Genomic DNA, 144,179 nt, shown 5'->3' with positions numbered 1-144,179 from the left:
AACTTTGGACTTAATTTCTTCTTCCTTGCATACTGCAGTCCAATCTCTTCGAGTTTTGAAATGTTTTCTGCTAATAACAATGAACAGATCATTTTCCTTTTCATATCTGTAGTATTTATAACTGAATGTTTTTATCTCTGAGTCTTAGTCTGCCTGTCATGCTTATTCTAAAGCAGAACTGATAATTTGCCAGATAATCCACACTGCTATTGCGTGATTCTGCAGAGAAAGTTTGCTGAAATTGCTTAAATCATTAACTTTATCTAATTTAGGAATGACTTTTCAAATGTTGCTACTTACTCACTTTTGGAAAGTAAAAATTTTCTCTCTCTCTCTCGCTTTTTTTTTTTTTAATATTTGGTTTAATCATAGACAATAATTTAAATTTGAATTGAAAATAATATTTCAACAGTATATATACATTATCAATAATATTCATAAAAACATGTCTTTACCCCCAATATTTGGAATGGAAATCTGTTTTGTTTTAGTCAAATTTTTTAGGGTGGCTGTATAAATATTCCTTTATGCCAATTATCTGTTATTGATCATCACTACATGTTTCTCTTGCAACTTCTCTTTAAATGATCAAAGATATGGATCTCAGTGAAAATGCTATATTACAGGCATATGCATTATAAAGCTTCATGGGTACTTATAGTATAATGCAAATGAAGGAGTTGAATGTTGTGCAGGTATAGTCCTTAGAAAGGGACAAAGTCTAACTGTGGAGTGTTTAGTGTAAGAGCAAAGCCTAAGAGTTTATGAGGTTTTTTCTCTTCTAGACAACTTGGTTTTAGTTTTATTTCAGAAAAATTTGGGTCGAATGCATGTAATGTTTGGCTCAAATAGCCAAATCTTCTCGTTGAGAGAAATGTGAAAAGTGGAAATGCTTTTCCCACTGTGACTGTGAGACAAAATGTGATTTTCCCAGATGTTGCTATTAGAGTTGCATTTTGTTTGCACATCCTGTCTCTGTTGGTGGCCAGAAGCACAAAAGGAAGAGTGAAAAGTGATAGACAGACTGTTGGACCGACCTTACAGTACCTAATTATAAGACTTTCAGTCAGACTCTGTGGTCTTGAATGCTCATTTTCATCTCAATTATTGTTGAAATTAAATGCTATTCACATATTGAAGTTGGCTGAGGGCTCTTACTGTTAAGTAGATCTGGAAAAATGCTGAAAAACAAAACAAAACAAAACAAAAAAAAACAGATTTGTTAGGTAATTTATTCAGAAAGTACTACAAGAGTTTGTCAAAAAATATTGAGTGAAAAATATTTGAGTAGTTTGCCTATTAACCATATCTCGTTTTTAATGCTGTTAGGTGTAAGAAAAGCATCATAATTGTGACCTGCATTTACATAAAATATGTTGCAAGATGATTCTTTTGTTTCTTATTGTAATACTGTTAGACAAGAAATAGTCTATTTTCCCCAGTCCCCTTCTGCATTAATATTAATCTGGAATGTTTTAGGGTGACTTCAATGGTAGTTGAATTTATATATATGTTTATATATGAAATCTTTCTTTCTTTTTTGTTTTCTTCTCCTCCTGAATACAAATAAATATTAGTAATATGTCCACAGGTAAAGAACTAATTTTATTGAATTCTAAAGTGGAAGGAGTTGCTCAAATCCATTTGGGAAATTTGTAATCAAAACTACTTTGTTTGTTACCACTACTATTGTAATCCTTCCATGGAATTAGTCATTAGAATTTTGCATAAAGAGAAGTAGATCTGAATATTTTTCTTGCCAACTTGCCTACTCACTTTTCTGATGAGAATAAAAGCTAGACAGTTTTGAAGCTTATGTGAAATTACTTGTGTGCCAGTTTCAAATGATTGCAAAAACCAGTAACTGTGTCTGGAGCAAGACATTTTATCTTTGTTAGCAATAAATCAACAAATCTAATTAAGAAAGTGTGGCAGAACACAAACTTGACAAGAAAATATAATCAACTTTTAGTTTTATAGACTCAGCATCTTTAAACAGGTAAATAAAGCAAGTAAAGTAAATTATTCCATAAATAGTCTGTAAAATTCCATTGCAATCAGTGGAAAAGATTTGTCTGAGGAGAGGAATTGTTATTCAAACTGTGCAACTTTTATCAAAAACACAGTCCTAGGCACCTGAACTCCATTGTAAGATAAATAATAGCTTTTCTGGGTTTGGTAGTTTTTCTGGATTTTTCTTTTTAATTATTATTTTATTTTTTAATGATGAATAACTATTTACCTGATGTTTACCTGATATTCTAGAGATGCAAGAATTTTATGAATAGTATTTCTCAAAACTGTGGTCCTTACGTCAGAAGAAACACTGAATATTTCTTGTCTTAGGCTTAAGAACACGAGACCATACACAATGTATGATATAGTTTTCAGAATTGTAGTAGTAGGACTATGAATGTCTTGAGATACATGCAGAGCAGTTTGCACTGGTCAGCTACAGCTTATTATTATTTTTTAATCACGTCAAAAGGCTCTGGAGGTAGTAGAGCTAGCTATCTTTCTTAATAAATTACATTTGAAAATATGAATAAAAGCCATGAAAGTGCATGCTATAATATGCAAAGATTTTTTTATTTTTATTTTTATTTTTGCTTTTCTACCACTGACTACTAAATTTAGAAAATATAATTATTATCCTTTTAAATATTTCAGAGTGCTGTAGCTTACTTGCTTATAACAGGAGATAAGGAGATATATATTTAAAAATAATCTGGTTTCTCTCCTACAGATTTACAATTTCATAATAAATGTATGCACTCATAAATATCAAAAGGGAGGCTTGGAGGGACAGTAGGATATAATTATAAGCTTGCCATTCCAGAGGAAAAATACAAATGTTTATGCTCTTTTTGAATTAAACTTATCCATTGTACCTTGGAGATTTTGAAAAAGTTTGGATTTCCTAAATAAGGTTCACTATTGAAAAAGCATTTAAAGAATTGTGTATTGTCTAAAACTGACAAATAATATATATAATTGTAATGTTTTTGCATTGACTGCTTAAATCCATGGGAAAACAGAAAAAGCAAATAATTTTTGGCTGTCAGATTGAACAAAAGCCCTCAGTATTCTTTTTGTTATAAACTAATCACACATTTAAGCAGAGATAAGGTTAAAAGTATATTTAAGAATTGTTTATTGAGGCTAATATTTTAAAGTGACATTTTTCTCAGTTTCTTTATTAAAATACTATCTAGACAAATAACACAAATAATCATATGTTATTAGGAAATTTGTTTATATTTTAGTTTAATTGATCATATAAAAATAGTAATTTGAAGCTCAGAATATTGATTTTGCAATTAATCTAATCAGGTGGCAAATGAATACACTAAACCCATATATTTCCTGGAGAGGTCCTGGAGAGGTGGTTATTCTTGCAGCAGACTGAATTACTTATGGGAAATGGAGTATCTGATGAATATATATATATACATATTTTCTTTTTTCTTTGCAAACTGATAGCAAGTGCTACAGCTATGTTTCTTTTTTCATGTATTCATTGAACAGATTAAGGCACCAGTTAAATATACCTCTATTTACCCTACTTTATGTTCTTAAATAATCCAAGGGAGTACCTGTTTTATTACCTGCTGAGTGTGGATTTTGCTCATTGAAAAAGAAATCACCGATTTTTTTAATCATGTTTAATTACTTGGCCAAACGGAAGTATTGAACGCAGATAAAGGCATTCACACTGCACCATGAAATACTGCATGGAGCACAGAAGTGAACTAGAGATTCACAATGTACAGCAACTGTGATGCTCCCCATTTCCTTATGCAGAGTCACTGCTCAGCTCTGATCCCTTTCCTAGGTATTGCACCAGGCTTGGAAGTAACAAAAACACTTTTCTGTTCTCCTGTTGTAACTGTTTTGTTGCCTGTTTCAATAGTCTCCTCACTTTGAGCAGAAAGATGTTGTCTAGTGACATACAGAATGTTCAGCAAAAGGCTTTCGAGGACAGATGCAGTTATTTTTGACCAAAAATCGTGTATGTGAATAAACTGATCTCCACCTTAATATCCTCTCAGGCCTCTTTTAGAATGATTTTTTTCTCCATTACTCTGATAGGATGTATGTCTTTTTTTCACCTCTCCATTCTTCTTATTATCTACTTGCTGTACTAGTAGATTTTTTATTTTATTTATTTTTTTTATTTTTCTAACTAGGACATAACTTGAGATATTTTACATATTTTTTTTTGTTTGCATACTGATTTTATTCACCATGCAAGAGAATGCAAACCATTATGTATTCATCTGCATCATTACCTGAATTTTAGCTGTTCTTCTGGAATAAACAGATGTATTAACTCTGAGAAGTTGGGATACACAAAGGACTGGCATTCACTAGTGGCACCAATAAGAAAGCAGAGGGGTCTGAGATGTACATTTCTTCATGGGACAAAAGAAGATTAAACAATTAAAATTTATGCGGACAGCTGTGTGAGTTTTTGCCATTTTCAAACCAAAGTACCCCCAGATTCTATGTCAATATGTTCCTCAGAAAACCTAGAGCAAATTACTAAAAATTACTAAAAAGGAGCCATTTTTATTTTATATTGCTCTTCAATCTACTCTCCCAGATATCCACCCAGTGCCACTCTCTGGCGGGGCCTTTTGGAGCTGTCTGATCTTATGTGGGTCAGCTGCTGGGCTGTGCTCACAAAGGCCACCCCTGCAGCCCCCCACTACCAAAACCAAAACCTTGCCACATAAACCCAGTGCTGAAAGTACATCTTCAGCAGAACTGAACTCTCTGTAAAGTTAGTGAGGGAAACACAGCCTGTGCTATTATGTTTCTTTAACAAGATATATATTGTTTAAAAATCACCTTATTTTTATACTTCCACAAAGCAGAAAGAAATAAGGTGTTTAATTATTGAACTTAACAAATCATTAATGTTACTTTAATAGCTTTCAAAAGCGTATTTTGAGAAACTTTCATAAATCTTGATGCTAAGTACTTCATCTACCTTTAAATGCAGATGGAATAACCAAAATTTTTCTAAGTACAGCTGAATTCTTTGTCCTTAAGGAGACCACAAAAAAAAAAAGAAGCAGTGAGTGTGAGTCAGTCTTCTTACAGTGAAGAAAGAAATGATGATAGCAGAACAGCCAAATCATCTTTGTGAAGAATTCTTGCCCTTAGACTTGAACTTTTATGAAATTTCATTGCTAAATTTATCTTTCTGAACTACTGAAAATGATTTACTGAATTTCATTTAAACCTGGTCTCTGACTAATATTATTCTCTGTTTTTATTAACGTCAGACACAAAGGTACTATTTTGATGCTGCTGCTAATGTAACTAGTATATATCTTCTATATGACGGTTATTGTAACACAGGAATAGAATCTTAAAACGTAAGGCTTTAAGTGCTTTTGAATTTATTTAAATACAATTTATTTTGTCTCATGGTCATTACCTGTGGATAAAGCAAATGTTAACATTTCTGTGCAGCTAGCTCTAACTTATTACTAACTTTCAGTGCTTCATTCTTGATAAGGAAATTTAAATCAACCAGGTTGGTTAGTGATTTTTATAGTTTAGGAAGTGGTGTTGGAACACCTTATTATCCTTTTTATAGATAGTAAATGCTATAGATAGTAAATGCTCTTAGGACACTGATTATGATGCTATTACAGAAGATGGAGGTTTTTTTGGAGCCTGAACTCAGAAATTTAGGACTAGAAGAAAACTTCTCTTTGCTTCTTATTGTCACATAAATTCTTTCATAATCTTAATATTGAAGACATACTCTTCTAGATGTATGTGTATTTGAGAGTTGTCATCTTGTCAACTCTTCCCCCCCCACACACTTTTTTTTTACTTCAAATGCAGATTTTCTTCCTGTACCAGGTAGCCAGTATATATATTTCCTATATAGCCTAGTAACAATATTATATTGTCTTTTATTACAGTCTATCCATCTACATATTCACAATGTTTTGTTTGCCTTTTTTACTGCTATTATGTTCCGTATTGCTGGTTAAAATGATTTTCCATAATAACCTTCATATTGTTTTCCTGATCAGTGTGCTAATTATTGGACCATTTGCCACATATTGTATAGCTTGTTTTCTTGCTCCAAGCCTAATTATTTTGCATCTTTCTGCACAACAAAACACCTTTACCATCTGCTCTGCTGTTCATGTAAACCATCAAAACCTGAGTTAGTTTGTATTGTTCAACCTTATTTGTTCTATCTTCTAATCCTTGTATCATCTGCCCACTTGAACATAATGACTTTATTTCCATGTATCTGTTTAACAGAATGAGGCACCAGCCTCAGAAGCAACAGAATACTAAAACCAGGCTGCTACTTTCATGCTTAATTTTTCACAATTGGGAAAGATATATCAATGTTGATTGATTTTTATAATTATAATAATTATTATTAATTATTTTTTCTTCTTTTCACTTTAGAACTAGGCTACCAACCACTACCGTGATGTGCTTTCTCTATAAATCTTAATCTGAGCTATTACTCTCTGGGTTTTAATACTAGGTAATACACTATGTACAATGTATATATGATGAACATATGCTGAGTACCATTTGTCATGATATAATATCATGTCATATATATCAAAGATCAATGTAAGACAGTTGTGAATTGTTCTGCTTACTTCTGGCATCTCTTTTTCTATCCAATATTTTCTATTGAGACAATAAGGATTGAAACAGTTTACCTCTCATTTGCATATTTGCCCATGTGTGTCTTATGCATAACTGTAATAGTATACTAATGACTGTTTAATACACCTTGACATTGTGAGTCCAAGTACACTTGCTCAGTGGGGTGTATTTTAAATACTGTGTATGGTGATGTCATTTATTCTACATTATGTTTACATTGCAGAAATAAGGATTATTTTAAAATATTTATTCTCGAAACCACCTAAGCTGTAAATATATACTAGACTTTTTAGTACTGTGAAATTTCCAGGTGCGATTTCAGATATTAGAGTAAGTAATTTGGTATAGTACTGAGTAGACTATGGCATTTTCTACATTACATTAGAAAAAAACAAGAACAAAACCAAACCAAACCAAAACAAACAAAAAACAAAAACAAAAACAAAACACTTTTACTTTCTCCTATAAATGCATTGAAGTAAAAAGATGCTATAATGTCATCCTGTGGTGTTTATAGGTGAAGTGGAAATCAAGCCACCAATGCATTTAATCTGTCACTAAATTACATTTCATTATACCCTCTATACTGTTCCAGTAAAGCAGGAATAATCTGTGCTTTTTCATTGTTAAAGGTTATATGTTTATAATTCAATTTGCTTAAGTAAGGAAAGCAACGGGGGCTTCGTAATAGAAATTTCATGTTAGGCAGGTAGCCCTAGTGTTAATCTTTTTCTGTAGGTCTCCTTGTTCTATAACCAGAACAATAATTTCCTATTCCATATTTGAAATGGCTTAAGATAGGAGAATTTGTTACATTTTGGTGAAATTATACATGCAGTTGTTATTTGGGGATTTAGAAATGTTTACTGTTTATCAGAAAATGATTTTATCTTTGCTTCTATCTCTACAAAAAATAGGTAATTGTATGCTGTTTATCAACATACATAATGCATTGTCATTGACATAATTAGTTTCCCCTCTTGTTCACTTCTCCCTGCTTTTCTTGGAATTATATGTTGTCTTTATTTGATGAGTAATGTAGTTTAGGTATTTTGCATTCAAAGTTAAAGAAATGAAAAAACAATTGTACTTAAGTTTGTGACTCCATACACTGCTAATGCTGTTGAGTTAAGAAAGAAGACAAGTGGTTAGGATGTCAAAATTAATTAATCTAATACAAAAAATAAATTGTTGTCTACTTGAGAAGTGCTACTGGAAAAAAAAACAAAGTACTCTTAGCCAATATAATGAAGAACTTGGTGTGCTCAGAGATAAGAGACAAAATTTAACAAATAAGAGGAATTATGCTTTGTTGGAGGATAAACCATCTACTTAAAGTGATAGATGTGTGGTGGAACGGAGAATGAGGTGTGCCTACAATACAAGAGAATGTGCTGATTACAAGGGAAGACAGATTCAATCTGGATACCAGTCCCACAATCGTCTGTCACCAGTAAATAACAAAGGAATATTAGTCCATTTTCACTTCATTCAAGGCATATGGAGAAAGAATGACTTAAGCCATTAATCATGGCCTTAAAATATGAGCTGCTGAGTACTCCAGCAAATTAACTAAGCACGTCCGTATTTTAAGCATTGAAATAATCTAGATAGTCTTTATTATGCCTAATAATAATACACCTGCAAACTTTGCAGGTTTGTTTTGCAGGTTTGTGAACTTTGCAGCATCTTGCTGGGAAAAAGCCCAAGTATTTAAAAGATGAATGACATTTTATTTTATTTATTTTATTTTATTTTATTATTTTATTTATTTTATTTTTTGTTTTTGCTCTTTTAAATATAAACTTCTTTTCTTTGTGAAGAAGAGAACAATTTTTCACACATTACCTTTGGTTCTGCAGATCACAGGATTTTTTTTGGATCTGTGTGCTTTTTTATATTCATTGATCCCTAACACAGTCCTGTTCTTAGCTGTTTCCACTAATCCCTAACACAATACAACACTGCTTATGGCTGATGTCACGGTGATAATTATAGAGATAAACACTGTAAGAATAAACACTAATTCTTTTCAGTTTTAACAAAATGCTATATGCTCATTGGCAGTGGTCAAATTACTAGTTTACTCTCATGGTAATATTGCTAATGTAATTGAAAAGGTAATTTGTTGATAGACATTTAAATCACATTTATTATCGGTTGTTTAGTAACAGTGAAGTTTTCTACTTTTCTACTGAAAAGATGTAGCTTTACTCACATTTGCTCATGGTGTCAAAATATACATACATGCATATAAGATATAGTTGGAATTTCATCAAGCTGCTTCTTAGATGTCTTGGGAAAAGAGCAGCTCCCTGGGACTACAGAAAAAACCAAAATCAACAATCCTCCAAGAGCCTCTACACTTCTCAAAAAAATCCTTCAAATTCCTTCTTCATCCCCTCAGCCTTCAATAACTCTACAGGGGCAGCATTAAAAGGTTTAACAGCAATTAGGTATTTAATGCAAAGTGACTGCATCATGCACTTTGAACATTGAGCTTTCACATAGGGTGTTCCTGTACGTGGTCTCCACCCCTCATTGCCTTTCTGTCCCTTCACTTCACATACATTTTGGAGTTCATTACTGAAAACATTTATTAAAATTGTTTCAAATGTTCTCCAGGCTATGTTAGACATCAATGCCACTTGAAATTTAATGTGGTGAGACTAAGATTTTTTCTAGATTGTACACCAACTTTTTGAAGTAATGTTGTACTTTTGGAAAGTACTATTGATTCAAGCTAGTGAAGAAATACATGTGGTAACAAATAGCTGCAATGAATGAGCCTGTGTTATCACTGAAAAGGACTAATTTTATGGTTTCAAATTTAAGAATGAACAGCAAACATAAGTTTAAGTTGAAGGTCTCATTATGGAGCTTCAATGTGTTAGTGTGATTCACCAAAGACTGTACTGGAGTTGCATTGCAGTTTTCATATAGGTGTATTCAAGTCAATCTTATTAAAAACAAAAAAAAAATAAACCAAATCAAAACAAAAAAAAACAAACAAGAAAGTAAAAGATGGTCCTTCAAAAATTGGAAGTATCTACAATGTAAAGAAATGTAGTTAAATACTAACAGGTCTTATAATTTTTACAGAGTAAACACCAAAGTTGTCAAAGACAGGTATGGTAAGCATACGATAAGGGAATTGGTACATACACAAGACAAAATGCCAAGAAACATATAGCAGCGTTCAACAAATCAGGTCACAGCATAGTAAGAAAACAGAAAACTAAAGTCATGCACAGAGGTATTTCAGGAAAAGAAAGTCATAGAATCATAGAATCATAGAATCATAGAATATCCTGAGTTGGAAGGGACCCTTAAGGATCATCAAGTCCAACTCTTGACACCGCACAGGTCTACCCAAGTTCAGACCATGTGACTAAGTGCACAGTCCAATCTCTTCTTAAATTCAGTCAGGCTCGGTGCAGTGACCACTTCCCTGGGGAGCCTGTTCCAGTGTGCAACCACTCTCTCTGTGAAGAACCCCTTCCTGATGTCCAGCCTAAACTTCCCCTGCCTCAGCTTAACTCCGTTCCCGCGGGTCCTGTCGCTGGTGTTAATGGAGAAAAGGTCTCCTGCCTCTCGACACCCCCTTACGAGGAAGTTGTAGACTGCGATGAGGTCTCCCCTCAGCCTCCTCTTCTCCAGGCTGAACAGGCCCAGTGCCCTCAGCCGTTCCTCGTACGTCTTCCCCTCCAGGCCTTTCACCATCTTCGTAGCCCTCCTCTGGACACTCTCCAACAGTTTCATGTCCTTTTTATACTGTGGTGCCCAGAACTGCACACAGTACTCGAGGTGAGGCCGCACCAGCGCAGAGTAGAGCGGGACAATCACCTCCCTCGATCTGCTAGCGATGCCGTGCTTGATGCACCCCAGGACACGGTTGGCCCTCCTGGCTGCCAGGGCACACTGCTGGCTCATATTCAACTTGCTGTCTACCACGACCCCCAGATCCCTCTCTTCTAGGCTGCTCTCCAGCGTCTCATCGCCCAGTCTGTATGTGCAGCCAGGGTTTCCCCGTCCCAGGTGCAGGACCCGGCACTTGCTCTTATTGAACTTCATGCGGTTGGCGATCGCCCAGCTCTCCAACCTATCCAGATCCCTCTGCAAGGCCTTTCCACCCTCATTCGAGTCCACAACTCCTCCAAGTTTGGTGTCATCAGCAAACTTGCTCAAAATGCCTTCTATTCCTACATCCAGATCGTTTATAAAAATATTGAAAAGTACCGGCCCTAAAATGGAGCCTTGAGGGACCCCACTGGTGACCGCCCGCCAGCCTGACGCAGCGCCATTCACCATAACCCTTTGGGCCCTGCCCGTTAGCCAATTGCTCACCCATCGTATGATGTTTTTATTTAGCTGTATGGTGGACATTTTGTCCAGTAGGATCCTATGGGAAACCGTGTCAAAAGCCTTGCTGAAGTCCAAAAAAATCACATCAGCTGGTTTCCCTTGGTCCACCATACGGGTGATCTTATCATAAAAGGAAATCAGGTTAGTTAGGCAGGACCTGCCCTTCACAAACCCATGCTGGCTGGGACCAATGACTGCATTGTCCCCCAGGTGCGCCTCAATAAGTTTGAGAACCATCTTCTCCATGATTTTACCAGGCACTGATGTGAGACTGACAGGCCTGTAATTGCTAGGGTCTTCTTTCTGACCCTTCTTGAAAATCGGCACAACATTTGCCAGCTTCCAGTCTACCGGGACCTCTCCAGACTCAAGGACAAAAAAAATAATAAAAAAAAGCTTCATAATAATCAAGGCATATCTCACAACTTTGAAGCAGGAAAAGCAAAGGTCAATTTACAAAAATTGTTAGGTATCCTGTGTAATAACATATTTAGGTCAAGGTCACTTCTGATTTTCTGGAAGTGAATAATGAGCCTTCTGCAGACTTTTTGAGAAGCTCCTAAGGTATTAATATGATGGAATAGCAATGCGTGTCTGTTGGTCCAAAAGAGTCATTTTAACAAATCAGAGTGTGCAAGTGATATATTCTGGAATTGCATTTTGATACTACCGGATCATCAAGATAAAATAAGACACTGGAGATGAGACAGAGTGTAAGTGCCACCTACCTGAAGCAGAAAACATCCTACATTTTTTTGAATATATGTTCCAGGTTCCAGTGCAACTTTAGTCTTTAGGTTTAGCTTGATAAAATTACTTGAGGAACTATGAAATATTTTGTCATGTCTCTTTTGTCATTGTGTTTGAGTAGGTTAATTCCAGTCTTCTTAGATGTTCTTTGTTTCTTTCGTTCCTCTGGTTACAGTTGCTCCTAAAGGAAAATCTGTCACCAAATGTGCCTGGGATTCTCTAATTTTTAGGTCAGTTTGTCTCTTTATTCCACAATGCTTATCTGTTCCCTGTACAAAACAATAGTCTGCTGGTACTGTAACACAGATTTCTTTGTAACTACTTCATCTGTCTTACTTCTCCTTTGAAAACTGATGAGCAGTATCAGTTTCTGAGACCTTTTTTTGGAACTCATTTGGTTCTAAACTTACATATACAAGCAGTGATTTCATTTCATCAGTTCACCTTCCAGATTCATGGGAGAGGTCACTAGTTCTGCCCAGGGCCCTATTCTTACCAAAGTGCTTACAATCATTTGAGATGGTGCAGCCTGAAAAAGTGAGAAAAACAGAAAGTAATGAAACAAATTGGCCAACATGTTCCAGAACAGGGAGTCAGATGTTAGGGACTTTCATGTATCAGGATCATGACTGTGTCATTATCCTGAGAACAACCCCAGGTGCTGTATCTTAATAATCAATCCTCTTTCTTCTTTTTAACTTGCAGTTTGATTGAATATATATTTTTTTATTTGGTAAGAGTTTTCTCTTTATTAAGAAAGATTACTCGATAGAATTTCACTTTCCTAAATGTATGTGTTCATATTTTAAAGAATTATGAAGGCTTACATACGAGGTAAAAATGACCAAATACCCTTCACAATCTTAGAAATCTCTCTTTTAATCTGCCTTAGATTCCACTGATCGTTCTTCACACATGGCTCAAAAATACCAAACAAACTCTCTTTAATTCAGAAATGCCCTGCTGCCTCCTACCAAAAAAGAAAATTCTCTACAGCAGTTGTTTTAAAGCAGTGTCTTCTATAAATTATATGGCATTATAAGGAAGGAAATGTAATTGGAGGCACAAATACATATATGGTGCTTTCACAAGTAAGGAGGAGAGTGAGAAATAAGATATCTCTGTAGAAATATTTTAAGAACATTTATAGTTACATTGACTTTTTAGAGAAAGAAAATTATATTCATGGTGATTTCTGGCAAACTTCATTGATTTAGTTTTCACTTTAGTTACATTTTGCATTATTAAGTGGTTTTATTTATTTTTTTTTATTTCTTCAGTATAGGAAAGAAAATATTCTGCTTTGAAATTTATAGAAAAGGCAAATTTAATAGACATCTGAGTAGACTTTCGATTGGGATATGTGCTATTCTGCTAATGGATATTTCCTGGCAGCAATCTAGTACTTCAGGAACTTTTGTCCTCTGAGACAAGAAACAATATAAGATGATGATTTTGTTCCTGAAGGTAAAAATTGAATTATGTCACAAATATGTAATAATTAATGTATTTTGTACACTAGCTATTTAGAATCAAATGCTATAAAGCTCCAAATGTGACTTTTGTTAACAATTGAATGAGTCAGCAATATGTACCTTGTCGGTAATATGCAGAACTTACTGATATTTAGAATTGGTTTTTGCTCAGTCATATTTTATGTTTACATAGCCTCAGTGGTAAAATAAACATGAAAAAACATCTGTGCAAATAGATTCAGTATCATTAAATGACTTACTCTCAAATGACACCAGAGAGAAGACTCATGGGAAAATGTTAACAAACAGTAATGTCACATCACAGCTTTTATAACTTTGTCTCAGCATGGCATGCCACAGAACAAGCTGTCTGCTTGTTTCATTAAATTATTTGTAAATTGCTTTGTGTTATGCGCTAGGGTATATTTTCAGAAAATATTATGTTGTTGTTAAAGTTGAAAACTATTTTTATTGATTCAATCACTCTACAACATGTTACTTCTAGGGAATGGTGAGCTGTGAAAAACACTGGAGTTTGTGTATCTTCCTAACTTTAATCCGTCAATGTTTCCACACAAATGATCAGCAACTGAACCAGTTGTCACAATAAAAAATTTCTTTGGAATAAGAACTGCAGAGAAGAAAGGAATGCTATATTTTATTTTATTTTTTTTTGGGGGGGTGAAGAAAAAAAAGAGCAGCACACTGCTCATTATATCAATGTTAACTCTAAAACTATCCTTCCATTATTATTTAAATCTTTGTATTCCCCCAAGACCTTTCATATCTAATGCTCTTAATATCTTTGAGTAATTCATGCTTTTACGTAATCTATCACCTGTTATTTTCAATGTGAGCAATTGCAGATCTCTGATATTTTCTAACGCCTACTGAATACAATGAAGTTTGTAATTCATTTTGATGGACTTTTTATCCTGTGTGATGTTACTTAGATGGCTCAGTCTTTCTGAGTCTGTTATCAAACCCGTTTCACTACTGAGCTATCCAGAAACTCTGAAACCTCTATGACCATGAAAGTGGCAAGGACATGGCTTTTGTTAGAACAACCACTAAAAACATTTTCACATCAATATGATGTAGCAAACAAACAAATCACATAGAGAATTGATATGCTAGATCATACGTTATAATTTTCTGTAATCAGATTTCCACAGAACCAATTTTTAACTAAAATTTATGCCAAGAAATTATTGCCTGCAACTTCAGTTCCTGTTCTGTCCCTTCTGATAAAAAGCATGTTGCCTTTAATATATACGTTTGCAAACTCTTTTTGATGAACATTTTGAAAATCCTTTTTAGAAGCTTAGAGATCTTCAAGACTACCGACAGTCATAATACATTGTGCTATACCGACAGTGTGGAACTATTAAATTGACATCACCTACATTAGGCAAATCACATATGCCAGTGCAAGCATCTTCTCAGATGCTTTACTCTAAAAAAGGTGTGTGCTATCTAAGATATATTACCATAATGTCTTCAGGAGCACTGCAATCAGATGTTTAAAGTCTGCTGTGTGATGGCAAAGACCAGTGTTTCTAGAACTATCAGTTATGCTGGGTAACTTTGGACTAGTGTTAAAATTATGTGTTGAGGAATTTGACTACTAGATTTTTGATATCCATAAAAACAGCAAGATGATTTATCTTCTACATAAAATCAAATGTGTTGAAAGCACAAGCAGTATGTGCTCTTAGTGAATTACATAAGCAGTTGCTTTGTAGAAGTGGAAGCAATATTGGATTTGTTCTAGGAAGCAGTTGGAAGTTTGCCAGAGTGTGTGAGACAGGTCTTCCTTTATTTGTTTGAATACTCAGTGATACAGAAGCAATTTTGCAAACTCTAGTGTTGAGTGAGAAAAATCATGTAGTGTTATTAACTTTTCTATTGTAGTTGTACAATCAGTGGAATTAGAATGCTATGGATGCATTACCAGAGGGCTGGGTAGACTCATGATTGTTATTAATGCTTACAGTAATGTATGATGGAAAAGGTAAACAAAACTTATATTTCAGATCACTAAATGATTGTTTCAATGCACGAGGTATTTTCTTGCCTCTTCACTTGAAATCATTCACTAGAGCTTAAAATAACATGATAATTGGAAAAACAATTTGTTTGGGTGTTTTAGCATGAGTTCTACTACTCACTGTGTAGTGAGCTGTGCAAGAAAGACAAGAGTATGTTTAAGACACAGACACTTGTTCTCCTGCACATATGAGCCAAAGAAATAACAATTCCAATCCTGATCTTGGATAGAAACAAAACCCTCACTGAAATCATTGTGCAAGTGTTTATGAACTTCCCAAATTCTTTCTCACCATCTCCTGAAGTCTGGGAGAGATTGTACAGCAATTCTGACTTCCTTTGTGTCTTGGAACTGTTTTGTCACTTATTCAGAAGTTGGTCTATTTTAAAATGCATTATATCTTTTTCAACCTCCAGCGTCTTGAATCTTCATTTTTGACAACCTTTCTAATTCTGTTTTTTTTGACTTGCCTTGCTTCAAGCGCTTTGATTAGATTAATTGAATGAGCCTTATGATAAAGCATTACATGTTCAGCTATAAATATGATGTAACAAATAAACATACAAAAATCTAGGTACGTGTAATTTCCTTTCCTCTGTTCATAAAAGGTAATGATGTGTTTGGATTTTTGTAGCAGACATGTAGTCATGTCTTTATCACTTTCAGCTGTGATAGCTATTAAGACCACACATTTGCCCTACATTATTTTGCGCTGATGTACTTCTTAGGACCTCTTGTTATGACAAACAGTTTCTTGACAGTGACAAAACACTTTGCTGAAGTCTAACAGGTTGCTCTACACGCACAGACAAGACGATTTTCCACATATGTTGTGTATTGACTTGTTTTCATGTAAGAACAAATAAATGAAGTTTGACAAAGAATGTCAAAAAATATACTTTGGAAGAGTGAAAGAAATCAAGGTAGCATCGTGTCACCATAAATCACAGACTGCTCATATTTGAATTCAATCACTTGCCCCAGTAAAGCTATTTAAAAATGTACTATTCATAGCCTCTTATGTCTTTTAAAATGAGATGGTTATTTTTATACACATTCTCTTTACCACAGTACTGAGGATGTTAAATGATAAATGTTATTTTGTATTTTATACATTCTCTGAAATACATTCTCTAGTAATCACAACTACTTTTATTAAAACAACTCTTATTTTGAAGTATTTTTTCCTCTAAGAAACATTTGTGTTTTTTCTTATGTTGCCTCGATAAAAGGAGAACAAAGAGTTTTTTCATAGAGAAAAAACTTTCTTCTTTGCCATGTGCCAGTTTATTATCTTTTCCTTTCATAACATAAATGATCAACAAAAACTGCACATGGATGGTTGTTCCACCTTATTCTACAAATAGTAGAGAAAAAGCAGCACCAATATAATCTATTATAAGGAACGTTGATCAGATCATTTCTGTTTATTTGAAAATTTGTGTTACCTGTCATTTATGATGGAAAAGAAAGATATATTAAATGAGGAAAAAGGAAGAAAAGAAAAAAATAGAATAGTCCAGGATCTGTAGAAAATTTTGATTGACAAATAAAGAAGGGAGATTGTGAGTATTTGACATAGTAAAGACTAACTGAAGAAATACAATAAATTTATATATTTACTTTCCACTTTATTGTTTCTTTATTGCTGAAAGGTATTCTTTGCAATAATGCAATAATGCCTCTTTTACCAATTGTTTTTTGTAAACCTTTCAGTGATATATAAAAGACATTTTATAATGCATTCAAATATGTTATTTGGCATTAGAAGCAGTATAGACCTTTTAAATGTAAGAATAATATTCTTATTACAGAACCTCATTCCTAAGTAGGCCACATAAGACTGCTGCTTTGTATCTGTAACATAGTAATAATAAAGCAGTTTTAATTAGGTATTATGCAGAAGAAGGTTAGGTCACACATTTTAATATTAAGTTGGAAGAAGCCCATTTAAAGCTAGAGGTCATTTTCATATGTTAATAAAATTCTTTTTTTCATGGTAGATGTCAAGCTTTTGGCAGAATATTATTATTTTTAGTCATTACTGGAGAGTTTCATGAATATTTATTTTTCACTGCTTATATTAATATTGTGAAAATTTATGTACTCACTCATAATGTGAAATGAAATAAGAACTGTGGATGCTAGAGGATATGAAACCAGATTTATGGTTTTAAATAGATGTCTAGAATAGCATATGTAGGCAAAATTTATTGCATAAAACTTCTCATTTTAATGAGACGTTATTTCAGTAAAAGTTTACAAATGTGACTGACTACAGGATACCTGATTTGTACATAAACTAGGACATTTAAATGTCTGAGAACAGCCCCTTTGCAAATTGAAAAGCAGTAGAATACAAAATCTTATAAAATATACAGTAACAACATACACAGTGATCTGTGGGAGTAAATAGTTGTCATAAAATCTGGGTTTGCAATGATCAAAATGTCTGAAGGACCATTAAGTTGTTTTCTTTTTTAACATTTAGAAAAACGTAGCTATTAACAGCCCTCACAGAATGTTTGTTTGCAGAAGGAAGGGGACACAAGATCCATTAACTAGCATTGCTTCCTTCACAGCCATCTTCATTGCCAAGGAAATACCACTAGGTTCTGCCAGCCAGGCAGATCTCATTTCCATGTATTTGGATTGATTTTCTGTGGAAATAGTAACACAGTGAAAGACAGAAAACTTTTTTTTTTTTTCTTTTTCACTGGCCTGCTCCCCCCCCCTTTTGTTTTTCTTGGCCCTAAATGCTAGGTGTAGATATCTGTAAATTCACCAGTAGGAATTATTTTCCTCCTAATGTCATTCATTGTAAAAGGAAATATGTGGATTTTTATCTTAAAATTGTTATCTGACAGAGATTTTATTTATTTATGTATTTATTTAGATATGAGAAACAAATCTATAAATTAGGGTGAGTTTACGATACTTTTCATGTATAGTAAGCACTCCAAAAGTTATTGATTGACTAAATGAAAGAAAGATTAGCAATATTGTTCTAACCGTTCAATGTATTTTCTCTGCTAAGTTACTGATCTCTAAGTATTAGGGATATGAATCATCCACCAAACCTTTGTATTCTTAAGGTCACTGAGATAGTTGACTATCTTTCTGTCTTGTTATGAAAAATGAAATACTTTCAGCACTGATATAAAATGATGGCTGTGGAGTATGAAAGCTGTTAGGTACAGGGCAAGGGTAAAGGAAATGAAAATGGAAATGTAAGCTTTGTTCAGCATGAGCCAAAGGATTTTAGACCTGATATGAAGGATACATTGACATCTCAGGGGATCAAGTCTGATGATACAGTCTTTAGGTCCTTTCAATGTGTAGTCATTATATGGGGTTTTACTTTTGTATTTCCAGTAAAATAGTACAAGATAAATCTTAATGTAATTGTGTTTTATGATTGGATTTATCAGCTTGTCAACTTTTATCTTTTCTTTGGAGAAAATTATTTACCTTTGGTAGTATTTTTTTCTCTCTAATAGTTGATTTTAGTCTTTAATTAAAGCACTTTTTTTTCTTTCTTTCTTTTATCAACTAATAAAACCCTCAGATTCTCTTGTCAGTGCCATTTCTTATTTATCTACTGTTCTTGAATCATGATTTTGCATTTTAATTAAGGAGGAGGAAGAAAAAAAATATTTAATGTATTAAATGTTTTACATTTAATTTTATATTACTTAGATGTTTCATTTCTTATACATAAGATGTAAGGCCAAAAGGAAGCAGTTTCATTTAGATTGTCATCTATATTTTTCAAGATTATTTCATGCAATGTTTCTATAATTTCTAATTTAAGCTGTTCTCTGATGTGTGTAGTGAAAGTGCCACAATCCCTCTTTGCATTGTAGACTACACCATCATTCAGTTGCTTACACTGTTAATAACTTTTTCCTGATATCAGTCTAAACTTTTCTTAGCCTCAAGACATTGTTCTTTGCCTGTCATTTCTTGAGACTGTGAATGAGTCCCTTTTATCATGTAAACCGTCACTTTGAGGACATTCATAGACTGTTGAAAACTGATAATATCCCCTTAGCATGCACTGTTTTAAACTATACAAATTCAGCTCCCTCAGTCTCTCATCACAAGATTTATCCTCTGGTCTACATGTCCGTTTTGTTTACTTTGTAGTTTCTGCATTTTTTTTTTTAGCTTTTTTTTTTTATTTTTCCTATTATTTTTGGGGATCAGCATAACAATGTAAAAACAAATAGATCAGTAACCTATCACCTGGGCCAACAGAAGAAAGCTTAAACTAAATGAAGGCAGTAAATAAATGCTCATGTATTCAAAAGGGCACTTTATTTCCTATCAGTCTAAAAATGTCCAATTCAGTTATTTATGCATATTTCTATCTTTTGGTGAAATTTTGCCTTGAGGTCTTGTTTTAGCTTTATGAACACTATACAGAAGTTTGAAACTACATTAATCTGATGATGATAAAGTAGTTCTTTATCACCAAAAATAACTCTTCAGCAACAGTAACAACTGATGTCCCTTTCAGATTAGTCTACTGCTGCAAAGTTGAATTGAGCTAATTTCTGGTACTTAATGCTGCATCTTTCATTTTTCATTATTATTTTTTAAAAACTGTTGCCTTGGAATAGCTTGCAAGTTTCTGCATTTTATATAGAAAATAAAAAATATGACAAAATGTTTAGATTTTAGGTAGTTCAGCTTTAAACAAAATGTAGTTATATATTTTTTAGGTTTGGCAAGTTTTATAACAGTTTTATTCTCCTTGTCCAAATAAGACAGAAGTTATCGGATTTTGACTTCCTTTTTCAGTTTCTGCTCTTAACCAGGCTTTACCTCTATTTGCTTTAGTCTTATGCACCATCTATTCAAAAGATCCACCATGCAACAATTATTGGTCTGACACATAGAGACATAAAAACACAGAGATAAACAAAATGAAGAATGGAAAGAAAACAAAGTAGTATCTATTACAGAAACACATTTATTTCCTCTAGTGGTAGACAGGTATTTATTTCACAAAGTCACCATAGTAGTTTTTGATTACTCATTAAATATATTCATGTAGTGTATGTCACATAAATGCTATTCTTGTGGCTACTACAGGATATTCTTCAATGCCATGTTAAATGCAAGTTTCTTGAGAAAGAAATACACAATAAACCCAGCATTTATGGGCAAGATCTTATCTCAGAGTTTAGAACTACTTCAGAATCAATTTTGAGTTATCAAGGCAACCACAGGGTTATATACACAAGCAGAACTACAGGTCAGTTGGGATCCCGTTTGTGGGAGAAAGGACATAGAAGCTCATGGAATAGCCTCTGGCTGCCAAGGTTAATAGATGCTGAGAATGAAAGTATTATTGAGATTAAATAATCTGACCTATATAATGCAGGATCTTCTGCTTTTCTGATTTTAATTCTTCCTTTGGATCCAACAGGGCTGAAACAAAATGATCTTGAAAACAAACATGGTACTGCCACTCCAATAGAAATATTCTTGCATAAACATTATTTTGCCCTGGCTCTTTTCTGAACATCTTTTCTGCTCACAAGTGAATGACAAGGGCCCCAGGTTTTCAGAGGGCACCAGGAGAGTTCCACAAAGCCACACAAGTGGCATTTTGCAAGTCCATTCATACAGTGAGTGGATAGATTGGTAGTTTAGGAAATATGGTTATTACAAAATAAAATTATATTCCTAACTCTTTAGGTTCTTGGTAATAGTTATGTTGTAGACACATTATTGTTGTGTATATACTCTTCTCCAGTTTGTTAGGAGTTAGGAGAAAATCTTTCTTCTGATTTTTTTTTCCCTCATTTTAATATCATATCATTATGTTAGCATCTGAGTGCATAAAATATTTTTTGACGGGTACTTGACAATTCCTCTGGGCTTTCATAGAGGCACCACATTCTCTTCTGTTCTGATCACAGAGAACTGAATTAGTTCTTAGTTTGTGCTGCCAGAACAGCTGTCCTTTTTTAAAGCTACTGTATAGGCTCATGAATTTTAGTTTTTTCATAGCTGCAGAATAGAATTTATGCATGAGAGAAGCTAATAAAATACTGTAAATGATAAACTATTTCAATTACTTCCCATTAAAATTCAGGAGCCAATTTAATGAATTTTCTGAGTAAGACCTTACACCTACTGACATTAGGCTAGATTTGGATTTGTATGAAGTTGCTCTGACCAAGCTAAAGGTGATGATTGCTCAGTCTGCCAGGATCTTTAGCTTTGTACAGAAATGAGATGCTCATGACATTTCCTCCTATATTATTTCACTATACTTAGGAACACATAACTGTTTCTACCCTAACCTGTTTTCAGCTATAGATATGATCCTACTAAATGTACAATAAAATAACTGAAAAAATAGTTGAAGTATGTCAAAGACTAAAAGTAAGGTTTGATCTTTGAAATAAAATAAATTCAAAGATTGTTTAAAGTAAAATTAAAGATGTTTCACAGACTTCCAACAATTCAGCTATTTTTATGGAATAGGCTTACAAACAAATGCTTTTAAATATATTTTGAGAAACTCAGAACCAGTTCCTTTTAAAATATGTATATATGATAACTAGTTATTGCATAATATGGGCAAAGGATCTTGAAAATTACATCTTCTTTGAGTGTTGCCTGAGCAACTCAGCAATTGCAGTAAGGTTTTGAATAAATAAACAGTTCATCTTGGCTTTGATATTTATGTATGTTGATGCTGATGTTCTGGCCATTTTCGGGACAAAATTAACCTGAAAAAAATAATATAGGAACAGGAGATTCAGAGAAGATGTGTCCTTGTATACATCAATTTGCCTGTTATGAATTTAATACCACAATATGAGCAATAAATTATTTTATTGATTAGTTAACTATACTGGACGGGATAGTTAGAGTAGTTAACAATAAAATGCTTCCTACGCTTGTTAAAAACCTGTTCTAAATTCATCATATCCTTATTAAGAATGTACTCTAAATCTATTTTTTCTTTTGAAACTATCAGAGAGAGAAATAACAACAAATTGAGATACTGAGATAATTGAGATATTGTTTAAAATGTTGTATAGTCTGTCCCTGAAATATGTAAATCATTGGTCATTAAAAAAAAAATCAAAACAAACAAACTGAAGGACAAAGAGAACTCTTATTAATGGCCCTACCTGTAAAAATGAGGTGAATAGCATATCTACGAAGACCAAGCAGAAAATTATGGACATCTCAAACTTTGAGGACTATTTGAAAACACATCTGTTTAGAGAAATGCTCTATTTTTTGTCCTACCTGCTGATCAAAGCATTGACATCAAACACAGCCCTTGGGCATAGTTCTCATTTATCAGTACCTGAATGATCGTTAAGCAATCAGTGCAACACTTGTGAATGTAATGGATAAAGATCAACATCTGTCATTCACAGTACTTTTTAACGTCTGCTGTCAACACTTGAATATATTCAAAGACACACTCAAATTAATTGAAGGGTCAAAACATGACCTTCCAGTATCTCTTTCAGTCATTTGAGTCTGAGACAGTTTCAGACCATATAATGACATAGAAATTATATACTATTATTGGATTTACTGCTTTCCACAATCAGAATGACAGGCTGGAAAATACATTAACTTTGCTGTTGAAGGTGATCCTTTCTGGTGCCCAGCTGTAAACGAAAGTTAACATGGAAGTCTTATTATTTTAACTTCAGAAAAAGACATAAAGTAGTGAGCAAAAATTGTGTGTAGAACATGTGCTACAATCAGAAATAGGAAGTTTCTTTATTCCCTAAATCAAGGGGAAAATCATCAATATTGTTTGTTTGATGAAGAAAAAAATATCACTAACTTGTCAATTTATGCAACGTTGTTGTAACTTACTGAAATGTAAGTTCTGTCAATGTCTGAAAATGTCATAACTTGGACACTTATCAGTCTAATATATGCAAAAATTTACATCTAGTTTCTACAGTTCTGCTTTAAGACAAACCTGAAAACAATGAACCTAAATCATCCAGTAGTCTTTGCCCAAAGTAAAGCCATGTTTACCTCACACAAATAGGATGTAGACGTTAAAATGTCAGGTTATGATTTAAGTCTGTTCTAATATTTTCTTTTATCACCAGTTACTTACAAAGCCTGGAACAATTGGTAAGATTTACTGTTTAAAAGTGAGAAGAAACCAGAAAAAGGGCTGATGAATTTAGCAAAATTATATGAGTTATCCATTTTTATATTTATAAAACATGACTTACACACAGCCTGTGGAATTACTGTTATACCAGTGTGAATGAAATCAGAAACACACTTGCTCTTCAGTGGTCACTAAATTGTACTTAAAATCTCAAGGGAAGGTACATTCATTAGTTCTCTAAATCTGGATGATTTTGCAATACCAAATGGTTCTTTAAACCTTTTACAGTACCCACACTATCTTGAGGAATATTTTCATTTTCTGCTTTCACTTTGAGAACCAACTGCCACAGGATATATTGTCTAATATTAGGCTGTTGCCACGTTAGTGCTTACTTATGTAGGCTGTGCAAAAGAATCAAACTTCACCAAAATAAAGTCCTGTAGCCTTCATTGTTAAGACACTTGATGTACATGAATAAATACGATTTTGACTTGATTTTTCCTTATTTAAAATCATACCTATCTACCACAAAATACCTGTTTGAAAGAGAAGGACATCAAGAAAAGATTATTATTATTATTATTATATATATTATTATTATTATTATTAATTATAAAAAAGAGACATCTCACAACTTCCATGAGCAAAACCCACACAGCTAATACAATCCACTCACTTGAGGTTTAACAGCACTGTTGTATCTTAATTAATTTTAAATTGTTTACTGGTATTACAGGTATAGCTGTACCTACATTATCATTTTGATAGTTGAGTCTGGCAAGAGGTGCTATATAACTGATGTTATCTCAGAAAATAGATTATTTTCTGTTATCTTTTTTTTTACCTTAATTTTAAACTTTTCCCCAGGGAAAAGGTAATCCAAGTCAGAGGTTGACTTAGTTTAGCCTCTGGCTTTGAAAAGGTACTGTTATGGAGATCTGTTATGGCAACTGCTACAGGTAAAAAGCTGTTGTCAGGATGCAGTAGGATTTTCTGCTGAGGTTATGGGAGGGAGGAAATGAGGGAGTGCTTGGGAAATATCAGATCTCCAGGAAGAATCATAAGTCTCAAGCTTGAACTGGTGAGGAGAGAAAAAGAAAGGAATGGAAATTGGTTATAACAATAAATGTAAAATAAACCAGTTTGGGAGTGGCAATTTTTCTTCAGTGAAAAATGAAACATCAATTTTGACTATATTTTTACTGAAAAGTAAAGTATATTTTTTGACCAAATTTTTATTTTCTGTTTGACTTTGCAATGGAACAAATTTGTGTTCTCACATGTAATATCTCTTCACAAAGCTACTGCAATGTCTTTGGTAATATGACAGCTGACTCTCAGTGGGCAGAATGGTATTTTTACACAATTTTAGGTCAAACTGTCATTGAGACACCGATTTTCCTTCATGTGCACTTGCATATGTAGAGATATAGACCACATAAATGACCAAGCAGTGTGAAAATAAATATTTTATTTTACATCTTTATGTCTACATTTCATTATTATAATAATTTATTATTATTATTTTGCTAGGATGTATAGCAAACATTTAAAGGGACACCTTGTAAAGAATTTCTCAAAAATGTGATTCTTTCAGTCATCTCTAATTTCTACTTTCTAGCTTAACTTCACTTTCTTTTTCTAAATTGCTATCATTTCATATGTTTTACACTGGATTTGGGGAGGGTATGGATATCCGAGCATCTTCAGTCAGACTCTGATGTTTCTGACTTCTAGACAAGATTCAGAAAGAAGTCACTGCTGTCTCTGTGACTGAGCAGACTATACACTGTGCATAACAAGACCTCTCTTTCAATGCAAGACTTAATATGAAACATGACTGGAGGGCAGGAACATACAGTAGCTCCATAAAGTATTTTATTGGAGGCATTTCTTTTTCCTTGCACATCTGTGGCACTATCAAACAAGATGGTCTTGTTTAATTTACTCAGCCAGGAAAATTCATATAATAATATGAATGGGATCATATAATATTATTCCAAGCAAATCTTCCTTGTAACCAGAAGATACTTCTGGTTATGTACCTCTGATACTCTGGATGACATGAACAATAATAGCAGGGTTTTTTTGTTTTGTTTGTTTGTTTGTTTGTTTGTTTCAAATCACATGATGGTGATGGAGGAACTGTCTATTTGTCTATTAAGAAGAGCAATTTTAGTTAACAAAATTGCATACCTAAGGGAATCTTTATCAACAGGAATTTTTGTTGGGAAGTGGACCCAAGTAAGCAGACCATTTTCTTTAATTATTGATGCCTTTGATGAGATAATTCCTCATTGCTTTATAATTGCTTTAAATTTAGGTGCCATTTTACAGTTGCAGCAGATTTCCTGCCTTTTTTTAAGTGGGTTTGATCAGTGAAACAAGACCTATATTCTTTACAAATTCTTTTGTAAAAGAATTCTCCCTTCTATTCTTTTCCTTTGGTTCCAATGAAGGCACTCAAACTTTCTCTGAACATATGAAACATCTTATCCCACCAGAAACTTGAAGACCAGTGGACTCATCAAAACAAGCAAACAAACAAAACCAACCAACCAATAAACAAACAAACAACACCATACAGCAAAGAACCCTAAGACTAAAATCTATTTATGGTAAGCATTGATTGTATGATCATCTGAGAGCTGTGTGACAGTATAAACTCTTCTAGAGAAGGTTTATCAGAAACTGAATTAATGTTAAATATCATGCCCTAGATGCTAGGTGTCCAAAACAATACTTTCTCACAGAGAAAGAAAAAAAAACAAATGTTCAAACCTTTCCAAAGGAAAGTGTTTCTTCTTAATCCTTTTGCTTTCCTCTAAATTTTAAATGAAAACTTATTTTTAAAATTATTCTAATCATTTCTGGTGCTTATATGCAGGCATAAACTTCCCTGCTCATAACTCATCAGCAAAGATTTCTCATAGACACTGTTTGTGTTTTCATTAAATATCAACTTGTGACTGTTAAAACGGTTAACTGTGTTCTCTGCTGTGGTAAAAGTTTAAATCCTAGCTATCTAGCTAATCTGCCATGTTCTTGTGATTTTAACTATCTTTAGTTTGCATGATTTAAATGTTATCATGCTATTTTCTTGTCTGTATTTCTTCCGGGACTCTGATATGAAGCAAAAAATGTGACATCCTCAGTGTGCTCTGCATCATGAGAAAATTCTGACAGTTATTAGAACTGAGTCCCCCTTCATGGAAATAGGAACTTCCAGCTATAAGGTTTTCTTTAAACAAGAAAAGAAGTTAGGGTAGAATCTATCTATCTATCATCTATCTAACCTATCTGTCTGCCTATCTATCTATCTGCTCTTTTCTAGATATTTACTGTGATGTAAACCAAATGGCCTGGGAATACAGAATACTTTTCCTATGTATCTAATAAGTACATTTCTAAACAGACTTTGGTGGCTTATAGCTATAAATCACTGGGTTATAGGACTAAACATGCTCACAGTCCCTTTCTGTCATTTGGGAAATTAAGACCATTTTTACAGGGATGAAACATATCCGTGTCATAACCACAATAGGAAATTTACAGCTGGATCTTCTGGGCCAGCATTTGGACTGAATTCTTTAAAGCAACATATATAGGGAATGAATTTTGCTCCACTATAGTGTGACAGTTACCATGCAAATGCAGGATTTTTATAAGTATTTGTTTTATTTTATTATTTAACTCCCTCAGGAATGTTGAAGGTTATTTGCATAATGCAAAAAAAAAATACTGCTAGTATTTGAAATAGTTTTTTGTTGTTGTTTTTCTTGTGATTTGAAAAGCCTTCAGAGCAATAACAAAGGAGAATTCTGTGCTTAGTGTGGTAAAGAGTATCATTATTTCCATAATCAAAACAAAAAATGGTGTGTTGTGCAAAAATAATAAGAATATAGTTAGGAATTTGCAGTAGTATCATCAAGTGGGCAAAATATTAGATTTGGCACCATAAAGGAAAAAATGTGCTTTAACCTTGCGAGGAGTTTATTTTTAAGTTTACAAAAGTAAATTGGAATCTGGCAAGACCATATCATATATAATATTATTCATCTTAGAGTGCTCTCAGATCCATTTATTTATATTTGCATGTGAAGGAAATTTTCAAGCATGAAAGATATGGCCTAGAGATGTATATTTTCCTTCTGTGGTTTTAAGTTTCCTTTTCTCCAGATGAGCAGTGTTTTTAGTAAATTTGTTTGCTTTAAATCACCACTGGTATGATTTCTGTAAATCAGCTCTCTGATGTCTTATTTCCTAACAAGAGACAAACTGAAACAATATAAATTCCTGGATTATAAAATAACTCCATCTATCTATAAAGAGCTTTAAGCTTCACCACTTAACTCTGGCTTTGGGCATTTTAATGACTGAAAGCCAGACTCTCAGTGGTGTAAATTAATTCTCCCTTCTAAGTTCAGAGACTTACACAAATTTATGGCATCCAAGTCTATGACCTTATAGTGATAATTTGGCCATAAGAGATAAAGGTGGCTCCCTGAAATTAAACGCATTTAGATTTTCAGTTTTCCTCCTGACATTTTTACTCTTGCATCTCCTTTTTGTCTCCTGATGCCTTTGGGAATGAAGCAAGAGGAATGGCATTTAAGCTTGCTTCAGTGAAACTGGAGACTACAATGGGATATTTATTACATATTCATATACCACAAATCTGTAACTTTGATCTATATATTTTGTTAGCGCTACAGAGCTAAATTTATGCCCACACATCCCTATACTTTTATTTTCAATTTCCATTGCAGTTGCACACTTCTATTTGAAAACAAAATATGATTTTATCATATTTTCCCAGTCTATCTTAATTTTTATATATGCCAGTGATCACAATGCATCTGCAAATGTAGTGGCATTTTCTTCAGTTTAAAATATGGCGTCACTCTGCTGAAGATATGACTTGTTTTTTACATTTTCTCTATCTTTTAAATGGGTTCAGTACTAATTCAAATGCAGAAGTAGGGAAATTATCTTCCATTACATTTTACAAGTTTTACAGATGTCTGTGTAGCAACTTTATACAATAACGAGATGTCACTACATATGACAAGCCAGAGTACATTTCACCATCTGTATTCAAAGGACTTCAGCAAATCAATGCTTGTATCCTTCTCTCTAAGGAACAGTTATTGTCAGTTGAAATAAATGTATTTAATCCAGATACTTTTTCTCACTTTTAGTGAACAGATGCTCTGCCTTTGTTTAGAGTCTGTGTAAGAGCACAGCCTGATGAAAATGTGTGTTTGGGAAGCAGCAGTATTAAGCAAGCTTTTCCAAAGTATATTGTGCTTACTACCTCATATATCTGTTTTCCTCTAAAAGCCGACATCTTCCAAAAGACTGATTTTCTTTCTTGATCATTACTAGACAAATTTCTCTTGGTTATATTTTTATGCAGAACTTGTAATTGAGACATTTTGATAACACTAATTTACAGATCTAATCTATTGAAAAGAGAAGTCTGTTTTCAGTAAAATATGACAAGTATTTCACTTTTATTCAAAGTATGCATTTTTACAATATTTTGGTTACAAAATCAATTTGGTTAAAAATAGAGTCCCTCAATCCATGCATATCTTCTTCTTCCCAGTAAGGACATCTTAGAAATAACTACAGGCTGACATAGCAAGCCATGAAAAAGACCAAAATGTCATTGCATTTCTTTAATGAAAGTAATAAACAGGATGGCAGGTTACAGTTTATGGTCACAGAGTTAAGCAGTCCTCATCCAGACTCTTTGTTGGAACTGATTATGATTCTGCATGGTAATAACTGATTAAATCCACTCATGCTGGGTCCTCTTAAATATTCTTTAGAATTTCTTTTTCCAGCCACAGAAAAACAATATTAACAAAATGTAAGCTGTCAATAGTATTGTAATGAGCAAGTGTTAAGCATAAGGAAGTATTCGTTCAGCCTCTGAGGAGCTCTGTGCTGCTGTGGGTATAAAATACATGTATCTGTACCATAGTTGCTAGGTGATGGTAAAGCTATTGGTTATGGCTGCAGCATGATCTCTTTATCTTAGGGCATGGGTTTACTGGGGGCAAATCCTGGCTGGAAACTCCAAAAGCTAGTAAAAGAATTTCAGCAAAGAACTGGGCCTTGGCTAAATGAGTCTTGAATGGACACTATCAATAAATAAGTTAGCATTGGGAAGCAGAGATTTTAAAGAAAAATTTCCTTCCTCTGCTCTCAAAATTACCTGGCAATCTTAGATTGGTATATTTGATGATATTTTTCAAACACATAACTTTTCAATGTGCAGAGGGATTTTCATTAAACTTTCTAGTTTATATATATATATATGTGTGTGTGTGTGTATGTGTGTGTGTGTTTGGTTTTGTTTTCTCTAGGAAAAATAAATTTCTTGTTAAGATAACAGAATCAAAAGTTCATAGGTTTTAAGGAAAGGATTTTGCTGGAGATCTCATACAATGTTTTACATAGCACAGTTGTATTTCTTCAAATATAAAATATTTGTAACTTCAAATATAAAATATTTGAAGAAATACAAATATCTGAAATATGCCTGTAACTTTTGATATATCTAGAACATAAATGTAAGTTTATTCTATATTCTGCCGTATACCTTCTGCAATTTATTTCACGTCTGTGCTTTGGTTGCCTCATCTGTGTGTAATGGAATGATAATATTTCCCCCTGCAGAGAGGAGACATTTATTCATGGCTGAGAATTGTTTAGATGCCATGGAGATTGAAAGCATAAAAGAAGATAAAAAGTGGGAGATTGCTTATTAAGCAGTAACAGTTATTGCAAGGAAAACAGGAGAATAGAAAAGGAGTTCAAGGCTCTTTCTGGTACTTTGAGGCCACAAGAGATGATACTATTACTCTTTGCTCCTTGAATTTTTCTAGCCTTTTAGGAAATATAATCAGTTGAACACAAATATTTCCTCTAAGCTTGAAAATATAATTTGAAGCTTAGAATATAAACATATTAAAATCTACCTTCACATAGAGTCAGGATGAAGGAGTGCACAAACAGTGATTTACCATTTAATCAAGATGTATGGCTTAGATTTATGACAGCTTGTTCAGAAGCTTGGTTTTTCTGGCTAAAAGCTAGGTGAATGCCTTGTTGAAATTGGACGAATTGTTCCTTTGAAGCAGATAGGAAGTGAAATTAGCTTTTTCAGCAAGCAGCAGACAAAAATGCTTTATGATGTGTTAATACCTTATTTCTATTGCTCAGAAATAACCAGATCATGCCATCATGTCCCACAGAGTACTATTTGAAAACTCAGTTGAATTCAGAAATGCATTAATGTTTACCAAACTCTGCAAGGGTCTGCTCCTATAGAAAGGACTACAGTCCACCTGCTTATACAGTTACAGTTACTGTAGTTTGGGGACCTCTGAAAATCAGGGCTAATCATGATCCCTATCATTTGTAAATCTGAAAATACTTTACAACCTAGGCCAAACATTAATGCCTTTGTTTTACTGTTGGTGTAACCATAAACATAATTTTGGATTATGTCTTCTGATTCCAAGTAGGTCTGTCAATCATTCTATTTTTTTGGTTGGTTGGTTGATTAATTGTTGTTGTTTTTTAAAGTGCAATGACTCTGGATTTACATAAAAGCCTAGTCCAACATAAAATACCTAACTGATCTATAAATCCCATAAAATACCAACAGTGGTGATAATTTTCAAAGATCTTTTGGAAATCAGGAAAAAAAAAAAGAATAAAAGAAGAAAAAAAAACAAACATAAAAAACATGTTCGTCAATTTACATTTGAAAGGAGTTTTGAAATATAACTCTTCCAAATTCCAGATTGCTTTTCTGAAGTACAGTGAAAATAGAAACAACATTAACTTTCTTACTACTCTAAGACAAAATATTCTTTATATTACCGTTACTTTAAAGCAAGGCAACAGAGAAATTACAGTGAGACATTAAAACAATTATTTAATATGCTTCATCATCATTAAGCACTCTATCTACTGTACATAACTATAAGGATCAAGATATGCAATTAGCCACATAATGTAACTGATTGATAAAATTTAAGTGTATTATTATAAGTTTCCTCTCTTAAGTGGACTATGAAGAATAAAATAAAATAAAATAAAATAAAATAAAATAAAATAAAATAAAATAAAATAAAATAATTTGTAGATTTAATCTGTAGTTCACAGAGGTTTTCAAACTTGCACAGAAATAAATAGCACATTTTCGTTTCAGCACTACTTAAATAAGTGAAACTTAATGGTGTGGTTGTCCCACTTCACAGCACATAATAAAATTTTGAGGCGAAGTGACTACTAGTCTTCCCCACATTTAAAAGAGTATATGCTACAGTATCATTGTCAAGTTGAAGGCTTAATTTTGTGACTATTCTGAAGATATTTTTCTGTAGGTAAGAGATTAATTCTTCCAATATTCCATATTTTCCTTAATTAAGAACAGTCAGTTTGTATAGATTTTTTTTTCCCATGCAAAATAGAAAGAAGCTCACACCTTGTGTAGAAACAATTTTTAGCCTTTATATTGTTCTATTGCTAGGATGCATTCTAAAACATTGAATTATACTTGCAAAGTATTAAAATGGTTTATGTTAATAAAATATTAATGGTTATTTACACATGGTCTAAATTATTCTATTTTAGACTCCATTATTCTATGTCTGAAAAGCAATATATCTAGGTAGGATTTTCTCTATTAGAGTAGGAAGGATATAATTAAAATCCACCAAGAGAAATTCAGCTCAGGCTGGCCTAAATTGCCCCAGGGAAGAAGTTACAAAAGAAGACCCATTTGCTGAATTTTACTGTTTTGTTGCAGAAAAATTCCCAAATCAACATCCACCGGAAGGGAAGATTTGTGGTGCAAGCCCATTACTGCTGTATTCTATTTCTCATTTAAAGATCATCTCTGTATTTCCATTTCTCATCTCACCTTTACTGCCAAGTTGGGGTGAGAAAGGAAAAACAGTTTGTATGAACAGGTATTTTAAGTTCCTAGGACTTAATTACAAGCAGGTGTTTCAACACTTATCCTTTCTGAAAATGCATCACATTTGGTAGTGGTGCTTTTCTTTTCAACACTAGAGACAAAAGCCTCCAGGCAAATTCAAGAAAGAAGGATATTAAACGATGTTACACAGCACTTGTTATAATGCAATTAGGGTGGTAGTCATTGTTGACAAGAAATGTATTTTCTTTTTCAAGCATCAGCATTTTTTTATATGTCCTTCATACGCTATAAGGTCCAAGTGCAGGGTCCTGCATGCATGGAGAAATAACCCCAAGCACCAGTACAGGCTGGGAGGGGGTGATCTGGGAGGGACCTGGGAATCCTGGTGACCATGAGTTAGCAATGTGCCCTTGTGGCCAAGAAAGCAATATATCTAGGTAGGTAGGTATCCTGGGGTGCATTCGGAAGAGTGTTGCCAGCAAGGGAGGCAATCCTTCCCCTCTGCTCAGCCCTGTTGAGGCCACATCTGGAGTACTGTGTCCAGTTCTGGGCTCCCCAGTACAAGAGGGACATAGTATTACTGGACAAGATTTTTTCCCTCAGAAGACTGAGGGGAGGGTGTCAAGAAGATGGCACAACCAAAAAGAGATTGGCTCCATCCTCTCGACACCTTCCCCTCAGATATTTATATACATTGATGAGGTCTTCCCTCAGTCTTCTCTTTTCCAGGCTAAACAGGCCTAGTTCTCTCAGCCTGTCCTCGTATGGCAGGTGCTCCAGTCCTCTAATCATCTTCATAGCCATGTGCTTTTAACAAAAGCCCTGGGCTTTTTAGCAATATATATCATAGAATCATAGAATATCCTGAGTTGGAGGAACCCACAAGGATCACGGTCTGCTTTGTCATAGAAATTCATAACTGAGTTCGTTGTCATATTTTTTTTTTCTGCTTTCTACCTCATTTCAATCATCTGACACCTGCAAATCAATTTTGAAGATATATATCATGTCTTATTTTCCTTATTGCCCATCATTACCATTTATAAAACATTCATTCACTTTGTACTATATAAATTCTCCCTTATAGATTATGGACTATTTTAATACAGTAACTGGTAATCAGATGGGGAAGTCTTCCAATTTTTTTGTTTGCCATTTGGGGCTAAACAGCATTTCTTAATGACCATGCAGTAACTCTGTGGTGGAGTTTAAGTTGTGCAGCTGTTTCTGGATCCTTGAGATGGGGTGAAGTGCAGCAGAACTTTGACGGAGAAAACCCAACCCCATGGCTTAAATATTATTGTCATGTGACCACACGAGCATACTTCTGGGTGGATGGTGCTTTTTGGAAATTTCTGAAGCTGTTGGAGCTGCAGTTCAGAATGCAAGATTTATGACTGTTTACTACCGAAATCGAAACTGAGTGTTATCAGTCATGTTTGAAAACTGTTTTACATACGGTATGTAATTTTTCTCTACTAAGATACTGGGAAAGTACCTTGAGAAAGCACCCAGGTCACTTAAACAATAAAGAACAGATGCCAAACACATAAATAAGCATCGGTGAACAAAAGAGTTTTCTGTTGTGCTTTTCTGAAAAGCGTTCTCCATAAAAGTGCTTCCATAGTAAATACAAACCTTCAGGCATTTAATCATTTTATGTGGATGTCTCGTAAATGTCTGTGCCTCACACTGGGAGCCAAGTGATCTTACTGTAAATATCATGGCAATAAGATGATGTATCTTTGTGTCTTGATAAAATGATGACTTAGATTACCTGATTATCACTTAGGAAAGGCGTTGTACAAAAAGCCAAGGTAACAGGAATATTAATGTTGACAAAAAGAAAGAAGGGTAGGTAAAATACATATCAACTTGTCCTCATTTTAAAATAGAAAGACTAAGGAGTGCTTTTGAGATGATTATCTAGGCCTGGGGCAAATCTGAATGTAAATATGTACATCCTAAGAAACATAAGTGCAAAGATAACTATTAATGACCTTTCATCCCTGTGGATTCCTGCATTTCTCTGAAATAGCATCTGAACAAACTGTATGCAGTGAAAAGCAATTACTTAATCAAAAGCAGGTATAGACTACAACAATTTAAGAGGAGAAAAAATTTGTTTTCTTAGGCAGGTTATAATGGCAGGAAACATAGTATCAATAATTTTAAGTGTTTTAATATTTGAATTGCCAACTATTAGCAAACATTTGCATCATTAGAGGTTTGCATTGTTACTATAAGAAAACACTTAGAAAACATCAGAGTCAGATTCACTTTTGAGGGGAAGAAAAATAAACACACACGCACATGCAAACCACAAGATAGCATGCCTGTGGAAAAATGTATTCAAAAGAAGGAAGAAAAAAAACAGATGATGAAAACCTGGCAGTGCTACCAGAAAACAAATGTGATGAGTTTGCATTGTTGAACAGCAGCCAAAAGACCAATATGAACTTAGGCTGTTTACAGAGGATAGGCATCAAACTAGGCAGCAGGGGACCTGATCTGTGTGGTCTGTCTCTGCACAGCTGACCTTGGGCAAGTCGTTTGTCATAAATGTATTTCCTTTCTCTTCTTTAAAACTGAAGCAAAAATGTTCTTGCTCTAAAGATCCTGGGATTAGAGAAAGTTTGTATGTAGCTCCTCAAGTCAACTAACCAGTTACAATGGGCTACTTGGCTGTATTTTTTGTTTTTAAAAAAAGTTAGATAAGGAGAAGGAAAGCTTTGACAGCAAGCCCAAACATGTTTATCACCCACAGTCAGATGGTTATCTAAATCTAGCATCATTTTCAACTCTCTGCTATAATCCCTGCCAAAAGACAATTTCTCCCCATAAATCATGCATTTCTTTGAGTGCAAGCTTATCATTTTCAATTACTGTAACTTCTGGTTGCCTGCTGTTCCTTCTGGGTCAAAAGTAGATCTTTCAGAATGGTAGGGCAGCTCTACCAAAGTTAGTGTTGTTCATCAACCCCTGGGAAGGTAGGATAAAGGACACTTAAAGACTTTTATTTTACATCCCATCAGTGTTCTGTGGCTGACCAAAAGACCTACTCAGCATCAGTAAGAACTCAAGCTTTTCAAGATGTAACATGTCTTGACAGAGACACAAGATCTTAAAAACACTAACTCTTGATTATGAGCCTTGTCATTATGATACTCCTGTAGTAGGACTTTGCAATTGAAATACTTCACAGATCTCACTTCAATGCAATTTATGCAATTTATTGTACAAGCTCTAAAATGAAATACAGGTGCTGTATTTCAAAAAACAAAGGTACTCGCTGATGTGTGCCTATAAGGTCAAAAACTTGTTCTACCATGATTTCAACAATTAAGCCATTCCAGTTAGTGGCAAATTCGTCCAGGAGAGTCACAGTGATGTCAGGAAAACTAGTTTTAATAAAACACCAGACAGAGCTAACTACACATTACCAGGCCAAATATTTCAAAAGGATAACTAGAGCAAAATGATGGGATTACAATGAATCAAATGTTATCATATCCTTGATATTGTCTTTTTGAATGCCTTTTCATAGCTCAGTGTCAGTTATTTGCCTGATTGTGGTGCAGTTGATTATCTGATCAAGAGTAATAGAAGGTTGAGTGTCCTCAGCCACCAAATGCTTGCAACACTTGGAGTAGCATTACCTCACAAAGTTAGCTTGGTCAGATTATTGAAAGCACCTGTTAAAACTGCCAGGGGCTATTTTTATATAATCAGTTACATTTAGCAAGTGGCTGAGAGGTATGCAAATGACAAATTGAAAAGATATTCTCAAGAAAATTGTGCAGCAGCATCTTCTTCATAAGACACAGATCGACTGTTGGTGTCAGCAAATACTCTCTGTGACATCAAAGCTTGTCACCTAGACCGGAACTGTGAACCACACAAGCAGTGTCATAGACAAAGCATCCTGTCTTTCCAAAGGACTGTGATATGCTGTAACATCTGTGAAGACTGGGCTAACTTCTCATTATTACTTACAGTCTGGCTGTAATATTGAAAAACCATAACCATGTATTGAGACTTTTAGAGAAGATATTATATATTTATAAAGAATCATTGTAATGAGTTTACTGCAAGTTAAAAAGTTCTTCATAAATGATGTAATTTACTTGAAAAATCCTTGCAGTGTTTCAATTTACGTAGAACTTTCTCACCCCCCAAATTAAGTTGCTCACTGAGGTAAGTGCTATAATCCCTATCTTACTATTTCAAAAAACTGAGACACAATTAGGATAAAATGTTTTCCACAAGGATGAAATTCATCATGTATAAAGAAACTTCCTGTTCCTTTTGTTTAATAATAATAAATTTCAATGGTTTTTAATATTCTGTAGTTGGGCATAGCTTCCGGTGTCCTTTCCACTTCATTTCTCTTCAGTATATAATTAACAATATTGTTTCTAAATGCAGTGACTGAACTGTAATTGATATGGTTCAATAAATAATTATTAATTATCCTAGTATATATACAACATAATTTGGAACAAAAAAAGTTAAAAGTTGACCAGCTATCTAACTTATTTTTTGAATGATTGTTTAGAATCTAAATCATTCTAGTCTTCACAATATTGCAAAACTCCAAAATAATCAAACCCGTGCAAATGTAATTCTGACAATATTTTATTTTATTGATGTAAGTGTTCACAAACACATTAGACATAATCCCAATTCCTAGATTAGTAAAAAAATTGGTCATCTCTATTTTTTTTTTTTTTTTTCATTTTTTCCCCTCTGTTCTGGGAAGGATTGAGATTGTGTTCTACACAGTAGAGAGATGCAATGAAACTAGGTTTATAGAATAGCAGGATATACTCATGATTATGCTTCCTTGTTAAGTTGGTGCTGTAATATTGATTACATGTGCCAAGAGCTAAACATAGACTCCAAAGTTAAATTCTTTAATCTGAGAAAAGTACCTAGCCAGAGCACAAGGAGAGTGCTTATCAACACCCAGAGAACCTGGAATTCCTGATTTCCCACTAAGTTGCTGCTAAGGTGTATGTCCAGATGATGAAACAAAACTTTGTCATCCATTACCACATATTTGATGTTAGCAGTTACTATCATTAGTTATCATTTAAGCTATGATTTGAATTTATGTATTTGTGTTTCTTGGTACTGTGGAATCCACAGGGTCTGGGAGCCACAGGAAATGAGCAGGATCAAGCCGAATGCCCACTTAAGGGTTTCAGAGATCAAATTTTTGCATTTTTTTAAAAAAAATGTCACATCTCTAAAAGGATACTCTTTAGAATTCATTACTTCAAATGTAATTCCAGTACAATACAGTAAAAAATTCAGAGACTGTAGCTAGAAATTAGCTTTACTCATGAGTACACTTCATTTATTTATAACAATAGGTACAAATCAAAAAAGATTAGTACCATTTTCCTATCACTATGTGAAAAATATAACAAAAAAATCCAAACAATGTATATAGAAAATATTACATAGTACGTAATACCTATGAAAGGCAGATTTTTATTTTTTTTTCCTGTGTTATGAAATGATCAGGAGGACATTTGGTAAATAGTGCAGAGAGAGAATACAGAAGTGAAGGAGAGAGGAGAAACTGGGGAGGTTGTAATGGGTCTGGCTGGGACGGAGTGAACCTTCCCTGCAGCGGCCCATATAGCGCTATGCTCTGCATGGATAGCTAGAACAGCATTTGTATCACACCAGTGTTTTGTCTATTGTTGAGCAGTGTCTATTGCTGAGGAGTATGCATCAAGACACCCTCCAGACACCTCTAGACCAAATAGTCTGAGGGTGGGCAAGAGGTGGGGAGGGAATATCCCCAGGGGCAGCTGACCCAAACCAACCAGAAGGATATTCCATACCACATGGTGTCACACTCAGCAATAAAAGGTGGGAAAGGGGGAGAGGGGGGGTCTCTTTTTATGAAGACGTCTGTTCTCCCAAACAACTGCTATGCATATTGAGGCCCTGCTTCCTGGGACATGACCAACCATGACTCATTGACGGGAAGTAATTTTTATTTATTTATTTTTGTTTTATTTTTCTTACTGTGTGCTTCTGCTTTTTTTTTTTTTTTTTTTTTCCCAGCATACTTTCTTTTTCCTTGGCTACCCACTGAGGTAGCAGTTCTGGTGGAGTTCAGCTGCCCAGCAAGGTAAAACCACCACAGGGAAATAAGCAAAGGAATGAATATGAAGTAGCCGAAGCAAAGGAGCTGAAAAGGTAGGGGGCTTAGTTGAAGTATACAGCCCACCAGTTTTTGGTGAAAAGACAGTCAAAGCTGATGACATTTTCACGTGCTTATCTTTGCAGAAGTCATAAGTATCTAAATTTCTTCTCCCTACAGATATTTTTTCTAGATGTTTTGCTGAGTGAGATAGTGTCCAAAACTTCACGGGGGCATGTTTTCAGTGCTTGCCTGTGCCCACAAACTTTGAAGTGAGGGGTAACCATGACTGGGTGCCATTTTACTAGTTCGCAGCTAATAGTTGTTTCTTATTCTCTGTCTCATCTTACCTTGTTCTGTTTCCTATGCTATGTGGGAGATGGGCTATTTGCAGTGAACAACGTTTGCAAATTTTACCATGTTTCTCTTCATACATTATTCACTAAAAATATTCTGATTGTATAAATATGTTTGTTTTGGAATTTATTTGCTGAAGATTTATAGGCAAACATATCAGCGTATGGGTTATTCATGAACTATTTGTTTTGATTTTTATTTTGAAGTTCTGTGTCTTTGTATCATGATTGCAGTGAATATATTATTATTTCTTCTACTTCTGTTTATAACAGGTTAAATGAGGTTTCCCACTAGCCACATAGAGAACTGTGAACTAGGCACAGACCAATGTCTCTCTTTCTCTCTCTCTCTTTTTTTTTTTTTTCTGACAAAATAAAAAGAAGAATCTATTTAGATATTTTAAAAAATGGAAAAGTTTTGTAACAGTGTCAAAATGGATTCATAGTTTTTATTCAAATGAATGCATATAAGCATATTTTTGCAGTATTTATTCATGTAGCATAGTATTGATAGATATTCTCTAAGGAGAAAATTGTATTATAACTTACCCATGGATATGAATGCCATATCTTGAGTAGAAGTACAGACTGTAGTTTCACTATCCTGAAATCACTGGCTGGCTGTATTTGGAAAACATTGCTATCTGCTCTTCTGTCCCCAAAGGCCGTGCATCCTACAACGGAGCATGGCAGTGGAGCACAGCTTTTTGCAAACTGAGGAAAGGTATTAGCAGCCCAGTGAAGTTTTTCTTTACTAATTATTAAGTTCTGAATTTTTGAGGATTATATCTGAAATTTTGAAATTCTGAGGATTATATCTGCAGCTTGGGCAAACCCTGAGAATTTTGCTGTCTTCCATTAATCTGTATGCAGGCTAGGCTTTCCTTTTGCCAGGGGCAAGTCTTAGATTTATGTTAAAATAGAAGAGGTGTTATTTCTCATAATTTTCTATTGAATTATGGAATGATTTTTGTCTATTTCAAAATGACTTTCCTAGTATGTCTTTCATGGAACAAACTGAACAAAGTTCAAAGTAAACATAACCTAAAGTGATGTAAAGGAAAACAGGAGAACATTTTTTTAAACTGACTACAACCTGCGAAAAAAGTGAAGTGACTTGGAAATTGATCGGCTAAGAGCACACATTTGCTTCTTGAAAATTTCTAGGTTGGTGAAATAACATTAAAAATGGTTCAGCAAAGAAAGACATAAAAAGAATATTGCCTGGATCTTACACTCAATTTAGAAGCAGGCACAAATAACCCGTGGGAAAGGTGATAAAACTTTTTAACTAACTATCAAGAGAAATGATTAATTCTATATCTTTACAAAATCAGAATGGAAAATTACCTTTCAGCTACATCCACATTGTTGGCTTCAATATAGATGGATGTACATCTTTGTCTGCATTGCTAGAAGAGGTCATATTACATGATTTAACAGGACTTCCTGACTTCAAAATCAATTCTGCTGTTGGATAGGTTTTCCAATAGGATGAACAGAGGCAAAAAGGAGTAGCCATGATGTACCTGTGTGCCTATGACAGCTCCAATATCTTTTATTACTTCTTTGGCAGGCAGAAGATTTCTCTGCAACCACTTCTCTCTTGTTTTGGGCAGTCTCTGTTTCCTGAGCCATGGCAGAACTTACCACTTGAGCTGTTTGTGGAAGTAGTGTCAGGCTCATTGTGTCAGCCCTATGAGACTTGTGTAGAGCCACACTGCACGAGTCTGTGGCCAACTTTACTTACAGAAAAGGTAGAGCACAAGCTATACTGGCAAGTCTTTCTTAAGTTAGGCAACCTCTGGAACTCTGAGAATATTTTTATTAATATGCTGCTGCAAGGTGTATCAATTTATTACTCTTAATGCTACCTTTTCACTTATGAAGTAACAACAGGTTCTATATAAATACAATTAGTATATATGGAATAGGTTTGCCATATTTAGAGTGTATGAAAACTACCTAACACATAATTTTATTTAATTTGACTAAACTTATTCATTTTATGCAATTCAGTTCCAATTTGTAGTAAATCTATGAAATAACAGCCAGACTTTTAGAAAGAGGTTAAGAAAACCAATTTTTTCAACAGACAGATGCATGCTAGTAATACGAGAAATTGTAATTTATTTAAGAAACATGAGCCTTCAAAAATTTGATATCTTTGTGACATCTTGCTTCTATTTTGCTGTGCTATGAACATGACAGTAAATATTAGCACAAAATAATATAAAAATAAACCTCACAGAATCAATATATTACAACTGTAAGAGTTGCTAGAGATATGTTAGAAACAAACTGCTGCCGTCAACAGCAACTACATTACTGAAACATGATGTTTCAGTAAAATTGTGCTGATTGGCTTCCAAAAAAGCTGTTGAGGTCACCAGTTGGTGCCGTTAGAGAACTTCACCCAGGTGCTAAGCAACCAGGACTGGTGAACCACAGATCTTTGCACATTCCTTTGCACTCCTTTAAAGAAAGTATGACCAGGATATTAAACAGACACCTTGTGAAAACTGTCTGTTAATGGGTGAATTTCATTTAAAATAATTATAAAATAATATTTTAGTATCACAAGTAAAATATTTTTGTTCTCTTTTTAGTGCATTTTCTGATTCTTTCAAATTTTTGTTCAAGACATTTATGCCAGCTATAAACCTATGTGCTTATGCAGCACACTGCCGTAAAGTTGAATAAATATGTAACTTGGTAATGGACTACATAAATAACTAATTTCAGTAATATAAACCAAACAGTACAGTCTGCATGTTTGCTGAATATTTGTCTCAAAAGAAAAAATTGCAAAGTATTGATCATGCATTTTTTTATTAATCTGCTGCTTCTTTTAATCACAGGTGGTGGTTATGACTGTTAGGGTAGAAACAAAGTGCAAAAATTAGACTAAGATGTAAGAAAGAGGTGAAGGGCTGACAAAATCGAATAACCTGATCAGCTACTTCTAGATATGTTTGAATATCAGATGTGTGTTATTGAAAATCCATTGCAATAATTTTAATTCTAATTAGATTCTAATCCCTAAATAAGTACAGACTGGGAGAACTCAATGAGTGCAGCCCTGAAGAGAAGGACTTGGGGGTTCTGGTGTATGAAAAGCTCAACATGAGCCAGCAGTGCGTGCTTGCAACTCAGAAGGTCAACTGCATCCTGGGCTGCATCGACAGAGGAGTGGCCACCAGGTTGAGGGAGATGACTGTCCACCTTTAGTCTGCTCTTGTGAAGCCCCATCTGGAGCACTGCACCCAGGTCTGGGGCTCCAACACAAGAAGGACAAGGACCTGTTAGAGCAGGTCCAGAGGAAGGCCATGAGGATGATCAGAGAGCTGGAGCACCTTTCCTATAAAACAGGCTGAGAGGACTGGGGATGTTCAGCCTAGAGAAGAGAAGGCTCTGGGGAGACCTCATTGTGGCCTTAAATACTGTGGCCAGTATTTAAGGGGGGCTTACAACATAGATGGAGTGTAACTTCTTACACAGGCTGATAGTAATAGGACAAGGGGGAACAACTTTAAACTAAAAGAGGTGTGATTTAGATTAGGTAAAAAGAAGAAAATCTTTACTAAGAGGGTGATGAGGCCCTGGTACAGGTTGCCCAGAGAAGTTGTGGATGCTCCATCCCTGGAATTGTTTAAGGACAAGTAGGACGGGATCATGGGCAACCTGATCTAGTGGGTGGCATGCCTTCCCATGGCAGGAGGGTTGTAAGTAGATTGTCTTTAGGGTCCCTTCTAAGTCAAACTATTCTGTAATTCTATGAAATGTACATTTACATTTTGCTGGATAGTATTCAAAAACAGTCCTGAGAACAGAGATCAGAATGCAGGAGGCTCCTTTCTAGATTTGATTCCCAAATCACTAAAAGGAAATTTTTGCAGATGAAAAACACTTAGCCTATAGAGACTTTAAGACACCAGTGCTCAAACAGTAAAACTCAAAAGAGCTAAATAAAAAAACTGTGCTGTGACCACCCCAAGTACAGTATGACATGTAATTGATAAGGAATGGTCAAAAAGCAGAAAAAAGCAGAAAAAGCACCTTTGCTTATGACTTCTCTGTTCCTTACCTCTAAACTGCCCTCTCAAAATAAGGAAAAAAGAGAAACCATCAAGATTGATGTTACTTTGTGATATCATACAGTTTTGTAGCAAATCCATACCAACCTGTCTTTAAAATGGCTGGCTTTTTATGAACTGCTTTTGAAGCATAATAGTATGGCATAAATCACTGACTTAACTATTTCTTAAGATGCCTTTTAAAGTCTATTTTATAACAATATAAATCAATATCAGAACATCAACAAGGCAATCAAAGACATGCACTCTGACTGCAGACATGCTTCTGGGCTAGTTGGAGGCACTCTCTCAACATTCACCCAGCATATCCCCGTATTGTATTTTATCGTCACACTTCAGTCTTGAGCTTCAAAAGCTAAAACTACAGTGAAGTAACTTAACCTGCTCTGCAAGGAACTACTCTTAAAAAGGAGTTGGAAAAATGATTTTTGCCAAGGTTTCATTTTACCTTGCAGGCTGTGCGAAGAACATGCAGGACTTGTTTGCCCAGGCAGTATTAAGAAAACTAAAATTAATTGAGGTAGTCAAAAATGCTGTTGATGTTTGGTACCTACATTATTATATTTGAGGAAATGAAGGTTGTTCTTGTAGTAAGAAGAATGATCTCTAATAAGCTGTGTAATGGCCATATACCAAGGCCATCCTCTATTACACAGAGAGACAACAGACTGTGATAGATTATTTCAGTATATGAAGGATACCATGTTTATCTTGGAATATTAAAAATGAAAAGCTTTGACTTATATTAAATGCCTTTATTTACAGATAAAACATTTATTTAAATGTCATAATATCAAGAAACAGAGAAGTTAACTTCTAAAAAGAAACTCTCTCCTTCAAACCCAAGACTTCTTGTTGTTGTTTGGTGGTTTTTATTTTGTTTGTTTGTTTCTATTTTTGAAGGCCTGATTCAGATGAACCTTAGGGTGTTTCTGCTAATTGTCTCATTCTCTTACTACTTAAGCTATTGAATAGGTTTTTGATTTTATTCCACTTTCCTGCTAGTAGCATTTTCCCTGTTTCTTTACATATATCTACAATATGATATTCAGGAATAACAGTAGGAAACTCTCTTCCATGTCTGCCTGCTTTCTATCTACCAAACACATTGTTAGGAGTCAACCTGTCCATATCCTTTAGCATCATTACTGTCTTTTCTGTCCCATGAGATGGAAAACACAGGGAAAATGTTTCTCCTCCAATTAAGATGAGCATACTCTGATCTGTTAGTCCTTGCAGAGCTGTGAATGAGTACCTCTTTCTTTTGTTTATATTCCCAGCAGAAAAGATAGCAGATAGGATTTGACCAAGGGTGTGTGTGTGCAGCTGTTACCTGCTACACTGCTTCAGATGCTTCTGTGATTTAATGTACATTGTCTAAAATAATAACTTTGTGAAGCTAGATATGCTTGGATACCTGGATGATAACTGGTACATCAAATATTTCATTGCATCAAACTTTTAGGCGGTTAGACAATTAATCTTAGAAGCCTTCTAGAGTGTAATCATAACTCTAGAGGGGGAAAACCAATGTCCCACTGTTAAAATTTAACTTTGTAACTAATCATGAAAATGCTTATTCCCTGGAAGTTTGAGTAAGCATGGCATGTAACTCCAGCAGAATGGCCTCCTGAGTTCAGAAAGTCAGTAATGAAGGCATTGCAGTGTGCCTTCAGTAATGAAGGCAGTGCTGATGTGACCAGGAATCTGTTTGATAGCTCATCATCACAAACCCTGATATCATGTTTCATACTGATTTAGTGAATGTTTCAAAGGATTTGGTGATTTTCATGGAGTGTTTGCACTGGTTGGTTCTCCTTGTCTAATTTTCACTGCTCCATGGCAGACTAGAAGGTTCATGAGTCTTGTCATAAAATAGATGGAAGAACTTTGCCATTCAGTTTAGACTCCATATTTCTCCCAACAAAATGACAAACCAATGTACTGAAAATTACAAGGCAAGTTATGTTGTTATTTTTTCACCCAGCAGAAATTATTGAGAATGAAATACCGATAATAGACCATAACAGCATTACTTTGAGCAATATGTTATATACAGACCGATAAAATCTATTACTATTACTGCAGTTTAGAGCTACTGCAAAACTTTTATTCTTCTGCCTAATATATGTTACCTGGACTTGGATTTTTAGTGTTGGGATATATAATTTAGCATACTTTAGGTAGATGTTAAGACTTGGGTCCCAACTAGTTCAGAAATAGAACACTTGATACAGGAATTACTTCATTAAGTAACAGAGCATTTCTTATGCTGCAAGTCAGAACTGATGTCTGCAATGATTCCTCTAGACCTCAAACTCTTTTAATTCAGTTTAAACTAACTAGAGGCACCTATCCAGGTTCATAAGATGCCAGTTTACTACCTCTTTAATGAAGAAATCCTATAGTATTTAATGAGGATGAGTCTGTATAGATTTTTGCATGCTTAATATGATTCTGTACATTTAATAATTACTGTATAAGAACCTAAGAGAATGGAAAATTGTATGACATTTCTTCTAAATTCAATGCTATGCATTGCTGTGCAATTTTCTGCTGTACTGATTATTTTTAAAAGCTATGAAAAAGATGCAACTTTTGATCTTTCATGTTTTCAGTGAAAGAAGTACTTAATTTTTTCTTAAACTTCTACTATGTACAGTATATGGAGATGGAATATTATTATTGTGTGTCTTTTTACAAATCTTAAAGCAGTGATATAAAACTCTGAAGTCGAAAAAGTATCCTTCTTATAATTGCAGAACTGTAGAAATAGTTTGACAGCAAGTCTAGCCACAAGAAGGAAGAACAAATAAATGTGTGTAATCCACAACAGTAATAATGACTATTTACATGAATTAATTTGGAAATGGTTTTATTTATGCATAATATACTGCTTTTTAAATCTATATCCTACAGAACAGCTTTATATTTACGAAACTGATCAAACCATTTTCATCTTAAACAGAACGAAACTTGATTGTGTAATAAAACTAATATGCTAAAAGAAATGGCTGGTTTTACTTTGTGTGTTATCATTCCTAGGAAACTATGTATTCACTTGCTGATAATGATAATTCAAATTAATTATGAACAAGCATTTTAAGCAGATAGGACTTTTTTTTTTTTTTTTTTTTTTTTTTTTTTTTTTTTCCCTCTTCATTATATTTTAATCAGAAGTTTTGGAGAGTTTTCTTTTCATATAGCAGGGATAAATCCTCTGGTTGCCAAAGAATTAGATTTTTATATCCAAAATTATGCAGAACTGATTTAAGATGTGATGAAGCCTCTTCAACTTACAGTTTTCTAGTGTATGCTGTGGTAAATTTTGACCTTGTCAGGTGAAGACAGTTGAATTATGATCCAGCCCCTGTGAGAAATGATATGTCTACCATATTAGATTAATTTCCTGTAAACTTCACAATTTTGCATTACCGAACCTTGTAAATGTCATCTTTATCCATCATCATGCAATATTTTCATGTTGCTTATGGAGCAGTTCTCATTTCATTTTCAGCTTTTCTAAAGAGTTCTATTTCACTGTTAAATTATGCTTTTTATGTTCTGTATTTTTATTAGTTTTTGTCTGCACAGCAGCCCTTAAAAAGTTAATGAATGTGTCTTAGTTTCACTGTAAATTACTTGACAGCACTTCTCTTTGAGAAAGTCTAGATGTACTCTTTTTTTTTTTTTCATATTTTCTGTGAGAAAAAAGGAATGTCTTTATATTATTGTTGTAATTAAAATAAGAAATGAAATATGAAAATTCAAAGATTTAATCTCATATTCTTTCTAACTAGCTCTTTCTGTCCTGAATACATAGAATTACATTCTAATGTGGCGAACTCAGATCTATGAAATAAAAATAAAGTAACTTACAGAAATATGAAAATGCAAAGATCTAAATTAAATAGAAACCTGAGACCATAAAGATAGGCCTTTAAGTCTGTACTCCAGAGCACTTTCTTTTCTTCTGTGAAAATTATGAGTAGATAGTACTGACGAGGAGGGTTTCCTTGCTTGATAAGCTTAGCCAATCAAAACCACAAAACAAATATCCTATTTCTCAGGGCTTATATGAGGTGGAAATTTTGGTCCATCTGCTTAGATCCTTCAGCTATTAACACTCTTATGAGAAATTATGTTCCTAATGAGAAAGCAGTGTTGCAGTTGGAACTAATTTATATTGCTAATTTATCTTCCTTAGCTGAATTTGGGAGATGGATTTTGTCCCCTTTGTTAATGATTTTTATTTATCTATTGTGGGATATCCAGTCAATATCTCCTATTATTTAAGCCATTTAAATGTGCCATTTTAATTCTGTTTACCTCTTCAGCTCCCCACATTTAATGTTAAGAATGTGAAGGTGTTGGCTTCAAATGAAATTGTTCTGAGCCTTACCATGTTGCAGATATCTGTCCTTATATACACTACATAAGAATATTTCATTTTTTACTTGAAAACAGTTTTTAAACAAAAGTGTCTTTTGGACTATATTGATCTAATTGTTTAACCTATAAACTAAATAAACTTTTTCTAAAAGAAACTTTTCTATTTGATTTGAAAAACTAAAAACTCTCCCTTTTACTCCTCATGACACCTTTTTATTTCCACGTGCCATTTTTATTAAAATGTCAAAAATGTGGTATTCAGGAGAAATGTTCCTAATTTTTTGTTTTGTTTTGTTTGTTTCGTTTGTTTGTTTCCAGTTCGCATTTCTAGCCTACTGTTATGGGCTTAACCATTGTTCTACTGTCCATGCCCTATGGCCCTATTGGCCACATTCATCTGCGATGTATTCTGTTATTAACAACCTCTTTACTCATCTGAACTACTTAATGTCAATATTTTATTTCTAAAATCCATTCATAAATTTTATATTGTAACTCCAATCTGTTCTATCCTCTGTTAACAGCTTATTTGATACCTCTATTATCTACTAATAAAGAACAATTAAGAGAAAAAGACTCTGTATTTCTGACAGCAATGTATATGATGTTTTTGTTCACAACATATTTTTTTGTCTGAAATCATACTTTTAATGTAAAACAGTCATGAAAAGTAAATATTTTTGGAAAAATATTGATAAATACGAGTCTTTTATGATAAAGAATACAATATATTATTCTTTTTTTTTTTTTTTTTTCCATTTTCCTCCTATGTGCTTCTTTATTACTATTATTTGGATTAGCTTCAGGTGTAGAGGTAGTTCTTATTTTGTGTGGTTTATCCAGCAGAGGGAGCTATGAGCATATACACTTAAACTGTATACTGCAAAGGCAGAGTAATTAACAATAAATTTAATGTTTACATGTGATTTGTAATGCAGTTCTTCTCCAAGCTAATGGATGTAGGTCATCTGTGACCAACATATTGTAACCTAGCAGGATGCACTGGGAGTGTGTTCAAACAACCTTGTCAGGACACTGTAAACATCTGATGTTCATGGCACAGTCCTAGAAATCACTAGTGCGCTGCAACAGTGCTGAATTTAGTATGTATATGTATCGCTTTTGATACAATTTTTATATCTCAGATGTTGAACTAACTTCAGTATGTATTAACGTGGTCAAGGCAGTGCTTTAAATCACTTTTTTTTTTCCCTTTTTTTTTTTTTTTTTCTTATGAATATGTGTGACGAAGTATTTTTGAAATTAAAATCTTTGTTGGCAGGACAGTCATACTGTAAGAAAGCTAAATGTTATTTACTGTATTTTTATGTCAACAATATGTTCAGGAATATGCTAATTTGTAAACTCTTTATGACATATTTCAATTTTAAATTAACATTTTAATTTCAAAGGGAAGAAGGAGTCATATTCAGTTGGGCTGAGGTCAACTGTATGAAGTTTAACAAGGCCAAGTGCCGGGTCCTGCACCTGGGGCGCAATAACCCCAAGAAGAGCTACAGGCTGGGAGAGGAATGGCTGGAGAGCTGCCAGGCAGAGAAGGACCTGGGAGTGATGGTGGACAGTCGGCTGAATATGAGCCAGCAGTGTGCTCAGGTGGCCAAGAAGGCCAACGGCATCCTGGCTTGTATCAGAAACACTGTGACCAGCAGGGCTAGGGAGGTGATCGTCCCCCTGTACTCGGCTCTGGTGAGGCCGCACCTCGAGTACTGTGTTCAGTTCTGGGCCCCTCGCTACAAGAAGGACATCGAGGTGCTTGAGCGGGTCCAGAGAAGGGCGACGAAGCTGGTGAGGGGCCTGGAGAGCAAGTCCTATGAGGAGCGGCTGAAGGAGCTGGGCTTGTTCAGCCTAGAGAAAAGGAGGCTCAGGGGTGACCTTATCACTCTGTATAAGTATATTAAAGGAGGCTCTAGCGAGATGGGGGTTGGCCTGTTCTCCCATGTGCCTGGTGACAGGACGAGGGGGAATGGGCTAAAGTTGCGCCAGGGGAGTTTTAGGTTAGATGTTAGGAAGAATTTCTTTACTGAAAGGGTTGTTAGACATTGGAACAGGCTGCCCAGGGAGGTGGTTGAGTCACCATCCCTGGAAGTCTTCAAAAGACGTTTAGATGTAGAACTTAGGGATATGGTTTAGTGGGGACTGTTAGTGTTAGGTCAGAGGTTGGACTCGATGATCTTGAGGTCTCTTCCAACCTAGAGATTCTGTGATTCTGTGATATCTGAGGTTCACCATAAAGGCTGAGCACCATGAAGGAACTCCATGTTCAATCTCCCTGAAATGCAGAAAGATGGAGTTCAGTGTTCTTGAAAAGAGTCTTAATTTCTTTGAAGGCTGTAGGGGAGATGATGTCACTATCCATACATTATTCTGGCTTGCTTTCCTCCGTCCACATGAAAGAAATCCAAGAAGCAAGAAATCCAAGATACTCTGAAACCTAGGGATGTTTATAAGGGACTGCCATACTGGGTCTTTGACAGTCCATGATATGTATGAAAATACATCAGAAATCTATGATGTGATTATTTAAGCTCATTTATATATAATTATATGCATTGTGATATAACTCCCCCAACTAATTCCTGCTTAGACCTGTTCATATATACATTCACATCATGACATCAAGAATGACAGTGTTGTTCTGATAGTATTTCAATGTATTAAGACTGATTTAAAATCATTGCTTTGCCTGGTATGTACTAGGTAGCAACAGGTGATGTACCACGAATGTGGATTCCTGGTTTCTTGAAGCATGCCTGACTATAGCTATTACTGGTGTTTGCCAGTTGGGTCAAAAACAATGTAGTGTGATATGTCAAAAGTGTTGGGCAAGGAGAAAGCTGAGAATGAAGTATACAAAGACATTGCACATTGATTACATTACAAAATTTCTTGAATTTCTTTTGGCACCAGACAGAGGTGCTCACCAATGTGAGTAAAAGAAAAGGTGTAGCAGTGCCCCTGCCACCTTTGAGATTTACTCAGCAAGGCTCACTGCTTGTTTACTTTGACATGCACTTCAAGTTCCAATTTGCAGTGATTACCATGATTCCTAACAATGTGATAATGTGTACAAAGTAATTTCCAGTGATCATCTTGATGCCATGTTGGCTGTGGCATCGGATAAAAGCATTACTGAAATTGCAGTACAGAAAAGAAAAAATTAAAAATGTTCATATGTTCTACTATTCTAAGCCTGAAAACTAGCAAAAGCCTACAATGAGCAAATCTGCAAGTAAACAAAAAAATTAAAATATTTTTGGAAATGTGAGGGACAATCTCAGTGTTTCCCTGTTCCTGAATCCATTCCTCAACAAATTCTCAACAACCACATGTTGAAAGTTTTTGTGTTTGTTTGTTTGTTCTTAAGTAAATAAAATTTACTTCTTTAATTATTTATTTTGCCAAGTTTCAGTGTTATGTGTGCTCAGTTGATGTGTCTTGTGAACTACTAACCCCCTGCATCTGAATTGCTGTCACAGGGACTGTGTAGATAGGCAGACAATTATTAGACCAGATTCCCTAGTAAATGGTTTCTATTTAATACGTGGTAAAATGCTCTAAGAAACTGTCTTAATTAGGCAAACCACATTTAAGTGCTTCATTGTCCAAATAAAAAAGTCAAGCATATTCTATGTTCACCTAATTTTCAGATTCTGAATGGCAACCTAACTCACTTGAAATGTTTCTGAAGCAGACTGCTATTAAAGGCCCTATTCTACTCAGTGGCCAGTTTATAACTGAAATCACAGATGATAGCAACAGCACAGAACAAAAGCTCCAAAGACTACTTCTGATTTAGTATTAATTTATACATAGTGTTGAAGTAATTGTTCATTAGTAATTGTATAATATGGAATCTGGTAGCATTCAACATAGGAACAATTTTTAAAGTCATGGAAGGACCTTGCCATCCTATCAAGTGTCTAGATATCATAAGATGACTTCTGAATGGCTAGCCATGTTCTTTACTTAGTGGTAAATGAATAAAAACAAATCTATTATTATGACATATGAAGTAGCAAAGGGGAAATCTATTTCCATCTTCTTCTAGTTATGTTCAATCCTTTAGAAAATCTATATAACAGCCTCTGTCTGAAATGATTAAAAAATCAATAGCATATTTTTATGAGAATTGTGTTTTGAAAACCTTCCTACAAGCACTGGTCTGGACATCCTTCTCCACTTGCCTGGATGCATTATCTGTAATTGTCTTTTAATAGACTGAGACTAAATTATTAGAAAAGAATTGCATCACCAGGGAGTAAGGGTTGTCAGATACCAGTGAGATGTAATACATCAAATGCTGTTGTGTACAACCTTATCTCATAGGCTGTTTGTTTTGGGAAACATATATTAAAAAAAAAAAACAAACAAAACAAAACAAAAAAAGTAATTGCTGACCCTGGCAACATATTTTAGTTCAGACCATGTAAAATAATGAATGCAAAACTGCATGTAACTCCACAGAATTAATGATTCACTGGCAAAAACAAACAAACAAACAAACAAACAAACAAAACATTTCAGATAAAAAGTTCGTGACCTTAAAAGCAGATGCTGCAAAGTTTCTTTTCAGCAGAGAATATTTTTTTTTTGCTCTACAACTACAGGTAGAGTTCAGTAAGGAATATTTAGAGGTAGAGACATTTACTTTGGCACTATAAATTATTTACCATGTTCCTCCAAAGTACTCTTCTACTTCATTGAAAAATTAATTTGAACAACAGATGGATGAGATCTGTTTTCTCTTGAATGAATGCCTGAGTTTTATAGAATGAAACAGAACAAAACAGTTCAGTTTGAAGGGGCCTACACAGTTTGTCTAGTCCTCTTTAGGGTTAACCAAAAGTTAAAATATAATTTAATGAGTGCATTGTCCAAAAGTCTCATGTATGTTGACAGGCATGGGGTATCAACCACCTCTCCAGGAAGTCTGTTCCAGTGTCCATGGTTTTGAAATGTTTCCTAATCTCTAGTGCAAGCCTCCTCTGGTGCAGCTTTGTGCTGTTCCCATATTATCAGCAGGAAGGGGCCAGCACCTCCCTCTACCTTCCCCTTCTCATGAAGTTGCAGAGAACAATGAGGTCACCTCTCAGCCTCCTTTTCTATAGACTGTACTACCCAAGTGTCCTCACAGGACATACCTTCCACCTCTTCTGCCAGGTTTGTTGCCATCCTCTGGATGCTTTCAAGGACCTTGCCATCCTTTTTATTTTGTGGAGTCCAGAACTGCACACAATATTCAAGGTGAGGCTGCACCAGCGCAAAATATAGTGGGAGAATCACCACTTTTGATTGGCTGGCCACGCTATTTTTAATGCACCCCAAAATGCAGTTTGCCCTCTTGTTGATCTTCCTGTTGACCAGCATCCCCACGCTTATTTCTGTCTAAGCAACTTACTCACTTCGTCATTACAGCAAATATTTAATTGTTCTGTGTAGAGTGTCATATCACCTACATAAAACTATTAATAATTAAAAGCTATGTATAGGTTGAAAATATTTAATTACAGAGGACATTTGGATAGTGTTTTGAAAAAAAGTTTCAACAAAAGGTCTGAGAAATGCATGACTTCAGTGAATAGTTTTAATAATTGCTTCAGAAAATTATCAAAACCGAGAGCAGGATGACAATATCAGCCAAAATTCAGCCCAGATTTGCCAGGAAAAGGTATTTGGGCTTTATCATTACTGTATGTTGATGAAAGGAGTGATATCAGAGCAGATCAGGGACGGGTCAGTAGAAAAGAAGAGGACACCACCTCTGTATGCAGGTGGTAATTAAGTCCAGGGTCACATAGTGGCATATATCAGGAAACCAAACACAAGAGAAAAGAAATCCAGTTTTCATATGAAATAGTGTGCTTTACATGTATAGTTAATGGTATAGTTAATGTGCTGAAGAGCCAAGAGTGGTAGTAAGGAGCAGCTGCTCCAATGACCATGTGTCTCCCTTTTCTTTATGATGGTCTCTGAATAAGAAAATATAGGCAATTGAGGAACAGAGGTGCATGAGACCAATGCAGTTTCTTCTTTAGCAAAATAAATAGAAATTATTTGCTCCACAGAATAGGAAATGTGCTGGGAGTAGGACAGTGACGTTTCTTTGGCATTAGCAAGATAGTTTCCTTAGCTCTCCTTAGAAAGCTAAGCATTCCTTCTAGTAGTCTATTTCGTGCTTGTGTGCATCAAGACAGTTAGGAAATTTATCTTGCTGCTACTTTATATAGGTGAAATAGAAGGGAAAATCTCTGAATTTGTTTTAGGCCTACATATATATATGTATTTTCATTGTGGTGCTTACTACCCTGTGCTTTACTGATGATACACTCCATAAACATACTCCCTTAGTACCTAGTCAGGTCTTGACTTTAGGAAAGAATTAACATCAGAAAAGATTTCTTGCATGGGAAACAATGTGGTAATAAATTGATATGTTCAACAGAAAATACAGTAGCTGATTCTCTGGGATTTTATCTGTGAAGAAAGAATCTAAATTTCAGAAGCTGAAGTCTCATGGATTTCAACTATGAGTCTGAATGAGAATATATATATTCTGAGGAAAAACAAAATAAAGCTTAATATATTCACAACTTCTTACCAATAATTATTAAATGAACTTAACACTGTTTAGACTTTTCAGAGGCCAAGCTGTTTGTAACCTCAAATTAATTAGTTGCAGAAGTGGAAAAGGACAGATATATTATTTGATAACTTCTTGAATATTTTCTTTGCTGTTAAAATGAGTTATTTGCATAGTCCTGAATGAAATAAGGGTTTAGGCCTATTGCTACATAAAATATTACCACTTCGCCCCAAAAAGAGGGGGAGTAACGTAGATTCTTCCATTGATCTGAGCTGTTGTGGGACCTGTCTTTTTAAGCCTTTGAAAAATCTGTATTTCTCTGAAGATTTTGGAAAAGCAAAATTAAATATACCTTCTTTATAATATCTTTTTGTCATTTACTTGTCTTAACGCCAAGATTTCATCATTTGTGAAATTCCCTGCATGTTGCTTTTGTTAGTATGTTAGGAAAAATGAAAAATGTGAAAAATTACAATTACATGCTGGGACATTGGGCCTGGTGAAAGCCATTTTGCAAAGCTGACACAAAATATAATTGTTATTGTTGTCCTTGAAATACATTAAAAGATGTGTACAGCATTTATATTTTCTCTGATTTGGTAGTTTTTGACATTGGAAAAACATGCTGCAGACTACATTTCGTGGAAGTCTTAGTTGTTTCAGTAAATTAGAAGGGTCACACAGTAAGGTGGAAAAGGCTATTTTTGTATTAGAATAAAGGAATAGTATATCAGTTATGCACATTATCCACATTGTACGTGTACAACAGAGCTTAATTTAGAAACTTAAAAAACATCTCTGAGCTCACAAACAAGTTTTGAATAACCTTCAGAAACTTATAGTTTGCCTTTTCTCTAGATACTAGAGTCAAAAATAATGATTGATATTTGGTACAATTAAGATTTTGTTTGTTTGTTTATTTGTTTTAACCAATGGAAAGTAGAGACCGAAGCTTCAAACAGAATAAAACTTGCAGAACTAAGTCTGAGGTTAGCCTTGCAGCCAAATAGTCTGGAAACTCTGTATCCTGGATATGAACACCTGATTTTTCTCCTGCAAGAACTATTTATAAAGAAAAACCTATTGGATTCACATAATTAAAATAGCTATGGTCTTAATAGGCATTAAATGTTCCTATATGAAGTCAGAAATAAATAAGAGTCTTTTAATCAAGTTCAGAAAAGTTCTGTGTTTCTTAAACATGGTGAACTGCCTTGAAGTGTATTTGTTTTAATCAGAAGCTAGTTCATTGTGTCCTTGAACTGTAGCTGCTATATGTTGACTGTTATACTTGTTTACATTTTGAGAGGAAATATTCTTTTTTTTTATTATTATTATTTTTTTTTTTAAGTAAAAGACAACTTTAATTTATTAGGCAGTGTAATTCCCTGTCTAACCTACAGTATGTTAACTGTACATTAAAATATTTACTTCTAGAAAAACACCAAAATTGGTCTGAAGATTTCTAGACATGGAGAATGTATGGAAAGTTTTACTTTCCTATATTGGTATTCCATATGCTAATAACTTAAAATGTGTGTGTTATTTCTAATCTGAATATGATTAGCTGTATTTTGTAAACAGCTTTTTATTTTCATAGCACTCAACAAAGCAGGTATTTAGATATGACTCTTTCTTCAAAAGATCAAGAAAAAGAATTAAAATGAGGATTGAGCACATGGAAAGGAACTAAATAAGATTACATAATCGTTGGATTAATTATTGTTTATGTTTCCACAGCTTAAAAAATTGTGCTTATATGTATACATATGCTGTTATAAGATTTTTATAAATCTTTTCAGAAATCCTTTTTTAAAAAAAAAAAATCCTGTAGAAATTAATCGTGGAAAGTGCTTTAAGAAAGTATGAGTGATGGCTTGATAAAAGAGAAAGGTTTTTGGATACTTTGAGATTAATAGAAAGAAAGGTAAGATATGTGAGGAAGAGACAAAAGTAGAAGTGTAGGCAAGTCTTAAAGTGTTTAGGATCTTAAAAATAAGGTAAGAGTCAACTTTATAATGCTGCTACCAGTGGGAGAATTAAAGCTGAGGATGAGTTAAAAGCAAGGAGATTAAAAGCAGATATTACAGTGACCTCAGTGAGAATACCAGAATTTCAGTACCTGCCACTAAAAAGAAATGTTAATATGATGGGGAGCTTTTGTTGAGGATTTGGGCATATACTGCAACATAATCTAGGAGAAAGAGCAATGAAAAGGCAAAAATAAGGTGACTGTCACAGCTTGTTTATTGGAGGAATCTATAACTTGTGGGTTGCAGGCCAGGGTCATCGGATGTGATGACTAGCTAGACCTAGACTGATGAGGGAGTTAAAAACCAGGAAAGTTTTAAATTGTGTCACTGTATTTACAGTACAGAAATTACACCCGCTGTAAAAACTCAGATCTTGTGGAGTTCCACTGTTTCTGTCTCTCTGAGTTTAGGTTTAACGAGGTTGGATATTTGATGAGATTTGGGATATAGTACATAGTGTGTTTTGATCAAGACTTGAGCAAGATACAAAGAGATTACTGCATATTTTATAGCTTTATATTTTTTGCAGGAGTTGCATTTATTTTGGTTATTGTAATTAGTGTAACTCACTATAGAAAACAGGCAACTGGAGATCAGTTTATGTAACCAAATCTGCATGAGTTGTAAGACAGCTAGATACTTTTTTCTAAACAGTAGAGATCTGAAAGAATGTGCTATAATCCTATATGTAAATCTTGTCTCTATGGCTTCTTGCACATACTTGTGAATGAGTAAGGTTTATTATTTCACTTTTGTTATTCAGAGTTTTCATGTCCCAGTTTTATAATCAGAATTTACTGTGATTTTCTTTTCCGTGCAATCTCTTTTTTTTTTTTTGGCAATGTATTCTAACCAGATTCATAAATTCAATGAGAACTTCCCTTGAAATGAAGTCACTGGTAGTGATTACACAATATTACTACTTTCCTATAACTGCGTGGATAACACATCATTACTTTCTGTCTTGCTCCCTCTCTTCATGGTAAAGTTTGTTGTCTTTGTCAAAGAAGAGAAAAGCTGGAGACTGCTGTAGAGTTGAGAATGGCAATGCTGTGAGAGTGAAGGGTGGTATACAGTTAACAGCATAGGCCAATAAAAGCATTTATTCTGAAGCATGCAGTTCACTCAATGTGAGAGCTGGGCTGCTACTATTTCTGTTTCTGGCATATCTTTTCTTTTTGAATGTTTCCTGTATCAGGGCAGGCTGATGCTGCAATGAGAGCAGTAGCAGGATGCTATCACAGCAAGAAATGAACTGCTGGTGGAAAATATTTTCCGTAGATGATTACAAATTTTTTCAGGTGAGATTTCAAAGGTAAGAGAGTCAGGTGTCTAATTTCCTACATTCCTTAAAAAATTCCAACCAGAAAGACAGCTGACATAAGCAGTTGATATTTGTCCCTAAAAGAGAAGGTGAAAGTATATCTGCACATTTTTTTTTTTTTTTTAATGATTTTTTAAGATGATTATCAGGCAATGTTTATACCTGGAGCAATTATATAGTGAAGGCTATAGAGTTAGGACTTGTAATACTGTCTATTATTCATTGAACGCCTACATTGCATTCAGGGAAAGGTACAATCCATGCTCCAAGGAGCTTTGCTGTCATGTTCATGATTAATGATTGTAGCATTCATGTGGACTTGGGCAGCTCTCAGTTTCAGAAAGCTGTATCGGTAAGTTTGATATTTGGGGGGTGGAGGGGGAGGGAGAAGAGAGAGGGAGAAGGGAGAAGGGAGAGGGGGAGGGAGAAGAGAGAATAGTAAAAGTACTGACAATAAGGTTTTGTAGCTTCTGTGGTTTAGCTGAGGTTTGTAAAATGCATGTCATCCAAAATCATTTTTTAACAGGAGTCTTTTGGGACTGGGTGAAGTGCTGCTGAATTCTAGACCAGACATGGATTCTGTTTCATTTTTCAGTCATTATGGTAGACATCTACCAGTTGTGCCTGCTTCCTTGATCACTGGTGTGCCAAGAGACAGGTAGTCCTGGGAATTCCATTTTAGTGATCTTATTTTCACCTGTGTGCAGATTCACATTTCTTTCTCAAGCCCAGATTCAAGCTAAGCCTCCTTCTCCTTCTCTTTGGTTGACTAGCTAATTATGCAGATGGCTGCAATTGCACTGATAGATGAAAATTAAACACTACGTAGTTGTAATTTTTAATAGTTATTTTGCCCAGTTCTTCTTTTCTTGACCCAGCCCAGGCATTTATCAGTGGATACATTTAATACAGTTATAAAAGACGCAGTCAAGCAATGTATAAACTTTACTGTGTTAAAATGACAGAAAGGTTCAGTAGTGACACAAATCTTACATTCCCAGATCACAGAAATGGTGATCTGCTGTACAGTCTCTATCACTTTTATTGAGTCCATTAGATATTTCCAACAACTATTATTATTAGCAACCAGTATTCCTTCATGAATTAAAAATGCAACATTCCTTGTGGGTATATCTTTAGTATTTGGGTATAAATAGCTACCTTTAAAACAATCAATGAATATTAAAGAGAAGAAAAAAAGAATATACAAAAACTTGGATAAAAATGACAGGTCTTGGGGATAAGTGTTTACTCCTATATCCTGCTAATTTGGGAAAACAGGTTTCAACAGGATTCCTGACTATTTTTGACAGGAAAGTTTGGACTTTCAAATAGCTCTCAAGGGGCATTCTCAGTTTCTTCTTCAGGTAAAAGCAGACAGTTACTGTTGTGGTAGTGGAGAATTACTTTTCCTGTTTCTTATTTCAGTTATACTTCACAAAAAAAAATCAAAAACTTAGTGTTATGTCTCAATTGCACCTGCATACATAATGCCAAGTAGAAACAAATCAATGTAATTTAATTCAGAACATCAGCTAAGGAAGTGTCACAGGAATGATATTCAGACTGATCAAAATTTAAATGAAGAAAGATATCAAGGCTCTCCATTCATGAAGCACTGTTCTGAAGGCAACTCAAAGCTTTTGCTGAAAGGCTGGAAAGAGATCTGAATGAATTTAATGAGAGACGGATTCCATTAAAAGAGAATAACCTTTAAAAGTATCAGTCAAGCATGCTTTCCTCTAAAACCATTTGACAGATGTTTATGCAGTTTAGTGAAAAACCTTTAATCATCAAAGAGCAGTGGTTGCCATCATTCTCCCCTTCACGGTCTTGGGTAGATAATTACACGGTACTTGGTGCTGGGCACGGCACAAACTTCCCTTCTCTTGTGGTTTGTTTGGATTGCCCACTGACTAGTCTGAATACAAACTTGGGGTTGTTTGCCTTTGTTGCTTTGGAGAGGAAAGAACAAGGCCAGAGGGTGGAGAGTCTCAAAGCTGGAATATGAGACAAATTAGTTTGGTTACTGGAAGGGGACGATCACTTCCTGAATAGAACTGATGAGCTGCCAAGAATTGTCATCATGAAGCATGCCAGTGCCTCCTGGGGGAGCAGGCTGCAGCCTTTCCTCTCACCATGCTTTCCAAGGCATGTTGAGCAGTCTGATACCGGACAAATTGTTATTGCACTGTTTTTCCCCTTCCATTGTAAATGAGGGAGTTATTTATTATAAATGGCCTAAGACTGTGACAACTTTCTAGTGTAAAACGAAGTATTTTATTTCCCATGAATTGACATTTTACATATGTCTTGAATTGGCAAGGAAGTGTGTGACTGTAGCGTTGTCCCTGACTATCAATTATTCAGACATTAAAAGCAGTTTAAGCAGAAAATGTTGGCTAGGTACCATGACCAGTGGAAATAAGTGTTTATTTATTCATTAATTTATTGCTTAAATAAATGTATTTTCTATTTAGAGACACATCAGGAATTAATTTGCCCCAGAATTTCACATTAGCTGGGCTATTTTTGTTTGCTAGAATCTTTTTTTTTTAAGTTCATCTGTAATTAAAATAATAAATAAATTCAGATCTTTTGTGCTAATGTTGATGAAACCTATCTGTCATATTATTGTAGATATGCTATTGATGCAAAGTGTCATGAATCTTGGAGGTTTTGTCTGATTTTTTTTCGTTCTGTTTTTAAAATTCATGCGTAATCTATCATTTATTCTCTGGTGGCAGTGAACATCTAGACATTTTTCCCTCCCCAGATTTCTTATCATATTATAGAAAATCATTTTCTAATTCAAAGTTTTAATAGTTTACCTAGGCACCATTTTATATTCTGGAAAATAAGTCCATGATGGTTTAGAAAGAGGATAGAAGGTTAATTTGTTTTTAGTGGTATTTAGACTAGTATTTTGGCTGGATAATGGATTTTCATCCCATTATAAGCACAAGAAACAAGTTGTTTTGTATCTTTACCATCAATGAATAAGCTTAGGCCTTTAGATGGGACCTTGATTATATCAGAGAAAAGACTTTTAAGGAAGAGAGATTGGAAAACAAGCTGAATATTCCATATTTATTTATTTTTTTAAATTTTATTTTTATACAAAACATAGCATTTTTCATCACAGAAATAAATATAGGGAATGTAGAGTTTCTGTGCTTACATGTGAAACAGAAAATTGAACATTTGCAATAATATTAATTATATCTAGGAACTGTATCATATTGCATGAGTGTCAGGAGGTAATGCACATACATTACATTCATTGCTATCATCTTTTTGTTTATTTTAAAACGTTCCTTTCTGATACAACCTGTAATTTCCTTTGATATTTGATAAAATGTTGCACACTACTACTGTTTAATAATTCCAGAATGCAAGTGGCTGTTGTCTTTACAAATATGTGAAAACAGGAGAAGACAGGTCTATGGTAGGTTTTGTGGGTTTTCTTGTGTAAGTTCATTTTTTATCTACTGCTTCACGAAATTAGTTAGATCAAGTTGTTCCTAATGTGAATGAGATTTTTGGTTGTATTTTTAACATTAAGTTGTCTCTTATGTTTAATGTTGCTTTGCTTATATACTAAGCATATTAGCTAAACTGGTGTCCCCTCACTCTGTTCATTGCTTTATTTTCATATTAGCTATTTCAAGTAGTATTTACTAGAGTGCCAGAAAATTCTCTTAGGCCATTTTTCCAGGAATGGTTTCCTATAGGAAAACTTCTAATTCCTTGTGAAGTCCCCCCACTTCATCCCAGTTCCCCCCCATGACATCCCAGGAGAGTATCCCCAGGGAAGCCCCTGCAGAGTAGCTCTGTAAAGAGCAGACATGGCCTTTCCCATGTCCTTGTCCTCTCCTGAAACAGTCGTATATATTAGACTGACTAATGCATATTGCTACATCCCTCTCCTGGGAAACTGGGTTTGCTATAGCATATTTCAATTTTATGAAAAGTGTACATTCACCATGTTGGTTGCTTGTATGGACAGACAAGGCCAGCATATAATCAAGCCTACAGCAAAAAACATTTATTAATTAGAAGCATAATACATATGCTTATATGTAAACATTTAGTTTCAGGAATTAACTCTGCATCAGTCTTTCACAGCTAACAGAATTAGTATTTTTTTTAATATCTGCACCAGTTCCATTGACTAATTTATTCTGAGATGATATATCACTCTTGCAGAAATACTGCTCTAATAAATTCAGAAAGCAAGTATCAAATCATTTGAATGCTTTACATTGTCTCCCTAAATATTTCTGACTTCAGGGATGACATAATTATTCTAAATTATTTAAAATTTTCTGTTTCCATGTGAAATTTTTAAGCTAATCAATTCTTGTTCATGTGCCGATTTGTTTAGGCAAGATTTTTTTTTTAATTTAAACTTTTATAATCATGAAATGCTTTTTCATAATCACGTGACTTGCCCTAGTCACCTAAGCCTAAGTCACCTAAGAAGTAGGCTTCTTAGCACTGTTACTGTATCATCCTCCTAAAAATATCAGAGAATCTTTCTTTCAAGTGTATTAGATCTAAAAAGACATAGCTAGGTCTGCTTACATTTGAGAACACTTTCGAGTTAATGAATCTCAGCATGTGATAATTCCTGTTTCTGTGAAGGTGTTAATAAATAGTGCACGGGCTATTGATTCATTTTTTTATGTCTAACCTTACTTATCTAAGGGTAATTTTGTATTTAATCTTTTAAAAAAAGATTTTTAAAAATTTAAATTTTTAAAAATTTAAAAAAAAAAACAACTTTTTTTTTCTTTCTTTTTTTTTTCTTTTTTTTTTTTTTTCTGTCTTTCCTGAGATAAAAAGTGATTCTATAAGTCACCATAGATGATATCAGGAAATATCTCAATATTTGTTATTATTATTATCACTATCATTATCATCATCATTAATTTTTATTTATTTATTTATTTTGGTCATCTTCTAGAAGTTTTCATTTAGTTTCAGAAAAATTCTGCCCATTTATAAGTTTTTTATAACTTTTTTTCTGCCTTCTCTGACATATTTTAATCTGTGGGATGACTTTCAGGCTTTATCCCAGGATGAATGCTGTAACTTCCCATGAGAAACAAAAGTTTATCATTTGCCAGCTGCTATTCCAGAAGGGAATGAATTTCCCATGGATCCTGTACCATATTAAGCTGATGTTTCAGCACGTCTGAATCCAGCTTTTGGACATGGTTTTGTATTATGCTCCAGGAAGCTGAAGTCTGTGATCTCTATGCTGTGAATTTGAGTAATTAAAAGGCTTGCATATCCCCACAGTGATGAGTTCAGTCATTTCCTCTATTTTCTCTCATCTACCAGCATAACCATTAATTTCTACACACTAACTGTGAAGTCATTAGAGTTTCATGTTACAAATTAAAAGTTACAAATTAAAGGGAAACTTTGCTTATGCAAACAAATATCCTTCTTATTTTGTTCCTGTTTTCTACTACAGTACTATGGAATCAGTTTTGTTTTGCCTTAAATGATACCGAATTTTGGTAAAGCCTGCATTTCCCCTATAGCTTATTACCCGCTGCATTGAGAAAAGATGATCATTTGCATCAGTTATTTATGCTTGAAATTTTGAGTAAAAGAAATACTGATGAGTTTCACTTCATTAGTGAAGAATCTATGGCTACTGATCAATTTTTAGTAAGCTATTCTGAATAAGCAATATAGATAAACCTTTAGAGATACTTTCCCCTACCTACACATCATTTAAAATCTTGAGCAACAGAAATACATTTTGTAAATGAATTCTGTGGAACAGAGTTATACAGCCATGTTGGCTTGTGTGACAAAAAACTCACTGCTGCATTTATACTCTGTCAAATAAACATATATATTTTATATCCTGACTTTCATGCTTTTTCCTGAAGAGAAAAAGGCTGAATAAACCCACTTTTCCTTAGAGCACAGAAAATGCAGAGAAATGTTTTTGGTAGAGGCATTCATTTTTCTACACAGAGACTAGACAAAAACATGTTTATATTTAAATAGGAATAACTTTCAGAAACCAAAAAGAAAAAAACAGATGTAAAACCTCATTGCGAGAGAAAAGGAATATAGGCTTACAGGTTGTGATAAGAAAACAGACACAACAGACATGGTAAGTCTTGAGAAAAGAATGTTTCTTAATTTACATTAAAAAACATAACACAAGTTGAAGAAAATTCATTTTTTTTTATTTTTTTTTTCGCCTAAAAGCAACTTGTTTTTCTCTTTCTTCTGATTAATTTCAGTGACAAACACAATTTTTTTTCTTCAAATTTAAGGACTATGTAGGATTTCACATGTCATTTTCATATGGTATCTGCAAGTTAGATGCACTATAGAAAAATTAAGTTAAGAAAATGAAGTTTAAAAAAAGTGAGTTGAATTCTTGGCAGAATGTAAGTTATTTGAACTCTTTGCAGAACAATTCTCTTAAGAGAAGAAATAACTTTTACTGCTGTGGAAAAGCAGAATGAAATAAATATGTTCTCAAAAATATTTGTAGAGAAAGACTACGTGTGAAGGAAATCACCATCTCTTAAATGACTGGGCAGTAATTTGCATCCTAAACTGTGGTAGCCTAAGTTTACCAGAAGAAACTGAATGAAATCAGGAAACACATTTCTTCTTTTTTTATTTTATTTTTCTTTATTTATTTTCTTTATTTACTTTTTCTTTAGGGTAAATGAGACTGAAAGCTATAATATTCCATGCTTTGGGGACCATGCCTAAACTGGTCAAAGTCTAAATATTCTTTCTCTATTTACATGCTTTAGAGAGTTTCCTTATGCACTTGATGATGATCAAAGGATGGATTTTTCATAGTACTTAGGCTCGTGAAGATGCAGATAAACACCAATGAGAATTAGATACTTAGGTAACTTTGAAAATCCCATTTGATGTCTGTTGGAAAGTGCTGTAAGTTCCCTTAAAAATCTAGTCATGTATACTTAATACCTATCTATGTTACTGAAAGGGACTGTGAATCTGGATTAACATGCTGATATTTTTTCAGCTGATTAGTAGGCCTTTGAGGATAGACCAAAATCCACTTTGATTGATTTTCCAAATGGACATTGATTCATTCTTTTATTACCCACTTAGTATCAGCTGAATAGTTGGACACGAGAAGAGTTATCCCATTCTTTTATTATCTTGGACAGAAGTGTGAAAGCAGTAAAGTGCTGAGAGAAATGGCACAGAGAGGGAATGGAAAAATGGCACAGAGAGGGAATAAAATTGTAGTAAAGATGTTTCTAGTCTTGTTACTTATCCTCTATTGAATGCAGACTGCTAAAAACAAACAAGGGAATTATTATACTATGGGAAGTATATTACTCAAACATACTCGGCAACAAAACCGCAGTGTAACCAGAAATCAAAATATTTCTTTTTTTTCTCCCTTTTATTTCTACTTCCCAGCACCCTAAGAGCAGAACAGAAGGCTGAGCTGTGCATCCATCCTCTCCTGTCTATGTAGAAAAACTTTAGGTCTTGTCAGAGCTATGTTTGCATTAACTTTACACTTGAAAAGTTCAGGTCCTGTGGTGAAGGTCTGTGCTAACCATGGTGTCATATACAGCTGTTGTCACTGTGAGAGTTTCCTTGTGCCTTGTCATTGTCTCAGTGTCTTAATGAATGTGTGATGACCAAATAGCAAACTGGCAGCTGGCTGATTGGGTTTTGTTGAGTTTGCTGTGCAATTTTAGGCACATCATAAAAGGATCTTTTTCAGAACAATGTAGTTCTCTGGGAAACATATTCTTCCCCCAAAGCTACATGTTTGGATGCTGTGCCTTTCCTGTCCCCATACAGTGGTCTGTGATATTTCTGAAACAACTTTAATTTTAAAGTACCTTCTAGGCTGTTTAGAATTATGCTTTGGTTCATATTAGCTTCTGTCACAGCAAGCATTAGAAAACTGGAAAATCAGATTAAAGCTAGTCTTCCACTCCCTTTCCTAAATGCAGAAAATTTGTATCTGTAGTTGAGGCTCTAGTCTCTGTGTATTTTTAGATTACATACATTTAAACAGTTTTCATTTTTAGCTTAGTAGCAGCAGTAGAAAATGGAGGCAAAATATCAGAGCTGCAAGTTCAGCCTTGTTAGGTTTTATTTACAGAATCATTCCTGATCTGTTCTAGTGGGAGTGTCTCTTTTCCCTTTCCCTTTCCCTTTCCCTTTCCCTTTCCCTTTCCCTTTCCCTTTCCCTTTCCCTTTCCCTTTCCCTTTCCCTTTCCCTTTCCCTTTCCCTTTCCCTTTCCCTTTCCCTTTCCCTTTCCCTTCCCCTTCCCCTTCCCCTTCCCCTTCCCCTTCCCCTTCCCCTTCCCCTTCCCCTTCCCCTTCCCCTTCCCCTTCTCTTCTTTCCCTTTCCACTTTCCCCTTTCCCCTTTTCCCTTCCCTTCTTCATTATCTTTAACTCTTAAGTGCCTTTTTAGCATTTAAGAGCTTCTAGACTCTGTCTTTTCTACAGAACATTGGAAATATATAATGTAATGAATGTAAAAAGGTTCAACCTCACCTTTTCTAAAAACAAGATTTGTCTTGATCACTCTAACACATACTTCAGGAATATTTTAGTTTCAAGCCAGTCGAGACTTGACCCTGACTTCTTCCCCTCCATATGACACAACTGGTCATGTCTGTGACCACCCTGTCACTCCAATACCACTCGGTATTCCAAACCTATTCAGATGGGTTTTTCTAACTCTTGTTACAGAGCTTGCAGAATGTACGTTAAAAATGTTAATTTTTTATATCCCAAAATACTCAGATTGAACATGGAAAAAAATGATTTTTACTCTAAATCAAACAGTTAGAATTATTAGGTACTTGGAGTAACTGGTACTGGTACTAGGTATTGAACTAGAAGAGCACAGTGTTATTACTGACATCAAAAAATCTTTTAGACTATACATATATTTGTATTGAGTCCTGATGTTAATTTTCAGACCAGAGATAACAGCTGTTTTCTTTTAATTTTAACTACCTGTTTCAATCTTTTGGATTACTGGAAGTCATAAAATTATAAAGACACATGTATCAATAATTTACACAACATAAAAATTGAAAAAAGAAGCAGGAGATGGAAGATGGAAGTAAACAGTCCAAAATACTAAAATAATAAACATTGATTTCCTTTCTGGTTGTCTTTGATCTTTGGCAATCTTTTGTGAATACTAATCATGTGTGTTTGTTTTTTTTTTTTCCTTTTTTTTTTTTTTCCTCTGGGAATGGTGAATACAAAAGCCATTGTATTCAAAAGTCTTCTATTACTTTTTCATTTTAGTGGTGGTGTGGCCTCTGAATTCCTAAAGCTGAAAGTTGATTCCATCTTTGAGCAGTGATGCTTTTAACTTTAAATATATAAGATATCCAAATTTCTACTTCCTATCGCTAAAGGAAAATCACTAATGAGCATGCTTTATATGCTTTACTTCATGCATTCCAGTGTCCCCACCTCAGTGAAAAACAACAAAAATAATATTTTACTCCTAGATTGCCTGCTTTCAGGAAAGTTAAGGAAACTATCATCTATAGTAACTTTTTGCGTGATCTATCTTGCCACTCTCTCAAGATTTTATAGAGAGCACTTGACAATAATTCACTCTGGAATAGCATGAGGATGCAGCATTCTCCCTCACTGTTTTTTTTCCTCACAAAATTATGTGTACTTTTTCTATTATTTTTTCTGAACTATCAGTCAATCTATAATAAAATAATATGTATATAAATATATGTGTATGTTAACAAAAATAATGTTCTTAGAGGAATAACTGGGAAATATTTTCTCAACAAACTGTAAGACATTCAGGTGGAACAACTGGAAAATTAATTTCTGATACAGATTGTGCCTTACTTTTATTGTTTACATTTGGATGCCTAACATTTCTTTTTGGCATTCATGTGCAATATGTATCATTTAATCAGGAATACACTATAGAAAGAATCTTGTTAAAATGAACAACAACAAAACCCCCATGAGAAATCTAGAAGTCTGTTCAGTTGGTAAGCTAAGCTGCCTTTCCTATTTGTTTTTGTTACAGTCCATTGCCTTTTATCTGCTCATACCATTACCTTAACTTTTTAATATAATTTCCTCTCTATTTGTATGACAAAAATTCATTTATCAGGGTTATATTGTATTGCAACCTGTATCAAAGAAACATTGGCTACATTTAATGTAAAAATACTAGATTATTTTAGGATTAATGATTGGTTCAAAGAAAGACTGCTGTGCGGTTCAAAGACATTCACATGCCATTAAACAAAGGATCATTTATTTGTCTATTTCAGTTTTGGAACTGGATTTCCAAATCAGTCTTTTTGGCAAGAGCACAGCCACAGTGGCTAAAATTGTGGGAAAGCCATAACTAAAAAAAAATCAGAGCATGACCAACAAATCTGTGCTGCAGGTAGACAGTGGACCCTGTTCATCCTTGACATAACTTCATATGGTGAATGGGAAAATCGTGGTTTTCTGTATTAGTACGATATTTTGGTATTTTTTGGATTAATGAAAAATTAATCAGATAAATGTATATGATTAGTTTTAATTAATTTATTAATTAATTTATTAATCTGATTAAAGAGAAACTAGTTTGGGATTAAGACAACATTTTCTCTATGAGTTCCAAGAACAATAAGCGGTAGTCACTCTACTCTTCTGACAGACTGGAGCAATATATCTGAAAATATACTTTTAGGAATGATGTGTGAACATTACAAGACATATATGAAGTCAGAAGCTAATAAGATGTTATACTATATATTTACAGTAAAGCACGCGTTGAACTCAAAATATATTCTGTTTGCTTTATTTTTATTTATTTTTTGTTTGTTTTTGCATCTGACAATATTCTTTGGTATAGCAATCATTACCTACTTTTTCAAGAGCTAAAATACAGAAAAAATTTAAAATCTATGTTGCAATCAAAAAATTACATGAAGTGTACCACATACCTGTTTCCATTAACTAAGGTTGCTAACAGGCTATGGTCATGACAAGAGTGACATCTGAAGTAAATTTTTTCATAAAGCGTCGTGGGTTATATTTGTAAAAATGTAATTGCTTGTAACCATGACTGACAATACATTGTAAAATGAACAGAACTTTGTCCATCCATTCTAATTTTTACAGACTAGTTATTCTCTGATGTTGTCTCAACCTGATTTAGTCCCATGCTATAAGAAGAGGCACAATATGTTCCTCATGCCAGATTTGGGGCAGCACTGGTTGTAGTGTAACTGATATCAGAATCTAGTTCTGAGTGCTGTGATTCTCACTTATTTTATATGTTATTACTGCATTAAAATCATTCAACCATGAAAAGTGTTTTTTTTGTTTTATTATACAATTACAACCCTCACTGAATGTCAACTAACGCGCACTAAATTTTCAAAATCAGGAGTTGGCTAAAGGAGAGAGACACAGAAGGAAATGTGAAGATAATAAAGGTTGGATTCCAGGAAGAAAGCACTGGTATTTCTTGTATGTAAAAGTTGGTGACTTGCTAGTAAAACACAGGGTGAAAGGCCATAATTTCATAATTCACAGCTTACTTCTGTTTTGTACTGAATTTATTTATTTTTTCTTTCTTCAGAAGAAAATACTGTGCCCTCTGACTGTTTTGAACTGATCTATATTTTCTGCAAACACTATATCAGTATGCCAGAAATATGCAAATCTCCCTGCTTTGCAGTCCTAAGAGGAAGGTCCTCATTGTCATTCTTTCTGCTCCTAAATGTTTCACTCTCATTTGTTTATTGTTACTATATGATTTCACAATATTGTCCCTATGGTAACAATTTATATTTATATCTCTATATGCTTTATATTGAGCATTATCACATTAATCTGTGTAACACTTACATTTAAATTTAAATTTAGTTGCTGAATATTTCAAACTGGTGATTTCAGTAGTAGATTCCATCCTGCATCCCTTCCCTTTTCTCAGTGAATCTCCATGGGAATTAAAAACCCTTGTTTCCCTACAGAACAAAAATGCAGTACTGACAGAAAAAGAAAAAGAGTAAAAGAACAAAAGACTTTTTTTTTTTTTTTTCTCTGCTAGTTTTCCTAGTTTTCCTAAACTGGAATGACCTTAATGTCAGGTGTCCCTTTTATTTTCTGCTGTTGCTACTCCAGTGACCTAACCCTACCATTTCTTTATCAGTAGACTTTTACAACTAGATGCTGTGAGCTGGCTGACAGCTGCAGTATCCTGGCAGGCTGCCTGGGGTGGTCAGTCCCACCAGCCCCAGGCAGCGGTGCAATACAGCTGGAGGGGCTGCCAGGAACTCTCTCTCTTTATGAGCCCATGCTGAGCATTGGTACGCGATTCTCAGCAGCATTGATAACTATTTTTCCAAGAGATAATAGATATTCTTTCAAAATATAACTCCTGAATATAATAAACTAGAAAGTAATTTACTGTGTTTATAATGGAGGTTTTTTAATGCTGTTTACATACATCTTCAAATTGTATTGTGTTGCCAGCTATACCATTAAATGAGATGTATGCTGTGAAGGTTAGTATCAGCCTAACATTGTGTATAACAAGTCTCAAGTACTGTTCTATTAATATTTATCTACTCATGTTGCATAACACTTACTGCTCTATACATCAGATACTTCCGCTAGGGTGTTAAAAAACCAGGCTGACATCTGTTGACTGTGGCTCCATGCTGTGGAAATCACTGAACTGTTGAACTCATAGTTTTTATTTAATATTTGCAATATTAAGTCTCTAACCAGCCTTATGATGTAGTTGTCCTATTTCTTTTCCTTATTCGTCTCTATTCACGGATAAGTCTGAAGAATTTTATTTCAGTTGTCATTGTAACTTCCTAAGTTCTGGTACCTCACAAGTAGTTTTACTCTCCTGACCAGTCTTGTTTTTCATAGTTTTGGTTATTTGTGATAACCTTTGTAGAGTTCGTTTGTTTATTTGTTTGTGTTTTTTAAATGCATTCATTTATAACAAAATAAATGTTCATCTCATAAATGCAATATTTGTAAAAAAAATCCTAAATTCTCTCATGAATTACAACATCCTCAAAATGTTCATATTCATAGACTTTTAAATATCATTGAAGTTCTCTTGTAAATTAATAAAATACTTCATCTCCTTCCCTTTTTGACGTATGGACTGTTAGCTGATAATTTTCTTAGAACTCAGACTTCAAACACTATGATCAAAACATAGATCTTGTTCATTTGCTCATTTTCAAATAGGAAATTCCCCAGACCTTTCCCTTCCAGCACAACACACGACTGTAATACCAGCACTATCTGCAGTTGTTTTTTTTGTTTTGTTTTTCTTTTTTTCTTCTTCTTTTCTTTACCCTTGATTTGAAGTTTTTCTACGTAGTGGTCATGTATTTTTTTGAACTATTGTATCCACCTTTTCCAATTTTCTGATACATTCCCTTCAAAGCTTAACTGCTTTGTGTGAAATTCATCTATATTCTGGCAAAATCCAGACCTTCACTTTTGACAGTTTATTCTGTGTGTTTAATATCTTCAGTATGAAATTATTCTGTTCCTGTTACCCTTACATATTTTGTTAACTTTCTTAGTGTTTATATTATTATTATTATTATTATTATTATTATTATTATTATTTAGTGTATTCTTATTGTATAAATTGAAATATTAGCCCAAACTCTGAGATATGCCTTGAGTTCTTTTTCTGGTGTATGTTAAGTGTATGTGCAATACCCAGTGTTTCCAATATTCTCCAACATCTGTAAAGATAGGCTTCGTAACATAATGCACAATACATGAAAATACAAACGCTTGCATGCATTCTACTTCACTTCATAATCCTAGTTAGAAAACTTATTTCCAGCAGCCACGATAAACCACATTCCTTAAAATCACTAAAAAACACATTAGAGAATGAAAATGCTGGGACTTTATTCTTAGTGTTAGCGTTTTGTTTATCTGTACTCTCTGGACCACAGAGAGTTGCAAATAAGCTTTAGAAAAGATGTTTTGTTTGGAAGGGATTATCTTTCTTTGGATTAAAACATACAAGAAATGAAGATTGGTCAACTAGTGGGTCCAGGAAGCTATACGAGAATTTGCATTAAAAGATATCAAATAGCTAAGACAATAACGCAACATATTTCATACATGTAATTCTCCCATCCCATTTCAAAACATCTAGTGGGTAGATTTTTATTCTACAGATGTTATTTCTAAGATTGGTAAAGACCAATTCTCATTAAATTACAGTATTAATATCTTGAAATACCTTAAAGAAGGTACTTTCCTTCTTAAAATCTAATTAAATCTTTTTGCTTTCATTTTCTTCCTTTGTGTTTTTAAATATGACATCACTGACAATTTACTGCCTTGTGTTGTCTTTTGCAGAGACTAAGGATAACACTTAGGCTACAAATGAAAAATAGTAATTTCTTTTCTTTCTCATTATTGTGTTATTTTTTTTTTAATTTATTTATTTTTCTCTTGGTAGGGTGCATTTTGGATGACATATTAGCCCTACTGAGAGCTGCAGGATTCTGTAAAATCTGTTTGGATACCCATTTCTTCATCATTATCTCAGTTCTAACTATTCTTATAATTACTAATGTGGCAGGGTTTCTCTTGCAGTTTTCTAAAAATGAATAAATTAATCTGAAGTGAGTCATTACTAAAGGTGAAAAAAAACAACTATTTTTTTTTTTTGCAAGTGTAAAGTAATATCCTATGTTCTGAGTACCGGAATAAATTAATTAATTGATAGTAAATATATGCTACCTGAAAAATCAAGACTTAACGAAGTGTATCTACTTTTTAGGTGTGTTTAAAGAGATAAATCACCATTATGTCTGCATATATCTCTCTTCCATATAACTCATCACAACTCCAAACCAAATTAAAATTACGTAAATCTGACCATCACCTTTGAGTCTACTTATTTTTTGCAAACTAGTGAAGAGTAGTACTCTTAATAAAAAAAGACTTTGAATTAAAGATATAGCCAGTACAGTGAAGTTGATTCCTGGTGATGATTCCTGTCAATAGCATCCTGCTTCTGTTGATGTTTAAGTTGTAGAGTGCATTTTTGGGGTAGCAAGGAGTGAGATGCAGTTTGAGTCCCAGACTGTGTAAGTCAGGAATCTGCACGTATAAAAGCAGATGATTATTTCCAGAATGAAGAGCATGCTTCAGGGATGGTCCAGAGCTCCTATTTACCATGATTCTTGCCTTTGCTTTATGCACAGAATTTTTTGTTTATAGATGACTGCATGACCTAGTAAATATAAATTACTTAGCAAAGTATTTCTTCCCCTAGTTCTCTGACATTTAAAACCATGGTATCTTTCTTTAATATAATTTGCTTTATGCACTAATAGCAGTGTGTTAAGTCTGACTACCTTTAACACACACTTTTTTCCTCATTTTAAAATATCTTGCTGCTATAATCATAAAAATATTTAATACAATACTATTCACTCCATTATAGAAACATATTTTTATTCTGTTTTGTGTAAACATATGCTGTAGGGTACAGATGGTTAACAAGTAAGACTCTATAAGTGATATATATTTACCAATATATCTTTACCATTTCTCTTCCTTTTATTTTATTTTATTTTATTTTATTTTATTTTATTTTATTTTATTTTATTTTATTTTATTTTATTTTATTTTATTTTATTTTATTTTATTTTATCCTTATGATAATACTTTTACAGAAAATTTGCTTTCTTGTCCATTGCTGTACATTGAGCAGAGTACTGGCAATGAGGCTTTAGTATAGACAGTTTAACTTAAAAGAGTAACCAAGATGTTGCATGACTGACAAAGATTATGAACTCTTTTTGCTGCCTCCTGTCTCATCTGGACTTTTATCAGAGCATGAATTTCTTTAGATATTGAAAAATTGTATGTGTTCCTCTCTCATCCCAGGAAGATGTCACCAGGAAGTCACATCACCTGAATACCATGGAAGAAAAGAGGATGTTCAGCTATGTCCATCATCATGTTGATGTTGAAAGACAGGTGGTACCAGCAACACCTACCCTTCTGACAAAAGGTAAGAATTGTTGCTGAACTAGAAAATAAACCAGAAGTGAGAGCAATTTTATTTTTTTTTAACCTCAGTTGTGGCTGTTTTTTGTTTTGTTTTGTTTTTGTGACTAGGAAAAAAATGCGTTACCTGTAGTAAGCAACAACTCTACTGTTAAGACAGTTATAGTGATGAAGGAAACATAGACTATAAGAAAGGACAATTTGCCCATGCAATTGCCTCAAGAACCTTGACAGTAGGCATTGATTGATGCTTGGATTGCTTCCAAAGTTTTTAATCTATTTCCCTCTTTTTCTTTGCAAAACAGAATACATTTTCTGTTCTGTACCTGCATAGAAGTCTAGGCAAATCGGAGATAATGATTAATGTTGTTGAGTCTATATCAGCAGCACTTATATACTTTCTACAAGTATTTTTCACTTACACACTTTCACTTAAAAAGACATGCCAGTTACTGAGTCCGTTGATCTCTTGATTGCTCCCAAAGCATAATAAAAAAGCTAGTAATGATTATTTCACAGTTTGTTGTGTTTGTAATTTCAAAATAAATAATGCAATTGCATTTTTGTTCTCTGACAGAAGTAATTAACTACCTCTGCGCAGTGTTTCCATAGCACGTATCTGCCAGTGATTTAGATTGTTTGTCTAGTCATGTTACAACATGCAAGGGCTTGGGGGGGTGGGGGGAGAAGCCATCTGTCATTTAATTTATTTGTCACGGCGTTATGTATATAAAACAAGTGTTGGTTATGCATTAACATTGGCCAGATAGAGTATTTCTCTGCATATTTTTTTCTGTTTCTAAACTGTCATCATTTTTATAGCCTTATGTTTGGAAGATAAATAAATGCCTTCTGTTGCCTGTAGTACGAATATCAGAGCAATGTTAGAGGGAAAAAGTTAATAGAGCCATGTTCAATGTATCTATGCTCTGATGGATAAATTTGTCTTGTTTGTTGTAAGTACAGCATGCAAAAGGCTTTATTTATTCACTTGTCATGGGCAAGTATCTTATATGCGATTCTGTCTTCCAGTCTGTACAGATTAATCCCAGAATTTTTGTCTGACAGACACCAGTCATAGAATCATAGAATCATGGTTTGGGTTGGAAGGGACCTTAAAGATCATCTTGTTCCAACCTTCCTCCCACTAAATCAGGTTGCTCAAAGCCCCATCCAACATGTCCTTGAACAGTTCTGGGGATGGGGCATCTACAGCTTTGAGCAACCTGTTCCAGTGTCTCACCACCCTGATCCAGAAAAATTTCTTCCTAACATCCAGTCTAAATCTACCTTTTTTCAGTTTAAAACCATTACACCTTGTCGTGTCACTACATGTCCTGGTAAAAAGTCTTTCTCCTTCTTATAAGCCCCCTTTTACACATTGAAATCATCCTCAGGCATTACCCAGTTAGGAACTGATCTTTGACAATTGGGATGCCCTTTTCATTTGACTTTGTTCCTTCAATAAAGTTAGGATGTTGATGACTAAAATTTTATTTGACTTTATGTTTTCTGAAGTTTCACATTATTTCAAGATGATCCGTTAGATAATTCTAATGTGTTCCCTCTGACAGCAGTTGAAGTCTGGTATCCGTTTCCATCCTTGGCTTGGTGAAAGAGAATATCCACACTAAAATTTTTGCTCCTTTTTCTCCAGGGCTTGAAAGGTATCTGCCTTTAATTTCTCTGTAAGAAAATGAACAGTGAACTTTTACTGCCACAGGATAATAGAAACATTTAATGATATTTACAGGACCTTTATTTCTTTTTATCTCAGTACGCTTCTAATTATGGCTTTTATTTATATTACAGAAAAGCTGAAGGATTCCAATTAGGAATGAGCCTCTTCTGTATTCAACATTGTATTAAAACGCAGTTTTTCCATGCCTTGAGGAGTTTACAGTTTGATTTAAGACCCAAAAGAGAAATAATTAATTAATAAATTAATTGGGAAAAATTATTCTTATGAAGAAAAAAATATTGTATGAACTTATGTGATTTTAACACTGTTATTCACTTCACTTTGAGATCGAGCTTTTGAAATCAGATGGCTGAGCCATGAGTCTCACTTTTTGCTCATTTTTAATTTTTTCTTTCCCCCAAGAAAGGTTTAGCTCTTCATGTTATGGAAAAATACTTCAAAAAGTGAGCCCTCATGGCTGCAGTAAAATAGAAAAAGAAGAAAACTTCCTGATACTTTGAAAAGAATAAATGTGAAATTGGAGCCTTAATAATAAACATTCAAAGACTGTATGCCAGCATATTCTCAGTGATAAATTCATAGCCAAAAAATTTTGTCAGAGTTATATAAAACCTGATGACAAAAATGTGGGTATTTTTATGTTGAGATTCACTGGCCAGTTTAAAAATAACGTTCTTATAAATACTTAGAAAGGTGACATATGCATTAAGAAGACAACCAGGCTGTTTTTATTTTTGAATGTCATTCCTATGTCATTGTCTTTACGAAGGGATACACCAAAATCCTAATGTTTTTGTTTGTGTGTTTGTTTTGTTTTTGTTTTTATTTTATTTTATTTTATTTTATTTTATTTTATTTTATTTTATTTTATTTTATTTTATTTTATTTTATAAGTCTCTGAGCTACAGTATATATCAGAGAAACCTTATGAGCAACAGAAAACATATGTAGGAAAAGAAACAGTCCATACAAATCTTCCTTTCATTACACAATTATTAGTTACTTCCAAAGACTACTGGAGTCTTGTGTCTGTTTCTCTCCCAGATTCTCTAGGATATCTGACTAGTGAAGGAGACAGAGTCATGACTCAAAACACATGCAGATGTCAAAACATCTTTTCAAAATGGTGACCCATTTTAGAACTGAATATTCATAGCTTATAAATATTGTGCTACTCTTAAAAAAATAAATATAAAATACACAGTCACTGAGATCTTAAGAATTACTTTCATGTTAGATTTGGGTCAACGAAGAGTCATATTATGACCTTAATAAAAACTATGCTATTTTCATGTAGCATACTAATTTTTCAGGTTCCATACGAATCGTTTTATATCATGGTTTTGTTATAATAGAAAAGAAGTAGAAATAGGAAAAAAATAATTTATTCAAATATTTCTAACCTTGACATATATATTTACAAAAATCTGTTTATGACTAAAACCAACACTCCTGACATTATTGCACAAGAAAATGCTATTGTTGTTATTATAACTCATATCTGTATTACCAAAAGCCCAGTTACAGACCAGATTTGTACTGTTTTAATGTTATTATGAATGCCAAGTTTTTGCAAACTAAGTATGCAACCAAGACAACATATGCATAAAGATGGCAGGAAAATACAAAGATTTGATGAATGCATGTTAGCTTAAAGTGCAGTGCCCTCAGCACCTTTTTGCCACTGCATGTGTTCTATGTAACAACAACATTTAAATAAAACTCATCAGATCACCATAAAAAGGAAAGGTGAATGAAAGATTCTGATAATGCTGAAGACTATAACTGAATATTGAACTGTCAAGAAAATATGATATGACATGGATATGTCTCTTACCAAGCAAATGACCCTAGTTCAAAGGGCAGAACAGATATTTTTCTGTAACTGTCTGCCTCTCTTCTCTGGTTAAAGGGCTTGTCACTTCTGTTAATCCACTATAGGCCATCTGTTGTCATTTTTTAGAACAACAATATAGGTTACTATAATTTATATCTGGACAATAGCCAGAGACAAACCAGTAAAAAGTTTTAGAAAGCAGAAAACTGAAATTTCTGCATATGCCTTATACCTTAATTTATATTTTGGGCTACCCAACAACCTGTCTCTGTATCTTAGGTAGGAAATAAGTGCAGGTATCTTCACCTGTACATCTTAATGTGTTATTGAATGCTTCCTGCTGTGATACAATCATAGAACTGTTGTACAGAAAATGTATATAATCAGTTATCACCTATAATACTATTATCCCCTTTTTTCCTCATTGAGAGAAAAACAAAAAAAGAAAACAAAAAGTGAGGAACTTGTGCAGAAGAAGAAAGAGAAAAAAAAAAAAACATCACACACACACACAAAAAGAATGTTAACCAACATACAGATTTATCTTCTTTGGTGTTTCGCCTATCTTACTCATTTTTACGCTTTTCACTTCTGTTTGCCTCGGCCTTTTAGAAATACTCACATAACCTGTTAGTCTGTTTTGGGAAACTTTGCAAATTTGCACTTCATGGTTTGCTGCTTCCATTTATGGATATTTAATGTTTATTTACATTGAAAGATTATATATATTTTTTTTCTTTTACATAAAACACTCCTTTTGGGCTTTTAGGACACACTCCAGGTCTATTTCTCTCCTTTCTCCTTTCTTTATCTCAGATAGATATCTTCTAATTTATGGATCAAATGTTGCTTACCAGACTACCACTCTTAATCTTTCATGAGTTAGTCTGGATTTACACTGATGGTATGGAGGGAAAATTGGCTTCATGCCTCTTATCCAGTGTAGCTTCTTTTGCTTGTAACAAACAGTATCTCCAAATATGTAGCAGATACAAAAGACACTGAAAGTGCTAAAACAGCTTCTATCCATAGCAGCTGTTTTTGGCCAGAACCTCTTGCTAAATTATTTCTCTCTTTCTTGATCACTGTCTGTTACCAGAATCCACCTCTTTTTTGTTTCAGTCCTTCCCACCAAGATGTTTGTATTTATTTCTTTCCTTGCATTTCTTTCTTCTCTTGTCCACAGGGTACATGTTTTCTGTAAGTATACTGAATCAAAAGATGGGGTGATTAAATAGTTATGGTGGCAATCACGTGTATTTTTCTCCTAATCCTGAAGATGCAACACTAAATGAATACTAAATGCAGAAAAAAAAAAATGATAAATACAATCAGTATGTTAATTCTTATTATTTTATTATTTCAAATTACTCAAATCTACCTTTCTCACAGCTCTGTTAAAAATACATCTCTGTTACAAGCTGCTTCTTCAGCTAATAGAAAAAATGTTATATATGAAATAGAACTCATGGAAAGTTTAATATCCAGTGAGATCAGCATAGAAAGGAACACTTTTCTGCCTTCTAATAAATCTTGCAAGTCTCCATTAGTTATGTGGAAGCATATTCACTTGGAACAGAATGTGTTACTTTATACTGGAGGCAATCATTTACAAAGAATAAATTGTGGCAAGCTGGGTAGATTGCCAGGCTTTTGTATTGCAATGAATCAGAAGGATTGGTTGTGACACTTGCAACTAGAGATCAGGTGAAAGAGTGGCAAGGTTCAAGTTCCAGCAGCACTCACTGCCTAAAGACAGCACTACTGGCCTTTAGTATTTATTTGGGTGTATGTAGCCCCAGCAGTCCCTAGTTTTTGAGTGCCAGCAGACTACAGTGTCTCAGTGACTACAGTTTTCTTCCCCTTCTTGTTAATCCTGTCCATGTGGTACTCTAACAAGTAGCTCTGACTTTTATGGGCAGATCTGGCACAGTAAATCTTCAAGAGAAACTTCTTCTTATTTCTCTGAAGCCACAACAAACTACTACCAGAACAGCATAAAATACTCAAGGTGAGGCCTCACCAGCACTAAATACAGATGGATAATCAGTTCTTTTGACTGGAAAATACCTTTTTTGATCAGTAATCACCTCTTTTTACTGGAAAATATTTTATCTTTATCAAAACATTTAATGTAAAATCCAGCTTTTATAACAATTATGTATGGGTGCAGTCTCTGATTTAAGCTGCCTTTGAAACAGAGGCAGTGGCGTGATAGAATATGTTCAAACACTGTTTTGGAAATGAGAACACCAGGGTTTCACACCATAGTGCATGACCTTTGATTAGTTATACAATTTTTTGGTGCAACACTTTTCTCTTTGTAAAACAAAGGTGATAGCGTTCATCGACTATACGTTTTGTCATTAAAAAGGCATTTATGAAAGTGAAAATGATATAGAAGTTAAAAAATAATCAAAGTACCTTCTTAAGAGAGAAAGAGTCTTTGTGAACTGAAAGATCTGCCCTCTGATGTGTGTCTTATTGGGGAAAAAATAAATATATTTTTCCCCTACAATTATATGTCCTAACTGATGTCTTTGTAGATGCTGAGCTGTCAACAACTAGACTCTGTCAAATTTTTCTCCTTTTTTATTTTTATTTTTCCCAGATGAGCAAGAGAGAAAACCATACTAATGCAATAATTTTCTTATTTTCTTGTTTAAGTGTGTATTTATAAAGGGGTTGGAAAATGCTTGTTTACTGGGGGGGAAATGTATTTACTAGAGGAAAAAGGAGAAGAAACAGATAATTAACCTCTTCTCCCACTCTCTAATGTTATTGGAGGACAGACTTCAGATTACTGCAGTTCTGTAGAGATTTATGTTCTAAATATTACCAATTATTACATCTAAGTCTGGAGTACACAAAATGACTAAGACTTTCAGAGGCATCTAGTGAATTTTATGTGTTCTAGAAAGTATGAAGCATTTTCTATCTGAAAATATAACTAATGTAATACATTTTAAGTTTTCATAGGAATTTGACATAACAGGATTTGGTATATGTGCTACGGTATGGCTGTTTGTCTATGTGCTCTTCTCTGTCTTATCCTTCTGTCAGTGTGAGGTGGCTTATCTCTCTTTTATGACAGACTAAGAAGTTTTGAATTACTTTTCTTTTTCTACACATATATTTGCATTACTTTAAGATGCAAATATTTCTTTTTGCAGATATGCACTGTTGCAACTTTGATCCAAGGAAGCAGAAAAACATACATTTAAATGTATTAACTCCCCATTGAGTACAGTATGGAAGATCTTTCATGACTCAGGCTCTTTATCATTAATTAATATTGGATTACTCTGGTATTCATGAAGATACTGATAGTGAAATCCTTAGGGTACGTGTTTTTCTTCTGTAAGTTTGGGAATTCAGAAGGCAGCAAATTGTGAGGAAGTTCTTTCATATGCAATTACATGTTCAGACAAGCATCCTGACTGTCAAGTTTCTTGCCCTACCTAGGAAAGGAATACATCTATCATGCAAGTGTTTTTTTCTTTGTTGTTGGTTGTGGAGGTGGTGATAGTTTGTTGGTTGTGTGTGTGTTTTTTTCCCCACATTTAATAAGCTAATATTTTACTAATTTCTACAAAACAAGAATAGAATCAGGAGCCTGAGATTTACTGTTTAGTGGTTTTCAGGAAATAACTGCTGTTTTCCCAAATTGCTTTCCACTTTAGAAAGGATATATTTCTTATCTTTCATTGACTATGTTTGTCATTGTCAGAGAAATTCGTCTGCACTACCTGACCCCACATGACCATCTGTCTGTTTTGGCTGGGCAGTGATGCCTGTAGGCTCAGAGCTGACCTCAGCCACTGGCACGCTGTGACCAAGGTCACTAATCCAGCTGGAAGGCTTGCAGGAGTCATTCTCACTCCTGGAAAAGTTTTGATAGGTTCTTTTCCCAGGAGCCATCTTGCCAGACCAAAGGGCTGGTGAGACTGCACCACCAGTATATATGGGGAATTCCTTTGAATGCTACTTTCCTCTGAAAAGTAATAGTGGGGAAAAACAAACAAACAAACAACTGTTTTGTATTTTTTTTTAACAGTGACAGTGTTTGGTTGTTCATTTGAGAACGTATAAAAGCCACTTTTCACAACAAAACTATCCAGGATCTTGGATATATAAAATTAGTTCTTGTTAGTCAGTACAATACACAGAGTTAATTTGAACTGAATTGCCAAAGAAGAGCTGATCAATGTTCTTATAATGTTTTTCAATTACTAATAGTTGTTTTAAAAGGACTTTTAACTGTATAGATGTGTTTATAGAGTGAAAATGATGAACTAAAAAACAATCCAAATATTCACTTATGTTTTTTTAGTTCTGCTGCTTAGAATTCTACTAATTCTACTAAAACTATAAAGAATCATGCTGCTTTATGTATGTTATGTAACTGTTACAAATCCTTTTTTTTTTTTTTTTTTCAAGTGCAGCTTACATTTGAGGAATATATGGAGCCAATAATTTTAGCTTGCTTATTTGTGAATGTAGTTTTAGAACAAATTTTCTTTGTGCAAGTATAGTATCTTCGAATTTTTGTGTGATTTTTATAATCTTTTCTGTATCTTGAATTCTTACTGTCTCACAGAGAGAATATATTCCACATTTTCTGTAACAGGACAACTTTATGTAGAAACTGTCTTAATGATCTCTGCACTATTTTTTTCCTGAATTCTTTAATTAAGGATGGGATTTCTATCTCTTTGAAAAAGTCTTCTCTCAACACCTGCCCCGTGTTACTGTGAATACCTGCAGTATTTTCAGGCTTATTGACACACACACACATGGTATATTATTCTTGACTGGCCTAAGTCCTAAGTGATTTCCCCTGGTCTTCTCAGCAGAAGCTCCTCTAGAATTAGTTTGTTTGTTATTTTGGTTCTTCTGAGCCCATATTTTTTCCCACAGGAGGAAGTTAATTCCTCACCTGAATGGAATTTTTCTCTTTTCTGGTTGTTCCACTGGGGGATAAAGAAGTGTGCTCTCAAACACCTTCTGATTGATGAAGGACTTTAATATAGGGAGAAGAAAATTCTAATGGAGACAGTGAAGCACATAATCTGTAGAATATCCCCTAACAGAAGGAAATTGAAAATCTGTCTTTCTTAGTGAGCTTAGTTACTGCTGGTCCTTCTATGAGAATTGTTAGTGTTTTTTTCAAGTGTTTAAATCCTTCCTGTTTTAATTATTTTGGCTGTTAGAAGAAAGTTTTTTCAATATTCAATTAAGTCTTCAATAAGTCCACATCAAGAAATGTTATAAGTACTGCGTTATATTCTGGAATTCTCTAGTCACAATTTAGGCAAAACATGCTTTATCTGCAAAACCAGGAGGAACGGTAAAATTTCCCCTTATCTATGCTTCTTTTCAGATTCAAACAAAGACATTGAATCTGACATTGGAGTTAAGCTGAGGCAGGGGAAGTTTAGGCTGGACATCAGGAAGGGGTTCTTCACAGAGAGAGTGGTTGCACACTGGAACAGGCTCCCCAGGGAAGTGGTCACTGCACCGAGCCTGTCTGAATTTAAGAAGAGATTGGACTGTGCACTTAGTCACATGGTCTGAACTTGGGTAGACCTGTGCGGTGTCAAGAGTTGGACTTGATGATCCTTAAGGGTCCCTTCCAACTCAGGATATTCTATGATTCTATGATTCTATGATTCTATGACATTTAGGAAGTACTGCAGATATTTACAATCTTACAATCAATTACCATCATTACCTCCTCTTTTTGCCTGTTTTTTTTTTGTTGTTGTTGTTTCTTTTTGTTTGTTTGTTTGTTTGTTTGTTTGTTTGTTTTGTGAAGAAACGATAGACATACTAGATCAAATTTATACCAAAGAAAATTTTTACAGAACTGAAGAGCTATGCAGTTAATTAATGACGCAGTGAAGGATGATGTGATGCTGGAGCTTGTTGTCACTGAGATTCAGCTGTGGCCCTTATCCATCTGTCTGTGTCTCTCCCCCAGGGAGCTCTTCAAACCGGTTTGTGCTTTTCTCTTGAGAGCAGAACAGCAGCATCATGTACCTGCATAAGCTGATGTCCTGTGGGTGGCTGCTCTTGAAGGCACAAAATTGTTGAGGATAGTGGCATGCTCTGTGCCTCAATGAACCACCCACATCATGCAAGTTCTCTACCTCAAGAACTACTGATATAAGAAAAAAAAAAAAAAAAACACTTTTCCCCCATGAGGTTAAATTACGCCTTCTGACAAAGAAACCCATTGTCTGTTTTGAATAGAGCTTTGCAAGGTCTGTGGATCTCCAAAACTGTGGATGTGTGGGATGAGGTGTGAGGAGAGAAAGGGACTTTTGACTTCTATGACATTGATACTCAGCACGTTCTTTAATCTAAAGCAATTAAAAAATAAAATGTCACCATGTAGATTTTAATTATGTTTTGAGTTCAAAGAATATCTAGGCTTATTTTTTTCTACAGAAAAAAAAAACAAAACTGCTGTATCATACTGTTGTTTTGTAGGGTTTTTATCTTTTTTAAATATATATATATATATAATAATAATATTTGTATTTTATTTATTTATTTATTTATTACAATCACAACTAATGTTATTTCTTTTTACTTCTTTAAGGAGGGTGTTGTGGAAAAATAATTACATTCTGTAGTGATCTTTGTTTTCTCCTAAAACGATGTGACTAAAGACAAGAGTAAAGGTGAGTTTTATTCTCTTTCTTCTGTACAGAAATCAGGGAAGTGTGAAGGTAGCATTCATAGGGATGACTATATAAATAGGTCATGTTTATAAATTTATAAATAAGAAGGGGGCCTACCTATCAGAGAGTGTGTCCCATAGGAGGAATGAAATGATGACAAAAAGCAGATGGGAATTCCTGAAAGCAGCATCAGCAGGTCAGTAAGTATTCTGACCTCCAGGAAAATATTATCCTCCTACTCTTTGTGGAATACAATCTCAAAAGTAAACTTGTGAAAAATGATGAGTCATACCACACCACCAATCTCCATTACAGTGGGAAATATTTAGCTCTGCATTTGTGAACTAGGTCCAACAGCAACGGTGTAATTCTATGTTTAATAATCCATCCTTCACTCTGCCAACCTTCTGCCTATCCTGGCCTTAATTATATGAAATATTTCCAATTTTTTTCTCTCTGATCCCTTTTCTTCTCCCAGGGTCCCCTTTCCTAGTAATGCAGGCACAGTTAATTAAGTCTTCAGTAGAAGTCAAGTAGAAGTCATGAGCCTATTTAACTGCTCTGGGAACAGAAGGGCTAAAGGGAATGGAACAAGAGGGCTGGAGAGACATGGAGGAAGTTAAGAGAGATGAATTTACATCCCTTCTTTTGCCAAGCATAAAGATAGGGAAAGGTGGCAATGTCTCAGCCTATAAATTTCTGGATGAAAAGTATTATTCTTGGATTTTGCATGTCTTCTAATCAATTTTCTCCTGAGTCAGCAGACATCATCTCTCCACTGAGTTTCTCCCCCTTTACCCTTTTGTAGCAGCACCTGCTATCTTGACTTTCCAAAGCTTTGGAGAAATTAAGCAAATGGGTCTCTGTCCATAGCTGTAAGGTGTGTGCAGTTTTCATATCTAGAGGTATTAATTCCTCGCAGCTGGAAGAGCGCAAGCAGGTGAATCAGTCCTGATGTCAGAGCAGAAAGCTCATTGGTCCTTCTTACTTGGTTGGGGAATACACACTATAGTACAATAAATCTGGGAGAAAGCCCTTTAACAAGGTGACCGAATAGTTACTTTCCATTCATGGGTTTGTAGGCAAGTTTCTTCCTCTGCAGTGCCTAGGAGCAGAATCATTACAAAGGAACAGATAACATATTCCATCTGAGATGGCCTCACAGCCACTTTTTTCAGCTAAGTTAATGTTTTCCAATTCACTTGTACTGTGCACATTTATCAGGCAAGAGTAGCTCTAGGTGTAAGCCTTGCTGACGTCAGTGAATCTACACTGGCAAAAGTTTGTCTAAGCTTCCTTTTCATGCTTAGACAGAATGGCTTCAACAAGAACCGGAGAATTAGGACTTTCTTTCATCTCTCTGTTGCTCGAGAAATCAAAATAATGTCTTCAGTAAAATAAAAGGTTTTAAAAGAAGCAGGAAATGCAGTAGCAAACAGAAGCAAACAAACTACTTTTAATGTCAATGTTGATTGAACAGAAAACATTTCATTTAATATGAACAGTAATAGCTGATTATTAAATCTGACAAACTTCTAAAAATGTCTGTTTTTCTTCCTGCTCATATTAGCACCCATTTCGCTAGCAATACTGAGCCCACTGTGTCTGCCTGGCATGAATAATAAGCATCTGTCAGACTATCTGCAGCTACAATTAAATACTGAAACTGCTGTATAGTTTCTAAACAAATAGAAGCTGAATATCTGGCTGTTTCTATCCTGGGATTTCAATTGCATGCAGTCCACAGGGGACTTAACTTTGCTCTGTAGTGCATTGCAGAAGGCACTTAAGCTGTATGACCATTAATTTAATCATCCTGAAGTTTACCACTGGGAACAAGAGGGCAGGAAGGGAAGGAGACCTGAGAAGTGTACAGTAGTGATCAGTTGGTTGTTCACTCTGCAGAAGCCATCATCACAACAGGCATTAATTGACTCCCTTGTTGGCAGTCTCCATGGATAGTTGAAATCACTCCAAGCCTAAGCTGGTCTAATAAAAGTATTACCTCTCTCCATAGACCTTGCCTCATATACTGAAATAGGCTTTCTCCAATAGGGGTGGTCCCTCTGAGATAGCCCTGAGGCCAACTTTTTACAGGGAGGTTTAATGTGTCTACGCATACAGTGGGGGAATAAATGCCAAATTTGCTCACCATGCTTGTCACCTAAAAACCTTTCATGGCATTCAGTTTGTATATCAAAACCTCATCACATATATATATATATATATATATATATATATATATACATATATATATATATATATATGTGTATATATATATATATATATATATATATTATATATTACTATATATAATTATTATATATTATATTATACACTATTATATATAATATAATTATATATATTATGATATATATATTATATATTATTATATATATTATATATATATAATTTTTTTTTGTTCTTTTAAAATATATTTCAAATTTAAAAAGAAGACATTAAGAGAAAGAGCTCTGTTTAGGACCTTGATACTAATTATGTATTTGAACTACTGCTAAAATTTAGTTATTTTTTAATATCCCAAATGTTATTCCACTCTTTTCTTCTGAAGTGTATACCAGATATATCTTCTCACACTTTATTCTACCTAAAGAGCAAATTTTCAAAATTTGGCATATAATGCCTGACATAAAAGGCTGTGATTTTCTACTGAGAGCTTTTCATAAATCTGTAAACCCTAAAGGGTGGAAATGTCCACCTAATCTGATGATATATCCATATACTACACATTTCCTTCCAATTACATTTTTTCTTAAACTGCCACATTTCTGTTTGGCTGAAATATATTTTAAAGAAAATCAGTCAATCTTTAAGTCAAGAAATGGAGAATTGCTGTTTCCCTCAGTAATTTATATTGAGGGCTGGTAGCTCTCCTAATGACATGTCTGTGCCTTTATTTTAAATGTAAAATTGCATGGATTTAGTATCCAGACATTTAAAAATATTTACGTGTATTTCAATTAAAATATTATTTTTCTATTTTTAGAAAGGTTGATATTAAATTTTCTTGGAGGAGTTCCAATGTTTTAATTACATAATCTCAGTCTTCTTTTTTGATTAACTAAATGGACTTGACTCCTTAATTATTTCTTTTCCTTGTATATGTTCCTCAGTTATTTGGGGGTTCTCTGATCTCTCTTCTCTGTCAATATCCCTTTCAAAATCTCGTCAGAACGAGATGCAGCACTCCAATTTTGTTTGCACTATGGTTGTAGAGATATATAATGCCCACTTTTTTTTTTTTCAAAATCATTTGCTGTTCACATCAACTTTCCTGATTGTGTTGGTTTGTCAGTCCTTCTGGAAATTGTGCCACTTCTATATAAATGACTTGCTTTAGGCATACGAAGTTGAAAGTACTGGTATTTGCTGCAAGAAACTAATCCAAAAAGGAGCTTGATGTGGACAGAATCTAGTATGCCCAGGGACATCTATTGACTTTAATAAGGCTTTATACAAGACCAAATGTGTACCCATGTGGAAATCCATGAATCAAATTTGAAACTGTTTAGGAACAGTAATGGAAAAAATAAGAAAGAAATGCTGATAAAATCCTTGGATAGATAGCATTATTATTTTACTAGTTTCAAGATTCATTTTTCTTTCTTTCTTTAATTGTTCTTTTTTTCTTTTACATGTGTCTGACTAGTAAATAGATAACTGTTAACTTGTAGTAAGAATCCGTACAATAGAACTGGATGACAAATTCTATAACAAAACTATATGGTCTTGATATTTGTCCCATTGATTTCATTTCATGAAGAATATATGTCAGCTAAATATAAGGATTTAACAGCAGAACTGTATATTCATTTGAAACTTTTTAAATTGGAAACTTCATTTGAAAGTGGAATTTAATTTGAAGAATAACTCATCTATTCCTCTCACCTTCAATTCCCCTGGAAAAAGAGAGCTTAGAAAAAATAATCTGAGATCACGTGGGAACTTTAAATCAATTTGCCAAACATTTCAGAACATTTACAAAATCTAAGTATAAAAATTAAACACAAGTATTCTGAAACTATTTTTAAGCTACAGTTCCTGTGGCTAGAGGCAAGTGAAAGATAGTAAGCAAAATTTTTTTTCTGTGCGATGTCTATCATTCTTTCTGCTTCAGATATCATCAATTCTATATGTACAGAAGACAGCCTAAAAAAAAAAAAAAGTACAAAATTGCATTTTCCTTGCAAGATTTAAGTAGTTGCTAAGATTCATTAACGGAAAAAGAGCAAGAATGGACTTTGAAGCAAGTATTTGACTTCTGGAGTAAAGCTGTTTCTGTACAGTACCTTTTAAAAGCTTCAGGGAACAGAATCTTATTCTGAAGTTGCAATTTATGTCTGCCACAGATCCAATTTTTTTCTTTTTTCATGACAAAATGAAGTAAATATTGAACTATCTAGAGAGTGTATTTTTCTTATACTAATAAAGGGAGCCAATGCTATGAATATTCATCTGAATTTGGGAACAAATTGCAGCTAAGTTAGGTTGGTTGTGGTACTTACAGATAAGATTCATTCATTTGGCAAAACCCTCTGCTTCAGCCAAAATACACTTAGTGAACCTATGGATTAAGTGAGAAAGTATATTTTCTTTCCCTTGATTTAGTACATCCCAGGATATTTGGCCAATTTGTACCATAAGTTAAAGTTTGTTTCCATCAGTCAAGAATGAAGTACTCATCAATTCTACTCAATCAAGAATTGTAGTACTCAACAACTTTGCCTCAGTCACTGGCAGTCAGGAGCAAAGTCTCCCCCACTGTAAGCATAGAGCAGGTTCAAAACCACCTGATGAAACTGAACAGATACAAGTCTATAGCACCTCATTACATGCATCCCAGGGTCCTGAGGGAACAGGCTGATGTAGTTGCCATGCCATTCTCCATCATATTTGAAAAGTCATGGCAGTCTGGTGAAGTACCTGATGACTGGAAACATAATTCACATTTTTAGTTAGGGTAAAAAGGAAGACCTGGGGAACTACGGACAGATGAGCTTCACCTCTGTGCTTGGGAAGATCATGCAAGTTTGCAGATGACACCAAGGTGAGTGGTGCAATCGATACAACAGAAGGAAGGGAAGCCATCCAAAAAGACTTGGCTAAGCTCAAGAAGTGGGCCCACATGAACCTAATGATGTTCAACAAGTCCAAGGGCAAGGTTCTGCACCTGGGTTGGGGCAATCCCAGACGTGAGTACAGACTGGAATAACAACTCATTGAGAGCAGCCTTGCAGGGGCTATAGGCTAATCAAACTTTCAGAAATAGAAAGAGGAAAAACACCCAGAAATTACTCTGGCAACTGAACATCTCTATTTTTCTACATGAATTCTGAACCGACATAAAGATTTATTTAGAATATTAATTCTAAAATTATATGTTAGATTAAAATAAGGTAACAATATTGGAAAGCTTTGCTAGTGGGAATAGGTTTTGCTTTTGGGGGATAATTATTTTAATATGAAAATGCTCTCTTCTCACTTCTGCTACTCACAGTTGCTACTCTAAACAAAAATTCACTAGTAAAGCTTATCTAATAAATAAGATCTATTATTGTTTTCAGGAGCTGACCATTAGCAATGACACTACTACATTTTTAACAGAATATCACAAAAGTATGAGATCATTTATACAACAAATCAGAAGCTGTCGTGACCACAGAAGGGCATCAAATTAATGCAGAGATAGAATTAAGAGGAGAAATTGGGCTTTCTGATAATCTCACATTAAGAGTGGGATCACCTCTGTAGCACTGCAGAATTTACCACAACATAGTTTTTGGTTCTTTTGGTATATGTAAATAAGCAAAAACACTTTAAAAATCATCAAGAAGACAGTCTTTATAATAACAGCTTGTATTGAAGTTTTTGTTTATAAACGTGTTATGTGTTGTTTGTCACCAAAATTGTCAAATTTCTTCTATACCACTTCTCTAAACATTTATTCATGAGTTTTTTGTTAGGTATTCATGTGTTTGCTGAAGGTTAGGTGCTCAAGAGCTTGGGCACCTAAGAAATGTTGTTCCAGAACAGAATAATGGTTCAGTGATTTCCATATCCTGTTCTAGCAATGGCCAGTGTTGGGTGCTTCATATCTACTTAATAGTGCAATAATATATCATGCAGATATGATTGTCCTTATCCAAAACAACCCTTGCTGAAGAATACTGAATAATCAGAATTGTTGGAACTTAAGCTGTTCTGGGAGTTGCAGTTTAGTGAGAAATCCTTTTTTTAAAATTTATTTATTTATTTTATTTATTTATTTTTATTTTTTTGGTGTGTGTTTCTGACTCTGCAGTGTTAGATCAGTTTTAGGAAGAAATAACACCACTAATTTCAAAATAGCTGCGCCAAAGGCACAGATATAGACAGCCAAACTTCACTTTGGGAACATGTGACTATTCTGGTGCATGATTTCCAGTGTCATTTCCAATCACAAATTTCTGAAAGTGTCAACAGAAATGCATGATCATCTTTCTAAAAGCAGGAATAGATATACAAAACTGTCTCAATATCTTTCTCTTTTATCTTTATATAGTCCTATATCTTTCAGAGTGTTAATGTTGGAAAATTAGAAGTTATATAGTGATATAAAGTATCAGTCATAAACACATACTTGACTAGACATCTGGAACTCCCCTTTTGTTAGATTTGTTATTTGTGGGGATAAATGTTTTTAATGCTAGATTTTATTTATTTGTTTGTTTGTGATAGAGGATGTAGAAAATCTGGAATGCTGGAAAAGGCAAACAGCAGAAATTAGATAAAAGCATAGATAGAGTATTAGAAAAGATGAATGTTTTTCAGCTATTTGGTTATGCTCCTAATTCCCACTGAAAGCAAATAAATAGTTTCTACATTTTAGTAGAATGAAAACCAAAATCTTGTTCTAATTATATTGAACATGAACAAACCTTCATCTTATTAAGCAATGTTCCCAGCAAATGGCATGCTATGTCAATACTCTACACTTAGAGCAGAGGTAGAACCTCAGTGATCTTTTAATTGCTTCATTACCAGTCAAGGTGTAAGAGGTAGATTTAGATTTGGTAAAACAATGTCAAGCAAAAATGGAATAGAAGGGAACTGCTAGTCCACTTTTCTAGGTGTACTTATTTTCCTTCTGGCAGATATTCATCTGCCTTACTGCTGGAAACCTGTAAAGATGAGGACTTCCAGACAATTTATTCTATGTCTTGCTGTCCTTTTCTTTCTTTATGCAGTCTGCCTTGAAATCAAATCTTGATCATGCTGCAGTATACTTCTTTTTCTATCTTGTAAAAGAGAAAAAAACTTTTTTTTTTCTTTTCTCTTTGATGTCTACTATATACTTTGAGACCATTGATTGTTCTACCTTTTCTCTCAAAGCTGGACAGGCTTTAACCAGTCCAATTCTCTTTTGAGTTATGATGTCTGATGACTCTCGTGGCTCTCTTCTGAACTTCATTGAAGAGATTCATATTTTTTTTTCTGAGCTGACAGCTCAAAACTTGGCAAAGCATTGCAACCAAGGCTCATCCAGTTTTGAACAAAGAAAGGGATTCTTTCATGTATCGTTTGGGTTAGCAGGATGATGTGTGTATTTCATGAAATTTTTGACATTCCCAGGCTTATGTAAAACCTTAAATCATTTTAAAGATTTAGATGCACAACAAGTTCTCTTCTAGATGCACAGTAAGTTCTCCTCCATTCTGTATTTCTACAGTTAAGCTCCTAAGAGTAGGCATTGCACATAGTTTTAATGTTTATTTTTGTTTATTTTTTTTTCTTAACTCCTTTTTTCAATATGAAAAATATCATTTTGATTGCCAGTGCCTGTTCCCCATGATATAAAATTAATTACATTGATTTGACATTAGTTTTTCTTGAATAATCTGTCCTGGCTACAATTATATCCTTGTGATAGCCCACATTCTTATATGTGGTGGTGATTTTTTTCCTGTAAGCTATGATACTTCTTTCTTATTTTATTAGCTGTGTTAGCCACCTATTCATAGGTGTCTCCTCGTTTGACTGTTCTAGATACCCACTAGTCTACATTTTCTATTTTTTTGTATTATGACTCAAATGTTTTAAAAAGTCTAATTCCCTCTTCGTTTCAGCATTTAAAAAAAAAATTCTTGACATAAAAGGCAAATATTTGTATTTTCTCCCATCTGTCTTTCTTAAAGAAACTCTGTCATTCAGACTTACATATTATTGCACAAAGATTTTGGAATACCAACTAATTCATAATATTTTTGGAGAATAAACTCTTCCCTTTTTATTCCTAATAAGTCTTGCATTGAAGAAATTCAGCAGACTGTTTTTCTCCTCCTGTCTGTCCTATGACCTGCCTCATAAATAACTTACTGCAAAAATAAAACATGGAAATGTCAATATTATCATAGTGTGACTCGACTGTCATATTTAACAAAGGATTCCAAATAAATAAATAAATAAATAAAAACAATACATAAGCATGTCTGTAATGATATATACCAAGACAATTTGACATATCCAGGACATGTCAGCTTTATTGGGCAAATTTTATGGCCATTTCTTTAGGATTTAAAGGTGCTGGTAACTTGGTCTGAATGCCCATATGAATGTATACTATCTTTTTGCAAGGGAAAAGGCCAAATGGAGGGAGACCTTGGTATTTGGTAACTCTGGAAGTCTGCTGTAATAGCTTAGTAACAGTTTAGTCAACATCCATCCTCTGCTAAATAAAACTATCCTCTACTCATAAATTCCATCATCTGCTAAAAGTGGTTTTATCACAGGGTTGGAGCACCTCTCTGATGAAGAAAGGTAAAGAGAGCTGGGGATTTTCAGCCTGAAGAAAAGTCTCCAGGGTGACCTCATTGCAGCTTTTCAATAGGGCTTATAAAAAAGACGAGCAAATTTTTGCTTGGTCAGATAATGATAGGACAAGGGGGGTTGGGGGTGTTTTAAACTAAAAAAGGGGAGATTTAGATGAGATGTTAGGAAGAAATTATTCACTGGGGGGGGAGGGAGGGAGGAGGCACTGGAATAGGTTGCCCAGAGTAGTTGTGGATGCCCCATGCCTGGAGGTGTGCAAGACCAGATCTGGCTGAGGCTCTGGGCAACCTGATCTAGTGGGCAGCATCCTTGCCCATGTCAGGGGGGGCTGGAACTAGATGATCTTCAAGGTCCCGTCCAACCCAAGGTGTTCTATGATTCTGTGATTTTCTGTGAATATATACTGATAAATGTAGACACTATATTTTTTCCCTTTGTAGAAAAAATGGCATGTATTTGTTTTGTCTCTTTCTACTATTCGACACCCATGCACTTTGTACTTCTGTAAAGAAATGCATACATGTATTTAAATAGAATTCCTTTCTAATTTATGCCACTCTCCATGCTGAATTCTTTAGGAACCTTTCTATGCAGGATGCATTCTCAGGTTTTGCTTTGAACATTGCTTTATGACAGCATTGTTCTTGCACACAGTATTGCTGTACTTTCATAACCCCTCATCTTTAATTCCTTTCCTCTTCATTCCACCAAAGTAAAGCCCTGATGTATGTTTAGGATAGTCAGTGAGATTTAGAAATCAAGTCCTCTGTATTTGGTTTAGATTTCCAAACAAATCTACATTTTACTTTATATAATGTATATATTATATAGCACTTCTGTGCAATTATTATGTATCCTATGTTGAAAGTTTTAGCCATCAACCTGAAAAATTAACCATTTTCTCAACATTTTAAATTAAAAAAAAAAAAAAAAAAAAGCTTATACTTTAATTACATACATTAAATTATTATTATACCTTTTTTTAAAAAATATATACAAGGGCTTTTGTCAAATTCTCCTAAGGTTCTCCTAAGGTTCTCCTAGCCAGTGGAGAGAGAGGAGATAAATTGTTATTTGTTGGTTGCCTTCTGTAGAGTTCAAGGAAGGACCCAGAGGCAGGTTGTTTGTCAGATAATTGTACAGGTGACACAGTATATTTATTAATTGTTCAAATCAACTGTAGATTTATTTGCAAGGCCAGGCAAAAATTTCTTAATGAAATAAAAACTCTGTAGGATAAAATTTGATTTACTTTGGTATCAGCTCTCGATCTAGATCCTTTTCAGAAATCTCTGCCCAGCTGTTTTATGACAGATGATACAACTGTATGTATTGACATTTGTTTTCTGGGATGTATCCAATACTGATCATTAAAAATCCCCCAAATAAACAAACAAATGACCATTACTCTAGATTAAATATTTTATACTTTTATGTGTGAATTGAATTTCAGACAGACTTCCAAGTTTTTATTTTCCCTTTTTCTTGCCTTTTAGCATGCTGGAATAGGTCTGTTTCAGTTCAATGCATTCTTCTGTGTATTTTGCTCTGTGTTTAGGAAAGTACAGATACAGCTGAAATAAGTTTAAAGTGATTTTTATTTTCAACAACATATCATGACAAAATTTTCATAGTGTTTTAACTCAAAGCTTGAGGACTCAAAATAATGGTTTGCTCATTCTTGTTATACTTTTAGACAACTAGGGCAGCAGTAGCAGAGAGAGACTGATTTACGTGTAATGCTCCCAGGAAAGCTGATGAGAAGATGCCCACAGATCAAGGACCATCAGATGTTCTAAATACATTTACATGACACATAGCAAGAAAACTCCAATACCGCAAAGATTTATACTTGTATTTAGCCCACTGTTTAACTTGACACAGGTGCTGATGGATTACTCCCTAATAGTGAAAAGAAGTTGCATCAGCTGTTTGTGAAAAATTGACTTGTTAAAGGAAGAAAAAGAGGGAAGATATTTTGAAGTATGGAAGAGAACAGGGGGTTGTACTCATCAACAGTGTAAAAGCAGCCCCTACACATGTATAATGAATTAGAATGTCTTTCACTCAACCCCTTTTTTTTAAAAAAAAATATGGCCTGGCTCACTACTAAACTGAAGTGTATTACTTGATGCATTGATTTTAATGGAAACATGGTGATGCAGAGCTGACAGAAAATTGGCTTTCCACTGTGATATTAGGAGTCAGGGCCTAGAGCCAAATCAGCATTTAATCAGCTAACCTGTAACTTCAGTGGAACTTAAATGGCTCAGCTCTTTAGACTGATGCACAAAATCTCTGCCTAACTGCTGAGATTCATGATGTGCCAGTAGACTCACTTGTTATTGGTAAAGTTAATTATCTCCCCAAAATATGTATGTAGACATTATTGTTAAGCCAGACATAACAATGTTCTCATTTGTCTTATACCTAAAGCTATGAAATCAAGTTGCATATGTAACTAGAAAGATTTTGAGGGGAAAAAAAATAAAATATTTATTTTCATAATTCAGCATTGAATACAAAATTATAAAAACTAAAGATTCCTTTCCAAAAAGTTCTTTTAATCCAACCTTTAAATGGAACAAAAGGCCATTTGCACCAGCAGGGAATTTGGCTCATACTGAAGAAAGAGTGACCCATTTTCTTTGGTTCTAATAGGTTTCATTTATGCCTTAAGGGAATGGTGGACATCATTGCTTTCCTTGAAGTCCCAGCCAACAAATATTAAAGGAAGTTCAAAAAATAATGCCCTTAGCAAGCAATTAAAAGAAGCACAGACAATGCTCTGGTAAGGTACATGTCCTTCCTATTTCTAAGGAAGGACAAGTTGTTAACAGTCTGAGAAAATTCCTTGATAAACTCAATCCTGTATAATAACTTCAGAAGCCTCTATTACATTCACAATTTATACAACTTTTATGCGGATGAGTAGAAAGGGAAATGTTTTCCTATGTGTTAGTCAGTAATAAAATGATAAAAACAGAAATATCAAGGGGGAATTTTTTACCTGTTGGCTTTGCTTCATTCTGACTATCTAAATTGATATGAAAATCAGGTTAATTGTCTTCTGTCCCAGACAGCCTGCCACCAATCTTTCCCTCTTCATGTAGGTGTCACTATGATCTTTGGGCTTAAGTCAAGAGTTAGAACATTTCTCTGCCCACCAAGCTCCCATACTTTCCTAGATAAAATGGAGCATGTATCCACTTCTTATGTATCCACAGCAGCAGAAACAGGAAGTTTTGACACCCATGTTTTATCCTCTATAGAGGTAATGCTTCAGATTTTCTTTGCATTTCATCTCTCTGTAAAGTGCTGTTGTGGTAGCTGACTTGCAATGCTTTGTCATATTACCTACCAATTGTTCGTGTGTTTTCCCTAGAGTTTTGAAATTCCATTTTCTCCCAGTTCTACATATGGCATTGTCCATCAGTCTTCTAAGTCAAAACAGTTTGTATTGCTCTGGTTTCCTCTGTTGCCATATTGTCTTGATCTGTGATTTTATTACTTCTAGCTTCTCTTATTTGGTCAACTCCTTATTAGATATAAGGTGTGTACACAACCTCCCCCCAACTTCTTTCTGATGTTGTAGTATGTAAATGATAACACAGAGGGAAGACACTGTTTAGGGAGTTCATACAGTACAATAGCAAGACATTGCAGTACAATTCAACTCAGAGTACAAGGATATCCATGCTACAGCACAATATTCACATCTCTTAATTTCACTCTTTCTACTTTTTTAATGTTGCTGAGATTGTCTGCTTATTGGAGCTAACTGTCAGCTAAAAAGCCAAATTATAAAATGCTTCATTTTCATTCACATCTGCACCAGAGAAATGAGCTAGGGAAAAAGGCTTTCAAGGAGCTGAGAAGAAGTGCTTTAAAAAGCAACTGCAAGTCACTGGGGGCAAAGGGGCATATGTGGGTTGGAGAAAGCAGAGAGAAATTTTTGTTACTAATGCAGAATGAGAGAGAAAAAAAAATCAGCAGCACTGCCAATAAAGACTGTTATGTATGTTCTCTATAATAAAATCTGAGAGACATTTCACGTTCTATTCCATAGCTTCTAAAGACTTAATTGTGCCATTAACTCTATAACCTTGTTCTAAAGGTAACTTATGGTTCATGAAGTTCTTTTGAAAGAAATAATCCTAGAAACTTTTTGTATGAGATGGTTTTCAAAATTTTCCTCTGGCTATTAATTGTTATTTAGTTCAGCAATATATATGACATGGCACTACATTTAATTATATTAATTATATGCAATAATTCTGACAGAAGAGATACCATTTCCTTTACCTGAAACTGACTAGAAGTCACTTCAACTAAGAAATGAAAAATTGCAAGGTGAAAGAAAAGGACATCAGAGAAAAATATGGAAAAGACAGGAAAGAAAGAAAGTGGTGAGGAAGAGAGAGAAAAAATGAAAGGAAACAGCCAAGACAGAGAAACAGATCTTGTTTTTCTTGACTTTTAAAGCTGTCCTTTTTGTTTTGCAGTATTTTATTTGTAGAGGACCATCATGCATGCTTTCCATCTACCATTAGTATAAGGAATTCTGCTTCCTATGGACTACATTGATAATGTGTCTCCATGGATGCATTCCAGAGTAGAGTCATTGGGAAATCTACTGGATGTTCAGCTTTTCTAAACTATAAGGTTAGTACCAAAATAAAGCAAAAGAATTAATAATGTTATTATGGAACACAGCAGAAGTTTTATCTTCTCAGCCATTTTTACTTCAGTTCCAGAATAAACATAACAAATATCACTACACTGATACGCACTAGGAAGAATTTTTTCACAAAACTTGAATGCACTTTTAGCACTGATGTTCACCAACAGGTGTCTCATTACCTAACAACTCCTGTATCATGAAAAATGGCTTATTTGTTTGTAGAGATTCAAGAAAATGTGTCATACAGAAAACTCTAGTTCTTGTTTTTCTCTAATGATGCAACATAATATTTGAAATTATGCTGAAATATATACTTTGGGTCTCCAGTTTCCAAGTATGCAGTTGAATCTCATTGCTGTGTTCCCCTACAACTCTTTTGCTTTCCATGACATAGCTACTATCAAAATTAGCTGCTGCTTCTTTAGATGGAAGTACATGTGTATGCCTTTCCTTCATTTTTATTTCATTTTCATTTTTTTTTATTTCATTTTTCATTTTCAGTAATATGGTGGAATTTAATGGCATAACTATTGGTAACAACTTTCTACCAGGATATTTAAAGTAATATGGACTATATTTGCCTGAAACATACATTTGATGGTGAAAATTAGATATGTGAGAAATAAGCATGTGTTTCTCTGAAAAAAATAGGACAAATAGGCATATTTCCTCCTCTTACGGAGGAAACAGTGCTTTTGCACTTAAAATTCAGGAAAAAATGACAGCTTATGTTTTTTGACATTGGTGCCAACAATGTCAAAATGTCTTTCTCAGTGTCCAAGATGTCTTTCTCAATGTGTGCTCCAAGAAGTAGTGAGTGGTAGCTGGTACAAGCATCTTCAAGGAATGACCCGGATTCTTTGAAATTTGGAGTGCCTGTCCTCTCTCGTCTTGATCTAGGCCTAGGGTGGTATTGAATTTCATTTTACATGATCTCCAGCCCTCCTTTTGGAATTTGATAAAAGGAGCTTAAAAACCTACCACAGCCCCAGACATAGATTCAGAGTTTGCTAGGAGCAGCAGAGGTAGGTGCCTACTTTACAGAGCCATCAGAGTCCTAAATAAGAGAAAAACATAAGCTCCTTATTTAAGCTATGAGTATTTTTCCTCATAAAGTGTTACTTTTCATTATTAGTTGTATATTGAGACAGGTTTTGGCAGACATATGAGGTATGTATCATGCATCATTCATTGCTGCCTTGAGTCTGAGCAATAAACATTTTGAAATAAAGACCATAAAGGAAAGGATAACCCAAGAAGAGAACATCTAATTCTGTGTCAACAGCCTGTTTTGGTGCTATGCAGAGCTATGCACAGTCTAGACAGAGTGTGTGAAAAAAAAAAAATGTTATCACATTTAATAGGAACGTTTCATGGTAACCTCTGGAAAATGCTGGGAAGTACATTTGACATGTTTTTGTTGCATGATGTCTGCGCCTGATGCCTGGCTGGTATTTGGGGAATTTTCTAGTGATGGACAGGTAACAGTTGCTAAATATATGAAGCTTGGGAAATCTCATCCCCTGTATTCCTGTGATTCTCAATCTGCCCTCAGTTGCATGCATGCAGAGCGGGATAATCCATGATGTTCACTAAAGCCACTTTTTCACAGTGGGTCTCCCTAAGAGACATTTGAGTTTGGCAGAGTTTCTTGGGTAGAAAACTGAACCGGTCTTAACATGGATAATGTATGTGGTTCTTTTTCCATAACCCCTGACAGGATCTCCCAACCTTCAACTTCAGTGACTTTATTTACCTGCAATCTGCATGTGCCCTGGAGCAAAAGAACTATCAAGAACTATGACAAACCATAATCTGGTATTAGAGACACAATAGTCTACCATCTCCTTGGAGCACTGAACCTCAGTGTTGAAGCTGATGGCAGTTGATCTAAAGGGTTTTGGACAGCACAAAGCTTTCAATCAGAGTTTTGTGAATAAGAATGTGAAAATTAACTTTGAGCATTGACAGAAATGTCTAATAGACACAATAATAAAATAAAACTTCAAAATTGATGAATTTGGAAAAACATAATCACAGAGTTTCTCATCATTGGATGCTGTGGTAGCTGCTGCAAAAGAGTAGATAAGAAGGAAGCCTGAAGATATTATTTAATATTGAAATAACCTATTTATGTGTGTTTTTCACATTTGCAAAACTGAAAACATGCAGTATATTTTCCACCTGCATTTGAGAATTTGAAATAGGCCTTTGTCAGTACTTCTGACTTTCCTTTTTTTTTTTTTTTTTTTTTTCCTGACAGTTTTTAAAAAAAAATCAACTTGACATTATATTGAATATGAGCTTTAATCCATTTTCTGGTCTTTCATTGCTAAAGAAAAGGTGGTGAAAAATTAATAATTGGTGAAATGGGTCCCAGCATAGTAAAGGCTGTTGTTAAACACCATTTCATTTAATGCTGTTCTCTTTGTGTTATTGTGAAACTTAAATGTGTTTAGTGATGTGATATTAATAATTAAAAAATTCTGAAAAAAAAAATGCAACTGGAATTGAAGTTGTGAGGAGATGCTTTAAGTTCAAATATGGATATTTTTCTCCTATTCCTGTTTCAATAGCTGGGAGTCAAGAGCCAGAATATTTTCAGTATCCACACTCTCTTAATGTAATGTTAGCATAAGATTGGAGCTTATGAAATTACGACACCTGTGCCACCCCTCCATCTACCTATTTCTAAAAGGATTACCTCTCAAGCAGAAGGACACTTTCAAACATGATTATGTTTATCTAGACTGATTACCTTTAGAAAAAAAATACCTGTTCTGTTAATAAAAAATCCGCCACTAGACCCTGACAAGTGATAACTATACAAAGGATAATTTCTTTATGTTATCTATAGAAATTTTAAACTTGCTGTCTCCTAAAGAAATTTTAATTGGTTTCAAGGGCCAATATTTCCTTGCTGCAGATTTCCTAACTGTATTTTCTTTTCTTCTTTACGCCAAACGACAGGGAGATTCTGCACTGAACCTTTGTCCATGTATCTGACCAACTTGCTAGATGGCCAGAAGGCACAGGGCTGGAAAAAAGGTAATTCTGTATTCTTCTGGTTGTACACCCATAGGCATCTTATTTGTCCCCTGTCATAAATCAGAACAATGTCAAGGGTACCTTCACTCTCAGCTGCCTGGAAAGATAGTGAACTGCTTTGGAAGTTGTGGTCAGGGACAACCAGGGGCCAGCATGATTTCCTTTCTACGTTTTCTTCTCTCATATATTGTTTTTGTTAGTTAGTTAGTTAGTTTGTTTGTTTTTAAGGATCCAAGTCAGTTGGTGTTAGAGTTGGCTATGTCAGTTCTACTGCGATCGATCACTCCCTCTGTTGCTAGGATCCTATCTGTGCCAGCAAAATGTCATGGTTATGGCTTAGCTCCACTTAAAATTTCCTTCCATTTTTCTAAACAAGCCTCTCACTCCCTTTATTGCTTGTGTTTCATCATCCAGTGGTGGAATGTCTCACTCCAGTAAACATATTTGTACTAGTCTTCCCCTCAGTAGTGCAGGTAGCAGTGACATAATCTTTGGCTCATACTGACACCCAGTGACTCTGGCTGGCTGTTATAATGTGCTCACAGTCACAACATGTTTTGTTGTTGTGGTTACTCTGAGCTTGCTAAATCATAGTTAGTTCAGCTTTGCCTATCATGCTGCAAAATGTTTCAGTAAATGCGCTGACAGTCGGGACTTGGGCTACTGTATCTTGTGTATCAGTTACCCTTATCCAATGTGTCCAATTGCATTTTTGTGCATCAATTTTTGGCAAACCTTGAATACTCTGTAACCAAAAGCATCACATGCTTTTCTTATGTTTTTGTACTTTTTCTCTGAGCTGGCGTAGTTTTATTTTTTATTTTTTCAAATCTAACATGGCTGCAGAGAGGTGATTTATCTTGCATATCCTTATATTGCTCTTTTTTTTTTTTTTTTAGTAGTCTGCCATAAATTTGATTAATATATTCATGTAAATTCTATTTTCAGTGGTCACATGATGTCAGTTAGCAAATGAGTTTACATAGCACTCAAAAAAATGTATAATATAGCTTTTTGAATCTGCAAAACAGTACTAGTGAAATTAGGAGACTAGCTTCCCTCATGGACTAGGAAAAAACAATCATGAGGTCTAAAAAGTTCAAATAAATTCTAACACAAATCCAGTTAGGTTTGGTTTAGATACAGTGTAAGAATAAGCTTAGTTGATTTATTTCATTAGGTCTTAATTAGAATACTGAAATACACAACCTAAAAACAAACAAAAAAGCAAACATAACAAATGAAATAAAATAAAATAAATGCAGAACCAAGACAAAAAAAAATAAAAATCAAAAAAAGGTTATATACCTTTATATCTATGTAACCTATATAAAGGTTATATGCTATATAATAGTAAGGTAGACAGTACAAATAAAATAGAGAAAATAGACATCACTCACAGTCAACAGAGACAAGGACAAAAATTGCAGATTAATGCCATAAAAATCAAAGATAAACTACTCCAAAGCTCCCAGACAAAAGGTTTATTGTCAAAATACAGTATAAAAACTTGAATAGAAAATCTCAAGCAATAATTCTCTGAAGGAAGCTTATAGATTTATAAATTATATCAAAATATAATTTTCCTGCAGTTTTAAAATCTGAACAAAATTGAACTGTTATGTTTAGAAAGGAAAACAACAACTTTAAAACTTCAGATAAATGTTTGTAGAGAGCTAGATGTTTCCATATCTTTCTGTAGGTGCACAAGGAGTTAAAAGAATTGTGTGGAGTTGCTTTGGAGGTGCAGAGCAAGGATTTGGAGTGCTAGATGGGATTGAATTATTTTTCACTGAAGAAGTTGTGAGATGGCAAAAGGCCAGAGAACAGTGTTCCTCAGGGAGGTGAGAACTAAAATGTAGCTGAGATTTATTTTGTCTTTGCTGCAAACAAAAAATACTTTTGATCATTTCAGAATGACTAGAATAGAAGTGAATTTAACAAATAGTTAAAGGGTTAACAAGGAGTTTCTGCCTTTCTGGTTGGAGTGAAGAGGAGAAATTCAGCAAGAAAATGACATTCCCATTTTATCCCCTACCTCAGTTTAGTTGGTCAGCAGAGAAACACATTCAGTTTCCGTCTTGGACAGTGGGTACTTAAATATATAAGCATTCCACCTAACCAGACGTGGTCCAACCAACAAATTTTGTTGTCTCTCTGGCTGAGTGGTAGATAGTAATCCATGTGTTTTATTTTGCACATGAACACTTGACCCAGTAGGATAAAGAAACTGTCTCTCTATTGCGAGAGACTGTGTAAATGTTTTATATAAAATAGAAAAAGGTCAACAGGATGGAAAAAAAAAAAAAAAAGAAAAAAGAAAAAAAAGGTTAAAGTGAAAGGAAACCCTGCCTATGAATTATCACATTACCTTTTTCTTGGAAATGAAAAATATACATTCATGTCTTCTGAAACAAATTACTCCTTTAGATGTGTACACAAAGTGATAGTTTATTGTATAAAAGAGAAATAACTTCATCTTCTTCTCTTTATGCATTTTTTTTTAATCTAGATGATTGATTTTCTATTTTTTTATTTTATTTATTATTTTTTTTCCTCCCAGTATCAAGGAGAAATTTGCTATGTGTCAAACAATTTCACTGATACAGATCAGTTTGATTTTCTTTTTAGTGAGAACAGTTTTTAGTTTCTGTTATTCCTTGCTTTGCCTTCCCACTGAAAATAGGGTAACAGAATGAGGACCTTCCTTTAGCAAAAGCCATTTAGTTTTGTAAAAAAAAACCAAACTGTCTAATTTGGTTTTAAATCCTTTTTATTATTATTATTTTTAATAATGAATTAAAGAGTAATAATATTCTTAACCAGTTTTGTTTGTTTGGTTGGTTTGTTTTGTTTTTTGACTCTCATTGATTTCATTGATACAAGGCCAGACTTGCCACAGACTTTTCTGGAAGATCAGTACTCAATATAATTAAAGAACTGGATATGTTTTTATCGTCTTGATACATTTATATATTTAAGTAGCAAAATATTAATAAACAAATTAATATAATGAAATTTCAAATATGATATAGTAAAATATTAATCTATTATTCACTTTGCAGAGGGAAATTCATAATGAAAAATGCAAATAACATTGTTTACAAACAAGTATTAACTTTTTTATTGCCTTAAAACAGGGTAATTGGGTTACATTAATTCAATATGTTTTGGAGAAAAGGGCTAATTAATATGCTTTAATGTTTGACTTTTGTCACTTCTCTAGAAAATGCAATTAGAAAGTTTCAAAATGTTTAATTATAGTGCTTGCCTTGATCTGTATTTTGTGATGCATGCACAGATTTTTAGCTTGTAATATGAAGTCTTCAGCAACCTCTTCTCTGTCTGATGAAAGTCTCTTTGTCTCTATGAAAGTGTTTCCCCAGATCTTTTCCATTCTCATATGCTATGACATTAATCTATGAAATTATGTCTTTATAAAGAAAAAACAAATAAACAAACAAAAAAAAGAGTTTAAAGTATTAGAAAATGTAGCTGTTGACTATTTGTGCAATTAAAGCTACTATTTCTCCCCCCTCTCCCCCTTTTTTCCCCTCAGAGTTATAAGAATCTTCTATCATATGAAAAAAATTAGAGGTAATCAATACCCAATTTTTTACCTCGTATTTCAATTTTAATATGGTATGAGAAGGATAGCCTCGCACTGGAAAGGGAACAGTGAGAAAGGTTTTTCATTCTGAGAATAAATATGTTTTTCTTTGACACCGAGACCTGATTTAAATCCATCCAGTCCATCTGGTCCCAAGCACAAGGTAATTCTGAATGGATTGCAGATTAATCTAGAAATCTAAATAAGAGGGGAAATAGTTTTGAAACTGCATCAGTTGAAGAAGTCAGTGATAAGGTCAGTACACCTCATGGTTTATTGGACAATTAGAGCTTTCTTAGTATTGGAAAAGCTTAAAAATATTCAGGTTGCTATGGTATTGGTGCTCTCAATCTACCAGTTTTATTGGTAATCTAACTTTCATACAGACAGTGCTAAATACATTTCTATCCCATCTTTTTTGTTTGTTTGTCTAGAAAAATTAAATTTCCCCTTGACTCTTTCTGATCCATATATAGAAGTGGACATATGATATCTGGCAGCATTATGGAGTGTTTGCTGTCTTGAAAAAAGGACAAATTTCTAAGTTTTGTTTCTTGTATTTTGTAAATGCATTTATTACACAGAAGGTTTATGGCCAAGGTGCAGAACTGGTACATCAATATTAGTTATTTAGGGTGCTAGAGAGGTCTTCCTAAATGTAGACTTGCCTTGCTTTTGCACATGCATTGATATGATACTGTCTGAAACACATCATCAGTGATATCAAGGTGATTTCTCTCCTGGTGGAACAAAAGCTGCAGCCACATACCAGGGTTCCAGCTAGAAATACCCTCTTGAAATGCAGATGCATGACCGTCTAGAACATCTGCACATGAGTAATGTTTATGTTTGGCAAGAATATATATGTGTTACAGCTCATTCAGAAAATGTAGACTTGTGGTCTTGCATAACTGCAGCAAAATAAACCCTGGTCCCTCACTCTTTGCTCTGTGTCACTCTTTGCTCTTTGCTCTGTGGTAAGGCAAAAGCATCCATTAACTGCTGTGCTACATCTAGCACACATTTTGTTGTTCAAACTCCAAACAACCTGTGGAGTGTTTAAAATAATTCTTCTCAAAAATGTGATACAACTGATACAAACAGAACCTGACCTACTCTTTTAAAATATAGACTTGGAAAATTCTCTGTGTATTGAACACTAAGAAGGAAAATCAAAGCAAGTACAAAAGAGTAGGGTGAATTTGTCAGTCAAGCTTCTCTGTAAAATAAAGATGTACAATGCCATCCACGATATAAATTAATTAGCAGAACAGTCAAAACTTTAGAGATTTTGTTATTTGATGTCAGACATAGGAACTGGGCAGAGGAAGCAGTTAAAATTCATTTTTTTTACTTTTTTTTTTTTTCTACCTCACCATACAAAAATCAATCAGTCTTCTAATGTTAGTGATGTTGTAATGACTGAAGATACAGAGAAAAAAGGGGAAAGAGCACAATCCTGTAACTGAATTTCAGGAGTTGAACAGCTACAAATATATGTAGGCTCAAAAAAATCAGACGTACCGAGTTACAATGAATGTGTTTTCATTGTACAACTCTGACAAAAAGGGATATGACAGAGAGCTTATGCAGTGATGTTTGCTGTATGCCTGCCTATTATCATTCTCCAGTTTTATGAGCTGAACTGATTTATAGAGTTCAAGCTTCTATCATTTATGAATAGAATGGGTAAGAGATGAACCATGCTGACAATGCTTCTCTATAATAGATGATAAAAAGGGTGAATAGAGTACAATGTTGCCTAGTAAAAAAATAACTCTTTCAGATGGGGTTAATTACCTATCTTCATGATACAGATAAATGATCTTCAGGAAGACTTTATCAGGTTTCAAAGACATAATCTCAGGGAAATATATGTCTTTTTTTTTTTTTTTTTTTTTTTTTTTTTCAGCTTTTCTATACAAAAATCAATCACAAGAGTTAGGGAGCTGTAAACAAGTTTTCAATATTCCTTACTGTTCTTAATGAATAACAAATGCACACCTTGTAATTAAACCCTAGTCTGAGGTCATGTCATACAATAAGTGATTCAATTTCAAGACCAAGCCTTCAAGACTCATTATAAGGTAGCCAAATCTTCCCAGATTTGGTATTTCTGTACAAATGTCAAAAGCTACTTGTTATCTTTTATAATTTCCTACCTTCAGGTGTAATTGAAGAGCAAACTTAAACAGAATGAAGCATAATAATAGCATCTTCAGGAAAAAAATAATAAGTCATTGCTCAAAAACAGGGAAATATGAAATTGAAAAGCGAAATTGAAAAGCGAAGATTATGATGGTCGCCATCAGATTGTTAATAGCACTTGTGGATCTAATCAGACCTCTAAATTGCATGAGGAGCAGAAATAACACTACCCCATCTTATTGTTTCCTCTGACCTACAGGTTTCATTATTGTTTTATCAGAACTGAGTGTTATGTACCTATCTCTGCTACCAATATTAAGGTCATTGAATAGGAGTGCTTGTCACAACAAAGGGAAAGAGCTGGCTGTAAACATGCCATTAGAAAGGACATGGACTCTAGATTTCTTGTAAAAAACATTTTTACTAGTTCTGGGTTGCACAAATGGGATAGGATGAGAAAAATCTTGATGCGGTACCCAGAGGTCAGAAAAAGAAGAATTGCTTAATGTTAGCATCTGAGAAAATATGAAAAGGAAGGAAAAAAAACAAGGAACAAAGTCTTACATGGCATTGCCATAAGAAGCCACTGCAATATATATGTGAATGAATACCTGAACATCACCCACTGCAGATAGAAATTTATGAATAGTGAAGTGACTGTAGACTTCGTATCTTACACAAATTTGTGTAACCAGATTAACTAGCAAAATGAAATCTCTAGTAGAAAGATTACCTGTAAATCTATGGCTCCATATTAGATTATGCTATATACTTGTGTTAGAACCTTTTCCTTTAGAAATTGCTGAAGAGTTCTCATGTTGACTCCACCCTTTGACAATTAAATTAGGTTGGCAAATACTAATATAATTTGCCAATTTCAGATTGGAGAAGATAAGTGTCTTTCTCAGTCTCATAGAATTAAGCCATGTTAGTAGTGTAAAGAACAGAAGCTGCAACTTCACTCTCTTCTTTAAGTTTCAAACTGCTACCTTTCATTTACCTCTCACCTTTTTGCTGATGACAAAAGGAAAAGTGTCACCAGTAAGGTTCAATTTCAGTAACAATTTATTAATAGATATTTTTTATTTTTTAACAGCTCAAAATTCCAGAATTTGTCATGAAGGATTACAAGCTTCTCATGAAAGATAATCAGGCTTCTGTTCTTATTTCTTTTTCATAATGGTCAATGCAGTAATACCAACAGACTAAGATGTTTAGCATCTAGTGCTCATATAGATACTGACGAGTTAGATGCACATTTTGCACATCAGTTAGGTGCACATTTCGGACAAGTTAGATGCATATTAATTCAGATGAAATAATTTATACATTTTCTGTACCATTAGTGTTTCCTAAAGGATGGTTATGTTACAATAGCAAGAGCAGAATATTGTCTGTTTATCAGCAGAAAGATATTCCTTGTGTAAAGCAGACCCTATGAGTAGAAAGAGTCTCTGGTCAAGGGACACACATATGCAGATATTTAGATTTTATAATTGCCCATTTATAATTGCCAATTAAGTTCCAGAAGACAGAGGATGCCTTTACAAAACTTGTTAAAACATTGAAAATTTCAAATTATATTTATGCACCTCATCACTTCTCTGAAGACATAAATTGTTGCCATGCATTGTTCTCTGCCACCGTGATTCATAGGTATTTCAAATAAGAAATCCTAAATGTTAAAATTCTGATTAAGTTATCTTTTTAAACCATAATCATATACATGGAAATCTTGCCCTCCTGCTGTAAGTATAGTTCCCATAGTGGTAAATGATGTTTTCTAATTTGGATTTGGAAACTTGTTTCAAGAATGTTTAGTTGTAAGGACTAGAGTATGATTGAGCTCACAGTGAAGTTGCTGATTTCTTTGTCTAAGAGACATAAAAAAATATAAAGCTTTGATTTTTCTTTCAGACAATAAATTTTCATATGGGCATAGGACAGCTTCTTTTGTCACAAGTGCCATGAGTGTCACAGAAAAGAGGTTAATATATCCAGTACTGGATATAAGCATTTATGTACCTGGAGCATTTTAGTTCTCATGTCTTTGAGGCAGGATTCAAAAGGCAAGCTTTCAAGTCCAAAGAAAGAATATCTATGATCTTTTTTTTTTTTTTTTTTTTTTTCAGGAAACTGCCCTATCAAGCAAACTGTGGGTAGGTGCAGTCTCTGTGATTTGATTCTTATGATTATCTCCTGGTAAGTTTCTAGTCCTATTCTCATGTGTGTTTGTGGCTGTGGTGGCTGTGATTCTGGATTTTAGATTTTTTATTTATTGTAAAATTAATAAGGAAGTTATTAAAGGGAAAATCTGCAAGAAACATTAGAAAATTAAAGAGGAAGAAATAAGAAGAATGACAAAGCTGGAATGACTCTTCCAGACCATCTTAATGAACATCAGGTCACTCTGGGTATATTAATATTTAATGAGTAGAGTGTAACTCAGTAGTAAGATGGTATGATTCTAGGCTCTTTTTTTGTTGTTGTTGTCGACTTGGATTCCTTTATATAGCGTAGGACTGATCTGTTGGAGAAACTAAGCCTTAAGTAAATGAAATATAAGAATGAAAAATGTAGAAGAAAGTGTTTCAGGTAAGAAGCTGGACTCTTAGCTCCTGAGTTACATCTAGTTAAATTACTTTGCACAAAATCAGAATGATTCTGTGGTGCCTCAGCTTCAGCTGTGATCACAGCTGAACCAATCACAGCTGTAGATATTGCTTGTGTAAGCTTACCTGAGCTTAATTATTTTTTTACTGAAAATACTGCAGTCATAGCAGCACCTATCTCAGTATGAGGCAAACATCCAGCTTTGCAAACTTCCCTGGGTTTTGTGCAGCCATCGCTTTACTATGAGGAGCTAAGCTATAGTAAAGCTCTATAAGTGCTGTGCTACTTGCAGTACAGATAATCTCACAATGATAGTAAGATCATATGCTTGATTGCTTTATAACGACCCATGTTCTTTTACTTCTTGCTCCTAGTACTACTGCAGTCAATAAGTGCAAGTGTCTTTCCTCTCCATCTTCAGTCTAGAGCTGATTTGCTCCTTGATTTACCCCAGGTGCTGGGCTGTCATTTTCCCTTACCAGAAGCCTGGCAGACTTTCATTGTATGAGAGTGCCTTTTAGTTCTGTAGAGTATCATTGAACTTTGGAGTAAAATATTTGATTACAGAGTAACATGCATAGGTTATGCTTGCATAAAAAATGAAATAGTCTGGTTCCTTAAACTTCTTATAAGCTATTTCTATGAAGAATCACCTGCTCCTAAATTCTTCAAAGCTTCTTTGAAGAAAATCTTTTCCAAGAGGGTGGCTGTTACCATATTAACACTGGATAAAACTTAACATCTCTGGAGCAAGGTTAGAATGAAAGAGTGAACAGCCCAGCAACATGCTGGGTCTTTTTTGTTTGAAGTTGTGTGGAGGACAAATCTTTTCATTAACATAAAATTGTCCTTAATAATCTTGATGGGAGGTTTTTTGGCTTCTTAAGAAACAGAGATGGGAAAATAATGGAGCTGAGTAAATGGAGTTCGAATGTAAGGTTATAATAAAACATAAAATTCATTCATCCAATTTCTGGGTTAATTGTAAGGCTTTAGCACAGCTCTGAAGCTAATGGGCCAAATTATTTTTTAATGTGAATAGAAATAAGTTTGAAAGAATATGAAACATAGTTGCCTCAACATCTACACGAGACTGGAGGGTAAGTCCAAATACATTACTTCTGTGGTTTAACCCAGCTGGCAGCAAAGCACCACACAACTGTTTGCTTACCCTTCCCCCCAGTGAGATGGAGGAGAGAATCAAGAAAAAAAGTAAAATCTTGTGGGTTGAAATAAAGACAGTTTAATAGGACAGAAAATAAATAATAATTATATTAGTAATAATAGGTACAAAACAAGTGATGTACTATGCAACTGCTCACCACCCGCTGACCAATGCCCAATGACTATCCGCAAGCAGCAGTCCCTCTATCCCAGCCAGCCGCCCCATACTAATTGTTCATCATGATGTCATATGGTGTAGAATATCATATAGCCCCCAGTTTGGGCCAGCTGTCCTGGTTCTGTCCCCTCCCAGCTCCTTGTGCACCCCCAGCCTCCTCACTGGCGGGAGGTGGCATGGGAAGCTGAAAAGTCCTTGGCTTAATGTAAGCACTGCTCTGCAACAATTAAACCAGCAGTGTGTTATCAACATTATTCTCACGCTAAATCAAAAACATGGCACCATACCAGCTACTAGAAGGAAAATTAACTCTATCCTAGCTGAAACCAGGACAACTACATTGAAAAGAAAAAAAAAAAAAAAAAGTATATAATTGACATATGGGGAAGAAAAAAAGTACATCTCCTGTGAAAACAGGACATCTTCCACCCTCAGGCTGTATATTCAACATTTTCCCAAACATTAAGTTGAATTTTTAAATATCTCTGCCCACCTACTCCATTCAAAAAATACAATCTTAAAGATGTGGTGATAAATTACATAGTATTTTATTATGCAATGTATTATTAACTCAGTGGTATATATATTCTTAGCATTGTACAAACAAGTAAGAGGAAACAGAGCATACCCTAAGGACTGCACAATGTAGGTCAGACACAAGCAAAACAACTCAGGCACATTAAAATCTGATTAACAGCACATACACGAGATGGTGAAGCGATTTTGGAGTTTTTACAGAGGTTAAATTTGAAAGGCTTTGCATGGAGGAAATACTTTAAGGAGGGATTTGAGGGAGATGGACGGACTAGATAATGTAACAGAAATAGTTGGTAGACAGGTCCAGTCCTGCAGTAAACGAACCTGTGCTGTGAATTTCAGGCATGGGTATTCAATGGGACAATAATGCAGGAACAATGAACCTATGAAGGAACAATGCCAGGGAGGTAAAAAGGAAATTTGGACTGTAGATAAAGTAGCAAAAGAACGATGATGAGGCAATTAAGAAGGAGTAAGATAAATGGTAAGGGCATTCTAGAGATCTTATAATCCAATTAAGTATGGCTTTAATACCAGGTATAACCTGTTGGCTCTTGGTTTTCTTTCTGTAAACATGAAACATAATAAACAGAGATGAAAAGGACAAAATGTGTTGCATTTTGATGGGAAAAGAACATTATTTTCATCCACCTTTCATCTGTCATGTCTCTTCATGCACTTAGCAATGAAGCTAAATGGAATATTAAGGTTCATCCTACTATGCATATTTTTCATCTTTTTTTTTCCTAGGCTATGTTAGTATTAAGCTGTCCTAAGTGCATTTACTAATTATCTGTTAATAACCTTGTGATATTAGTTAACCAAACCTTTTCAGAAATGCTGCTTTTTTCCTGCCAAAAAAGATCTTTGCTTTCTTGTGCTGAAATAACATTTTTTATTCAAGATGTTTAAAATTAATCAGATAAATTTTTCATTCCCATTTAATTTAGAGGCTTCAGAAATTCACCATTACTACAAGATTTGGTAGCAAATCTTTTTTTTTAATATTTTTGAAATTTGATAGCAAATGCTAACACATAAGTACTGGTAGGTATTATTCAGAATAATAGTTTCTTTAAAGAAATGAGACCAACCTCCTTCAGAACATGAGCATATACTATGTTCAAACTAACTGTCCACCAAAATTCAGGCCTGACTAAAATGAGAATAAAATAGAGAAACTAAAGCTACCTAAAAAAGGCATGTTTTAAGAGATAACATAATTTCCTAACATGTAAAGGATGCTTACATTTGCAACATAAAGGTTGCAGATTTACACCTCAAAATAAGTGGGAATTTACACACCCTTCCCATCACCTGAAAATCTCACGGGAATGAGCTGCAAAAATCAACTGGCATAAGATGCATGGCTCCAAGAGAATGCCTCCGTGAGTCATTCTCTTGCTGGAGGCTGTACTGACCTTGCTGGTGGTGGTTAAATCCCAGTCCTGAAATACCACACTGCATCATTGTCCTTATGTCGAATTCTCTTTTATCCTTTTCTTTTTTTTTTTTTTTTCAATCAAAATAGTAGTTTGATTGTATTTTTGTTGTTTATAGGAGAAAAACAAACAAATAGATGTACCTGCTTTGTTTTCCGGTGTAGAAAAGGCATCATTGGTGAAGCTGATAATAGTCTTTGTCTGCGTGTAGCAAAAACAAAGAGTCTTAAAACTTTAAGTATGCTAGAATATAGACAGATGTGTGTAGTTGGGTGTCTTGGATCATCCAGATTTGATAACAGACACATTTTGACACTCCTGGAAAGTACTGCAGCAAAGTCACAGTCTCTATTGTGTTCACTGCTGATGAAAGGGCAAAGAACATTTGCCATTCTGCAGTTCCTTGGTGGGTTATTTGGTTTTGCCTCTTGAGACTCAAAGCTGGTAAAGAAGTTGTCACCCTAACTTGTGTCAGCACTCTGCTAGGCAGTGCTCAAAGATGTTTTGTGTGGCAGTTGCGTCTTTGCCAGTGCTGTAGATTTCAGATTTACTTCACTCCAGCTATTGCCTCTGTTTCCACAACCAAAATCAGTGGAAGCAACAGAAGCCTGAAAACTTCTGTAAATGATAGTGGCTGCCACTCCATTGTCTTTACAGGTTGGAGAGAAAGAAAGTTCTTGCTCTAAAAGTGACAGTCTTCAGATTTAGTAGACCTCCAGAGGCAGTGCTGAATCTTTCCCTCTCTTGCTGCAGTAGTGATTGTAAAGCTAAGTGAGACACTGGAATGAGTCTACTGTAGGGCTTGACACTCCGCCTAGCTCTTTCCCATGTGTGAAGAGCTTTCAGAATATCCTGTCCCCTGCCCTAATTACAAACTGAAAAGGGATGAAACCTACTTTAAAGTTGTTTGTTTAGTTTTACAATCTATATGTTTTGTATTCTTTCAGAATTAGCAACTGTGAGCTGTAGCATCCACCTCCTTCTGTGTTCTCCCTTTTTCTCTCTGCTCGTTATAATTTGCTGACCAGGAATGGTTCATATTTAATGTCTATTAATAGCATTAATAGCCACTTAAAGGAAGCCACTGACAATTTCCCATACTATGGGAGCTGCTAGCTGAAAAGCCTCTGTGGCATGTTATGTGTGAGCCATGGCTAGGGCATTCGCAAGGTGGATTTCAGACAAAATGTCTGGAATCTCCTCCAACATGAGCAGAGATGGGCAAACATGGACCACATGGCAGTCCAAGTTAATTGTACACTAAAGGCAGTTCAGATACACTGGTAACTTGAGTCATATATCACCCAAACCCTGCCCTGAGCACCTAAGAAAGCAACAGAAGAAACAATTGACTACACACCAGGTGGTGAAGATGTTTTCGCTTATGTAAATGAAACTTGTCTCTCTTTTCTTAAACACTGGGAAGACATGCAGCTGAAATATTGCTTTTGTCAATTCCTTTGAAGTTTCTACTATTTCTAAATCTTAGTCAATCTCTTAAAGAGAACAAGATGTGTAGACAACAAGAATATGGTTAGGTAATTTGTTATTATTTTTTTTTTTACTTCTCTTTTCTGTCTAATTTCTTCTTTCAATTACCTACTGACTTACTGTTTTATTATTATTATTATTATTATTATTATTATTATTATTATTATTATTATTATTTTCTTTTAAAAGTCAGTCATGGTACTAGCAAGTTAACCAAATAAAAATATGATGACACCAGTTTGTGCTGTTATAAGCTATTCTCAAACGTGAATTCCTTTAGTAATAGCAACACATAACATTAATAAAGGGTCATGCTACTGAAAAGAAATGAAGGGTGGAAACAAATAGCAGCAGGCTGGCATAACACAAATATGACTTCAGGATTGAGAAATGTGTGCCTTAGCTGAGAAGGGTTATATGAAGGGGTATAATGTGTCAAAGACTAAAAAAAAGGTGTATTAATCTGAGGAACAAGGTGGATATTGAGAGATTAAAAGGATTGATGAGAATGGGAGAAGCATGATGAAAAATATTTGTGGGACTATGTTTTTAGTGTTACCCAACTGGAGGTAAAAGTCAGTGCTAAGGACTGGCTAGACCAATAAACATAAAAATACAGAGTCAAGCTTTATACAAGTAAAGCAATCATTTTGGGAAAGAGTTAACTATTTAATAGAAGTGAAATAAATGTTAACATGTAAATTTCCAGAGATTCTAGGAAGTACAGAATTTATACACTTATGTACATGTGCAAGAAGGTTCTGTTATGCACACTTTTACACTACATTGAATGTGAAGATTTAAGAAACTACTCAAGTACAAAGCTAGGAGTTTAAATCATTGAATTTATTATTTCTAACAGTTTCTATCAATATTGATTTCTACTTTTCCTTATCAATATATTCAAGTTTAAGTAGAAAGCAAAATCTAATTAAAAGGACCTCCAGGACTATACCTCACACTGCACTTCCCATGATCAAAGCATATATGATTTTGCCTGTAGGGAAGTGTTAGCAGAGTCCTTAGGAAAAGTTAGAAGTCATCCTGTGTAAGAAGGCGTTATTTTTCTGATTTCCTATGATAATATCAAATGACTTTACAGTCTGACAATCCTCTTTCAGAGAACTTCAGACTTTATATAAATAGGTGTTTTTGGTGAGTATATAGTATAAACTGAACACTAACAGAAGGCAAGGAACTGGGTGTGTGTTTCTAGGTGAATGTCCAAAATTGAGCTTTTGAACTACCCAGACAGACCCTGCTTCTTGCTAGATGGTACAAGCTGGTTGTAAATTTTGGAAGTGTGTAGGCAAACAGAAGTGTCCCATAGAGTTTTCTGAAATTAATACAAAACCAGGAAGCAGAAACAATTAGGAGTCTAATTGTATTCCTGCATTTAGGCTGCATAGAATAGGACTTGATTTTCTGAGAAGAAGAGCTGGTGACAAAAGAGTTGGAAAGATAAATCTGAGAAAAGGTCTTGGAAGTGGGTGCAGGTCCTAGGGGATCTAGGAGGTGCATGAATACGTTGTGTAGGGGATGCTCCAGGATCATGGCTGGTGATGCCCATGAGGGGTAACTGAGACCAGCAGCAGAGCAGGGACTAGCAAAACGTAAGGAACTTCAAGAGCTGGCTAATGTGCTGGGGAGGGAGAGTGAGTGAAGGAATGAAGTAGATAATCAAGTAGGTTGGGTAAAAGTGCTAATCTCATTGGTTCTTAATTAAACTGCAGTCCCAGAGGCACATAATTAATGGAACCTGAAAGCTGTTATGAAAACCTTTGGGAAAAGGAATGTCAGAATATGTTAATGGGATACATCTTTAAAAATACATCTGATTCCTGTGAGCCTGTGTACCAATTTTATCCACCCTTCTTAGCAACTCCAGTCACAGTAGAATTGATTCAAGATAACCATTTAAGAAATTCATTCCTTTGAATCTAACATGGCTTTCATCATCTACAACTAGTTGAAAACATCATCCATGGTTATAGATTAAAAGGGAACTCTTTGGATTAAATGTGAAACTTTTTCAAGAACTTCCTTGTAGTTTGGCAATGAGCTTTGAGATTAACCCCACTTGGGACAGATTCATTGGGAAATTGGAATGGGATAATCAAAACTATTTTTTTTTCTAGAACTGTTCTCAGTAAAAAGTGTTCTCCTGCTGATGAAAGAGCCACACAGTTTAGTAACGAATTTTGTAGATGCTGTGATACCATAAAAAAATCCAGGCAGTCTGCAAAGGGACTTACATGCCTCTGCCTTGGCTTTTGTCCCTAATGGCTGAAGCAGTCTCAAACTGACTTTCTTAACAAAATACAGAGGATTGCATGAGAGAATTTATTAATTTTTCTTGGTCTGTGGGCCAGAATATTAAAAAAGTAAAATTCATGGGAATTAAGAGTCTCAGTGTTTTTTGATCTCTCAGAGGAATTACCATCTGTGGAGACTTAAGCACCTTAACAGAACAGACACCAATCACAGTCAATTGTCTGGGGCAAACACTTAGCAGGTGTAACCTGTATGATGGCGGTAATGATGATGATAAAAATTTATCTTATTACTGTTTGTGCTATTTTGTAGCACCTGGATCTGTTATGCTATGGTCTGTAAAAATCACACAGGGCAAGAACAAATGACATTTCCACCAGCAGATTTACATGTTTGTGCCTATGATAATATTGCTTATCCTGCTTGATAGGAAGGTTCAGAACAAGTGCAGTCACAGTAATCAGTTCTGGCTAAACATCTGGCAAGTTATGTTATCTCCATGTCTCAGGTACACACAAACATTTTCAAATGCTGACCTGAAGTGCTTGCTTCAGGCCATACCTGAACTTTTTTATCTACTTCAAAAAACTACATACTCAGAAAGTGAGTTTCAAGCTATTTCATAAATCAAATAAAATAGATACTTAGCACTCTGTGATACCATCTGGCTACTATATAATTTAAGAGAGAATTGAAAACTGTCTGATGATAATACTGTAGGGAGAAATAATTAGTGTGAATTTTCTTTTCTGCTTTTTCAGAGACCTGTGATCTCTGCATAGCAGATGACAAGGTTTCTGAAGAAAACCCTCAAAAGGAAATCAGATTTGTTTATTGTCAGAAACCCTCAGTGCAGAGATTTGTGTCAACACATTCTTTCAGTTCTTTCAGTTTAGGGGCTACAATAACAGGGAGGTGAAGAGGATGGGAGGGGGAGGAGGCTAAAAACATAGGATCCTCTCTTGTATACGATTTCTAAGGAGAAGGCAATAAGAAATCTGATTTGGAGACAAAGTTTTGTGTCTGGAGGAAATGTATCTATGAATACGTAAGCAAACCTGAACTTCTGCTAAACATGCATGCACAGACTCTCATGTTGAAGCACCTTTCAGGCTCTATGTGCAGATGTGATGAGGTTCAGTCTGTGTGGAGCAGAGGAAACAGATCATACCTAGGAGACAGCTAAAGTACATTTTTGCCAATAGTTACAGACATGCAAATCTCTATAAAGCTCTGCTGTTGCTGTTCATGCACAGACTGAGATTTACTTCAAAGTTGATGAATTTATATGCATTATTTTAAGATTTCTGTAGCTCTGACAAATTGAACATTATGAAGTAAATGAATTTTCCTTGGTCCATAGTTGTAGGGTGCTAAACCACACTCATTTCCTTTTTTAATATTATTATATTTTCCATTATTCCCTTGGAAAGATTTAATCTATTTTGGCTGAATTGTTCCTACAAAATTCTTCACGAGGAAGCCATAGCTAAGTAAGATGATGTAACTGGAAAAAGGGGCATTTATTGAGATATGTCAGATCACCTTACATATATTATAAAGATGCTGAATATCTGTAACACTGATAACATTATTTAAGCCAGGTTACACCCAGCAAAGAGATATTGCTCCACTTCACTCAAATTACCCGCTTACAGATACTTCCCATGTTTTATTAAACTTTTGTCAGGTATTCAGAAAGATAAAGATAATATATTTTTTAATAGTTTTCTACTATTTTCAGCATATTTGACAATGTGAAATCAGTATAATTTTGGAGTGATTTTGGAGGATTTATAGGGATAACAAAGTAAATCAATTTTGTATAGTGTCTTATTTTTAGAGTGCTAGTAAAGTGAAGGCAAAATATGAGAATTACATAAATACCAGTCCCTTATATTTTCTTGACATTAAGTGTTTCCAAATTAATGAAGGAATTGAACATTTCTAAGTATTGTAAAAATTGCTAAAAGGTTTTGTAATATGTCAACTGAGTTTGATTATTTTCAATTGTAGAAGACTAGAATCAACCGGCTAAGTAATCCTTTTACTTTTTGGCTGTTTTCCCAACTCTGTTTAAGGGATACGAATCTGGGAAGATTGAAATGGAGAATGAAAGCATTACTTTATCCAGTCTGCAGGCACAGGGCAGGTACAGTCAAAAAAAAAAAAAAAAAAAAAAGAGAGAGAGAAAATACAACTTCAGACCAAGATTTTTTAAATGGGCAGATGAAAGAATAAATGTGCTAACAATAGCATTTCTAATTCTTTAGGTACGTAGACAGTAAATATGCATACAAATTGTGAAAAAGTTAATCCCGTAAATCCAATGAATATGCAGTTTTCATGTTGCACAGAAGAAATTAAATTTGTAACTCTAGGCCTCGGTAATTGGAAAAGTTAAATTCAGTTACCTTTGCTAAAGAGAATTTATCCCACTTACTCCTCATATTGTGCCATCCCATGCCACTGTATACTTTAGCAGCATAGCACCACTAGTAATTTAGGTTAGGAGATATGACTATGCAATTGAGCAAGTCAGAAACATTTTTTTAAAAAAAGCAGATGTGATCTTTCTGTAAGTCATCCTCAGATAATAAATAAATAATGAAACATTAGTATTTGTCTGTAACCTTGTCAGAAAGCAGGTTGAATAAAGTGTTTTAAAATAGATGGAAATAACTCAAGTGCATTTCTACCTTTCTAAAAAATGTCATGTCCACAGTGATCTCCTGTCTATAGTAAACACTTGTGAAGCAACTGTTAAAAAGTAAAAGAGGGCTATGACATATATCAGAAACATTCATTTTATTCCTGAAAACATTATACTTATTACATTGAACTCATTAACAGGTATTATTAACAATATTGTAGTGTAAATACATTATTAAAACATTCAGAAGTGTGCAGGAAGTGCTCTTAAAGTCAATTGTTAGATACATACCTAACCGAACTTCGTTATTTTCTATAGTTTAAGTCCAGATAACTTACCATTATTATCATCATTATAACTCCTGCACTCAAGACCATCAATTCTTACCCAGATTAGTGTATGGTATCCTAGTGAGTCAAAAGGTCACTTGTGCTTTATTGGTTTTAGAATATCAAAGTTGTAGAAATGTAGAAATAAAGAATGTGGGAAAAACTCATGATGGCTAGAGAAGACAATAGTGATCTAGAGATATCACACATATCTTCTGAAAAGATGGGTATTCTTGTCAAATCCAAAGAGCAAACCGACCATTTCACATATGTGAAAAGCACAATCAGAAAGAACACCACACCGTTTTGAGATCACTTAGTGAGGAATAATGTAAAAAATCTGTTTTGGAACAGAGCAAAAGAGAATAGCTGTTGTCCCAGCAACCTCTCTTAATATGTAGCCATACATAGTATAGCCATACATAGTATAACATCCCACGAAGTTATCCTGGCTCATATTCAGGTCTTTATTTATCAAAGCACAAAGTGTGGGTATGACCACTGATATGAGAATGAATTGACCATAGATTCTGTGCACATTCATCTCTGTAGCAAAGAAGGAACAGCTTACTAATGTGTAAGAAAACAATAGATTTGAAAGGCATATGTATGAAACCAAATGGATTGAATCAGTTTGAGTGCTTGTTTTTGTTTGTTTGTTTGTCTGTTTTCCCAGTGAATTTCTTCTGATTTCAAATGTTATGTACCATATGTTCCTCTATGTCAGACAACTGAAATAACCAATTTCTTTACAGCAATATAAACAAGAATTACTGAGTTTGGCATAGTTAATACAGAGCTACTTAATATGGCTACTATTATTCTCTCAGATCTGTAACCCCTTCTAAAGCATTTGCTTAATAGATCAATGTGACATACACTTGAAGATTTGCTCTGCCAATATGCTTACATCTTTATTTAACCTTGTGCTTGTGATTAATGAAATATGCTATTTCTACTTTACTGTAATGGATGGTTATGTTGGAACAATACACAACTTAGTAATGACATCTCATTCCACGAAAAAGATTATAACAAAAATACATAGGTGAACCAGAGATGACAAATGCATTCTCTTTCCCTTTGACATATCTTTACAGACTAAATGGTTTTCCAAGTAAAATCTCAATGGTAACACTTCTTCTTGAAAGTTCACTCCTGACCACCACAGGGATTACATTGCCCCAAGAAGTGAGGAGAATTTGTTGGTACATTCACAGAAAGTACACTGAAGTGCAGATTCAAATGTGCAACTCCTTCATTTTGAAGGCAGTTGTGCACTTCAAAGGACTATGAAAAGTATGTCATATCCCATGGTTACTAAAATGTTAAAGCATTTTTTTTTCCTGAAATGAAAGAATTATTGAAATCCTTTTGCTTACATGTATCAAGCATTACAGAACATGTATCAAGCATTACAGAAAGATAATGTGCCTTGTATCTGTAGATTTTCAGCTTTTGTAATAGTGGACTAATTTATATAGTTTCATGAATATAAAGAGAACCACAATGCCAAGACTGAAGACTAAAACTAATCTTGAATTCATTTATGAATTTATATGTTGCCAGAAGTGTTTACACTTGAAGAAAAGAAAACAAAAACAAAGAAACAAACAAACAAAAAAAACCATGCTGGTCAAGGCTAAATATTGTTTCTTTAGGTTTTATTTACAAATATATAGTGGATTTGCCATTGGATTAAAATAAGGTACTTGTAAAGCAAACAAAAACTACTTAACTGATCCTAATTACACAAATATGCAGTTCTGGTCATCTCACCTCAAAAGGATATGATAAGGTTGGAATAAGTTCAGAGAAAGTCAAGATTATCCTGTAGAGCTTGATAAACTTTTATTTTTTAAAAATCAGAAAAGAGATAATCAATTGAAAACTGATCTATGCTTCTTAAAAGGCCTAGGGAATCAGGATTCCACTGCTCTAATAGCACAAAGGGTTCCAAAGGAAATAATGAGGTATAAAATAAATGGAAGGAAATGCATTCCCACACAACACATATGTAAATTGAGAATATGATTGTCAGAGGAATTCCAAAAAGCAAAATTACAAACAAGTTCAGGAATGGTTTTGTCAAACTCATGAAAAATAGATCATTTGGCAACTGCGAACTCAAAAGTCCTAGACGCAACCTCTGAAACAGCAAGTCCCCTAAATTGGGATTTGAAGATATTGGAAGAAGAGTGGAGATATCAGATTATTTTTCCCTATGGGTACACTTCTCTTTCAATTATGGTTGACAACTGTTATTGGTTGTCATCAGAAAAAAGATACTTGTGTAGAGAAACCCTGTGTTGACCATGTCGTCAATCTTCACCCATCCCTTCCATTGCCTGTTGTATTTACCTTTCATATTTTCTGCTATTTAAAGTTTTTCAGCAAAGGCTTTCTTCTTAAAGTTGCCCTTGGAATTCATCCTGCAATGATCACAGCATCGATAGTGCCAAACATTTGGAGAGTATGATTTAGAAAAACATATCTTATATAATGAAGTGATTACTTTTATGAAGTAAATAGAAGATCAAGGTCCTAAACATATTTTGGGCTTCTGAGGATAAAGCAATACATATAATAATAAATATATCACTTTTTGTTTGTTTGTATTCAGTAGGAACATTTTCAGGCTTTGCAGCAAACTATCTGTTAGATGGCCAAAATCAGTTTTGATTGTATTGATGCAGACCTATTTTTCTCCTTCAGAATCTCCTTGAACCATAATGTTTTACAAGAATTGTACTTGTCATTTTGATTACACTCAGCATCCTTCACAAATGCTTATGTTAGTCTAAAACACTCGAATGACAAATCTTGTGTATTGATTATTGTTGACATTAATGCTGCAGTTAACATCAAAATATTATAGAATTTATTCAATATTTTTGAGGGATTTTAAACAGTTTTAACTCTTTTCTGAAGGTCACAGCTGCTTTTTCTATGTTACAGGTATTTGTTAGGTGACGTTTCCCAGCAATGTTGCTTTTTTTTTAAGAGATGGAAACAGGACAACAAAGTAAGGAAAACTGAAGCCTCTGTTCAGCTCTGATTTGGTTGGTAATTACAAATAATTTGCTTGTCATGGCCATGAGAGATATGAGGATGTGCCCTAAAGGATTCTAGAAGCTGTCAAAAATTGCAAGCATTTTAATGACCTGTAAAGTTGTATTGTGAAAGAACTATCGTATGAGGTTATTTTCCTTAAAAACAAAATTAATTTGAAAGATGCAATACAATTCCTCTCCTCTCTTTTCTAGCATGCATTATATTTTATAATTCATTAGTCTCTGTCTGCAGAAAATAGAAATTGCTGTAGGGAAGTTTAAGGTATGTACATGGTGCTAACTTTTGTTGTTGAGACAGTGTGTGAAAATGCTCTCTGGAGTGTGAAATTCTCTAATAGAACCTATCAGAATATAAACTTACTTGCATATCATCACAAAATATGTGAAAATATATTTTTTTGGATGTTGCTGTTGATTTTTTAAAATTCTTTGTGTTTATTACAAATAGAAGTATTTTAGAAAAGCTCTAATGGATTCTGATAGCTTCTATTTTGTGACAATTGAGATTATCTTCATAAATGCATACATAGTCTAGGGTTATATCACAAAAATATGTCAGCTACCTACTATGAATTAAGATGGTGCATAAGCATAAGCATTTTGAGTCTTCAGGTTTAGAAATAAATTTATGTTTTGATATTAGTGTCTTTCTCAATAAATTTTGTTTCATAAACAATATCAAGCTATATCATTTTCTAGGTCTTGTGAATTAGCTATCAAAGATGCAAAGCAAAGATATATATAAAAATTAGTACTAATGGCATGCAGCCTTTCCATGGGCAAAATCTACTGAAACATATTTGTTGTGACATGTAATTTCTTCAGTGGAAGTCAAGAGTTAAGATTGCTGCTTTAGATCAGCTGAAAACTACCTTTGGTCAGCAGAGGATTGGAACATATGGACAAGATATATGTAGGACATCTGGTAGGATTTTATTTTATTTTACTTATTATTTTAAGTTATTATATTTTAAACGATGTCTGAATGGATGTTGAGAAACTATTCTTCTTAATTCTATAACACACCAAGTCAGGACTCTGACAGCTACATATACGGTCAAGTCTTTGCTTCCTGTTCCTGTATTTTACCTGTTCCAGAGATTAGGAGTTCAGTTTTGATGACAATCTACTGAGTTTTAGAAAAAAATAAATAAAAAATTCAGGGTGTCATTTGTTTCCCAGTTCTCACTGTTGCAGTGAATCCAAAATTCTCTGTTTTATCTTCTTAACAAATACCTTCTCAATGCATTTGGGAGTAGCACAATGATACCTGACAACCATTTAAGAATAAATACCTGAGATTAATCTATTTATTCTTTCTAGAGAAATATTCTGCTTCCTTCTGTTCTTTTAAATAATTAACTTACTATTCAAGCAAAATTTAACTAAAGCCTTATTTCCCTGACTTTCTAATTAGAGAGGCCCAATGATACACAGAAGCCTTTCAGTTTTACTTCATGAATAAATGAATGTTCTCTACTCTTTCAGATAATCCCAAGCCTTACAACACTTTGGTATAATGATTTCAGTGAATATACTGTCAGTACTGATGGCATAGATGATTACAAAGTTTTCTCTTCAAGATACATAAAAGGCAGTTTGGGTTCATGATCTGTCAGTAGCTTGTATTTAAGGTCCCCTCCTGTATGTTTCCTTCATGCATGGCTGATTTTGAAGTATTTTTTTTCTGTATGTTATTAAAAAGCAAATGTTGCTGCCATTTATTCTCTCTCTCTCTGTCTCTCTCTCTGTCTCTCTCTGCACCTCTCTCTCTCTTTTTCCAGAGTATATAAATCAGCTACTATGTGAGGGAGACAGGATGTGTTTGCAAGTTAAAAGCTTTCATGCAGCATAAAGGAATGACAATGTCACTTCTCTAGCTGGAAAGACTAGTAAAGGACATCAGTTTTCAAAAACACTGCAGCTGTTTTCAAATAAAGAAACACATCAAGACAGATTTATAAGGCGGGGGAAGAACATTCATACCATTCAAATGAGAAAAATAACTTCAAATAGTATCTTTGCATCATACACAGTACATCTAACCAGAGCATAAAACTTGCAATGAGCTTTTTAGTTAAAAGCATACAGCTAAATATGGGTATATTTAGGGGTAAATACATTTGAGGTCTTACCTCAAATGGAAGGAAGTAGTTAACTGTATAGCAGGAGTAATGTTAAACTGCTGTTAGCACTATCTATTTGCTTTTACTCCCACGAATACCCCTATGACTATAGGGTATCTTGCAGCCAAATGCCCCATCTCAGTGATCACTGGAGTCTGCATAGTAAAGCTGGATGTGTAGAAAATGTAGAGTGTTGTAATTCTTAGCCTGAAGCTAAGCACAGCATGCTGCATACATTACTGTGCTGCCCTGCCTAAAACAGAAGAAATTAGACCAAATACTAACTAAAGGCCCTAGTTTAGAACAGCAAAAAGTGAAAAAGCCTGAAGTGCCAGCTCCTGACTATAGCAGTTTAGTTGTGATGCAGTAGTGTTAATATAAGCAGGGTTATCTAAAAAATATGAGTGACATGAGGGAGTACATGTATTAGACCAAATGATATAGCTGGAAAATGTTCCAGGACACACAAGTTTTTCTGATGTTGTTACCTAGGAATTCAAACAACACAGAATCTGAGGAGGAAATCTCAAGCTCTCAACTTCATTACAAGCTCAATGCCTTTTTATTGAGATCTGTTATAATGTGGCCACAGCTCCAACAGCTCTAATATGAGAGCGCGCTGCATACATATCCTGTGGAGAAACATGCAGTGTTGTTGTGCTCTATGATTCATGTTGACTCCAGGTGAACCAAACATTTACACAGGTTAATGTTCTATGACCTGTTAGTTTCTTTTATTATTCTTCAAGAGAACTTTCTACCAAAGTAGCAAATCCACAATTTACCTGTTTGAGCTCAGTTTTGGGAGAGGTGTGATATGTAAGCAGTCAATAGATACCAGGTTTTCTTTTTAAAGTTTTATTTTGTTTGTTTGTTTTAGAGAAGATGAAAGGCAGTAAGACAACAGAAAGAGAGGATTTTGTTGCTTTTTTTTTTTCTTCCAGACATGCAAGTATGCCCAAGATGCATGACTCAGCTGTGTTTCTTTGCTTATCTTTCTAGTTTATGACAAGCCAATTTATTCACTGCCAATCAGATCATCCCATCACAGCAGTCTGTGATGCTGTTAAGTCATCACTGGGCTAGCAAATACTGGTTTAGTTCTTGCTTGCTGACCTGTTTACCTCTATCCAATTTGCCTCAGTTTAAAGAGAAGACTAAGGTAGTAACAGCATCTACTGCCCTGAGCAAGAGGCTGTTTATCTTGACTGCTAATTCAGAAGGGGAAAAAGTGATGAAAAAAGCTCTTGAAGACATTTTCCTAGAGATTTGTATGAGGAGCTTAACACTGGAAGAATAACTTTCCAGAAAGTCTGTTACCAATACAGCAACACTGAAGCAGGGAGGAATAGGAATACTGATAGGAGTGGGAAAAAGTTGGACTTTTGTGGAATTAGGAAGGACTGAGATCTGTAAATGGTCACCTAACTAGAAATGTGGTAACGGGAAATATACTCTTTGATTTCATAATCTCTTAGGGAATTTATGTAAGGAAAGATGGCTATGATGCTGAAAACAGCTGCTGTGGGAAAGCAGACAGACCTGATTTCCCTTGCATCTCCTCCCAGAGTTGTGCAGTAGCCTCATGGAAATATATTTAAGCTTTCCTCTTCACCTATTGTCCGAGGGGAGAAAAGCTCTTACACTATCATGCTTGTATGGGTGAGACAGGCACAGACTTTGGGTTATCTCCACACAGGTTTCTGTTTTCTCTTTCAGCGTCTGTTGGCTGTCCTGTTTTCTCAGAAGCAAATATGTGGTTATGGTGGCTGACTTAGTCTTGCATGGTCAGACAATGCTCCAGCTCATTTTGACCTTTGATAAAATGAATCATGTCATATGTTTCATATGTGCCCTTTGTAGATATGTTATAGATATCTATCTGTCAGAGACATAGAGAAAAGGGCAAGACAAAATAATAACTGATATTATCAGCAACACTAGAAAGAGAAGATACATATATATATTTAGTTTTTTCATCTACACATGATTTTTTCTGAGATAGTAGAACAAATGTATTGCTTGCAAAATACACAACCCATTTTTCTTTCAGAAGTAAGTCAAGCAACCAAAGGAAAAACTTATAAGCCATGATACACACTATCTCTTTTTTTAATCTCCTTCCTATATGTGCTGCAACTAAGACTTTCAGTGGTTCAGTTTCTGGAAAATTCATCATCTGTCTTGACTAAAGCAGCATAAAGGCTTCTCAGCAATTATTTAAGACCAGAGTGCTGAGTTCAGCTTTTACGTAAACAGCAATTCTGAAATTTATATTAAATGGAAGCAGGAAAAAAAAAAAAAAAAAAAAAAAGAAAAAAAGGCATAAGCATAACCTAAGAACAACATTTACATTGCTTTCTAAGAAAAATGATTATAGGTCAGCAACAATCTGAATTCTGTGCTGTTCTGGGAGGAAATTTGCCAGTTATTTATCCAACAGCGAAACAAATGTTTCTACTAATGACTTGAGCAAAAAGGCATCAAATTCTGTATAAATCTGTTATTATTAGTGTAAGTTCAGTTGGGTTGAGTCTTGAAAAGAACAGCTTTTCAAAGGTAAGCACAAAGCATATGTAAATATGTGAATTGACCTTAATAAATAAGAGGCCAAATGTCTTAATAAATAAGGTGCCAAACTGGTGATTGCATTAGTAGTATTTCTAAGGTACTCTGCATGTTGCACACACAAGTTCATGTATCTTCCATGATGTTGTGCTTCCGTAACTGTACATTTAAAAATAAATAAATAAAATCATTTATTAGGTCTATACAAAGTGGTTCCAATGCTTTATCGGGTCTGAGTATGCGTATCATCACATCTCTGCTCTACAGGGGGATATGACCTGCTGTGCACCAGCTTATCTCTAGCTGTTTAGCAGGCTTTTCCTCCTGTACCTCTCATTTTCCTGGAAATAAGGCTGGACACACAGTGTATGTAGAAACATGTACCCACTCTGTCTGGAATTAATTTCTGTATTTCAGAAAGGTGTTCAATTTTAAGAAACTTTCCATAAACTCTAGAAATAAAACTCTATAATAATAAAATAATAAAACTTAGATAAAACTCTCTGGTCCAGTAATCCAAATGGAGAGATTGATTTTTCCTTTAAAGAAGAAACTGCAACAGGTGAAAAGACACAGTTTTAGTGCTGCAATCATTAAATACCTCACTAGACAACTTCTTATCTTATTGCCTTCATCACCAATTGCCACTTCTCACTAGCTGAAACTTGTGGTCCTGTTTAACATGAAATAAAAAATATTCTGTGCCTGGAGGATGGCCAGGTGATGACTTCTTAATTCATAAGTGGAATACAATGTAAATGGAATGTCTCTCTATTTTCAGACTTCAGCTTTAGATTATTTTTTGTCTTCAGTGTCTTAAAAACAATGTCTGTGTCTTAAAACAACTAAATAATTTAAGTTTTGAAATGGAACTAACCTCCAAAGTATGAGACATATGGACTAACAAATAATAAAAATCTAATTATTGTAAGCACTGTAAGCTGACAGAACAAATTTTAAAAAATTGTTTTCTGTAATGTTGTGGTAATAACAACATCTGGTATGAATATTTTTCATCAAGGGTCTTAGTGCTCCCATTCCTAATCTCAGATTGAATACAATATTTCTTTTGAAAAGAGCATTATATAACCATATTTATTTATTTATTTCCCCCAGAGAGAGAAACGTATCATTTATTTGCCTAATGTCAGAAAGGAAGCCTAAAGAAAATCCAGAGAATAACCCTACTCTTGCATAACTCGCCTTTACCAATTTGTCACGTCTTTGAACAAACATTTAAAAATTTGCTTGACTGCTAACTCAGAAGTGGAAAGAATGTTTTTAGGAAAGCTGTATTTTGACCCAGAGAAATTACTCTATTTTTTTGTAACCATTTAAAACATTATATTATTTTACATGGTGGTGTGTACACCAAACACAGAAAGTGAGAAAGTCTGGCAAATGATCTGTTTCATAAAGAAACAGATTATATGTATCCTAATCTATGGAGAAAGAAAAATGTGAGTAATGCAGATATGCAGGATTTGATTACTCCAGTTTTCTTCATATCAGAAAGAAATAAAACATGTTCAAATAGGTACTGCACTTGACTTTTTTGTTTTACAGGTCATATAGCTTAATTGCTGGAAGAAAGGAATATTTAGCCAATTTTAAGCAACATTAGACAGAAAAAAGCTTCTTAGTTGTGTAATGGACACTCCAAAACAGACCAAGCCACAAGCCTCTCTTAGCCTGGGGAAACCACAGATTTTTGCCAGGATAGTGGACACTAAAGATGTTGCTAAAGCCAAAAGTATGAAACCTGGCAATAAGTGAAAGAACTGACCAGTTCTGTTTCTGTTGAAGTAGGAACGATTATGTGGAATATGGGAGAAGACTAAGTCTGTGACAGATTTAAAACAGTTCCCTAAAAGTATTTGGTATTTTACATGAAAATGGCACATCATTAGGCACATTTTTACTATCACATCATTAGTATTTTTACAATTTGACATATATTAACAATTCCACTGATATTTTCACTTAATGTCTTTGTGATGTATGAATTCTTTCTTCATGGAAGCCATCATATCCTTAATGCTATATATTCCATATCAAGAACGATTCTTTCATGCTAATAACAGAAATCTACCTAACAATAGGTTTATATGAATTATGAATTTCTGATATAGCATTTAACCTGCTCAGCTTTCTATTTTGTGTGCATTTATGAGCCTATCAGAGATGTTGAGTAGTACATTAGTTAATGCTGAATGTCATAAGACCTTCTACAGCTAATGGTTCTTTTCTTGGCCATGGAAAACAGTTTTAAAATCAAGACTTTTTGTGGGGTTATAAAATTCAGGAAAAGCTGATTTGGGCTGATAAAGATGCTTTAATTTATGCTCTGATATCAAGGAGTGATATGAAGTAAGTGAGCAAGTATACACAATTCTCAGTGGTTTTAAAGGGGAACAATTTTGTCAGCTGTGCTTGAGCAATTACTTGCAGAACACAATCGTTTGTTTGTTTGTTTTGTTTTTGTTTTTTGTTTGTTTTAAAACACCACCTAGAGTATATTTGCACATAACTTTTGCTGAAGTGAAGAACTAGAATTATATCTTTTAACACTCTGGACCCCCTTGGAGAAACTTTAATGTAAGTACCTCCAAGATACAAAAAGTGTTTTAAATCATCAGCAATCAGTAGAAAAGATAAAGTGCAATATACAACTTCTAGTACCAAGGAAATTACCTTAGTTCTCTGTCATCTATAGTAACATGTTAATTTGCAAAACAAATTTGGTGCTTTTTCAACAAACATCATTATCACAGGTAGTAATAACAGTAATGATGATCTTTGAGAAGTTAAGCTAAGAAATAAGGAATCTTGTTTGTAAAAATAGAATTTAAACTTTTAAACAGTTGATTTTATTCTGCACACAGCAATTACTCCCGTCGTCAGCAGGATGAAAATTTACTACCCCAGGAAGTCATAAAGACTCTGATGCATTCTTACAAAACACAGCGTGAGCTGCATCCGAATTAGACTCTTTTCCAACAGCTTCACCCTCCCCTATACTACACTGCATTAATGCTTACATCTGCTACATACTGTTGGGGGCTTTTGCACATTGCAGAGCCAGATGAAGCTGAACACCAGCCCTCTCTATTATTATTTCAAGCTTGGAAATATTTTCTATCTATTTTAATCAAGGGCATTTTCCATTGTTTTACAAAACACATTAAGATGTGATTTTGGCAAGACCATGTTTCTCCAATGCCAAAATAGCCAATAGAGAAGATTGAAAGTTTTACTATGCCTCTTATGAATAATCTGACAAAGTTATGAAACGGAAGCTCACTTGCCGCCCATAACAAGGACTACTCTTCTTGTGAAGGTGAAGAATAGGAGAAAACACACCATGAGGATGTTGAGAATTTGGAGTGATCTGTCTGCAATGATGCTACTCGCTGACCTGCTTCTCAAGTTCTCCAAGACACTATTTTAGTCCTACAAAACATCCTGGGCACATAAATCCAATGGCAGCCAATTTGGATTTAAAATAAATAAAATTGTTCCCATTCCTTGCCCTGTGTCCATTCTGTATCACATTTCTGCAAGTTCATGTGTATGGAGAAGCTAAGTTGACAGAAATAAAAAATAAAATTCTTTTAAAGTAGTCAAAAAGATATACAGAAAAAGGTTCTGTGAGCATGAAATACAATCATCTATTTCCTTTCAGTGTCAGATGAATGTTTCGTATTGAACATATTTTAGGATGCTTTTCTGTTCTGACAAACTGAACAACAGAGATTAGTGATTGATCTCTTTGAATTACCTGTATAGATAAATATTCTTGCAGGTTCCAAGAGATAAGTCAGAGTATTCTGGTATGGCACATCATCAAAAGGAATTATAGATTAAACAAATAGTTATGCAGTCTTTTTTTTCCTGGCCTTTTACTATAGAAATGTATGTTTATTCAGTGAAATCTTCTTTTCTGCTCATTGATTGTTCAACATTTCTTGTAAAGTTGTTAGTTTTATTTTTTTTAAATCAATAAAATCAAAAGTTACTCACAAATTCATTTAAAATAGCACTGAAAAGGCAGGAGAGAAATATTTTTGCAGATATACTATTTTAAATCAGTAGTGCCATACAGAATAATTCAGAATATGGCTGCAGTTTTGAGTTAGAACCCCTTGTTTAATCAAAGTTCCATGTTTGTCTCTAAAGGTGAATCCTGTAGATACTCTGCAGACTGCAAGACAGAGTTTTCCAGATCTCTCAGGCTGGTTGCCTTTTGAATTAATTCTGGGGCATATTTCTTCTACCAGAATATGATCAATCAGATTGGCAAAGTTTGCACTGTACAAAAGAAAGATGACTGATGTGTGGACCTTGGAGTTGCATGTTCTGCTTTATCAAACACATTTCTACTTGAGGCATGCAAAGAAAAAACAATAAGAAAACATATCTTGCTAGAGATCTGAGGACTCCTTCACTTCCTCTTCTACCTTCCAGGTTCATCGACATATGAAGAAATTTTCTGACTTTCTCCATCCTACATGCTTCAGTTTTTAGAACATTTTGAATTTTTCTCTGTTTGTACTTTCTATTCTGCCTTTTTTTTTTTTTTATCATTGCTGTACCCCCAGTGTACCGCCCAATCAACCTCCTCTTTAAGAGTTCATGCATTTATATTATTCATCTTGAAAGCTGATAATAGTGACCTGATCACTATTCACTTCATCAGTCTTCTTGAAACAATTCTGTTTCTTGTAGATAAACATCTACCTCCATGTAGCAAAAAATATATTTTCTCCTTTTTAATGCTATCTCAGTTCTGTGTTAAAACAAAACAAAAAACAGATGTGCTTCCTCCAGCCTTGTGCCTTGTAACCATTTCATTCATAGTCAGTATTTAGTCTGGTATGATTTAGATATTGTGTAGCATATCCTAAAAAAACAAACAAACAAACAAACAAAAAAAAACACTTTTTCACTTCTTCAGGTACATCATAACATCATGTAAACAATCTGGTACACAAAAATTGATCCATCTCTTTCCATTAGCATGTTGTCATCACTTACTTTATCTTATTTATAAATAATTTTCTTCTCACTTTATTATGAAACAAGGCTAGTTACAGCATTACTGATTTGAGATTTAGTGTGGCAGGTTTTACCTCATTGGTGTCATTTTCCCTTTGAATCATATGACGAAAAACTATCAAGGGATAGCCATGAAATCACCAGATAACTGTAGACCAGCATCCTGCTGTTTTGGGAACTGTCAAATCTTACATTATATTGTTGCACGGTATTAACACTGAAAATTAAAAAAGGTCATGAATAACATCAAAAAAAAAAAAAACAACTTGCAACTTATATTCAAATTAATTATTTCTGTGATTATTTCTGTACTGATCTTTCAGTTCACCTCACAGAAAGTTTTTCCAGCTCTGCTAAGCCAGTAGTTTGTAATCTGAAATTGTTTCTCTTGTTATCAGATTGATTCTGAAATGTCTTTAATTTACTTCACTAAGCTAACATCATGACCATCACTAGTTAACACCTTGTATACAGGTTTTATGTCAGATTCCCAAAATGTTAAATCAAAGTTTTGAAATTTATTACCCACTGAAGGCAGTTCAGCTTGAATCTTTTATGATCTAACAACAGCTGCTAAATTCTCAGTTAAATATAATTCCAATGGATGGATCATATCTGTAGCATCTAACAAATTGTATTGGGTTTATGTGGCAAGGACTTGGTAGTGGGGGGCTGCAGGGGTGGCCTCTGTGAGCAGAGCCCAGCAGCTGCCCCATGTCAGATCAGAGCCAGGTCCAGCTGGCTCCAAAAGGGACCTGCTGCTGGCCAGAGCTGAGCCAGGGAGCAAAGCTTGGTGGGCCTCTGGAAGAATAGATTTAAGAAAAGGAAGAAGCTGTTGTGCAACAGCAGCTGGGAGAGAAGATTCAGAAAATGTGGGAGAACCATCCCTGCAGACACCAAGGTGAGTGCAGCAGGAGGGCAGGAGGTGCTCCAGGCACCGAGCAGCAGTTCCCCTGTGGCCTGTGGAGAGGCCCCTGGTGGAGCAGGGTGTACCCCTGCAGCCCATGGGTCCCAGATGGGGCAGATCTCCACACTGCAACCTGTGGAGGAGTCCCCAGTGGAGCAGGTGGATGTGGCCTGGTGGAGGCTGCGGCTCATGGAGAGCCCTGGAGCAGACCCTGGGCCTGAGCTGCAGCCCGTGGAGAGGAGCCCACGCAGGAGGTCTGGGGGGAGCTGCCGCCCATGGGGGACCCATGCTGGGGAAGTTTGCTCCTGATGGATGGACCCCGTGGTATGGAGCCACGTATGGAGCCATGTTGGAGCAGTTCCTGAAGAGCTGCTCCCTGTGGGAAGCTCACACTGCATCAGTTCGGGAAGGACAGCATCCTTTGGGAGGGACCCCATGTAGAGCAGGGGCAGAGAGTGACTGTGAAGGGTGAATTGGGGGGGGGGGAAGGGAAGGGGGAGGCTGTTTTTAGTTTGCTTTTAGTTTCTCACTGTTCTAGTCTGCTAGTAATAAAAAATGCTGTAATAATAATTACAGAAATCTCCTATGCTAAGTCTATTTTGCCCATGACAGTAACAGGTGAGTGATCATCCTATCCTTATCTAAACCCATTAGCTTTTTTCATCATATTTTCTTCCCCTGATCTTTTGAGGAGGAGCAGTGGCAGACCTGTGTGGTGGAGCTTAGCCGCCCATCAGCGTGAAACCACCACATTAATTGCAGTGAACTTCTTGGCTGAAAAAAAAAAAAAAAAAAAAAAAAGTTTACATATTCAGCTGTGAGCACATGATTATCTCAGGATTTCTCAGGTTTGCATATCCAAAAGTTATAGCAAAAGCCTGCATAGTACTGCCAGGAAGTAAAGGAATTGGATATCATAATTGTACACTAACTTAAACAAAGAAGCCTCATTAGACACAACGGCTAACATACAATGCATCATACCCATGATGATGTCAACAGAACATACTACATTTATATTCATGGTTCAAGGCTAGCAGTACGAAAAAGTTTTCTACATATGAGAAGAATTGATGTGGATATAAGAAATATTACACAGTGAGGTCAGCCAGTGATTGCTTACAATCTTGTGCAGCTGAGTGTAAAGAAAGTAATGAGAGCTGTGGGTAAAGACATCGTGATAACTGTCTTTCCATCTCCTTGTCAGCAGCAATTCTTCAGACAGTTCATTGGAAAAACATTTTGTATGCACTTAACTAGTCCAAGCTGCTCACTTCTATTCCTGCAGCATTCATCTTTGTGTAGCACCTTTTTTATCTCTAAAATAGTTGTCTTTTTATTAGACTCTGAGGTCTCAAGTAGATTTACTGTTTTGTTTCATGTTTGTGATACCAATGATTGCTTAACAGAAATCATCCACTCTAGAGACTTTAATCCTACATCAGAAGACTCTCAGGAGCACATGGTTAGAAACTGCAATACTTTTTCCTACTATGTTGTTTTCTTCTGAAAATGAGATACTGAGGAAAGAGAGTTTATATTTGCATTCTTCATAGATCATTACAATTAAAGAAAAATTAAAATGTTACATTTTATGTCATTAGAAAGTAATACCCATATATATGAATGTAAGCTACATAAATATACATAATTGCACACATAAATATACGCATAAATACAATATTTTTTACAATGCTATTCTTTAGTGTAAGAAATTTTTCAGATGTAATGAAATATTTATTTCATACATACAAACACTCATATCTATGCCACTGAAGAAGATATGATTGAAAACTTATTAACTTGCTGTTAATAAACTTCAGACCCACACAATGCCTTTCTGCTTACCAAATATTTAAAGCAATGATAGGTATATTCAGTTTTATTCTTTTACTATATTCATTCTCACATTCTTGTACAACAAATATTCATTTCCTAATAAGTTCCTTTGAAAGGAGTAAAAATTTTGAAAATAGCTCCAAAAAGCTGCAAAAGGACCTATTAATAGATTATTCTACTTGCACAGCTTTACAGCTCTGCAAATCATATCACTATGGAGTACTGAATAATTTCACAACAGTACTGAATGCCATTACAGAACCTTCATTACTGGATTATTGGTCCATTAAAGCCATCAACATATCATTCCTGAATTATCAACATAATGATGAGCCACTGCCCTGAAACATAATGATGTGTATATAGCCTGCAGCAATACTAAAATCACAAATTGATGTATACTAATATTACAAAATGCTAAGTGGAGTTGACAACAATCACTAAAAAGACTGACGTGCCTGTTTAGTATTCCCTAAAGCAATAAGAATGCTAGGTGAAGAACTTGTTTTAAATATACTACATCTGAGTTAAGATATGAAGAAGGACAAACTGTCCCAATATTTCCAGTGTCCAGCCATGGAAATATAACAAAGATATGCCTGTATTCTACTTTTTTTTTTTCTAATGAATCAGTTTATTCCATATTTTCTGTTTTTTGTTTGTTTGTTTTGTTTGTTTGTTTGGTTTTGTTTTTTATTATTATTTTTTTTATTATTATTAAAAGAAATAATTAAGAGATTCACAGAATTAATTCATGAAAAAATCTGTAAGCAGAAGTTCTGTACTTCTGCAGAGAACAGATACAGCAGAGCAACTAGAAGTGCACATTTTTATATATTAGTCTGCCAAAACACCTTCAACTTTAAAAGACCCCTTTATAGAAAAGAAGTTGCTCATTTTCAGTGCTCATTCTGTTCTTGTAATTTCTTCTGAAAGTGCCAACTGGGATGCCAGTTCCTTGGAGTTAAGATAGATTTTGTAATGTGTATTGAGATCATTGTATTTCAACAGTAGGTCACTGACCCACTGTTGGCCAGTAATCTATTACTGATCGAGAAGCTTCAAATTGTTACGATTCATCCACCAAGTTCTCATTCTTTTTTTGAAGGGAATTATTAAATTTTCCTTCTTTTCAGATAAAAATTGTATTGTACCCTGGAAGATATGCTATGGCTGAAATGCAAGTTACTGACTCAGTTCAGGGGCAACTGGGTGAAATATAATGACCTATGGTAAGTGATCCAAGTATATAATCGTATTGTCCCTTGAGTGCCTCAGGTCTGTCAGTCTATGAAGGTTAGCTGAAGGATTCATGCTCTTTGAATCTGCACAGTTGTATGCTGTGATGAGCCTCTTCTTAAAGAAGTCTTATCACTGTTCTGAAGTAGCGACGAAACCCCAAAACAACTATTTATTGTTCCAGTTGTATTGATAGACCTGTAATCACAGACTACAGCGCTTGCCACTATAACAATAGTGAAAGCCACTCATCTACCATCCTTAAACATACTGCATTTTCACCATTAGTTTTTATTTATTTATTTATTATTTATTTCCTTTATTTCCTTTTAAAATGAGGCAAAAGGAGCAGATGAAGAAGGGGTGTCACTTCTAGATGATTTTCCTAAAAGAAATAGCCTGAACCTGGTAGGACATGTGATTTTAAGTTCATCTCAAGATATTTCAGCTTTCCATTAATGTTTATGCTTCCCACTTTCCTGGTTGTAAAGTATTTTAGGACTATTGCATCATGGAAGGAGAATTCTTTTTCATCATGGAGGAAACCTATACTGACAATCTGGAGGCTGGGGGGTCTCCAGAGCTTGGAAATCTGTAGACACTTTTCCCTAAGCCTCTCCATTCAGTGGAGAGCTTCCTGTTTCTCCTTAACGAGCACTCTGCAAATAAATGAAGGTGCTATATAATACATTTTTCATTTGGGATAAATTTGCACATGGCTACAGTCTTCTCATCTTTTTGTTTGTTTCTGAGGTGGGGAGGTAAAACTAAAAGGTCCTCACTGGCATATACCAGTGGGCTAATTCATACTGTCCCCAAAGAATACACGCTTCCTTTCATAGTATTTCTATGTGGAAATGATAGGTTTGAAAGCTATGCTGTGCTTGTACAGCCACCATGATTTTTTGCCTTAGTGTTAAGGTGAGTGATAGACAATGAATAAGGCTTCAAAACTTTTAATTAACAAAAGAGTTTATAATTTCCACACTCAGAGCCAGAAATTTGCAGAATCAAGCTCTGAAAGTCTGTTTTTTTCTTCCTGTAGAACATTTGCCAATTAACTTTTTGACAATACACTTTATTTCATCTGGTCAGAGATGTGGCTGCTGACTGCACCATACAAGTTAGCAATGTAACAGATGGAGAGGGTGCACTAAAACTTAATTTTTTTTTGCATATATAAGGCAGTAATACTCCATCTGGGATTTACTCAGCCTTTGTGCTTCATCAAACACCTCATCAGGCTGCAGCAGGCATCCTAGCTTTTCTGCTTCATAGAAATACTGTCCCAAACTTCTGAGTACCTAGACAAAACTTTTCTATCTACCTTTTGCTTGAATGTATTTGATCCCCATGGGATCAAATTCTTACCAAGGTAAGAATTTATTATTCTTACCTTCATATTTTCAAGCCACAATAAAGAAAGTGGTTGTGTTTCAACTGAAGCCAATTAAAGATAATATAATATCTAAGATAGCAGAATATAGATAATATTAAAGATAATAATAATAAAGATATCAAGGAAACTCAAATGTTTAATGAACAAATGAAAATTAAAGCACATTGATCAGATTTTTTAATTTAAAATTATATATTTATAAATATTTTTTTATTATTTATAATTATATTTACTAAAATAGTTAATCCTAACTGCCTCTGAATCCCTTCTATCTGAAAAAAAATCTGTTAGGAGGTGAAAAATACAAACGTTTCTTAAATGTTTTTGAATATTTGTTGATGCTGTCACCTTTATGTTATTTATTTATTTGAATTATGAATTACTGTAAATTTGTTAGTTGCAATTATCAGACCACTTAGTGGGCACAACTGATACCTTTTTGTAAATTAAACTTAAACTCTTTTCATTTACAGCTGCCATATGTCCAGTACCAGCATATGGCTGTTACCCAGTGAAATATACTGTATTAATGGAATCAGTTCTTAAATACAGCAGCCTTGTGGAGCGAAACTTCTACAGAGAGTGTATGGAACAATAAGTATTTCCCCTCCATTAATTTGATTCATTGCATTGTTTACTCATTGCCAAAATATACTATAAAATGTAAGCAAAAAGTAGTCTTTGTCCACGTATACTGCTGCACAAGATATACTGGTCATATTTGTGCAAAGAGCATGAAACTAAATCCAAGAAACATTTAATTAAAAAAGATTATTCAGATTCTGTGACACAGAAAATTAAATTATATCTAGTTGAATTCTGGGACAATATTAGGTCACTTAAATCCTAAGCTGTACTCCAAACACACATTGTTTTCCACCTCATCAATCACAGTAAGGGAGGAATGTTGTTGCAGCAGTAGTTGCAATGCTCGTCTCAGCAAATGGTTGAATCTAACAGCGGTTATTGCTTTAAATGTATGCTTAAAGGGGTGGGATGAGAAAGTAACAAATGCAGGTATTCTCTTTCTGGAGGGTACCTGTGGCAGAGCACTGTTCTTCGTCATCTCCAGTGATCTTTGGCTTGAGCACTTTTGTTGCACATCATTTCATTTCCATCTTGCAGTCTGCAATACCTAAGGGAGAAAAAGAGAACTGTTTGCATTGACAGCATTGCAACTTGTCAGGAAAGGATTTAACTTTGTATGTGCTAGAGTTTGGCTGACCCAGAAAAAAACTCTCTCCCTTTGCACAAACATTGCAGTAATTGCATCTAAGGGATATGTCAGAGAAAATGGAGCAAGAGAACTGTCTTGCATTATATGCTTATGATGGCTCCAGCCACTGATGTCTTGGCAACTTTATCTGGCATCCTCTCAGGATGGTTCTGCTTCAAGTGAGTTGGAGCAGTTAAAGTGAGATACAGAGCTAAGAAGTTCAACACCTACATTTCTTTAATGAAGAATGATAAATTCTCTTTTTAATGATGTTAACTAACTAGTGAATAACTGGTGAGGTACTTTCACAATGCCACAAATTATCCAGAGCTTCAAGGCTCTCCGTACTGGTCTTTTCTTTTATGTGAGCTTTCCAACAAGACTGAGTAGCTTCTATATACCAATTTTTACTGGAACGAGAAAGTCCTTTTAAAATGAGAAGAAAATAGAATACGAAAAGGAAAAGAGGGGGACTTGGAAACAAATCTCTCTCCCTTTACCAGCCATCTCCTTGAGGAACAGGACCTTTCATTTAGGCTTGCTTTCATCCAGCAACCTTTACTGCCTTCTTTGGTGATAACAAACTTAACTCTGCTCACTATCTCTGTCACCCTGGAGGAATAACTTTGGATTTACTCTTAGTTCATCTGTCTCTGAAGCTAAGATGTTCTTTAGAGAACCTCACCTGCCTACCCTACTTTGCTCTATGTCCCCTGAATATTTCTATCTGTTCCCATTAAGGGTTCAATCTCTTCCCTGCTCCACCGTGGTACTCCATGGGTTGCAGGGGGACAGCCTGCTGCACCATGGTCCTCACCACAGGCTGCAGGGGACTTCTGCTCCGGTGCCTGGAGCACCTCTCCCCCTCCTTCTGCACTGACTTTGGCGCCTGCAAGGCTGTTCCTCACTCCTCTCACTCTCCCAGCTGCTGTGTGGTGCAGCGTTTTTTTCCCTGTCTTAAATATGCTCTCACAGAGGTGCAAAACAACATCGCTTATTGGCTCGGCTCTGGTCAGCAGTGGGGCCCTTACCAAACATGGGGCAGCTTCTAGATCCTTCTCACAGAAACTACTCCTATAGCCCCCTGCTACCAAAACCTTGCTACGTAAACCCACTACAGTAGGCCATGACCAAAGGAATCAGAAAAGAAAACTGAATGCAAGATCAATTAAAAAAAAAAAAAAAAAAAAAAGTAACATTGCTGTTGAGTATGTTGAGTATTTATAATTAACCATTACAGCAATAGAGAAAGGACTTCTTCACTTTCAAAGAAATTTTAATCAGTGTTTCTGAAAGCAGGTTCATGTACTGCTTAGACGCAAACCTTACTTTACACACAATAAAACCCAGTGTTATTGTTGATGAATGCATATGACCGTCTCAGTGCCTGTTACAACTTTAGGCTTCTCAGTGCAGAAACTGTGCTATAAATATATTTTAATTGTGAATATACGCTCCTTTGTAATCTTATCCTCAGAATCTATATGATTCTTGGAATGTGGTCTTGTCATGTGCTTTTTTGGGGACCTGATATATTCATTGTTTTATTGATGTTCATTGTTAATGTATATGGGTATGTTTGAATCGACATCCAATGTTCTCTTTCAAATGCTTGCAAATGATACCCTTCTTATAAGGGAAAATTTCCACTTGCAGAGGAAGCTTTCATTTAACTGTTGAAAATGTTCAGTTAGCTGTTACATGCAGGTGGGATGCAGGAAGCCTTGTGATCATTGCTGCTGGCTGAACATTTGAACAGGGAGATGCATGGAAGCTACATCACAGCCATCATGACATGATTGCAGATTAGTTATCGAAAGAAATGCAAGAGATGGCATGTTTCAAGATAATTACATCAAGTAAATCATAGATTACAGTATTTATCTTAAAATTAGAACTTCAAAACATCCTTCATCAGTTATTTTAGAGCAACATTTTCCATGGTAAACATGTGGAGAGGAAAGTAAGTATGTGTTCAGTTCTTCTCCTACCATGAGAAGATTCCAACAGATCCCTGGCTAATTTTTGTATGAAGTGTGACCTTATTTAGAGAATATCATCCATTGTCTTCCCACCTAATCAAGCAGTAATGTGATAATGCTGTAAATGCTGATACTGTCAGTACCAGCCTTTATCATATTAAAAGTCTGCTAACCGCTTTACTTTGTGCAAGAGCAGGTTTTAAGAATTCTACCAGAAACATCAGGGAATGATGGAATGATCTTGGACATTTTATATGATTTTTTTATCTCTCTATCTTTTTTTTTTTTCTCTTTTTTTTTTTTCCTTCTTTCTTGCATTTATGCTAATATATACTTCTAAGTCTTATTACTTAAATTTCACATCAGTTCATCCTTATGCATTGGAACATTGTATCACATGCATTAATGAAGAAGTCTGTCCATTTTTTCCCCCTTCTAAATTTTTTAAAATGGATTTGTTGCCTGTTTACTTGACTTTGAAACTATACATGAGCATTTCTCCTTTTCTGGTTTGGAGATCGCCCAATTCAAAGTCTCTCTAATCCTTCACTGTTGCAAACAATCCCAATCGCACTCTTCTGCATATCATGGTACATATGATGTGTAATAGAAAAAAGAGCTCGTTTGCCCTGTCACTTAACTCTTTTTCAGCTTTTTAGTTTGTTACTCTTATATTACTATTGCTGGTCCCTTGCCTCACCTGCTTCTTTATCAAAGGTAAAATATCTGCTGCTGATTATTAAGATCAGCACTTCTCTAGGATGTTTCTCCTCTGTGTAGTACACCTCAAAATATCTGTGTTCTTCCCGTTACTTCTCCATCTATCTGTCCATTTCATGCATGATTCTTCAGCCAAAAGTTTTGAGCAATACTGGAAATTTGCAGAATCATAAATTTACCAATCTAAATTCAGAATTCATTGCTGCTTGCTTAATACTGTTTAGTTTTCTCTCTGGAACACTGCTACTTTCTCTCTTTACTGATAATTCTTTGCTCTTCATTGGGCTGACAGGTTTGACAGAATAAGGAAAGCTGCAGATAGCAGGGGTATGTATAATGTATTGAAAGGTGAATTAAGAAAGACAGGCTGCTATGAGTGGATATGTGATTATTAGGATTGTAGTTAATGGGCAGAGAAAACTGTAGGCAACATAATGAAATTACAAGGTATGAAAACCAGGTTGTGAACATTTAATGAGGGAAATGGTTGTAACCCTCCAATGTCCAATATGACTCTTTCCACTAAAGTAATTGATAGATTACATCAAGTTAGAAATTCCCATGTGTTAGAAATTTCATAAAATTATGAACTAATGTTATTATATCTGATATCTGTCAATGTTTACCAAAGTGTAAACAACATCAAGAACAAAAACAGACAAAACAAATCAGCAAAAATTCATAGAAAACATTATCAATAGCCACAATAGCTACTAAAATCTTGATGCTCTTGTTAATAATCATAAACAAGATGTGGTTAATAACTATTAATGAGACATTTTATTTGTGTAAAACTAAGCGGGGATTTTATTTTTGTTGTTCGATAAAAAGCTTCTTCAGCTAATTTCAGCTTTAAGAACTTTGGAAACCAGAACAAGGAAGGCAGTTTTATTAGTTTTTATTTTCTTTTTTGGACTTTTTGTTTGTTTGTTTTTTAGAAAAAAAAAATAGCCAACACTACTGTTTATATTTAGATTTCATTGATATCTACATATAAATTTACATATTTTTCTAGTTTATATCATAGTTTATATCTACATAAAAATCTACATTTTTAGCAGAGTCAGTGGAGAATCACATTTGAATGTGTGGGTCTTTATAACATAGCATAGTTTTAGACTTTGCTTTGGGTACTATATTAATTCCTTCTTAAATTCCCTTAAGACTTATATATATGAGTTCTTTAAGCAGGTTTTCTTACACACAAGGGTAAGTATTTACTATACTTACAAGGGTAAGTATTTACCCTTGTAGACAATATTTGTCATCAGTTTATTTAGAAAGTTTCTGAGAAATTTTAGAGAGATTATCAGATTAAAATTGTTCAGTCCTCAACATTTCATCTAGAGTAGGTAAAACATCTTTAATGTATCCCAAACTATCCTGTTTAAAAAGTGCCTTCAGCTTTTTTTTTCTTTTTTTTTTTTTAACTGACACCCAAGTTAATAGAATTTTCCTGTATTCTTTGTATTCCAGACAAACTAAATACTCTCCACTGAGCTAGAATATCTTCACACTGGATCTTCTAAAAGCTAAGGAGAAATCCAGCTGACGTTACTCAAAGATCTAAAAGATCCCTTTTAAAAACAAATAGAAATGCTTGTCCATCTCAGTCCCCCTCAAAAAGGAACCTGCTAAGTAATTATGTTCAAAATACTTTTTAGTCTTCTGATGCTGCATACTGCTTATAAGTTATACTGTTTATAAGTTAGCTCGGAATCCTTCAGGCTGTGTTGTACAACACTGTTAACCAGTTAAAAGCAGTGATTAAAAAGAACTAACAGAGCTGTCTGTAAGAAAAGTTCTCCTCCCTGATTCTGACTCAGAAGGCTATGAGGAGTGACACAATCATACCCTAAGGAAAAAAAAAAAAAAAGAAAAAAAAAAAAAAGAAAAAAAAAAAAAAAAAGGAAAAAAAAAACAAACATAACTAAAAGCATAACTGTCCTAGCTCCATTTTTAATATTCTCTGCATTAATATCCCTATGGAATTCAAGTGTTACTTTGTAACATATCAAAAAAGGTTCTTTCAAACACTCTGAACTCCCAAAATAATGTTATTTAACTTATTCCTCTAGCTTGTCTCAGCCCTAATTAGAGTACCAACTACATCATCTTTTCTGACTTCTGTAAAAGTCTGGTTTTGAAACTGTTTGCAACAGAATTTATCTCTTATTTGGAGAGTTTGATATAACTGGGTCCTCTTTATCCTACATGACTGAGATTCTTGTACAATTCCCTGTGTCTGGATGTTATTCCACTTTTTTTTTTTTTTTTCTGACCATCAACTGTTGTTATTTATTGAATAGTTCTTCTCACAAAACTACAACTAGCTCTAGGGAATCAGTTGCATCCTGAATTTCTATCTTCCTTCCTCCATTTCTTAAGATTTCAAGAACTTTTTTCTCCCCTGGAGGCAGAAATGATTTCCATTCAAGCTGTGCTTCCCGTTCTAAAGTTCCTCAGGGTTTATTGAAGACTCTGAAGGGTCATTCAGGAACAGGAAATAGATCCCTTCATTTGCTGCTCTACTGAACACAATGTGCAGTTTCCTTTATATACCTTACTGGGATAATCTCAGTTGTAAGATTTATGAACACAAGAACTATACCACATGTATTTCAGTGCATTCAAATCAGAATCAGAAGTAAAAAAAATAATAATAATAATCAGGAAATCCCCAGACAAAATTTCATACCTGCCTGGAATGTTTTAAATAAATACCACTTGTGATATAAGTAAAGTATACTGGTAAAATGATGCACTATGTTATTAATGTTGGAAAAAATATATATATAAATGGCATCTCAAAATCCACCATTCATTTCCTGAAAGCTATTGTAAACTTTAGTTGGTGGATAATGCCAGACAGGTAAAATATCTGTTTCATTCTTGAAAAAAAAAAAAAAAAAATAGTAACCGTCTTAATAGAGGGCTGTTAAAATGAAATTGTTACTATATCATCCCAGTTTCTAGAACCTTTTCTAATTGCACAAAGTTTTTCTGAAAAAAAAAAATATATATATATATTTTAATGTAAAACTAAGAGCTGACATTTAGGTTACAGCTATCTTACTGGTGAATCACAGCTTTTACTTGCAAAGAAGAAAACCATCAAGTTTTCAATGAGTCTCAACAGTCCCAAATATTCCAAATGGAATATTTGTCAATGCCAACCACAGTCAGATTAGAGGCCTCTACCTGGTTAAGCCCTTCCCCCAGAACCTTAATTCTAAGTAGCCATAAAAGCTGAACAAGAGATTTTCTTTATCAGCTAGGAAAAAAAACTCTTCCAGTATTTTTTTACGGTCACTATTCCTCTGTTATTCACTGCAGTACTTTCTTTTCTTTCTTTTGCATTCCCTGTCAGGCCTGCAATCGTGCAAAGA

At 34.5% G+C, this 144,179-nt stretch overlaps 1 long non-coding RNA gene across 1 annotated transcript; it reads left to right on the top strand.

Annotated features, from left to right (window-relative positions):
- Positions 1–83,531: 83,531 nt before the first annotated feature.
- LOC106018841 (uncharacterized) lies at positions 83,532–123,003 on the top strand. Its single transcript, XR_003497060.3, has 5 exons — positions 83,532–83,662; positions 96,997–97,156; positions 100,146–100,223; positions 108,114–108,183; positions 121,621–123,003. It is a non-coding gene; the product is annotated as an uncharacterized lncRNA (long non-coding RNA).
- The last annotated feature ends 21,176 nt before the right edge of the window (positions 123,004–144,179 follow it).

This window comes from Anas platyrhynchos, chromosome 4 (genome assembly GCF_047663525.1).
Source record: "Anas platyrhynchos isolate ZD024472 breed Pekin duck chromosome 4, IASCAAS_PekinDuck_T2T, whole genome shotgun sequence".
Taxonomy (NCBI): domain Eukaryota; kingdom Metazoa; phylum Chordata; class Aves; order Anseriformes; family Anatidae; genus Anas; species Anas platyrhynchos.
Note: the sequence above shows the minus strand (reverse complement) of the source record. Positions and strands in the feature narration are given on the sequence as shown.